We start from the raw sequence: 140178 nt of genomic DNA, 5'->3' as shown, positions 1-140178 counted from the left end.
CAGCGGGAGTTCAGGGAGTTAGGCAGAAAGTTAAAAAACAGGATCTCTAGGTTTGTAATCTCAGGATTACTCCCTGTGTCACGTGCCAGTGAGGCTAGAAATAGTAAGATAGTGCAGCTAAACACATGGCTGAACAGATGGTGTAGGAGGGAGGGTTTCCTATATCTGGATCAGTGGGATCTCTTCAGGGGCAGGTGGGACCTGTACAAGAAGGACGGTTGCATCTAAACTGGAGGGGCACCAATATCCTGGCTTCAAGGTTTGCTGGTGTCACTCGGGACGGGTTAAACTAGTATGGCAGGGGGGTGGGAACCAGAGCAATAGGTCAACAGGTGAAATAAATGACTGGGAACCGGTGAATATGGCCAGTAGGACTAAGAGGAAGGGCAGACAGGGAGAAATTACTGAACACAGTGGGACTCGGGGTTTGAAATGCATTTGTTTCAATGCGAGAAGTATAACAGGCAAGGCAGATGAGCTTAGAGCTTGGATTAGTACTTGGGACTATGATGTTATTGCTATTACAGAGACTTGGTTGAAGGATGGACAGGATTGGCAGATAAACGTTCCAGGAATTAGATGTTTCAGGCAGGATAGAGAGGGATGTAGAAGAGGTGGGGGAGTTGCACTGCTGGTTAAGGGGAATATCACAGCTATACAACCGGAGGATACCTTGGTGGGCTCATGCAGCGAGGCAATATGGGTAGAGCTCCGGAATAGGAAGGGTGCAGTCACAATATTAGGGGTTTACTATAGGCCTCCCAATTACTGGCGGGAGATTGAGGAACAGTTATGTTGGCAGATTTTGGAAAGATGTAAAAGCAATAGGGTTGTTGTGGTGGGTGATTTTAATGTTCCCTATATTGACTGGGAATCACTTAGTGCTGGGGTTTGGATGGTGGAGAATTTGTAAGGTGCTTCCAGGAGGGCTTCCTGAGACAATATGTAGATAGTCCAACTAGGGAAGGGGCAATACTGGACCTGGTATTAGGGAATGAACCCGGCCAGGTGGTCGAAGTTTCAGTAGGGGAGCATTTCGGGAAAAGTGACCATAATTCAGTAAGTTTCAAGGTGCTGGTGGATAAGGATAACAGGAGTCCTCAGATTAAGGTGCTTAACTGGTGGAAGGCTAATTATAACAATATTAGGCAGGAACTGAGGAATCGAGATTGGAGGCGGATGTTTGAGGGCAAATCAACATGTGGGGGGGGCTTTCAAACATCAGTTGATAAAAATTCAGGACCCGCATGTTCCTGCTAGGATGAAGGATAAGCATGGCAAGTTTCAAGAACCTTGGATAATGAAGGATATTGTGAGATTAGTCAAAAAGAAAAGGGAAGCATTCATAAGGGCTAGAAGGCTGGGAACAGATGAAGCCCATGGTAGAAAGTAGGAAGAAACTTAAGCAAGGAGTCAGGAGGGCTAAAAGGGGTCATAAAAAGTCACTGGCAACCAGGATTAAGGAAAATCCCAAGGCCTTTAATACATATATAAAAAGCAAGAGGGTAGCCAGGGAAAGGGTAGGCCCACTCAGGGACAGAGGTGGGAATCTGTGTGTGGAGCCAGAAGCAATGGGAGAGATAATAAATAAGTACTTCTCATCAGTATTCACCAAAGAGAAGGACTTAGCGGTCGATTTGTCTAGGGAAGAGTGTGTAGATAGCCTGGATCATGTTGAGATCAAAAAAGAGGTGTTAGGCGTCTTGAAGAATATTAAGGTGGATACGTCCCCAGGGTCACAAGGGATCTACCCCAGAGTACTGAGGGAGGCAAGGGAGGAGATTGCTGTGGCCTTGACAGAAATCTTTGTATCCTCACTGGCTACGGGTGAGGTCCCAGAGGACTGGAGAATGGCCAATGTTGTTCCATTGTTTAAGAAGGGCAGCAGGGATAATCCAGGAAATTACAGTCCGATGAGCCTTACGTCAGTGGTAGGGAAATTATTGGAGAAGATTCTTTGTGACAGGATTTACTACCATTTGGAAGCCAATGGGCGTATTAGTGAGAGTGTGAAGGAGAGGTCGTGTCTCACTAACTTGATTGAGTTTTTTGAGTAAGTGACAAAGATGATCGACGATGGAAGGGCAGTGGATGTTATCTACACGGATTTCAGTAAGGCCTTTGACAAGGTCCCTCATGGCAGACTGGTACAGAAGGTAAAGTCACACGGGATAAGAGGTGAGCTGGCAAGATGGATACAGAATTGGCTTGGTCATAGAAGACAGAGGGTAGCAATGGAAGGGTGCTTTTCTGAATGGAGAGCTGTGGCTAGTGGAGTTCCGCAGGGATCAGTGCTGGGACCTTTGCTGTTTGTTGTATACATAAATGACTTGGAGGAAAATGTAACTGGGCTAATTAGTAAGTTTGCAGACGACACTAAGGTTGAAGGAGGTGCAGATAGTGAAGAGGATTGTCAAAGGATACAACGGGATATAGATCGGTTGGAGACTTGGGCGGAGAAATGGCAGATGGAGTTTAATCCGGACAAATGTGAGGTAATGCATTTTGGAAGGTCTAATACAGGCAGGAATTATACAGTAAATGGCAGAACCCTTAAGTGCATTGACAGGCAGAGGGATCTGGGTGTACAGGTCTACAGGTCACTGAAAGTGGCAATGCAGGTGGATAAGGTAGTCAGGAAGGCATATGGCATGCTTGCCTTCATTGGCAGGGATATTGAGTATAAAAGCTGGGAAGTCATGCTGCAGCTGTATAGAACCTTAGTTAGGCCACACTTGGAATATTGCTTGCAATTCTGGTTGCCACATTACCAGAAGGATTTGGAGGCGTTGGAAAGGGTGCAGTGGAGGTTTACCAGGATGCTGCCTGGTCTGGAGGTTATTGGCTATGAGAGCTTGGAGAAACTCAGATTTTTTTCTCTAGAGCGACGGAATTTGAGGGGCGACTTGATAGAAGTTTATAAAATTATGAGTGGCATGGACAGAGTAGATAGTCAGAAGCTTTTTCCCAGGGTGGAAGAGTCAATTACTAGGGGACATAGATTTAAGGTGAGAGGAGAAAACTATAGAGGAGTTGTGTGGGGTAATTTTAAGCAGAGGGCAGTGAGTGTCTGGAATTCACTGCCAGAGGAAGTGGTGGAAGCAGGTACGATAGTGGTGTTTAAGAGGCAGCTTGACAAATACATGAATAGGATGGGAATAGAGGGATACGGACCCCGAAAGTACAAAATGTTTTAGTTAACGGGCAATATGATCGGCGCAGACTTGGAGGGTCGCAGTTCCTGTGCTGTACTTTTCTTTGTTCTTTGTCATGTGGCCAGGAGCTGAGTGGCCCTGGCGGAACCCAAACTGGGCATCAGTGAGCAGGTTATTGCTAAGCAAGTGCTGCTTGATAGCAATGTTGATGACCCCTTCCATTACTTTAATGATCGAGGGTTGGCTGATGGGGCTATAATTGGCCAGGTTGGATTTGTCCTGTTTTTGAGCATAGGACATACCTGCGCAATTTTCCACTGGAACAGCTTGACTCGGGGCAAGGCGTGTTATGGAGCACAAGTACTATTGCCGGAATGTTGTCAGGGCCCATAGCCTTTGCAGTATCCAGTGCCTTCAGCCACTTCTTGATATCACATGGGGTGAAATGAGTTGGCAGAAGATTGGCATCTGAGATGCTGGGCACCTCTGGAGTGGGCCAAGATGGATCATCCACTCAGCGCTTTTGGCTGAAGATTGTAGCAAATGCTTCAGCCTTATCTTTTGCACTGATGTGCTGGATTCCATCATTGAGGATGGAATATTTGTGGAATATTTGTGGAACCTCCTCCTCCTCCAGTGAGTTGTTTAACTGTCCACCCCCATTCACGACTGGATGTGGCAGGACTGCAGAGCTCAGATCTGATCCGTTGGTTGTAGGATCGCTTAGCCCTGTCTATCACTTGCTGCTTATGCTGTCTGGCATGCAAGTAGTTCTGTGTTATAGCTTCACCAGGTTGACACTTCATGACTGGTGCTGCTCCTGGCATGCCCTCCTGCACTCTTCATTGAGCAAGGGTTGATCCTCTGGCTTGATGGTAATGGTAGAGTGGGGGATATGCCAGACCATAAAGTTATAGATTGTCATCGAGTAAAATTCTGCTGCCGCTGATGGCTAACAGTGCTTCATGGATGCGCAGTCTTGAGTTGCTAGATCTGTTTGAAATCTATCCCATTTGGTATGGTGCTACTGCCCCACAGCACGATGGAGGTATCCTCAATGTGAAGGTGAGACTTCATCTCCACCATGACTCTACGGTGGTCAATCCTACTGATACTGTCACGGACAGATGCATCTGCGGCAGGCAGGTTGGTGAGGATGAGGTCAAGTATGTTTTTCCTTCTTGTTAGTTCTCTCATCACCTGCCCCAGACCCAGTCTAACAACTATGTCTTTTAGGACTCAGCCAGTAGTAGTGCTACCAAGCCACTCATTGTGGTGAACATTGACGTCCCCCACCCAGAGTACATTCTGCACCCTTGCCACCCTCAGTGCTTCCTCCAAGTGGTGTTCAACTTGGAGGAGCACTGTTTCATCAGCTGAGGGAGGGCAGTATGTGGTAGTCAGCAGGAGGTTTCCTTGCCCGTGCTTGACCTGCTGCCATGAGACTTCATGGGGTCTGGAGTCTGTGTTGAGACTCCCAGGGCAACTCTCTCCTGACTGTATACCACAGTGTTGCCACCTCTGCTCGGTCTGTCTTGCTGGTGGGACAGGACATACCCAGGGATGGTGATGTTTGGGATAGTATCTGTAAGATATGATTCTGTAAGGATGATTATGTCAGGCTGTTGCTTGACTAGTCTGTGAGACAACTTTCCCAATTTTGTCTCTAGCCCCCTGAAGTTAGAGAGGAGGATTTTAATGGTCGACAGGGCTGATTTTGCTATTGTTGTTTCCGGTACCTAGGTTGATACCAGGTGGTCTGACCGGTTTCAATCCTTTTTGAGGCTTTGTAGCTGTTTGATACAACGGTGTGTGTTGCTAGGCCATTTCAGAGGGCATTTAAAAGTCAGCCACATTGCTGTGGCTCTGGAGTCATGTGACTCCCATCAGCCAGACTGCAGTCAACGTTCACAGATGCAATGTAAGGATCTATGGTATCTCCTCACTGCATATCGTCATCATTCTCCACAAGTGTAGCAGCTATGAGGGCCTCTTGAGCGCACCTACCTCATCTGGCCAATGCGATGGCCTCAATGCCATCATCCTTGCCTTTGAGGACCTCCTTACCCTTACTCCCGTCAACGTCCTCATCGGAGGATACGTGCAGTTCCTCTCCCGGTTGCGGTTGTGAAGGGCGCAGCAGGTGTCAACTGTGCATGACACCCTGTGGACTATACCAAACTGGTCCAGGCACCAGAACCTAAGTTTCAACATCCTGATGGTTTTCCCCACCAAGGTGCAAGTAATAAAATTATCATACTTGGATAGGCAGTAGACAACAATGATTCTGAATGAGAGGTGGAAACAAGACAAGATGCTCAAAGGAGGAAAACATACCAGGTCAGGCCAGTGTGATCTGGAGTTAAGTGGCACACCCACATCATACTTTGATAGGTTAAGTGATGGAAGATACAACCAAATGGGAAAGGGGCAAGGTGTCATCACCTCCACAGACTTCTGTTAATGCCATCATACATTCATAGATGGAAAAATAATGGTTAATTTTCAGCGTCGGAGAGGATGACTAGAAGTAATTCACATTTACTATATCACTAAAAGGGTATTTGGACTGGAATGGGCAAGACTTAAACTGAAACAAAAACAGAATTACCTGGAAAAACTCATCAGGTCCGGCAGCATCGGCGGAGAAGAACAAAGTTGACGTTTTGAGTCCTCATGACCCTTCAACAGAACTGAGTAAAAATAGGACAGGGGTGAAATATAAGCTGATTTAAGGTGGGGGGGGGGGGGGGTTGTTGTAGGGACAAGCAAGCAGTGATAGGAACAGATAATCAAAAGATGTCACAGACAAAAGAACAAAGAGGTGTTGAAGGTGGTGATATTATCTAAAAGAACGTGCTACTTAAGAATGGATGGCAGGACACACAAGGTACAGCTCTAGTGGGTGTGGGGTGAAGTAAGGCTAACAGGGCATAAAAGGTATAGATTTAAAAATAATGGAAATAGGTGGGAAAAGAAAAATCTATATAAATTATTGGAAAAAACAAAAGGAAGGGGGAAGAAATGGAAAGGGGGTGGGGATGGAGTTCAAGGTCTAAAGTTGTTGAATTCAATATTCAGTCCGGAAGGCTGTAAAGTGCCTAGCCTGAAGATGATGTGCTGTTGCTCCAGTTTGCGTTGAGCTTCACTGGAACAATGCAGCAAGCCAAGGACAGACACGTGGGTAAGAGAACAGGGTAGAGTGTTAAAATGGCGAGCGACAGGGAGGTTTGGGTCATTCTTGTGGATGGACTGAAGGTGTTTTGCAAAGCGGTCGCCCAGTTTGCGTTTGGTCTCTCCAGTGTAGAAGAGACCGCATTGGGAGCAACGAATGCAGTAGACTAAGTTGGGGGAAATATAAATGAAATGCTGCTTCACTTGAAAGGAGTGTTTGGGCCCTTGGATGGTGAGGAGAGAGGAAGTGAAGGGGCAGGTGTTGCATCTTTTGCGTATGCATGGGGAGGTGCCGTAGGTGGGGTTGAGGAATAGGGGGTGATGGAGGAGTGGACCAGAGTATCCCGAAGGGAATGATCCCTACGGAATGCTGCCGGGGGGGGGTGAAGGGAATATGTGTTTGGTGATGGCATCATGCTGGAGTTGGCGGAGGATGATCCTTTGAATGCGGAGGCTGGTGGGGTGATGTCATGATAAGGGGGACCCTATCATGGTTCTGGGAGGAAGAGGAAGGTGTGAGGGTGGATGAGCCAGACACAGTTGAGGGCCCTGTCAACCATTGTGGGTGGAAAACCTCGGTTAAGGAAGAAGGAAGACATGTCAGAGGAACTGTTTTTGAAAGTGGAACAGATGCAACGGAGGCGAAGGATCTAAGAGAATGGGATGGAGTCCTTACAGGAAGTGGGGTGTGAGGAGCTGTAGCTGAGGTAGCTGTGGGAGTCAGTAGGCTTGTAATGAATATTAGTGGACAGTCTATCGCCAGAAATTGAGACAGAGAGGTCAAAGTACGGAAGTTTCAAGAGGTGGACCATGTGAAAATGATGGAGGGGTGGAAATTGGAAGCAAAATTAATGAATTTTTCCAGGTCCAGACAAGAGCATGAAGCAGCACCAAAGCAATCATTGATGTACCGGAGAAGAGTTGTGGGAGGGGCCCGGAGTAGGACTGGAACAAGGAATGTTCCACATACCCCATAAAGAGACAGGCATAACTGGGGCCCATGTGGGTACCCACAGCCACACCTTTTATTTGGAGGAAGTGAGAGGAGTTTAAGGAGAAATTGTTCAGTGAGAGAACAAATTCAGCCAGGAGAGTAGTGGTGGATGGGGATTGTTCGAGCCTCTGTTTGAGGAAGAAGCGGAGAGCCATCAGACCATCCCGGTGGGGGATGGAGGTGTAGAGGGATTGGACGTCCATGGTGAAGAGGAGGCGGTTGGGGCCAAGGAATTGGAAATTGTTGATATGATGTAGGTGGGAAGGGACTGGACAAGGGGAGTGAATGGAGTCAAGATAGCAAGAAATGAGTTCCGTGGGGCAGGAACAGGCCGACATGATCGGTTTGCAGGGACAGTCCTGATTGTGGATTTTGGGTAGGAGGTAGAAGCGGGCCGTCCAAGGGTGGGAGACTATCAGGTTGGAAGCTGTGGAAGGAAGATCTCCAGAGGAGGTGAGGTCAGTAACAGTCCTGGAAACAATGGCTTGATGTTCAGTGATGGGGTCATGGTACAGGGGGAGGTAGGAGGAAGTGTCTGCAAGTTGACGCTCAGCCTCTACGAGGTAGAGGTCAGTGCGCCAGAAAGCATCAAGGATGTTTGGTTTTAGAGGCATAGAGCACGCAAGCAACTGAAGTTTGAGAGAGAAAATACTCAACCATCATTTTGTGAATTTATTTTCAAAGTATTTTTGCATCATTTCCTAGCAATTGTGCCCGCTGCCAAATGATATTTAAAATACAAATCATATGTAATAAAATTAATTTTCTGCCCTTCCTCTTTCAGTCTCCTGCATCATCCCTGGGCAAGTAGTCATTTAATTCCAGGGTTTTTCCAATAGTGCTCCACAACTGGTCCATGAGGATGGCAAGCGCACCTGACTTTTGGACCATCACCCCACAGTTTAGCCCTGACAATGCCAGTGACAAAACATGGGGAAGTCCCATGTGCACGTTCTAGTGAAGTCACACTTCAATTGTGTTTCAATGGTCCCTGAAAATGCTGAAGGACAGCCACTCATATGCTTCAAAAGGGCAGGAGCACACTACATACTCCACGTGCGATATTAAACTCAACTATGCTACACAGCAAAAGGGGCATGTTCAGGCCACTGGCGTAGTTTTTAGCAGCTGCAGGAAGCGTAATGACAGAGATGATCTAGCAGAGAGTGTTTTTGGACATTGGTCAAAAATAGCTTTTCAAAAAGGAAAAAAAGACTAACCTCACTTGAACTTCCCTATCTCTAGTTTTAGCTAGGAATATTTGCTGTTCACTCAACACTCCAATTCCACAGTGAAGGTTAGTCTGACAATTCTGGCTGGCAGTTTTACCAGCAAAGTCTAATCATTCCTCCCTGCCAATTTTGTCTTGCTTCTCCTGAAGGTATTGCCTCTTGTTTGGTATCTAGGAGGCTACATCCATTAGCCCTGTACATGTACAAGTCTAGATAGTGTGAAATCTAATTGCCTGTGAAGGACATCACTATCAATAAAATAAATTTGGTCCAGGATGAAAATCTCACCTCACATTTCTCCCAGCTCAAGAGTTTGAGGTTATCTGCACCAGTTTAATTTCTGTTTCAGCTAAGACCAGCACAGTGCAGAATAGGTATTAAATACGGAAATTCACTGTCAATATAGTTTAATGCTACTATAGGTAACCAGAAATCTCAAATAGTTTAAGTCTCCTTGTATGATACAGGCCCCTCCTAAAGTTACAAGCATCACACTGCACTTTTCCTCTTCTTTTACAAGGGAAGTGCCCAACCTCTGAATCATCCCCTTGGGGCTATAAATATAATCCATCTACTACTACAATTCAAGCCAACCATGTTACCCTTCACTCACTTGATAAAATACATCATACCTCAAACTCTTTGCACTATCCACTATCCATGCGTTTACTAGCAGGTGGTTTCATAGTGATTCAACATCACTGAAACCTATCACTGTCATTCATATATCAGACAAATGGGATACAAATAAGAAGGTGGATATTCTGATGATTTTTCCTCTCCCTCTGTCAATTTAGCAGATTACATTCATTAACATAGAAAAACATCCCAATTTAATCAAGGATGCTATATTATTACAAGAGCCACCAAGGTCAATTACATTTCCTTAAATCAACAATTACCAGGGGATGAAGCAGAGATCTACTGGTTCACTTGTCTTATGATACCAACCTGTGGCCAAAAGATGGTGATTTTTTCCCCCCTCAGATTTAACCAGGACATTTCCCTTTAACCAATTACAAAACACCACTAACATGGTAGACTGTGATCTCAGCTAAGGAGTACACATCAACACAACAATAACACCTCTAGATCATCAAATGCACATAGGATAATTGTCCATCAAAGAAATAGGAACTATATTACAGCATTAAAGAAAGCCATTAAATAACATGGTAAAGTGCAATACAACAGAGTGACAAGACATCATTGACCACTATAAATTTCAAATGATTAATAAATCTACTTCAATTTTTTAAAATATTGCTATCAGAACACATTATGCAAGGTGATTTCTTGATGGAAGTCTTAATCAGTCTTTTTGGCCAAATTATCTGGTGGTCCTTCTGTGGTGATGCCGTCTGTAGATTTGTCAATGCAATTCCGTTCTCCATTCATTGATGGATATTCAGACTAAAGGAAAAGACACACCATCAGTTACATGACTTTGTGGGGGAGCAAAAGGAAAATAATAAAGGCACATCTACATGTTATTTTTCCTCTTTAACAATTTTCTCTCCAGAAGACACCTACTGTCTTGACTTAATGGCTGTCAGCCAACATGAGGGTTCATGACTCTGCAGGCAGAGTTGTAACTCCAAACCACTGAGGTCAATTAACTGTGTCTAGACTGCCAAAACTGGCTACAATTACCATGATTAACTTTTAAAGTCCCATTCGACTTGCTGTTTTGAGTGATGCAAACAGCAACAAAGCATACGGATTTGGTATCATCGTTGTGCAGTGCCAAGTCAACCAAATTTCAAGACTGGCCATCAAACTACCACCTCCCCCTGCTCTGTCCCCTGGTGGTCATTCTCCATGTGAGTTTGCTCAGTTGGGTATTTTGACTATAGATGGGAAAGGTGGATATCATAGTTGAGCTCAATCCTATCAGAAATTCAGGAGTTATTAGAAACAAACACACTGACCAGCTTCTGATCAGATAAGCAAGCCTAAAACAAATATTGAACAAAATACCTTGATATGTATCAGCCATTTCAAGGGTTAAATAAGGGGACATTATCAGCCACCACTCTTACAGAATATTCATTATTAAAGATGAGTTGGTGGGAAATAATGCAGATCCACAGGCAAACAAGACAAAATTATAAAGTGAAACTGTAGCAAAACCCCATAAAGTAAAACACATGAACAGACAAAATTCTTGGCTACAAAAGATATAGGCTACATAAAGGTAGGTTATGTGAGTGGGCAAAGATCTGGCAAATGGAGTATGTGGGAAAATGTGAAATTGTCCATTTTGGCTGGAAGAATAAAAGAGAAGCATATTATCTAAATGGAGAGAGATTGCAGAGCTCTGAAGTGCAGAGAATTCTGGGTGTCCTAGCGCATGAATCACAAAAGGCTAGTATGCAGGTACAGCAAGTAATTAGGAAAGCTATTAGAATGTTATCACTTATTGCGATGGGAATTGAATACAAAAGGGAGGTTATGCTTCAGTTGTACAGGGCACTAGTGAGACCACATTTGGAGTACTGTGTACAGCATTGGTCACTATTTAGGGAAGGATGTAAATGCAGTTCAGAGAAGGTTTACCAGACTAATACCTCGAATGGGCAGGTTGTCTTATGGGCAAAGGTTGGACAGACTAGGCTTGTATGTGCTGGCTTTAGAAGAGTAAGAAGCGACTTGCTTGAAACATACAAGATCCTAAGGAATCTTGACAGGGTGTATGTGGAAAGGATGTTTTCTCCTGTGGGAGAGTCTAGAACTAGGGGTCACTGTTTAAAAATAAGGGGTCGTCCATTTAAAAACAGGGATGAGGTGAAAATTTTTCACTCAGAGGATCGTGAATCTTTGGAACTCTGTTCTTGAAAAGGTGGTGGAAGCAGTGCTTTTGAATGTTTTTAAGGCAGAGGTGGATAGCTTCTTGGTAAGCAGGGGAAATGATAGGTTAATCGGGGTGGGCGGGAATGCAAATTTCAGGTTACAATCAGATCAACCATGATCTTATTAAATGGTGGAGCAGGCTTGAGGGGCTGAATGGCCTAGCCCTGCTCCTTGTTCGCACTCATGTAAAAATCCCAGCTAGCAGTAGGAACTATTGAGAAAATCCACAAAGAGAAAGACAGCACAAGTTAGAACATTCTCCTTGCAGTGGTCCAGCCCAGAGGGAACAGATAAAAGTCTTCTCCCTTCTCTACATTCAAAACCAATTATGTTCACTGTGGCTTCAAGTGGGTATAAATTTTCAACACAAGCTACCTAACACGCATGCACACAGGTCTCCAGGTCTGCAACTGTGGCTGGGAAGGAATAATAAACTAAAACACAAACATGGCAGGGATTGAATAAAATATTGAGGCACAGCTAGTCAGATACAAGAGGCTTTGTTAACAGTAGAAACAAAGAAAAATTGGTGGCCCTGCATCTCTTAGATTTCAGCAGCCAGTGCCTGCAGAGTCACCTGCCCAACAAAGACTTTGTGTGGCAACCTTAAGACGAAGAATGGATTATAGTAGGGCCAAAACACAAAGAACAGTATTACCTACCTTCCCCTAACATTGAGGATGTACAAATTAATAAAAGAAATAGGTTGAAAATTGCTATTGCCAAAAATAGCTATATTTGATGGACACCACCAAAGCACTAGCTATGTTTGAAACTCTCATCAATGGACTGCACCATCTGATCATTGACTGTTTTTAAAAGGCAGTTATCAAGCTGTCTTGTCAAAGTTTGTACTGCATTACTAGTAGAATCTTATGCTGCTGTGGCTGAGAGAGTCCCACTGACTGTTCTTGTAATGCTCTGGAGTCATGAACTAGGCATTTTTGATGGTGATGGGGGCTGAAACACTTCCCATTAAGGCAGTTCATTTGAGAAAACATAAAAAGACCAAAAATACATTTTTCTTTATATTCATTGGTGGGATGTGGGTGTTGCTGGCTAGGCCAGCATTTATTGCCCATCCCTAATTGCCCTTGTTCAGACGGCATTTTTAAGAGTCAACCACGTTTTAAACAACTGCATGAAGCAGGCATGAAGACAACTGATGAAGTGTTCTCAAATTATTTTAGCTAGTATACCAGGAAAGTAAGCTGGTACCTCAGAAGGAGGCAGAAAACATACAAACAACTCCAGGTGCTCTCACATTCAGAAACAGGTCTACAGTGCCACTGCTAGGGGAGCTAAGCCTTTATGTCTGCCTTCTCAGGTTAGGTGACAGTATGTACCAACTGTAATATTTAAAACAAAAAGCTAGGGTTGGAAAGAGTTTGAATTCAGGTCTTGCTCCCAGTTCATCAAGCATTTCAACCTTTTCAAAACTTCTTCCACATTATGTTCAGTCAAGCATTGGGTGACTTTGTACTGGTTTTAGAACCTCAGATCAACATTGCAGATGTTATCTGGAAGAGGAGAATGGATGTAGGGCCTATGTGGAATTTCAAGGATAAGGTGAAATCTCTGTGTTGGAATGATCAATGAATAATTTCACTTTGCTCAGATCTAGGAGAGTTTAACTGTTTGAACATATACATCCTTCCAGTCCTGGGCTATAAAGAACCACTATGGACACTACAGTAGAGAAGTACTTTGTTCCTTTATTAGTGCCAGCTGGTTAATGAATTCATTCAGTGGTCAGTGCAGCACTGTAGATGTTATCTGTGCTAAAACTCTACTGTTAGCAGTTTCTGAGCTTTGATCTCACATGCCTTCACTTTCTTACGTTTGTTCTTTCTCTCCTGTAACAACTATAACAGAAAAGTGAGTAATGAAAAAAAAGTGAGGGGTTAGCATGTGGTGACATGAAGTAGGACAACAATGAATTGGACAATTATTAGAACGTAGACACTCAATATCTAGTCGATTGTTACTGAATTCTGATCCAAAGCATAATTCTATTGTATGCCAGCTTGATTACTTCTAAAAAAGACATCTTATTCCTAACTCTCAACCTAATCAGCTGAGCCACATGGACCAGGGAGCTCAGTGTGTACTGAGTTAAACAATTGCCTTCTACATCTCAATCCTAAATGGCTTACCTCTTATTCTGAGACTGTATCCCCTCGCTCTAGAACCCAAAGCCAGGGAAAAACATCCTTCCTTTATCTATCCTGTTGAGCCCAGGCTCCTCAATCTTTCCTCATTGGACAATTCTGCCATCCCAGGCATCAGTACAAGACTGTTTAAAATCTTCTTCAAACTAAATGCAGCTAGGCTACCACTTAAATCAGCTAATTGTCAGTGTTTACATGGGGTGCTATTAATTTCAACCACCCCCATCATCTCTTTTCTACTAAATGGATGGGCTGGGAATCTGTTCCCAAGCCATTGACAGTTACCAGAATATGTCCCAGAACAAGTAAGGTTTGGAAAGAAGTAGAGGGGAAGCTTTCTCTGATTTTCCCTCAAATGTCTGGCTTCTACTCAGAACCATTGTTTGGTGGCACAACTGAAACATGTGTGGAATCATGGCTGCAAATCCACTTCTCATGAATCCATGGCAACAGAAACTGGAGTCCCCAGAATCACCTTCAACATCAGCCCAATTAAAATTCTCCACACTTAATCCAACCACGCTAAATTCCAGAATGCAAAAGAAAGATAGTGCCTACAATAAGTTAGAACTGCAGTTGTATTACCTTAATTGTTCCATTACATGCTTCTGTTTTTGGTGTAGCAATTTCCTCTTTCACTGCTTGCTTAGGCCATAGGCGGGAAATAAAGGGAGAGATGAAAGGATACAAGATAGGCTCCAAGAACTTCTTGTAAACCCACAATAGAACCGGAATGACTATGCAAGGAATGCAGACCATTGCTGTGGGTCAGAACAGGGAGAAAAGAATCAATTTATATTATAAATGAACAAGACGTTCTGCAGTTCAAATAGTAATTTTCTCAACATACTCATCATTCCCAAGACAGCAGGCATGCAATCAATTGTCTATGCCAAAAGATTGAAAGAGCTGCTTGAGTCAAATTCACACTGATATTGAAAAATTGCTTTATGTTTCTGCATTTTCACTAGTAGCATTTTACTGGATTTCAGGTGAATAGGCACTGCAAAGCCTCATACTTTTGCTCACGCTTTTATTTTCATATAATTCTAAACAAGAAACACAGCAGGCTATTTGACTAAGTGAAGCATCACAGCTGAAATCAATCTTGTCCTCACTTGTACAATATGTTGTGTGAAAAACGTCACAAGGTTTTTAGAAAAATTAGTTGTGGCAATCATGGCCTAGGGAACAGTGATCAATAACTGCCTAGATCCAGCTGAGAGCAAACCAGCAAGACAGATCTTCTGGTCTTGATTAGCTCAATACCACCCTAACCATCAGAACAACACTGCTAGTGACAGACCTATACAACTGAATAACATGTTCTTAACTGAAATGCCGACTGTATTCAGATTAAGGAGTGACATTTTACAGGGGAGCGGTCTGCTTCGGGCCAGTGTGTTGCAATGGACCTATACATATCAAAATCTTATTATACCTTACATACTATAAATTGTAAAATCACAACAAACATTGCAGTTCAAGAAAACAGCCCTAAACCATTGCAGCGCAACTATGCATAGCCATTGATGTCCACTTCTCAGAAATATTTCTTTAAAATTAGTTCAAATTATGTTGTGAATTAACAATTGTACAATAAGTTATGTAGTGGGTACATAAATATCAGCCAAAATTGAACTTCATTTTTATACAATTCAGGTTAAATTAGTGTATTTAAAAAATTAAAAGCAGTTTGTAAAGTATAATTCTGTAAGTGTATTTCATATAGAAATACTTTAACAATGTCCACTTGTACATGAGAATACTGGCTGAAATAGCCTGTGGTGTTAACAACTCTACGAACTTCTTCCCATTACAATTACCTCATCTAAGCTTTTCAACAATATTTCTATTCCTTTTTCTCATCTGTATTTTCCTTTTAAACGTAGATAAGCAACTTGCCTCAACCTTTGCCTGTGGCATCAAGTTCCAGATTCTAATTGCTAAGAAATTTCTCCTTACACCCCTAATGGATTTATTAACTTTTTATTTATTTATCTGCCCCTAGTTTTGGATTCTTCCACAAATGCAAACATTCTCTCCCTGCCCAACCCATTCATAGTTTTAAAGACATCTGTCAGCTCTCCTCCAAGACTTCTCAAATAAAACCCTAACCTGCTCAATCATTCTCAACAGCTCTAATCTCAGTTCTGGTACCATCCTAGTCAATATTTTGCACTCTAGGGTTTGCTTGTTCTTATAGAATGGATACCAGAACTCTGCACAATACTACAAATGCAGGCTGACCAAGGTCCTATCTTTGAATTCTATACTTTTATTAATAAATCCCAGGGCTTTGGTAGCATTTTTAATTGTTTTGCTTACCTAAAATGTTGTTTTTAATGATTTGTTCACCTGTATCCTAGATCCATTTGCTCTTCTACCCCATTCATTATTTTTAAGTACAGGCAATGATTTTACTTACTGTACCTCAAATTTATCTGTGAAGGTTCATTAGCCACAACTGCCAATTCTGCAAACTTTCTAATGATTTCTTCTATTATGTTGCATTCTTCCTCTGTGTTAGCTATCACTCCTTCCTCCAGTTTGGTATCATCTGCAAATTTTGATATTGGGTTATTTGTTCCTAGCTCCAAATCATTATTGGTCCCTGCACCGATCCTTGTGGAACATCACTTTCGGTTTTCTCCAAACTTAATCACAACTGTCTTATCTCTACACTTTGATTTCTAGTTTTTAGTTCATTTGATATTCACAGCTATTTGTTCCCTGACTCCAAAGATCCTTAACCTTTGTCACCCTTCACCCCTGTGCTCATTACACTGGCTCCCAGTTAAGCAACATCTTGATTTGAGAATCCCAACATGGCCACCACTCCCTATCTCTGTAATCTGCTACAGCCCCACAACTCTCCCAGGTAGCTGCGCTCTTTAGTATTCCCATTTAAATCGCTCCACCATTGGTGCCTGCGGCTTTAGCTTCCTGGTACCAACGTCTGGAAATCCCTCCCAAAACCTCCTCACTTCTCTCTCTTTTTTGCTCTTCAAGGAACACTCTAAAACATACCCCTTGACCAAGTTTTTAGCTATCTACCCTAGTATGATCTCATGTAGCTTGGTGTCAAGTTTTCTTGGATAACGCCCCGGCTAGCGTCTTGGGACGTTTTATTACTTTAAATAAGCTGTAAAAATGCGAGCCCTTGTTGCTGAGCCTCCGTGGTTCTAGCAAATATGGCCTTCGAAGACGCAGCAAGACTTTCCTTTGCGGTGGAGCCCTTACTGCTTGATTAGTGTTTCCTGGGCCTGAGTGACAGCGCCGTGGGTTAACTTACAAGTAGCAGCAAGCTCCTGACCCTTTGCTGGGCTACAGTGCTTACAACTACCCCTACTCACCGACAACCGCTCAAAAGCCTCGCTCAGACAATAAGCCTCCCAAAACCAGCGAGCTTCCTCTACTACTCCTCCCCCCAGCTGACCTCAGTTCCACGAGGGCAGATTCTCCTCCCTGACTGGCTGCTTATGACACAATCTGCTTCGTTGCTGTCGCTCATTGGTTCCTCAACAGCCTCAGCTTCAAGCGCTATGCTGGTTGGTTGCTGTGTGAGGGCTACGCGTCCCGATTGGCTAGGTGTAATTGTCAGAAGTCACAAGCGTACAACGTCACAGAGGCTGCATACCAAATACCCAATCAGGAGGCATCTGAGCAAAAGAAGGGGGACTAAGAAAGTTGGTGGTGTAATTGTGTGTGGTGGGAAGGAAAGGGGGGAGATAGTGAACGGGTTGGGTTGGGTTTCACACGAACAACTGTTGTTCACGAATTTCAAGAACCAGAAGGCTTCAGTGAGTAGTCATGGAATGAAGTTGCAGGACAACGAAGAGGAAGCCATTCTCGCCATCTCTCATCACTCACAACTTCGTTCTCCAGGTCCAATTCCTCATCTCACCTGAGCCTCAATCTCACCTTTCATTCCCCAAAATCCATCTCTCTCCACCATTTATATTCTCCAAAGTTTTCTTCACCATAGTAGCTGAAGGTATAGCTATTAATTGTGGGGCAATGGAAACCAGGGATTCTTAAAAGGCCAGAACTTATAAGTAGGGGTAGTTAAAAGAACTGGAGGAGCAGAGATCTCAGAAGGGTAGAGAGTTGCAGGCTACAGAGATACAGTGGACAAGGCCAATAATGAAGGATTTGAAAACAAGAATTATGCTGGACTTGTGATACTTGCTAAAAACTGACTTTAGTGGTGGGAAAATTGAGAATCTAGAACAAAATTATCAGTCACTTGGACATGAGTGACTTAATTAAGGAAAGCCAGTGTCATTGTTGGTTTCCTCATTATTAAAGAGCCTACGTGCATTGAGCTATCTGTTGTGTGTTCCAATGTGGCTGTGGAGCCCGATGGTCAGAATTTGGCGGTGGTTTGTAGAGTATCTCCTCTGTCTTCCGTAAGCTGATGATTAGTGCATTATCATCAGCCACTTTTGAAAAACAGTCCATGATCTTTGGCCATGCTCAAAGTGTGACACAAGGGCACAATCATCGGCAAACAGCAATCGCAGTATATTATCTCGGATACATTATTTGAGGATTTCAATTGTCAGGTTGAAGAGATTGCCATCTGTCCTGAATTGATGTATATTTGATCAAAATTTCCATCACATGCCCTAAAAAGCATAGCAGCAAAGAATATAGTGAAGAGCACAGGGGTCATGACACACTCTTTCTTCACACTGCTTGTTACATCGAAGGGGTCAGTATATTCACTGCAGTCAGCAACTCTAGCCGTCATTTCATCTTAAAACTGCTATATCAGATTTACTGCTGTATCAGATTTACAGTATCAGGACATCCAAGGTGGCTAAGACTCTCCACAAGGCTTCTCTTATTTTCTGTGTCAAAGACCATCATCAAGTCAATAAAGACAGAGTAGAGTCCCATCTGTTGTTTCAGCATTTCTCTTCATTTGCGATAGGGTGAAGATCATGAAATGCCTCTCCCTTTCCTGAACCCACTTTGACTTTCTCAGAGTGCACATTCTGCTATGTGGCTTACTTTTGCTGGTAGAACTTTTGCTTGAACCTTACCAGCTACACCACAAGCAGCGAGATTACTCTGTGTCAGTCAGACCAAATCCACAAGGGAAACTTGGTCACGCTATCACAATGGTTTTGCAATTTGTATTTATCATGAGATGTGTGCACTGAATTCAGAAGTAGAGTCCACCAAGACCTTTAAAGATTTTAAAAATTAAATTAAAATATTTATTAACAAAGTAAAAGATTTCACACATACGTAAGACTACAATTACTTGCGACTATAACAAAACCTAAAATTCCTAATTAGCCAGATTCCCAGTTATACCTCACCTTTAAGGCAACAGTCCAAAATAGATTTTAGATTTAAAACAGAACCAACAAGTTAACACAATACCCATTTGACAAGAGAAATCCAAATGGTTTCCCAAACTTCAAAAAGAACAGAAAATACTGGAAAAACTCAGCAGGTCTAGCAGCATCTGTGGAGAAACAGTCAATATTTCGAGTCCGTATGACCCTTCTTCAGAATTATTGATTTGAAAATTGATCATGCCACTTTAACAACATCATTTGGGTTTTCTTCAGAGGACAGCTGTTCCTCAAGTCTGAGCCTGAATTGTTTGTAGCACTCTCTGGATGCCAGTTTCTACACATCTATCCTTCTTGAGGGTCTAATGCATGTTGGTCTTATTTTCAGTGAGATAGTAAATTTCATCTTGGAGTGTAGCACCCTGTGGTCCATAGAGCTCTTTGCTCCTCTCATAACCCTGGTGATCATAACATATTTTATGTTGCTCTGCCATGTGATGATGAGGTCAACCTGATGCCAGTTTAGGCCCTGGGTGCAACCAAGTGTTTTGTGATTTGCCTTCGGTCTAAAGATGGTATTGGTGATTGACATATTCCAGCTGGTGCAAAGACTCAAGGGGCTGAAGAACAAATTTCGGAATGATAAGGTTTGGTACAACATTAAACATGAATTTTTAAAAAAAACATGTATGAAAAGAAACAACTTGCTAAGCAAAAAAAAGTCAAAATAAGAAATTGATATTTTTTAAAAAATGAGTAATAAATAAGATGACCATTCGAGTGTGAAAGGGTAAGAGTGTGTGTGCATGTGTGTCCAGCTCTCTCCCAGGCTCGGGTGCTCACTCACTCACCCACTATAAGAGTGGGTGAGAGAGAGAGTGATGATATGTGCGGTTGAGGGTAAATGACAGCCCTGAGACTGAGTGTGAGCCAGGCACACACTCTCTCCTCCCTCTCACACAATCACCCACCACTCTCATACCCACTCTTCTCACATGCACACTCACCATTCTTAAGCACACATAATTAACATTATAAGAATGGTCAGTCCTGTGTTTGGATGGGTAATAAGAGTAGACAGGTCAGTCAGGTATCTGGATTGGATGTTTACAGTAAAAGTGATGTCAATAATCCATATGGATGGGTGTTCCAACGCTCCAGTTTTGCTAAAACAAATTGGATTGTGCTGTAATCTTAGTTAAAAATCCACCTATTGTATGGTTCAGGGACATTGTGTGCAAACCACCCACTTCTCACACCCACTCACCCTCACTCGCTAATTCGGCAGGGAGGGGGTGCAATAAGAGGGGGTGGGGAATGTGGCAAGAGCCAGGGAAGTGGGAGAGAACAGGGGGAAAGCGGCAAGAGCCCAAGGAAATTGCAGAGAGCCGCTGGGAAATGGTGAGAGAGCAGCGGAAATGTGATGGGAGCTGGCAGAAGTGGAAGAGAATGGGGGGAAACACGATGGGAGCTAGGGGATTGTTGCGAGAGCCAGTTGGGGAAGCAGTGAGAGTCGGTGGGGGGAAGCGGGGTGAGAGCCAGGGGCAAGTGGGGTGAGAGTTGGGGGCAAGTGGGTGAGAGCTGGAGAAGTGGGGAGAGAAAATGGGTGGAATATGTGAGTGGGGGGGAATGGGGAGAGAGCTGGAGAAGCAGGGAGAGAAAATGGGGGGAATGTGTGAGCAGCGGGGGAGGGGATTTGTGGAGAGAGCATTAGGAGCAGGGGTGTGCAGGGAGAGAGCTCTTTAGCTTGCCTATTGAGAAGAATGTGTAGTCTACTGATGGATACATTAGCTGGCTCTCCTCCTCAAGGTGGGTTTTGCTTCAAGCAGCAATGTCAATATTGTGTTGCGATAGCTACCTGTCAACCAGAACAATTCTGCATTGGGGTTGGGAGCTGTTGTCTTTATCAAGTAGAGTTCATACGTTTCAAGAAGCTAAATAGTTTCCTTTTCTTCTTTTTATCTCACCTGCAATTTACTATATCATACGGGTGCATACTAAGGGAGTGCACTTCAGGAAATAACTGGATACGTGAAGAAGTCGGTAAGGTGTACACACAAGACATACCTGCGCATGAATAGATTACGTTGGAGATGGATTGGCCAGCCCCACCTTCTCGGTCTTGCACATCTGTTCTTAATGGCTTGACAAGGAGATGCGGTCAACTGCAGTGGATGATCAGCATCTTCTGCGCCCAATCCAATGAACTTTGCAGCTGTCCACACAGCTGTGCTGCAATGCTTTCAATTCCAGTAAGGAAATACCATTTCTTCTGCTACATCCGTCAAGGCACTTTTTTCTTGTGCACTTGAGAGGGTGGTTTGAGATGGGCGTTCTCCCTCATGTAGACACCAGCCCATATGCCACACGGCCTGATCTGCAAACTGACAGTTACCAAGATGTGGCCACTGTTGTGCACAAGTAGCTACATGGAGCTACTGGTGAGAGCTGGGTATTGAGGACTAGGTGTAGTTATCCATCCAGCTATGAAGTAGGATATGGCTGACTCCTGCAAAAGGGATTACCTCCAACAGACATTCCACACATCTCTTTCCAGCACAGACATGCTAAATGCATCATGTTTAACTTGATTGGATATTTTGATGACGTAACAGAGAGGGTTGATGAGGGTAATGTGGTGTACGTGGACTTCCAAAAGGTATTTGATAAAGTGCCACATAATAGGTTTTGCAGAAAAGTTGAAGACAATGGAATAAAAGGAACAATGAGCGCATAGATATGAAACAGTAGTGATGAATGGTTGCTTTTCAGATTGGGGAAGAAGGTACATTGTGGGGTTCTCCTGGTGTCGGCACTGGAACCCACTGTTTTTCTTGATATATATAATGACCCAGACTTGCGTAGTGGTGTGGTGTTAAGTTCACTCAGGGAGTCCGACTTGCTGAGTCAATATGCACTTTTTAACATGCATGCTGTAGTCTGGATCCATGAATATTATGATGAGGCTCCAATGTTCTTTCCACGGCTGACCAGCAATCTCTCCTGCTCTTTCTGCATGCCATTGGTGTGTGTTGGAAGGATTTGCAAATTGATACTTGACCTGGAGTTGGACTTGAACCTGGAGCTTCTGGCTCAGAGGCTGCGACACTATCCACTGCATAAGACACCCCAGACTTGTGTAGAGGGCACAATTTCAAAATTTGCATATGACACAAAACTTGGAAGTACTGAGAGTTGTGAGGATAGTGATAAACTTCAAGAAGCCAAAGATAGGATGGTGGAATGGATAGAGAATAGCTGATGAAATTTAACAGTAAATTGTGAAGTGATACATTTTGGTAGAAAGAGTGATAGACCTTATAGAAAGTGGTACAATTATAAAGTATTGCAGGAACAGAGATTTTGGGGGTTGGGGGTGGAGGTGCACAAATCATTGAAGGCAGCAGGGCAGGTTGAACAAGTGGTTATAAAGGAATACAGGATCCTGGACTTTGTAAATAGAAGCATAGAGTACAAAGACAAGGAAATTATGAAGAAAGTTTATAAAACAAGGAGGATGTAAAAGCTTTAGAGGCTACAGAAAAGATTTGAGAATTATTCCAGGGTTGAGGGACTTCCGTTATGTAGGTAGTACCTGAAAAGAGAAACACTTGCAGGGCATTACAGGCTGAATGGTCTTCCGTGCTGTAACCATGCTGATTCAATTAGACAACAGACAAGAACAGAATCAGGCTCACCTGGATTTCCAGTTAGGAACAGATTTATGGCACAGGGTGACATTTCACCTAATCTTTTTTTGCAGTGCATGGATGATTTATTTAAGTATATAGTTCATTTTTTTGTACAGCCATGCTTGTGTTGTAATTTAAAGGGGCAGACCTGTGTGCAGCCTGTGCTGTGAATTTCAGGTAACTGTGCAGCTTACATTTATATAGCACCTTCAGTGTAATAAAATATCCCAAGGTGCTTCATAACATTATAAAACATGACACCAAACCACGTAAGGAGATATGTCAGATAGCCAAAAGCTTGGTTCAAAGGAATGTCTTAAATTGGGATGTTCAAGGTGCTAGAATTAGATGAGTACAGATATGAAGGTTATAGGGCTGGAGATTACAGAGATAGGGACTGCAAGCCATGGAGGAATTTGAAGGTCAGTGAGCACTGGGGTGATAGGTGAACAGAACTTTTTAAATGCAATAAGGGTTTCTACTTCTATCATCTTTCAGAATCCCAATACTCGTTACTCGTTGGGTGGAAAACAAATGACTAGATTTCCCTCCAATCCTTCCAAGATTATTAGTCATAGGCATCTGTCTGTTAGAGAGACAAGGTTATTTAGATTAACAGGCACCACTGTGGATCAGGCATGGCAAGGCAAGGAAGCAGGCCTCTATGAACTAATACAACGTATTACTTGAAAGTTATACCCTTTGATGATTGATCTCTGCTAACAAAGAGTGGACAGGAAGAACCTATCTAGCCCCTCAATTTTATTCACCTGCTAAATTGCTCTCAGCCTCTGCACCAAAGAAAATAAGCCCAGTCTAATTGTTCTTAAGCTAAAATTCTTCATTCCAGGCACTATCATCTCTTCCATAGAGATAAAAACAAAAAAACTGCGGATGCTGGAAATCCAAAACAAAAACAAAATTACCTGGAAAAACTCAGCAGGTCTGGCAGCATCGGTGGAGAAGAAAAGAGTTGACGTTTCGAGTCCTCATGACCCTTCGACAGTTATCCTTTTGTTTACCTTCTGTGGGCCAATGTATTTGTATAAAACCTGCAGTGACCTCAGCATGTCAGCATTCAATGCACATAATGCAGAACATGACCGTGCTGGATTACGTACCCAGAGTAGCTCATCAAAATCCACTCAGACAAGAATGGCCACTTGGTAAATACAGCAGTAATAGGCCATTTGAGCCTGCTGCACCATTCAATAAGATCATGGCTGATTTGGTTGTGGTCTCAGCTCCAATTTCCTGTCTGGCCCACATAACCCTTGGCTTCCATGCCCAACAAAAATCTAACTCTGCCTTGAATAAATTCCAATGACCCAAGCTCCACTGTTCTGGGGAAGAGAATACTACACACTGATGATGCTTTGGGTGGAAAAAATTCTCATCTTTGTACTAAAAGGATGTCCTCTTATTTTTAAACACGTCCCTAAATTTTTGGCCCCCTCCCCACAAGAGGAAACATCTGGGTATCCAGGTAAGATACTTTAATGAACCAGAGTTCATCAACAAAACATCTTTGTCCCTCTGCAATATGTTTCACCCATTATTGCTAAAACTCAATCTGGCTCCATTTGCTTCCAGCTTGGAAATTGAATACCCTTATGGCTTCCATCATAAACTCCACCCTACAAAATCCTAAAATAAAAGCAAAATACCGTGGATGCTGGAAATACTCGGGTCTGGAAGCATCTGTGGAGAGAAGCCGAGTCGCTGTTTCAAATCGAACATGACACTTCTTCAGAATATTTTGAGCACATTGTTTTTATTCCACCATCTACTGTTTGCAGCCTGGGCCCTTTGGGAAAGACTGGTCTGCCTTTTTTCCCACCAATATAAAACTGATTAGTCTACCTATTGGAAGCCTCAAAACCTATTAGAATCCCATCTCATGCTATTTTCTTCCATACCAGGGGCAGATTGGAAGTCTGTTTCTGAAGTCAGCTGACGGAGGCTGAACAATAACCAGTCAAGTTCCAAAAGTGGTTTCAAATAGTTTACTGTATGTACAGAAATTGCTGCAAAACGAGTAAAATTTAATCCCGTGCCATAAGCTTTTGCTTCTTCAGCTTCTTCTGGGAAACCTAAAAAAGAAAATTGGAAAAAAGAAATCACTCCAGTGTTACCATGCAAAAGTTAAAAATAGCTACTCAAAACAACTCAATGTAAAGGTGATCAATAAAAAAGTGATTATTTTGTTCTAGAGCAGTACATTGAGTTGTAAACTCTGAACACCCAGATGTTAAATTTATGAAGTGCAAAACTGCAGAGTAGAAAGTGGAGCTGAATGTAATTGCTCAGATTATAAATTAGTTTGTTTTCATGGTTAATATCCAAAGGTGTCCTAAGTTGGTCATCACTGCAACTACACATTTCAGCAACCACAGTACAGGACACATTAAGTCTTGTACCATTACTCAAGTAATTAATTCAGAGAATTAACATCTAGCTTGGAACCAACAAGAAGCAGGTGCCAACTTAAATGCTGGGTTCTTAAAAAATAAGTAATTTTGTTGTGAAGTGAGAGAATGCAGGAAATACTCGGCTGTTCCGACACAGGGTTATTGACCAGAAACATTGTTTCTATTGACAGATGCTATCTGACCTGAGTATTTCCAAACATTTTCTGTTCTTACTTCAGAATTTCAGCATTTGCATACAAAGAACCCAGTCATTTGATATCTCATAATTCAGAGGGAGGAAATAAGAAATCACCTTTTTCTTCTGAACAACCTCCTCCTCTGGTTTCGGAACAATCTGCTCCTTCTCAGTGAGGATCATCTCTATGTGGCATGGTGAGCTCATGTATGGGTTGATACGACCATGGGCACGGTAGGTCCGTCGGCGCATCTTAGGTGCCTTGTTCACTTGAATGTGCTCAATCACTAAGGAATCCACATCCAGACCCTTAAAAAGTAATTACTTTAAATAAATAGAATATTTATTTATCCACAACCAATGCAATCATTCCAGTGGTCACATTCTCCTAATACTTAGTCTAAACTGATCAATCGCTACAGCACATGGCTCACTTGTTTGAAATCTACAGCAGTGTAGTATTAGAATACCTACCACATTTTTACCGCATCAATTTTTACTACAAACAAGCACATGATAAACATCACAGTACAGTCAGCAACTTTATAATAGGGCTATATTGAATGATCAGCATCTATTCAAAGTGCACGGATGATACGACAGTTGGAAGCATTGCGAACTGTGGAGGATAGTATAGAACTTCAAGAGGACATAGACAAGTTGGTGGAATGGGCAGACACGTGGCAGATGTGGTTCAATGTGGAGAAATGTAACACGATTCAATTTGCTAGGAAGAACATGGAGAGTCAATATAAAGGGCACAAGTCTAAAACAGGTGTGGGAGCTGAGGGACCTTGGTGTATACCTGCATAAGTCATTGAAGGTGGCTGGACAGGTTGAGAATGGTTAATAAAACAAATGGTATTCTGGGTTTTATCAATAGGCATAGGGTACAAGAGCAAGGAGGCTATGTTGAACTTAGTTTGGCCTCAGCTAGAAGTTTTGACTTCAGTTCTGGGCACCGCACTTAAGGATGTGAAGGCATTAGAGAGGGTGCAGAAAAGATTCACGGGAATGGTTGCAGGAATGAAGCACTTAGGTTGTGAAGATAGTTTGGAGATGTTAGGGTCGTTTTCCTTAGAGAAAAAAAAATATATCTGATAGAGGTATTCAAAATCATGATGGTCTGGACAGGCTCTCATTCAGAGCCAGTAAAGACACAATGGGCCAAATGGCCTCCTTCTGCACCACAATAATTCTGATTCCATGATCTCGTCTGATGTGGATGTCAAAACGCAAATCTTTTTACTTTCCCATTATACCATTAACTTTTTGAAAAAAAACAAAGCTAAACTAGGGCAAGGGAAGGTTCATACAACAACTTTCTCCAAGCAGCGCTAAAATGACAACCCACACCAGTGCCAATTTTTAAACTGACACCGCACCGCAAGTTCTGTCAGATGGGTGCAGCTGCAATAACACTCAAGGTCCTCAACACTATCCAGGAGAAAGCAGTGTGCTTTATCAGCAACGTATTCACTAGCCTAAGCATGTACCTCTTCCATAACGGATGTATCTTGGCTGCAATGCAGACTATCCACATAAATACAGCAGATATTGAAGACCTACTGTACCTTCTCAAAACAATAAATGCCGACAATGCAAGTGACAGCAAAAGTGCATGTAATCATGAGATGGGAACTTTTTATGGTGCAATGGCAAAAATGTGAGGCCGATTCAAGACATAGAAATAAAGATATGGTCACTGAGAAAAATATATTGTTTTCATGTAGTCAAAGAAGTCCTGAGATGGTCACCATCATAACTACAATGTATTTCAAAATTAAGTCACACTGAAATAAAGTGCTCCCCAGAAAACTTCATTCAATTACAACTAAACCGATTCCACTTCTAAAGTTTCAGCAACGATGGATGCAAACATACTTTAAGATACATTGATCAGTATCACATACCTTGAGTTCTGCATTGCTCTCTGCATTCTTTAGCATGTGCAGCAGAAATTCTGCGCTCTTTTTAGGCCAACGACCTTGTGTCCATCGCCAGGCCTTAGCCTTTACAACAAAAGCAGAAGTTAATTTATTCCACATATACCTCAAGTAAATTTTAAAAATATCTGCTCCTGATGGGGCACCCAAATCTCCACCAGCTATTCAGCATAATTCTCGGTCTAAAAACTAACAAGGACTTCAATGGAAAACTTAGGAATGCAAGCTTGGCCTCAGGAACTCCCAATGCCTGTGCCCTTATACCCAACTACGTTTGATTTCTGGCAATGTATTTGAAGACCCTTCTTTGCTTCAGAACTACTGCTGCACCCAGCTGCTAGATTATACCCTCACCAGCAGATTGTTTCCTCCCCATAAAGCTCAAAATGTGGCAGCTCAGATATTTAATTGTTTTCACGATTATTCCAAAGGTGTCCTAAGATGGTCCTCACTGCAACCACATTCTGCGAAGTCAGAATTACAAAATATTCTGTTTTAAGCAAGATTCCCCAGTTCCTGACAGCGAATTACAATACGGTCAGATCAATTCTGCAGTTTTCACTTTAAGCTGATGATGTATGCTTATTGAAATTTACACCAATAAGAGTGTCCCTACGTCCCTGATGCAGAAGCCAGGAACATTTCCTCGTGTTTAAATAGCACGATACAAATTACTGCAAAAGATTACGTTAAGTGATATACATAGCAACTTATATGCATGATTTACTTTCTCTTAAACTTCAAACTCACTTGTGCACACCTGCCAACTCCACCGTTGTAACGTCGGAAAGGGACACACTGCCTCTTAATCACAACATCCTTCAGGAACTTGGTCGCTTTGCGGATGTGCATGCCTTTGATGGTCTGGGCAGTCTCGCGAGTATTCTAGGAAAATAACATTTTCGGTTACTGATTAAGCTAGTCACATTCACTGCCCCAGTTAGTACAGTCTATCTGAATGTGGTTGCTCAGGACATTTAATTATTTTTTCATGATTATTCCAAAGGTGTCCTAAGATGGTCATCACCGCAACCACATTCTGGGAAGTCAGAAATACAAAACTATTTACTATCCTTTCCACTTGACCAAAGGACAATAAAGGCCAATCATGTAATGGGTAGTAGGCCAGACTGAGTATGGGTGAAGGTCCCTTTCCTTGAATACAGCAAAACCTGTAAATCACATAACATGGACAGCATATTCTTTCATGGGATAGAAGTGTTCCTGGCAAGGCCAGCATTTGCTGCTCACACCTAATTGCCCTTAAGGTTGTTGGAAGGGGAAAGGTGTTGAGCTGTCTCCAATTTTAGTTTTTACTGTATTAACAAATGTGTTCAATTCAATTTCACCATAGTGCGACTTCAACACAAACTCTGGGTTGGAAGTACAGTACATCAAACAAGCCACTAGGGTACCGCAACCAACTTGAGGTCAACTACTTCAGCAAAGACAAGTAGTCTTCCTGGTCTATACATTACAGTAATACAGCCCCTTTATGTTTCGTGGCACTTTATTACATCGAGCCACTCAAGGTAATATTAGGGGAGATAGCCAAACATTTGATCAAAGCCCTAAGTTAAAAGGAATGCCTTAAACAGGGGGAAAAAAAAGTAGAGGGGTTTAGGAAGGGAACTCCATAGCTTAGGTCTTTGGGAGCCGAAGGCGCAATTGCTAATGGTGGAGCGATTACAGTCAAGGATGGTGAAGTGGCCAGAATTAGGAGAGTGCAGCTTTCTCGAGGTTTGTGTAGCTGCAAGATTGTAGGGATAGGTATGAGAGGCACCAAGGAGGGATTTGAAAACAAGAACGAGAATTTTTAAAGTGACAAGACAATGCAATAAACCACCAAACCACACGAATATTTTGTTGTAAAACCTAGTCCACCTATCCCTAAATTAAGTTACGAATAACATTGTATCATTGATCTTTTGTAGGTCAAATTCATTCTGATCATTCCTGCTTATATCTTACTAGCAAGAAAGAACTTTCATAGAGCAGAAGTAAGACTTACCTTGAAGTGCACTCGCAAGTTGGAGCCCCTTGCCTTGCATGCTGTGAAAAAATACAAAGGCAGGTAAACCAGCTGCATTACCCACTCACTACAAGTTAAGACTTTACAAAAAGTAAATTACTTACATTTGGTGGGGTTCTCTGGGTCTAATGAATAGCGGACCATTTTCAGAGAACTAGGAAGAAAGGCAAGGTAAATTTAAGTTCATTAAATATTATTCCACATTAGAAACATAAAATTCTAAAATTTTATAGCCTAACCCTAGATTTTAGTTCTACTTCTAACATAGGACTTATCTTCATAATGCTTCAGAATAACTAATACCCATCGACTGTAAAAGCCTTAGCAGGGCATGGGATAAGTACTTCTGCAAAGACTCACAAGTGGAAGCTCAGAATTAGAAATGTTTTCATGATTATTCCAAAGGTGTCCTAAGAAAATCATCATTGCAACCACATTACGGAGCCCTGTTCCAAGGTGCCCCTTTTGTAAAAAAAAAAGCAAAGCATTTAATTGTCAAACATACACCCCCAGAGGCGTTTCACACTAGATAATCGATAATCAGGAGTACTCAAACCGGATGGATAACTAAAACACATGTGAACCATGATTAAAAATCAGTTCACAATAGGCGATTCGCAACTCGACAAGATAAAGACCGAAACAAATAATTAAAAATGGAATAAGAAAAGTCCAGCCGCCCAACCGAGTCTTTTCATTCGGCAGCTCCTGTGTGGGTTAAAGCCGAAACCTGGCAGCTTCGGGCCCACCTAGAAGGCGAATATCCAAGATCGTCGAACATAAACCCTGTAGCCCCAACATTTTTTAAAAAAACCTCACAATCAAAAGGGAAAAACTCTAACATAAAGGCTTTTCACAGTGCGGGGCCCATCCAGGCAGTCATTTTGTTGCGCGCTCGGCCTCTGCAGCTTTCAAACCAGTTTTGATTTTTTATAGCAAAAACTGATTCGAAAGGCAACATCGAGCGGTTAAAGTCGTTTATCGAGCTGTGGCACCATTACTCGTGAGGATGTGGTATCTGGAGTTCGGATGGCTGAGATTGGGAGTGGATTGTTTATCTGTCTTAACCCCCCCATAATGTCTCTGCCTCACACTCACCTCGGCCGCCAACAGGGAAAGAGAGAGCAGAGGCTCACGGGAGCACAAATCGCAGGGCTCCTCTCGCGAGACTTTCCCCCAATCCTGACGCACCGCCTCTCGCGACACTTCCCCACCATGACGCCTCTGGTTTGCTGCCAACGCTGGGCATGCGCATTACAAAAATAAAATAATGCGGATACTGGACATCTGAAACAAAAGCAGGAAATGCTGGAACAACTCAGCAGGTCTGATAGCATCTGTAGGTGAAGGGTCATACGGGGTCGAAACATTAACTCTGTTTCTCTCTCCACAGATGCTGCTGAGCTGTTCCAGCATTTCCGGTTTCTGTTCCGGGCATGTGCACTGGTACTGTTTTACTCAATGATGTCATTGCCAGCGGCCAGGAGCAGGGATGCTTTTCAACAGCTCATAAAGACGGTGATTAAAAAAGCCTCACCTTCACCCTGGTCCACTCCTCCATCACCCTCTATACCTCAAACCCCTCCCAGGGCACCTTCCCATGCAACCGCAGAAGGTGTAACACCTGTCCCTTTACTTCCCCTCTCCTCACCGTCCAAGGGCCCAAACACTCCTTTCAAGTGAAGCAGTATTTCACTTGCACTTCCCTCAATTTAGTCTACAGCATTCGCTGCTCCCAGTGCGGTTTCCTCTACATTGGAGAGACCAAACACAGACTGGGTGACCGCTTTGCAGAACACCTTCGGTCTGTCCGCAAGTATGACCCAGAACTCCCTGTCGCTTGCCATTTCAACACTCCACCCTGCTCTCATGCCCACATGTCCGTCTTTGGCCTGCTGCAATGTTCAATGCAAATTGGAGGAACAGCACCTCATCTTCCGATTAGGCACTTTACCGTCTTCCGGACTTAATATTGAGTTCAACAATTTCAGATCATGAACTCTCTCTTCCATCCCCACCCCCTTTCCGATCCCCCTTTTCCAATAATTTATAATTTTTTTACAAATATATTTTTCTTTTCCCTCCTATTTTTAAATTTATTTCGATCTATTGTTTCATCTCCACCTTTTAGCCTATTTCGATCCCTTCCCCCCACCCCACCCCCACTAGGGCCATCTGTCACATGCTCATCCTGCTTTCTACCCTTAATGTCCCCATTAGCACATCCTTTAGATAATATCACCACCATCAACACCTCTTTGTCCTTTTGTCTATGACATCTTTGGCAGTCTCTTCTTGGCCTCCACCTATCGCTGGTCCCCTATCGAGCTCTATCTGTCCTACTCACCCCCCTCTACCAGTTTATATTTCATCTCATTTCTATACGTCTTATTTCTGATGAAGGGTCATACGGACTCGAAACATCAACTGTATCCCTCTCTGCAGATGCTATCGGACCTGCTGAGTTTTTCCAGGTATTTTTATTTTTGTTCTAGATTTCCAGCATCCGCAGTATTTTGCTTTCACCCAGTTTCTGAGCAGGTGGGCTTCTTCTTAGACTGTCCCTCGGGGTCGAGGATGACTTGCTTCCACACTAAGAATGTGTTCTCAGGTGATTGAAGTGTCCAACGTGTGACCTACTGTCACAGGTGGGGCAGAGGTGGTAGGGGGGAACGGGTGGGTGAGATACCTGGATTGCCACGCGCTCCTTTTGCTGTCGACGCTTGGCTTCAGCTAGCCCTTGGCAATGAGACTCGAGATGTTCAACTCCTTCCTGGATGCTTTCCTCCCACTGCAGGTGGTCTTGGGCCATGGATTCCCAGATATTGGTGGGGATGTTGCACTTTTTCAAGGAGGCTTTGAAGGTGCCCTTAAAGCGTTTCCTCTGCTCTCCTGGGGCTTGCTTGCCGTGTCGAAGCTCTGTGTAGACCGTTTGTTTCGGGTGTCTCGTGTCAGGCATTTGGACGATGTGGCCTGCCCAGCGAAGCTGATAGAGCATGATCAATGCTTTGATGCTGGGGATGTTGGCCTGTTGATCCAGGTCCCTGGAAACCACTTGCAACGATGTCATGGAGTAAAACAGTAGAATTGCACACACACGGCATTGGCAGCAAACGCAGCCAAGATTTCCCGTTCCTGGCACACCGCCTGTTGTGAGATTTCCCGTTCCTGGAACACCGCCTGTCGCGAGATTTCCCATTCCTGGCACACCGCCTGTCGCGAGATTTCCCATTCCTGGCACACCGCCTGTCGCGAGATTTCCCGTTCCTGGCACACCGCCTGTCGCGAGATTTCCCGTTCCTGGCACACCGCCTGTCGTGAGATTTCCCGTTCCTGGCACACCACCTGTCACGAGATTTCCCATTCCTGGCACACCGCCTGTCGTGAGATTTCCCGTTCCTGGCACACCGCCTGTCTTGAGATTTCCCGTTCCTGGCACACCGCCTGTTGTGAGGTTACCCCAACTTGGCACACCACCTCTTTTGAGATCTCATGTTAGGTGTTAGGGACTGTCTGCATTTATCTATTAACTCTTCATTTCCTAAAATAACCCAGAGACGTAAAATGATTACAGCCGAGAAGGAGGCCATTTGGCCCATGGTGTTTGCACCCTCCAATCCCTTTTCCCCATAGCCTTGCAAATTTTTTCTCTTCAGCTGTTTTTGAAAGCCACAATGAATCTGCCTCTACCACACTCAGGTAGCTCATTCCAAAAACTACTTGCTGCAAAAAATGTTTCCTCATGTTGCTGTTGGTTCTTTTGCCATTTACTTTTAATTGGTATCCTCTGTTGCTCGGCCCTTTGCCAGTGAGAACTGTTTCTCTCTGTTTACTCCGTCCAGAGCCCTCATGATCTTGAACACTCCTATCAATTCTCCTTGAACATCTCCATCCTTAAAGAGGGCAGAGTTCAGTATTTAAGTGCCAAAGAAATAGCTGGCCATTTGCAACACCTTTGGCCATGTCTTAAGGTCTGCACTATTATAGATTAGTGTGACCAGATGTCCTGGTTTTGCTGAGACTGTCCCAGTTTTTCATTCAATGTCCAGTGTTCTGATAATTGCTTCAAAATAGTCCAAATTTCCTGGTTTTTGCCTTTTCACTTTGTGACAAATGGAAACTGGGCCTGGGGTGAGAAAAACTGTGTGAAATTTCATCCTTCCTGTAAACATTGCATTGCATTGCATGCTGCAGACCTGATTCGTCCCCCCACCGCTCGACCTTGATGATTTCAAGGCAGTTATCACTATATTTTTTGCCCCAAAGGCTCCATTGCTGTAGAATAGGGTTGCCAACTCTGGCTGGACATATTCCGAGAGATGTCATTATATCCCCCAGACTCCTGCTGTTGGTTGCCCAACATGTCAATCACCATGCAGCAAAAACAGAAAATGCTGGAAAAACTCAGCAGGTCTAAAATCATCTGTGGAGAGAAAAACAGAGATAACGTTTCAATTCGCTATGATTCTTCTTCAAAGATCATCATGATCATCAGAGATCATCATCATGGAGCCCTGCCTTCCCATGGCTTTTCGATGTGTCCCTGTTTTGACTTTTGAAAATCTGGTCACCCTGTCGTAGCTGCCAGTCTTCAGCCAATTCAATTATCTCTACGTGACATCAAGAAATGGCCAAGTACACTGAACACATCAAAAGTGACAGGTTCCAACAGCATGCCAAGTGTGTCGTTGAGGACCTGTGCTCTTGAGCGAGCTGCACCTCTAGCCAAGGTTTTTCCAGTACAGCTAAAACACTGTTATCAACTCGGCAACATGAAATGCTGCCCAACTATCTCCTGTCCACAAAAATCAGAACATATTCAACATGGTCAATCACCAACTTATTATCCTTTTCTCAAAGAGATGGAAGGTGTTGTCAACACATACCACTTGCCAATAACCTCCTCACTGATGCTCAGTTTGGATGCTGCCAGGATCACTTATCACCAGACCACATCAGAGGTGACGGTTAATTATCGGTGATAATTAGAAACCATGCTAATCATTAACATAGCATAGGTGATAATCATGTCATAATTAGAGGCTGTTTTAATACCGAGGAATATAACAGGCTTTAAATTTTTACTTATTTGTGTTCCTTTAAAAAAAGGGCTTCAAACTAAGATGAAGAAAATGTGCTGTCTCTGTGTTTATTTAATGTTTTTTTTCTGAAGATTATGGAACAGAAACAAAAGCTATAACCAGTTTCTAATTAGCAGTCCGTCTTTTCCCTCACAGTCTCTGTGTTTAATAAAAATTCAATATAAACTTCACCTGAAAGCATTTTTGAAATTTGTCCTGTAGATTTCGTTTCAAAAGCTTTAGCTATTGGTTAAGGAAGAATTGGTACTGATGGATCATAGGAAATCGGGTGCATTGCATTATGTCAGACTACACCAGCTGCATTCTACTCACAGCCAGAGCTCTAGATTGAAATATCAAGTTCAAATCCAAGTTTTCGGGGAAAGCTGAGGCCTTCAAATCAAAACTTTTCTGAAGATTTAAAAGGCGCAGGTCTTAAAATTGGATAATGCTATTAATTGGACATGGGGGTTACAGTTTGTGACCTGACTGTGTTTGTTCCAGTAGAGATGGGTGGCATGCAAATTTCGTGCTGCTACCTCATTCACCTGATAGCAGCATTGGGCTGAGTGTCTCTTGTGCTGTTGGCTGCCCCAGCACTCAGCAGGGGGGCCTTTTAATGTTGTGCTGATATCGCGTGGTGCCCCCAGCCTCCTCTTCTTAAAGGCAATCTGTCCTTCATAAAGGGAAGCTGCACTGACTGACAGGAGGCTGTTGCTGTAATTCTAAACAAGGAGAAAAGAACATCAAGGCAGAGGGGGGGTGGAGAGGGAGGGGGAGAGGGGGGGAAGTGGGGGGGGAGGGGAGGTGGAGAGGGGGGAGGGGTGGAGAGAAGGGGGAGTTGGAGAGGGAGGGGGAAGGAGGGGGGGAAGGGGGGTGGAGGAGGGGAGTGGAGAGGGAGGTGGAGAGGGAGGGGGAGGAGGGTGGGGGGTGGAGGAGGGGAGGGTGGGGGGGTGGAGGGGGGGAGGGAGGAGGGGAGAGGGGGGTGGAGGAGGGAAGGGGAGTTGGGGAGGGGAGGGGAGGAGGGGGGAGGGAAGGGGAGTTGGGGAGGAGGGGGGAGGGAAGGGGAGTTGCGGGGAGAGGGGGGAGGGAAGGGGAGTTGGGGAGGGGAGGGGATGAGGGGAGAGGGGGGTGGGGGAGGGAAGGGGAGTTGGGGAGGGGGGAGGAGAGGGAGAGGGGAGGGGGGAGGGGGGAGGAGAGGGGAGGGGGGAGGAGAGGGAGAGGGGAGGAGAGGGAGAGGGGGGGAGGAGGGGGGAGGGGGGAGGAGAGGGGGGAGGGGGGTTGGAGAGGGGGGAGAGGGGGAGGAGGGGGAGAGGGAGGTGGAGGGGAGAGGATGAGGGGGGTAGGGGAGAGGGTGAGGAGGGGAGGGGGGAGGGATGGGAGGGGGGTGGGGGAGGGGGGGAGGGGGGAGGGATGGGAGGGGGGTGGGGGAGGAGGGGAGGGGGGAGGGACGGGGGGAGGGGGGTGGGGGAGGAGGGGAGGGGGGAGGGGGGTGGAAAGGGGGTGTGGAAAGGGGGCTGGAGGGGTAGGGAGGGAGGGGGTGGGAGAAGGAGGGAGGGGAAGGGGGGGTGAAGGGGGGTGGGGGGGAAGGGGAAGGAGGGGGGAAGGGAGGGGAGGAGGGAGGGGGGGTGAAGGGGGGTGGGGGGGAAGGGGAAGGAGGGGGGGAAGGGAGGGGAGGAGGGAGGGGGATGGGGAAGGGGGGAGATAGGGGAATGGGGGGGGAAGGGAGAGGGGGGGATGGGGGAGTGGGGGGGGGAAGGGAGGGGGGAGGTGAGGGGGAGATGGGGGTGTTCCAGGGTAATGGATGTGGCACTGGAGGTCTTAGTGGTGGAGGTGGATGGCAGGAGGAGAGATGCCATAGTTCCACAGTCTGACCAGGAGACCCTCAAGGACATCCCTCAGAAAGATTGGAGTAACTGGCCAGGGAGGTCAGTTTCCAGCACGTGGACCCAAAGACCTGGCAGCAGTGCCACAAGAAGTCAAATGACCATGCTGGTGGTTAAGGTCAGTGAATAATTCTTCACATGACATCTCCTACCCTCTGCTCCACCAGCCTCTCATGCTGCTCAATGCACCACACTAACATCGATAACCCATTAGCAGCCCATCAACAGCTTACCCTTATCACTCTATCAATGCTGCCAGCCTCACACCCAACTTTGACTGCCCTCACATGCCTCCAGCTATTCAACTATGGCAGGCCCATCACCCAAACACAGTACAACACAATCACTGACATTCTTCCCTCTCTCTTGGAAGGCAAGGTGGCACACAATAGAAAGGAGCTGACAGGAGCAAGGCTGCCTGCATTTTCTGAGCCCCACATAGAGAGGGCTGTCTGAATCATGGGGCCAGCTATGACAGATCTTTATGGCATTCAATGCCACTGGGAACATTGACGATGACAATTAGTTGCTGTCATATGCTGCTTCTCAGCTCCTACTTCATCCTCACCCTGCTATGTGGAACAATGATCAAGTTGGACCCCTCGTTTTCACCCCAATGCTTTTCCTCACCCCCAATCTTTTCCTTCTAATTTTTGACTTTCAGACCACTCAAGAACTGTCCCCTGTCCAACCACAGGAGCTGTAGGAGGAGAGAGAGCAACAGTGTACAAACGGATGAAGAGGCCCCAACGCTTGATCTGACACTTGCAGCCACCAGTTCAGATACTGGCACTGCACACACCCTAGAGGGTAATATAGAGTTTTGATCAGCAGATGCTGATTCACCGGGCACGAGTGGGCTGCAGCCAGGCCAGGGTTAAAAGATGGTCACCTTCCAGCTCACTGGGGTGTGGTCACAGATCAGTCCTGCTACAGGAGGATTTAGATGAGGGCTTTAATAGAATAAGAGAAGGCATGGGCATGCACATTGAGATGTTGGCTGTATTGCCTTACCCTGCCAGACAACCTCATGTAAAGGAGAATGGAGGAGTCTGGCTCCAACATGCATTGAGCATCACACAGAACCTGCTCTCACCACATCTTCTGATGCAACTCCCCATCATGCTGCAGGACCATACAGTACCTTTTTGCAGCCTCTGTGGACAGATCACCAAATCTTCTGCCCTCCCTGTGAACATGCATTTACACTCCCATCCAAATCCAGGAACACACCACAACACTTCTAACAACACTCCAGAGTATATCTAGACATTTTAATTCATTTACAGGATGTGGGTGTCGCTGGCTGGGCCAGCATTTATTTCCCATCTCTAATTGCCCTTGAGAAGGTGGTGGTGAGCTGCCTTCTTGAACCACTTGAGTCCCCGTGGTGTAGTTTCACCCACAATAATGTTAGGGAGGGAGTTCCAGGGTTTTGACCCAGTGACAGTGAAGGAACGGCAATATATTTCCAAGTCAGGATGAGTGGCTCGGGAGAGATCATCCAGTGGTGGTGTTCCCATGTATCTGCTGCCCTTGTCTTTCTAGATGGTAGTGGTTGTAGATTTGGAAGATGCTGTCAAAGGAGCCTTGATGAGTTTCTGCACTGCATCTGATGTTACACACTGCTGCCACTATTTGTTTGTGGTGGAGGAAGTGAATGTTTGTGGATGTGGTGCCAATCAAGTGGACTTTGTCCTGGATGGTGTCAAACTTCTTGAGTGCTTTTGGAGTTGCACTCATCCAGGCAAGTAGACGGTATTCCATCACCCTCCTGACTTGTGCCTTGTAGATGGTGGACAGGCTTTGGGGAGTTAGGAGGTGAGTTACTCGCTGCATGATTCCTAGCCTCTGACCTGCTCTTGTAGCCACAGTATTTATGTGGCTAGTGCAGTTCAGTTTTGGTCAATGGCAACCCCTAGGATATTGATAGTGGCAGATTTAACAATGATAATGCTATTGAATGTCAAGGGGTGATGGTTATATTCTCTCATGTTGGAGATGGTCATTGTTTGGCACTTGTGTGGTGCGAATGTTACTTGCCACTTGTCAGCCCAAACTTAGATATTGTCCAGGTCTTGCTGCATTTGAATATGGACTGCTTCTTTATCTGAGGAGTCATGAATGGTGCTGAACATTATGCAATCATCAGGGAACATCCCCACTTCTGAACTTATGATGGAAGGAAGGTCATTGATGAAGCAGCTGAGGATGGTTGGGCCGAGGGCACTACCCTGAATAACTCCTGCGGTGATGTCCTGGAACTGAGATGAGATGAGATGACCTCCAACAACCACAACCATCTTCCTTTGTGCTAGCTATGACTCGAGCCAGCGGAGAGCTTTCCCCCTGCTTCCCATTGACTCCAGTTTTGCTAGGGCTCCTTGATGCCACACTCTGTCAAATGCTGCCTTGATGTAAAGGGCAGTCACTCTCACCTCACCTCGGGAGTTCAGCTCTTTTGTCCATGTTTGAACCAAGGCTGTAATGAGACCAGGAGCTGAGTGGCCATGGTGGAATCCAAACTGGGCGTCAGTGAGCAGGTTATTGCTAAGCAAGCGCCACTTGATAGCACTTTTGATGACCCCTTCCATTACTTTACTGATGATCTAGAGTAGACTGATGGGGCGGTAATTGGTCAGGTTGGATTTGTTCTGTTTTTTGTGTACAGGACATAACTGGGCAATTTTCCACATAGCCGGGGAGATGTCAGTGTTGTAGCTGTACGGGAACAGCTTGGCTAGGGGCATGGCAAGTGCTGGAGCTCATGTCTTCAGTACTATTGCAGGAATATTGTCAGGACCCATAGCCTTTGCAGTATCCAGTGCCTTCAGCTGTTTCTTGATATCACGTGGAGTCAACTGAATTGGCTGAAGACTGGTATCTGTGATGTTGGGGGCCTCAGCACTTCTGGCTGAAGGTTGTTGTGAATGCTTCAGCCTTTTTTTTGCAATTCTGTGCTGGGCTCCTCCATCATTGAGGATGGGGATATTTGTGGAGTCTTCTCCTGTAGTGAGTTGTTTAATTGTTCACCACCATTCACGATTGGATGTGGCAGGACTGCAGAGCTTAGATTTGATCTGCTGATTATGGGATTGCTTAGCTCTTGCCTATCACTTGCTGCTTATGCTTTTTGGCATGCAAGTATTCCTGTTTTATCACTTCACCAGGTTGACACCTCATTTTTAGGTTTGCCTGGTGCTGCTCCTGGCATGTCCTCCTGCACTTATTATTGAACCAGGGTTGATCCTCTGGCTTGATGGTAATGGTAGAGTGGGGGATATGCCGGGCCATGAGGTTACAGATTGTGTTCAATTACAATTCTGCTGCTGCTGGTGGCCCACAGCGCTTCATGGATGCCCAGTCTTGAGTTGCTAGATCTTTTCTGAAATCTATCCTATTTAGCACGGTAGTAGTGCCACACAAAACGATGGAGGGTATCCTCAATGTGAAGGCAGGACTTCATCACCACAATGACTGTGTGGTGGTCACTCCTACCGATACTGTCATGGACAGGTGCATCTATGGCAGGCAGGTTGGTAAGGATGAGTTTTTCCCTCTTGTTGGTTCTCTCACCACCTGCCGCAGACCCAGTCTAGCAGCTATGTCATCTAGGACTCGGCCAGCTTGGTCAGTCGTGGTGGTACTGAGCCACTCTTGTTGATGGACATTGAAGTCCCCCACCCAAAGTACAGTCTGCGTCCTTGCCGCCCTTAGTGCTTCCTCCAAGTGATGTTCAACATGGAGGAGCACTGATTCATCAGCTGAGGGAGGGCAGTCTGTGGTAATCAGTAGGAGGTTTCCTTGCCCGGGTTTGACCTGATGCCATGAGACTTCATGGGGTTCGGAGTCATATTGAAGGCTCCCAGGGCAACTCCCTCCGGACTGTATACCACTGTACCTCTACCGGGTCTGCCGTGCTTGTGGGACAGGACATATCAAGGGATGGTGATGGTTGAGTCTGGGACATTATCTGTAAGGGATGATTCTGTGAGGATGACTATGTCAGACTGTCGCTTGACTGGTCTGTGAGACAGCTCTCCCAATTTTGGCACTAGCCCCCAGATGTTAGTAAAGAGGACTTTGCACAGTCAACAGGGCTGAGATTGCTGTTGTCGTTTCCGGTGCCTAGATCGATGCTGGGTGGTCCGTCCGGTTTCATTCCTTTTTTGTATCTTTGTTGCAGTTTGTTATAACTGCCCCATTTCAGAGGGCATTTAAGAGTCAATCACATTGCTGTGGGTCTGGAGTCACATGTAGGCCAGACCAGGTAAGGACGACAGATTTCCTTCCCTAAAGGACATTAATGAACCAGATGGATTTTTACAATAATCGACAATGGTTTCATGGTCATTGTTGGACTTTTAATTCCAGAGTTTTGTTTTTTATATTGAATTCAAAGTCCACCATCTGCCGTGGTGGGATTCGAACCCCAGTCCCCAGAGCATTACCCTGGGTCTCTGGATTACCATGCACACATGGAAGACCCTGGACAGTGACAAAATGTGAGCAGAGATGGAAATGGATTCAACCCTAAAAAGCACCCCTAAATAAATGCTAGTAAGCTTGAATTATGCTGCAACTCGTAATTTGTGCCTACACTTACATGAGCACACTGGCCAGCAGAGGGCATATTCATATCATGCAAAGGCAGGCATATGACAGAACCAAGTTCACTAGGCTTTTCTCAAGGACAGTAACTTGCATATTCACACCTTTAATGTAGTAAACATTAGACAGTAATATGGGACCAGGGCAAGGATGAATGAAAGCTTGGAAAGCATCTGGGATTGGGGAGTCAAGGTAATGGCTAAGGCAACAAAAACAAAAATTGCTCAGCTGGTCTGACAGCATCTGTGGAGAGGAAGACAGGGTTAACGTTTCGAGTCTCTATGACTCTTCATCAGAACTGAGGCAATTTCTTGAATAATCCTGCATTGTAACAGTGAATAGACTTCAAACATACTCAATTGGCTGTAAAGTATTTTGTGATGTCCTGAGGGTGTGAAAGATGCCATAAAAATGCAAGTTATTATTCTTTCTTTAGTTACATTCTTTGAGGCAAAGAATTCTGTAAATTCAAATTGCTGGAAATACCAAGCAGGTCAGCCAGCATCTGCGGAGACAGAAGCAGTTAAAACTAAGTCATCAAAACCCTCTTTAAAAAGTTGTGATTCAGCCTCCCAATGGCTCACCTCATTTAACTATTGTATAGTTGAGTGATACAGACCAGGAAGGTCCAAGATGGTGCTGCTTGTTGAGCCATCTGATCTAATTTGAAGTGGTGGAAGGAATATTACAACTGGCCTCAAAGGCCCTGAATGTGCTCTGGTGAAGATCAAGTGAGGACAGGATTGGATTCAGCTGGTAATGCTCTCCTGTAGTCAAACAACTTGTTGATGTTGCTGAAAAAAGAGACATGCTATCTAAGCTTCTTGTCTTGCATTCATCAGAACAGATCACAGGATTACCAACAGTAGGGGAACAATAATTTATGCTGCATGAGAAGAGAGTGCTGACTGGTTGGCAAGTGGTCTCTGATTGATAGAGGTATTGCTATGAAGAAATGCAGCAGGCGACAAAATTGACTGTCAAGTTTTTATTCAAATTCAAACCAGGCAGGTCGACTCTGATTAAGGTGAATAAAACCAGGAAATGGCTATTCCCAAGCTTTTGTTTAGTTGAAAAAGATGCAATGCATTGACATAATACTCAATGTTCACATGAATAAATGTGAGTAAATAATAATATTGTGGAAGAGCAGCTGCTGAGGAAATTTACCAGAGGAGGAGTCAACATCTGCAGATGGGGAGGGAAGATAATTGTTGGAGAACTGTAGAAGAAGAAAAGATTGGGCTTTGTAATTACTCTGCACAGTAACTCTTTGGACTTCCACCGGCTGGCAAACTTTGATTAACATTGGCTACAAGAGCAGGTCAGAGGCTAGGAATTCTGCAGGGAGTAACTCCCCTCTTTACTCCCCAAAGCCTGTGCACCATCTACAAGGCACAAGTCAGGAGTGTGATGGAATACTCTCCACTTACCTGGATGAGTGCAGCTCCCACAACACTCAAAATGTTCAACACCATCAGGACAAAGCAGCCCACTTGATTGGCATATCGCCAGCACCAGCTTAAACGTTCACTCCCTCCACCACCAGCGCACTGTGACAACAGTATGTACCATCTACAAAATGCACTACAACTCACCAAGGTTCCTTCGACAGCACCTTCTGAACCTATGCCTCTACCACCTAGAAGGACAAGGATGCATGGGAACAGCACCATCTACAAGTTCCCCTCCGAGCCACTTACCATTCTGACTTGGAAATATATCGCCATTCCTTCACTGACACTGGGTCAAAATCCTGGAACTCCCTCCCTAACGGCACTGTGGGTGTAGCTACACCACATGGACTGCAGCGGTTGGCGAAGACAGCTCACCACCACCTTCTCAAGGGCAACTAGGGATGGGCAATAAATGCTGGCCTAGCCAGCGATGCCCACATCCCATGAAAAAAAATAAAAAAAAACCTTTCAATAGAGTTAGTGCTAATTATATGTTCAACTACAATAGATGCTTAATATTTCAATTAGATCTCATGCAATTTGTTTGTTGTATTATCATCATAAATTGAAAAGCTGCTGTAGCACTGTAATTCTGCCACTAGGTGTCACCAGACTATGTAGTAAAAGCTACATGAATGAACATATTTACAAAGTATGAAAGATGAGCGGACTAGAGCAGATTTTCTACAGCCACCTTACCTACTTCTTCACTTCTTAAAAATTGTGCACTAGCATCTGAATGGATTCTGAGTCTGAAAAACCTACACTCTGCTTTCCAAATCTTAAGCAATTTGGAGTAATTTTCATTGTTAAAGGTGCCATATAAATGCAAATTGTTGTTATTAGTGTTTTAGAAATTAACTTTAGGAGAGTGAGGTGCTGGGTTTAGAGCGCAAATATTATTGTACATCAACATGCTGAATAAGCCCACAAGTCTTCTGTCACAGCATGAAACTGTCTCTTAGATTATTCAGGGATTTTTGTATCCCACTAGCTTGTCTCAATGCCCATTGCAGAGGGCTGAAGTTCAAGTTGGGAAGTTCAAAATGGCCTGTAAAATGAAATTACATTTTGCTAGCGTACCTTCTGCCATAGCACCCAAAATGAATTTCACCACTCATTCACTGAGTGCTCATTGTTTGACAATTAGTTTCCTGCATCAGTCATAAATTTGCTTTGAACATAAATTATTCTTGTTGAATGATATTGGACATAGCATTCAAGGTACAGACTGTCTTGAACAGTGAAATTTCAGCATGACTTGTATTCTGATGGTTTGACATTACAGTTGCTTTGTATTATTGATTCCCCAGACAGAGCGACTAGACAAGCTAACACGTCTAAATGATATTTAATGTTACGTTTGGTTGCTTAAGAGATTACACATCAGTTCTCATATGACTTGGTCTCAGGTGGGATAGCTAGGGACAGTACAATTAGCCAGATTTAGGGAGTTGAAAAATGAGCTCCTGATCTCTATCTACAAATCCCCACTATAAAAATATAGGCTATCACATTTCAACCATGTTTGATGAAGGGTACCCACTTGAAACGTCATACCCTTCATGTGACAGTGTGAATCAGGTGTTCGCAAATCAACAGTTTGTTTTAAATCAACGAAAAGTATAATTGAGAGAGACTTGTAAAATGGGCAGTTGACTCGGTATTATCTATTTAACACTACCACACAGTCAATATCTAGCCCCCTCCCAACCTTTCTCTTTACAAATGCTGACTAGCTTGATGTGTATTTCCAACGTTATGTTTTTATAACACACATTGATCATCTGGAAGGCACTTGCAACTGAATTCTAAGGTGGAGGGGAGGCAGGCAGATTACACTCAGAAGGGATTATTATCACCTGCTCCATTTGGCAGAGTGAACTGCTTACTCCTTACAGAATCCACCCGAATATATGAACATACAAATTAGGAGCAGGAGTAGGCCACTCGGCCCCTCAAGCCTGCTCTGCCATTCAATAGGATCATGGCTGATCTGATTTTAACCTCAGCTTCACATTCCTGCCTAACCTCGATTATAATTTGCATTGATTCTAATGGGATAAAAACCAGGCAGGTACAATAATGGGAAGACAACCCACTCTGCCAGTTCCCTGCCAAGCAGTAAAGGTAAAAAGTGAGAAAGTCCAATAACACTGAAAGCTGGTTTCCAGTAAGCACCTAAGTGTGTGACTGCCGGTATGCTCGTTGTAAACCGTAAAGTACCAAAGTTTGTAGATTATGAGCTGCTAATTTGAAGAACCCATGATGTCAAAGATTAGGCTCTACTCGCACAAGGTCTTTTTGTTAGTGATATATTTTTGATTGGGAAATTGAAAATCTTCAGCAACTTACAAAAAAGGGAAAGAGTATTTTCAAAGTCATCACCAGTAGATTTATCAACCCAGCTAGAATCAGAATGATTGTGAATCTCCATGAGGTACACATAATGGAAATACAGTCAGCTTTATCCAAAAATGACTCCCAGGAAAACTAGATTGTTCACCCAGCACATTTCTTATTCAGCATTCAGTCTTTCTACAACTGCACTCACAGTCTGTGCAGTTTCAGGAGGGGTGGAGCAGAAGGGGAGCAGTCTGTTGCGGGAGATATTGGGTGAAGGCTATTTCTAAGAGCAACTGAACAAATTGACTCAAGCTTGAAGCCATTGGATACAAGACTGCTACAGGTGATAATTTAACTGCCAATGTGATAACTACCTTCCACTTATGTCTAGTGAGGGTGGACGAGTATGCAATTTTTGCAATAATTAATCAATTTTTTGAATGAGCTGTCTTGCAATTTCTAAATTGCATGTCAATGTTTGATTCTGAAAATGAGTTGATTGTTTCACTTTGCTTTAGCATCTAATTTTTATTATCAGTGAAAAAAAACAGCAGAACTTGAGCCATAATCCTATTGTATTAATTTGGACTTGGTAAAAGTTAGTTACATCACTAAAGAGTATAGGTGGAATGATTCATTAAAGAATCTAGAACATATATTCCTCAGAAAGTTGTCACATCCTGGCTGGAGTAAAGCTGGAACTTTTAGGAAAAGCTTACATCATACTGTTTGGCTACAGATGTGAATTCTCCTCTGGCAGGTCAAAATGTTCTTTTTCTTGGTCTTGTGGCTTCCTGCTCTTGATGGGCCCACTCTGGTTATTTATCTCAAGTTAACTTTGGTAATCTCTCTAAAGCCATATAGTGTGATGGAGTGCCAATGAATGATGCAATGATGTCTTGCTCCTTTAGACCCAGCAGTCCATTGTGATGCCAAGGGTTTTCAAATTCAGCAGCTCCCCAACCCCCACCCCTCGTGTTTTACTTAAGAGAAGTAGTCAAGTGAAGAAGATTTAAGGTAATTAGCTAAAGAAACAATGGAGTCATGAGGAGAAACTTTTTCACGCAACAAATAGTTAAGATCTGGAATGCAGTGCCTGAGAATGTGGGGGAGGCAGGTTCAATTGAGGCATTCAAGAGGGAATTAGATTATTACCTGACAAGGAAGAATATGCAGGTTTACCGGGAGAAAGCAGAGTAATGGTACGAGGTGAATTTCTCACTTGGAGAGCTGGTGCAGACACATTGGGCTGAATGGCCTCCTGTGCTGTAACAATTCTATGATTCTATGATTCTGATGGTACATACAGAAGCGATTATCTCACTTTTTTCATTCTTGACCAATATTTCACAACTGTTACCTAAACTTTCGAGTTTATTCAAAGGACAATTGTTATGGCACAGCTGATGGTAAATGCTGAGTTGTCCAAATCCCAAAGGGAAACTTGAAACAACTGCCACAACTTGTTTTGCAGTTTGTATACATTTTGAGATGCAGCCTTGAATTCAGTCATAATAAGACCACCAAGTCTTATAGGTTTTTACGAAACTCGATTAAATGTTTATTAATAGAAGAAATAACTTTAAATACATGCATAGATCTACAAATTACTATGATAACTTCTAAATCCCCTAATCAATCTAACTCCCAGTTCAACGTTCATTAAGGCAACAGTAAGGCACATAGGTTTTTAAAAAAACCCAAGCAAAGAAACATGATACCCTGAACAAGTCAAATTCAATGTGAGTTTTCTTAACTTCAGTCCTTTGAAGACAGCAGCTTGAAGCACAGATGCTGAAGGCTTTTTGCACTTGTTAGATCTCAAAAAATGGCTCCCTTACAAATAGCCATCTCTACTTTATACATATTTTCTTCTTTGAATGCAAACTCCCATTGTTTCGTTATGTCTTTGGACTTTATCTTCCTGATAATAAAAACCTCTCATAGCACTAAGTTTTACCTGTAATCTTTGGGAAAAATAAACACACTGTTTCTAAACTTCACCTTGCTAGGTGACACATATCCCCCTCCTTTGAAAACAATCTAGTCTGGTTTATTTAAAAATGCAAACGTCCTTTTACACCTTACATTCTAAACTTCCCCATGTTTACCTAATTAACATTTCAAACCTAACTTCTCTTCTTACATCAAAGCATTCAGACTAGCTGCTTCTAATTCAATTAAGCCTCACACACACAGAGACACACACATACACACACAGACATTCACATAGACACATCCCACTATTACTCTATTTTATAAAAAGTTCCAATAACATTTTGTTATTATATCTTCCTGACACTACTACATAAAATTAGGCCTCTTGGGATTGGGGGTAATTATATTAGCGTAGACTGAGGCATTGTTAATGGTCAGCGAACACAGTAGGAATAAATGGGTCATTTTCAGGATGTGATTCGTGGACTGCACAAAGGATCACTGGTTTGGCCTCAACTTTTTTCAGTCTATATTAATGAATTAGATGAAGGGACAGAGAGTAATGTATCCAAGTTTGCTGACAATACAAAGCTGGTAGGTCAATAAGCTATGAGGTGAGCACAAAGAGAGAAAGGAATATAGATGGGTTAAGAAGGTGGTAGATGGAAAATAATATGGCCTAGTGTGAAATTATCCACTTTGGGAAGAAGAATGGTGAAGGAGAATTTTTTTTAAAACAAGAGAGCAATAAATGTTGGTATGCAGAAGGATTTGGGAGTTGAATTAAGATTCAGCTACAACAAATGATTAACCACAGCAACACTAACATTAAGAAGGCAGATGATATGTTAGCTTTTATTGCAAAGCAGTTGCAATATAAGAGTAAGGAAGCTTGCTGCAATTATATAGGGTTTTGATGAGACTACACTTGGAGTGTACAGTTTTGGTCTCCTTCCTTGAGATAGGATATACTTATCTTGTAGATGCTCCAATGAATGTTGACCAGGTTGATTCCTAGAGTGAGGGGGCTGTTGTATAAGCAGAGATTGACTTGAATAGGCCTGTGTTCTCTCTATTTTTGAAGAATGAGAGGTGATCTCATTGGAACATAGAAATTCATGACGGGGTAGATTCTGTGAGGCTGTTTTCCTTAGCTGGTGATTATAGAACTCGCAGTCACCAGGCGGAATTTTATTTCAACGGATCCACTCATAACTGGAGGAGTTGTCAGGAATCCATTTGTTTTATAGTGTCAATGAATTTTGCAGTGGCTCCTTAACTCAGTCATGGCATTAATATCCTTCTTCTGATCAATCATAGTGTGGGTGTGTGATGATGACTGTCAAAGAAGGATTTCTACTAAAGGGACCCCAGTAGGGGTCAGAATTGAAGAGGCCGTTGCTTGGGTGAGTGAAGAAATGGAAGGAAGATGAGGGAAGGCTGCACCATCATTCCCTGATTCTTCCATGGAGGTCATACTGGAGGCAGTGAAGGCCCATAGGGATGTGCTGTCTCCTCAGGAGGTGAGGAAATCACCAGCCAGGTTGATGCAACAGGTATAGCTGGAAGTAGCTGAGCAGCTACTTCCGTCAGCAGCCAGAGGGTAGTGCCCATGTCCTGGATAGTGTCAAAAAGGGCTTAATGACCTCATCAGATCAGGAAAGGTGAGTGGCATGCCACTATCAGGTGTCAGCCACTAATTTCTGACTTCCCCAGCGTTCTCCTGCACAGCACTCCCCTGACCAACATACCTTGCAGTTCCACACATTCCTTTCTCTCCATGCGTCTCCTCAAATCTCCATCTGAACAGATAACACTCAACAGTCACCCACATCCTAATCCCTTTTTCACATCCCTCACAGTCACCCTTTCCAAATGTTCTCATTCATTCCTGTCCACAAATTGCACTTCTCACCCCTCCTAGCTCTCCTTTCTCTCATTGCGGGGGAAGAGAATGCACAAATCCAGAGAAAGGCAGAGAGCCAGGGTTGGACCTGCAGCCATATCCAGCCCGGCTACAGCAGAGGAGAAGCCTGGAGATTGATAGGGTGGCACAGACATTAGGGTCAGTTATGGAGAGATGGGAGTGGCCCACAGACCAGGTGACAACATTAGATATAACTTTGATACTTGCCACTTAACAGTCACTCATGTTGAACTGATGTCTCCACAAAATGAAATGTTGTGATGTGTGAGTTTGAACTCTTTCCCCATATCAGCATTAAATCATGTCTTTACCCTCAACAGGTTCTTCAAGGGTGATGGTGAAACTCTGTGGGGGAGACCAATGAATCCTCAGAGGAGGGTGAGTACTCTAAGGATGAACTGTCATATGAACATAAGAACAAGTAGGCCATTCAGCCCCTTGAACGTGCTCTGCCATTTAATAAGATCACAGTGGATCAGATAGTAACCTGAAATCTGTATCGGGCCTGCCCCCGATAATCTTTCACTCCCTTGCTTACCAAGAATCTATCCACCTCTGCCTTAAAAATACTCAAAGACTCTGCTTCCACCACCCTTCCAGGAGGAGAGTTCCAAAGACTCATGACCCTCTGAGTGAAAAAAATTCACTTCATCTCTGTTTTAAATGGGCAACCCTTTATTTTTAAACAGTAATCTCTAGTTCTAGATTCTTCCACAAGGGGAAACATCCTCTCCACATCCACCCTGTCAAGACTCCTCAGGAACTTATAGGTTTCAATCAAGTCACCTCTTACTCTTTAAACTCCAATGGATACAAGCCTAGTCTGTCCAACCTTTCCTCATAAGACAACCTACCCTTTGCAGGTATCAGTCTGGTAAACCTTCTCTGATCTGCTTCCAAAGCATTTACATCCTTCCTTAAATAAGGTGACCAATACTGTACTCCAGATGTGGTCTCACTAGTGCCCTGTACAACTGAAGTATAACCTCCCTACTTTTGTATTCAATTCCCCTTGCAATAAATGTTAACATTCTAATAGCTTTTCTAATTACTTGCTGTACTTGCATCCTGGCCTTTTGTGATTCCTGCACTGGGACGCCCAGATCCCTCTGCATTTCAGAGCTTTGCAATCTCTCATCATTTAGATAATATGCCTCTCTTTTATTCTTCCAGGCAAAATGGACAATTTCACATTTTCCCACATTATACTCCTTTGCCAGATCTTTGACCACTCACATAACCTATCTATATCTGTTTTTAGCCTCCTTATGTTCTCTTCACAACTTACTTTCCTACCTTTCCTACCAGGCCTCTGCTTTGTTGCATCCTGACTTCCAGTCGGACAGTAGCAGCAGGTTGGTAGAGGAGGAAAGGGTATGAATGCAATGGTTGGATTTGTAAGAATGAATTGTGCTGGGGGAGGGACCACAGAATTTATGATTGTACTGCCAGATGGTCTCATATGTTCAGATTAGCTGAAGTGTTCCCGTATGAGACTGTCACAGGCTTCATTGGCAGCCAGGTGAGTGGCAGAGGGCATTGGAGCCACACCTAGCTCCTCAGAGGAGGGGGAGGATGCAAATCTGCCTGCACTTTCCAATTCCTGCAGCTCCACTCCTCTCTGAAGCACAATGTTGTGCAATGCACTGCAGACCACAGCCATTCTGGAGACTCTTGACCGGGTTTATGGAAGGGCTACCCGAGGTTTGCCAAGGCAGCTGAATCACATCATCAGCAGCTCAATGACTTGCTGAATGGTTGCTCTTGTGGCCATGTTATATCTCTCCTCTGCCACAACAGCCAGGTCCTCAGAGGGAAGCCTGTGCTCCAAGGAACCAACCACTACTGAAAACCCCAGGAAGATATGAATGGCGCAGAATGAATAAATCATGGCAACTTCCAGGATATCTTGTGCAGACATGCGTCACAAATAAACTGAACATCTAGGGAGTGGAATCCCCTCCGGCTGATAAACACTCCAGGCTACCCTGAGGATGCCTTGATAGTCACGTGTGTGCAGTCAATAATTCATCTCTGCTTGGATGAATCCAGCCACTGCAGCAAATCTGCCAGCCCGCTGTGAGCAAAAGTGATGACCTTGGCAAAGATGGTGTCAGCTACTTGCCCACTTGTGGGCAGCAGAATGTGAGACCTGGGATGTCGTCTAAAGATCCCTGAAAGGAGCGGGTGAAGAAATTCTGGATTGTGGTGACCTTGACGACCATTGGCAATGTGTGTCCACCTGGTCCTCTTGGGACGTGGTTTTGCTTCAAGAGGTTGCAGATTTCAACAATGACCTGTCAGGGTAGCCTGATACTCCTGAGGCATTCTTGCTCTGTCATGTCCAGAAAGCTGATCCTCTAGTCTCAGGCTCAGCCTGGGACTATTGCCTCCTTCGAGCTGGATCTCTATGCCCATCCTCTCTGTCCAGTGGAGCAGGAGTTGCTGCTCCTGCTGCTGCCACAGCTGTTGGTGCTGCTCCTGATGCTGTTTTTGTTGGTTTACCTGTCCCTCTTGTTCCTCATCAGAGGTCCATGCTGCGGTTGCATAAAAGTTGCTCCCATGCTGCCCATGCTGACATCAGGGAAGTTCAGATCATGATGAGTAAAGTCCAAGGTAGATCAAATGACTTCCAAAAAGTTAGAAAACACCTGCCTAGCAGTGAAAGCACATTCTCAGAACAAGTGCTGATATCACAAGTCTTTCCCATGGGGAGGTCAGCTCCTATGATATTTCACTCAGTAAAGGCTTTCCAGCCTTCCAATTTCATCAGTCGATGGCTTCCCATTTGTGCTCTCATCTTGTTGACCCAGGTGAGTTCCACACAATTCATGAAACCTGTGCGCTGGCTGTTAAAGCCAGAATGCTGCCTTGCTTATTTCCATAATGAAATTATTTACCTGACAGATGCACAGGGATTTTTTGCTCAGCTGCAAATATGCCCTGGATCAAGGCTGATGAGACTGAAGCATTCGCAACAATCTTCAGCCAGAAGTGCCGAGTGGATGATCTATCTCGGCCTCCAAGAGAGGTCCCCAGCATCACAGATGCTAGTCTTCAGCCAATTCAATTAACTCCACGTAAAGGCTATGGGCTCTGACAATATTCCGGCAATAGTACTGAAGACTGGTGATCCAGAACTTGCTGCGCCCCTAGCCAAGCTGTTCCATTACAGCTACAACACTGGCATCTACCTGGCAAAGTGGAAAATTTTCCAGGTATGTCCTGTACACAAAAAGCATGACAAATTCAACCCGACCAATTACCGCCCCATCAGTCTACTCTTGATCATCAGTAAAGTAATGGAAGGAATCCCAACAGTGCTATCAAGTGGCATTTGCTTACAATAACCTGCTCACTGACACTCAGTTTAGGTTCCACTAGGGCCACTCAGCTCCTGACCTCATTACAGCCTTGGTTCAAACATGGACAAAAGAGCTGAACTCCAGAGGTGAGGTGAGAGTGGCTGCCCTTGACATCAAGGCAGCATTTGATGGAGTGTGACATCAAGGAGCCCTAGCAAAACTGGAGTCAATGGGAATCGGGGAGAAAACTCTCCGCTGGTTGAAGTCATACCTAGCACAAAGGAAGACAGTTGTGGTTGTAGGCAGTCATCTCAGCTCCAGGTCATCACTGCAGAAGTTCCTCAGAGTAGTGTCCTAGGCCAACCATCTACAGCTGCTTCATCAATGATCTTACTTCCATCATAAGGTCAGAAGTGGGGATGTTCGCTGATGATTGCACAATGTTCAGCACCATTTGCAACTTCTCAGATACTGAAGCAGTCCCTTTCCAAATGCAGCAGGAACTGGACAATATCCAGGCTTGGGCTGACAAGTGGCAAGTAACATTCGCACCACACAAGTGTCAGGCAATGACCATCGCCAATAAGAGAGAAACCAACCATTGCCCCTTGATGTTCAATGGCATTACCATCACTGAATCCCCTACTATCAACATCCTGGGGTTACCATTGACCAGAAACTGAAATGGACTAGCCATAGAAATACTATGGCTACAAGAGATGGCCAGAGGCTAGGAGTCCTGTGGCGAGTAACTCACCCCCCCAAAGCCTGTCCACCATCTACAAGGCACAGGTCAGGAGTGTGATGGAATACTCTCCATTTGTCTGGATGAGTGCAGCTCCCATAATACTCAAGAAGCTTGACACCTTCCAGGACATAGCAGCCCACTTGATTGGCACCACGTCCAGAAACATTCACTCCCTCCAACACCGACGTACAGTAGCAGCAGTGTGTACCACCTACAAGATGCACTGCAGGACCTCACCAAACCTCCTTAGATAGCACCCTCCAAACCGATCACCACTGTCATCTAGAAGGACAAGGGCAGCAGACACATGAGAACACCAGCACCTGGAAGGTCCCCTCCAAGCCACTCACCATCCTGACTTGGAAATATATTGTCGTTCCTTCACTGTCACTGGGTCAAAATCCTCGAACTCCCTCCCTGATAGAACTGTGAGTATACCTACACCACAGGGACTGCAGCGGTTCAAGACAGCTCACCACCATCTTCTCTCAAGGGAAATTAGCTATAGGCAAAATGCTGGCTCAGCCAGTGAAGCTCACATCCTATGAATGAAAGAAAACCTGTTGACCTGTACCAAGGACTCTATAAACGCTTGACAGAAGCATTATCAAACAAAATTTGATGCCAAGCCACATAAACTTGGTCAAAGAGGCAGGTTTTAATTTAAGGAGTGCTGTAAAGGAGGAATGAAGTAGAGATGGGAAGAGGTTTATGGAGGGAATTTCAGAGCTAAGGGCTGAGGGTGCTGAAGGAACAGCCACCAATGGTAGAGCGATTAAAATCAAAGATGCTCATAAGGCCAAAATTCTAGGTGTTCAGATTTCTTAAAGGGCTGCGGGGCTGGAGGAGTTAACACAGATAGGGAGGGACAAGGCCATGGAAGGGTTTGAAAACAAGGATGAGAATGTTAAAACTGAGGCATTGATTTATAAGGAGCCAGTGGCGGTCAGTGAGCACAGGGATGATGGATGAATATGATACTGACAGCAGACTTCTGGATGGCCTCAATCTTTGCAGGATAAAACATGTGAGGCCAGCCAGGAGTATATTGCAATAGTCTGGAAGTAACAAAGGCATGGATAAGAGTTTCAGCAGCAAATGAGCTGGGACAAGGGTGGAGTCAAATGACATTTATGGAAGTCTAGGTGTTGGCGCATATATATATATATGTGTGTGTGGTCGGAGTTTAACTTGAGCTCAACTATTACACTCAGGGCAGAATCGTCCAGTCCCGGTGGTAGCGGGTGTCATGGTGGATGGGAAGAGACAATTAAGCGTGAGGGGAAGAAATTGGTTTCACGCTGGCTTAAAGCACAGCAGGATCATCCGATGGTGACCGCGAGGGGGTAAGGTGTAAAGGAGGGAGTTCGGAGGGGGGAGGGTGTCTGCATGGAGGAGGGAGTAAGGTTGGAGGAGGGAGTAATGGGTGGGAGGATGGCAGGTGAATGTTCAAGGCAGGGGTCTGTGGAGTCAATGACTGCCTCCTGGGGCACTGAGGGTGGGTCTGGCAGGTGGGAATGGTGAGTGCGAGAGGGGGCAGACGGAGCTGGTAGGCTGGGAGGAAAGGACATGGATGACTGGGGTAGGGGAAAGGACAGAGGAGCTGAAAATTTTCTTGACCACGACGATGGTTTTTTTAAAATATTTGTTCATGGGATGTGGGCATCACTGGCCAGGTCAGCATTTATTACCCATCCCTAATTGTCCTTGTTCATAGGGCATTTAAGAGTCGATCACATTGTTGTGGGTCTGGACCAGGTAAGTATAGTAGATTTCCCTCCCTAAACGACACTTGTGAACCAGATGGGTTTTACGACAATCGACAATAGTCTCGGGGCCATCATCAGACTTTTAATTCCAGAATTTTTATTGAATTCCAATTTCACCGTCTGCCATGGTGGGATTCGAACCCAGGTTCCCAGAGCATTACCCTGGATCTCTGGATTACTAGTCCAGTGACAATACCACTACGCTATCAAATCAAAAGTGAGAGGAGCCTCATGATGGACTGCCACAGGTGCTGCATGGGAGTGTGATCAGTGGTTGGACGGAGATGTAGGTCAGCTCAGATGGACAACTGAAAGAGAACTCCAGCAGGCAGCTCTGAAAATGCTCGGGACATTGAGTTGAGTGTGATGGGTGAAGGCACTGCATGCATGGGAGAGTGTTTGCATGAGGCTCCGAAAGGCCCTGCCACACTCAAGAATCACTGGTGGTTTGACTACATGCAGCTGAACTGCTGGCTGGGGGGGAAGCAGTGAAAGGCCTCGCGAAGCCTGCCAATGAAGCTGAAAGACAACATTACTCATCATTCAGTGAAAGTGAATATATTTTCAGATTATAAAATGACAAAATGTGTTCACCTGTGCAACCACTTGTGATTGGAATTTCTTCACTTTTCTAGGCCAACCACTTCTTCCAGGTGCTGCCCTGACATCTGCAGCAGGGGTGGCGACAGCCTGTGCAATGGTTGTCCCTGTTGCCTCTGAGGTTGGTCCCATCGAGGTGTGTGTCTCTGCGCTGGTGGAGAGTGTGGGAAGCTCCGTGATAGGTCTTCCAGGCTGCTTATTTCCAGCTCTTCAATGGAAGAGGTGTCCTCTTCGTTGGAGGTGAGGACCTGGATAGAACTGAAGGACTGACTGGCTTAGGGCATCGGTCACTTGGCAGAGCTCCCTGTGAACCAAAGTAGAGATAATTAGTGCATGGCAACCGAGTCAAAGGAGGAGAGAGAGCACTCACATTTGCGTTGAGTGTGCGTCCCCTGGAGAGCCGAGGCCCTTAAGTTCTTAGCTTGCTTTGGCTGTCCTCCTGTGGGCCGGCTGCTCCCTCTGTGATGACAGATGATGAGGTTGAGGGGGTCACAGGTAAAGGGGACTTGGAGAGAATGGACAGCCTGTGTGGTTCCTGAGTGAATGACCCAGGGGTGTCCGGCTGCTGCTCCTCCTCCCTTCGGGTGCCCAATGGCCCCGGCCTGGCTCCTTGAGGCTGATAAACGGTTTGCGAGTGTGATGCACTCGGGGGACTCCCCCATGACCTGCCTGGTCCCCTTCTTCTGACTGGCAGTCACCCATTCCCTTTCTGCTTGCATTTCCTTAAGCTGTGGGGTGACTATTTTCTGAAATGTGCTATCCACAAACCTCTCAGCCTCGTCAATGCACCGTAGTGCCCCTAGCTGCTGCTCAGGCTCCAAAACCCGGAGCCCGTGTTGCTCCAGTTGGAGGCACCGCCTGCACTCATGGTCATCCAGACTGCCAGGAGCGTCCAGGATTTCCCACATAGTGCAGGATGTGCAAATCACTGGCCAGACATATCTTTACTAAATAGAATGTGGACTCTCGCTTTTCTTTCACCTTTACTCCTACTTGAGTCTCGCTGTTTTAACTTCTCTATCCTGAGGTCTCACTGTTTCGAACTTGGACTGTTTTAGCCACTCTCTCCCAAAGTCTCACTGGTTTAGCTTCTTTCTCCTGAAGTCTCTCTGTTTTAACCTCGCTCCCACGAAGTTAAACTGAAGTTAACTTGAGGTTTCTCCTGCTCTCTGCGTCCTTTTTAAACTGAGGTCTCTGTTGCTTTCCGCACCCTTTTCAAACTGAGGACCTCACTGCTCTCCACGTCCTTTTCAAACTCAAGTTCCTGCCGCTCTCCACATCCTTTTCAAACTGAAATCTCTCCCGGTCTCTGCACCCTTTTTAAACTGAAGTCTCTCCCTCTCTCTGCATCCTTTTCAAACTGAAGTCTCTCCCGCTCTCCACGCCCTTTCCAAACTGAAGTCCCGCCACTCACCATGTCCTTTTCAAACTGAAGTCCCTGCCGCTCTCTGCATCCCATTTAACCTGAAGTCTCCATCACTCTCTGCATTCTTTTAAAACTGAAGTCTCTCCCGCTATCTGTGCCCTTTTCAAACTGAAAACCTTCCCTGCTGTTGTAAGCCAGCATCTCCTGCATGAAAACAGATGGAGAGAATGAGCAGGACACATGGCTCTGCGTGGAATGTTTGTGCAGTGAGCGGAGCCATGGACTGGATGAGGACGCGAGCTCCAGAAGATATGAACTGATGGAGATGTGAGGGGGTGTGAAAGTTATTGACGCTGTCCCTTGAGGTGTGAGATCCTTGTGGATGTGTGATGGGTTTGTGAGTGTGTGTTGAGAGTGATGAGGTGATTGACTTACCTGGTGGATCAGATGAGAGTATTCATCCTCTTCCTGCACTGGATGGCTGACATTCCCTGTGCTCCAGTGGCGCTGACCTCCACTGCCACCACCCCCAGGCTGGATTGGTGACATGGTGGACCTTCTGTGGCTAGAGGGGGGGGGGGGGGGGTGGTGGTGGGGGGTGGGGTAGAGGACATCACGGATGCCTTCCACTGCATAGAGCAGGCACCCCAGAGAGGCATCATTAAATTTTGCGGCTGCTGTCTCCTTTGTTTTCGGGGCTATCTGTCGCCTGGAGCAGTCCTGGTCCGTAGACTTGAAGTAGGCTCTGCTCTGATGTGCCTTAAATATGGCGCCCAGAGCAAGGAAATGTTGAGGTCATGGCATGGCAGGCAAATCCGAGCTCAACTGCCAGTGATCTGGCGTATTTGCCATGAATGCATCATTAAAGATGCAGGACACACCGGGAAGGGGACAATACAGTGCGAAAACCCACCAGTGTGGCCGGCAGATGAAATGACTCTCTTCATGCTCGCTACTGCACTTAATGCAAATCTGGGATGATTCCATCCTCAGGTTGCAAAGTCTGGTTCAGCCTCAGATAGAGATGGATGAAGTTGGAAACAAAGAATATGGGGATATGGTGGTAAGATTGAGTTTGACATAGAAGTTCAGAAATGATCTCGTTCAATGGCAGAACAGACTTGAATGGCCATGTTGCCTTCTCCTGCTTCTATTTTTTATATTCTTATGCTCATTATCTGCTTCTGTGTTAAATTTTTAGTGGATTTGAACTCCAACCTGATCTCACCTCTCCTGCCTGTGCTTTGATCCAGGACTCTCACTCCTAATCATCATTTCTAATAACAATAACAGAACAACAACTTGCATTTATATAATGCCTTTAACATGGCAAAATATTCTGGGTGCTTTACAAGAGACAACATTGGATGTTGAGGCACATAAAGTGAAAATAAGGCATGTGACCAAAAGCTTGGTCAAAAAGCTGGGTTTGAAAGAGTGACTTGAAGGACAAGAGAAAGGGGAAGAGGTTTATGGAGGGAATTTCAGAATTTAGGGCCTAGGCAGCTGAATGCTGGAATGAAGGAAATCGGGGATATGCAAGAGGCCACAGTTGGAAGAGTGCAAAGATCTCAGAGGTTTGTAGGGTTGAATTAGATAGCACAGATAGGGAAGGGTGAAGCCATGGAAGAATCCGAATCATATGATAAGAATTTTAACAATGAAACATTGCTGGACAGGGAGTCAATGTAGACCAGTGAGTGCAAGGATGATGGGCAATGCTCCTGCTAAGCTGCCCACAAATACTTGATCTTGGTGCAGCCTGAGAGGTACTGTGCAGGCCATGGTAAATACCCGATGTATGCAGCTATATAAAAATAATAAAGATACCACAATCTCAAAACACTGGCTGCGCACAATGACAACATTTTAAAGGGAACATTGGTGATGAATGAGTGGGTCATGGTATGAGTTAAGATATAGGCAGCAAAGTTTTGGACAAGGTGAAGTTTATGGAGGGTGATAGGTGGGAAGTCAGCCAGGAAAATATTGGAATTGCTGAGTCTGGAGCTAATAAGTGCATGAATGAGGTTTTCAGCAGCAGATGAGGTAAGGTGGGGGGAATGCAGGTGATGTTGCTGAGGTGGAAGTAGGTGGTCTTGGTGATGGAGAGCATATGATCAGAAGCTCAACTCAGGTTCAAAGACAATGACAAGGTTGTGAAGAGTCTGGTTCAACCACTGACAGTGGGCTGGGACAGGATCGACCCAGTAACTAGGGAATGATGTTTATGGTGAGCACTGAATTCAATGACTTTAGTCTTCTCAATAGTTAATCGGAGGAAATTTCTGCTCAGTCAATACTGGATGTCAGACAAACAGTGTGACAAGTCAGGTACAGTGGAGGGGTCAAGAGAGGTGGTGGTGAATTAGAGTCGGGATTCATCATTGTATACATGGAATCTGAAATGTTTTTGGATGATGTCACTACAGGGCAGCATACTGATGAAAAATAAGAGGGGTCTGGGAATAAATCCTTGAGGAACTCCAAAGGTGATAGTGTGGTAATGAAGAGTCTCACCTGTTTAGTATGCCCACAGAAAAATTTGAACACAAGGATGAAAATTTTGAAATTAACTCACTGGGGATTGAGAAACCAGTGGAGATTGGAAAGCATTGTGTAGGTGTGAGAACAATACCTGTGGATTTGACTAGAGGAAGTTTTCACTTATCTAATTAAATCTTGATATCAGGTAGACAATTTGGAATTGCGCCAGCAACATTTTTATCATTAGAGGAGTTAGGGGAGTGAATCAGGGGAAGGAGTCAGGGGAGGCAATGGCGTAGTGGTGGTGTTGCTGGACTAGTAATCCAGAGACCCAGGGTAATGCTCTGGGGACCTGGGTTTGAATCCTGCCATGGCAGATGACAGAATTTGAATTCAATAAAAATCTGGAATTAAAAGTCTGATGATTACCATGAAATGATTGTTGTAAAAACCCATCCAGTTCACTAATGTCCTTTAGGGAAGGAAATCTGCTGTCCTTACCTGATCCAGCCTACATGTGACTCCAGACCCAAAGCAATGTGGTTGACTCCTAAATGCCCTATGATCACAGGCAATTAGGGACAGGCAATAAATGCTGGCCTAGCCAGCGATGCCCACATCCTCTAAATGAATGAACAAAAGGAATCCACTTTGCAGTTTTAAATTACCTACATAACCAGTGCACCCAGATTCTGGATTGTGATGCATGTTCTAATTTGCAATCTGCAGGCTCAGCCTCACTGTTGTGCTGCTTGGTTCTCTTAACTTTTCTTGTTACTAGAAATCCGAGAGTGAACCTCCCTCACATGTTGCAAAAGACTATACAGGTGATTAGAAACATTACAAAAGCCAGCTGAGCAACTTAAATCAGACGTGAAGCACAAACCTCCTCGTTGTGACTGCGGGCTGTCTCATTTCTCTTTTAATTTCTTTTGTTCCCTGCCCTTCCCTCCTGAACTTGGTGACTTTTGCTGAGCTACTGTTGCCAACAGACTTCTGGTATCTCACCCAATTTATATTCTTTACATTGTAGTGGACAATGAATTTTGCGAGCGTATTTACCTATGGAGGCATTAGGCTGCACAGACAAACCTACTCCACTGTGTGTTAGCACCTTCAGGAAAGGATGGGGGAAAAGAAAGTTTAAAAAAAATGGAACTTCAAGGGAGCACATCTTTCATGAACAAGTACTTATTAATTCTTTTTAGGAAAGGAGAGAAAACAAAAGAGGAGTGCTTAAATTTTGTTATGGATGACATCAGGAACAACAGATACAAAAAGCTGTTTCAATTTATATCATTTTGTTATGTTCCTCCAAACGAAGAACAATTTTTTCATGAAGGCAGTGACCCTTTAAAGTATTTTGTTATCAGATGCATTATGACAACTCTGCGTAAAAATGTTTCATAAATAAACCACCAGATACAATAGCAGTGTTGTGTGCAGCATTTTGGGAAATGGGAGGAGACGCATAAATTTGAATACAAAACCCACATTGACCTCTGTTTTCCCCAGATCTGCTGATATCTTGTACTTATCAGTATTTTATGTTTGCTATGGATTACTTCACTCTAGTAGAGAACAATAGTTGATATTAAATGTTTCAAATTTTTATTTTGTTTATGTTTCACAGATGGGAAGGTATCACCCTCAGCCTATAGTGGGTGGAAACAGAATTCTAACCTCTCCATTTACTCACAGTGCGGTCTCATATAATAATGGTTTATAGAAAGCCTAACTGTACTTATAAAAAATTTTCATCAAATTTCTTACATTTGCCTTTCCTTAAGGTGAAGAAGCAGGCTGGGGTACAGTTCTGCAGGTGCTGGCCAGGTTCTGGTATCTTGGCTAGGTGGACATCCGTATATTCTAAGCTGGCAGACTATTCAATTCATCTTGGTCATTGAACGTACTCACTGTACCACTGGCGAAGCAATATGTTCATCCTTAAATTGCCTTGTACATTCTGTGCTGTGGATTCTAAGTAATAAAAGATGTGCCTGTCTGTCACTACAGCCAGTGGACTTCTGCAGATCACCTGTCTAATTTAAATAAGGTCTGAGCTTCAATTTTGATTGGGCCATGGGCTTACCTGTTCTGGGACAGGGATCATACAATGATACTGCCTAGTTCCCACTAGCAGGCCGGCATGATGGAATATCCGGCCCATTGAGCCTTGAGGTGCCAAATAGCATGGATATGGGTTTTGATGATGATGGGAGTGAAGCGGGGTGAAGTCAGGCATTGCTGCAGAGATGGATTCAGGCATTCTTGCTAATAGATAGACTTAAGAGTTTAAGCCTTAACTGTGATTTGACAGGACCCTGATATTGTTCATGGCTGGATTGAGCTGGAACAATATACTGGAGAGGAATCAATGGTAAGGCACTGGAATTTAAACAGAGTTTGAAAACAATGGCTTTGGGCTTTCTGATGATTAGTTGCCAGGGTTTTGGTTCATGTTACATTTAATAAAGGACAGACATTAAGGGAACTGGTGGAAAGGTATAGTTAAGTACAGTGAGCAAATGTGTGGAAGTGGACATTATCTTTACCAAATATGCAATTCAAGGGAAGAAGGTTGATGTGGAAATGAAGTGACCAGAGAGGAATCCTTGGCTAACTTCAGTGGTAACCGCAATTCTGAAGAAGCCATTGGAGAAATATTGGTAGCAGCGGGACAGACAGGAACAATGTGACACCAATCCCACAATGCAGGCCATCAAATAGCAACAATGGAGGAGGATAATGTGGATGACAACATTAAATGCCACAGTGACCAAGAGAACAGGGAGAGATATTACACCATTATCAACAATGATTAGTATGTGTAGCCAATGAGCATTTGGGGAAACTGCAACAATGATTTTAATTTATGAATGAGAAAGATCTGTAACTCATGTATGTTTGCTGATCTATCTCCTGCTGATTTTGATCTCACACTAATCCTTTAAACTGCAGCTTTTAATTAGCCTGTGGTCAAATAAATAGTAAGTGAACTGTATTATTGAAGTATACATCTTGTGGCTTTCATTAAACTATGTCTAAGAGGTTATACTGAGAATGAAGCTAAATTATGTGTGTGTGAAATTAAGTGAGTGAGAAGGAAATGAGAGAAACAGAAGGGAGCCATAAACCTACTGCAGTAAATCATCATGGGAAGAATTTTATGCTTGGCGTGAGGGCGCGCACCCGACATGCCCAAGGGCAAAATGACGTGCAATGATGTCGGGCGTGCATCCCGACGTCATTGCACGATATTTCGTTTGGTGGGCGCATGCCGAAGTCAGCTGCCTGCCTGTCAATAATTAAAAGGCCTATTAAGCCCATTAACAAGCTAATTAAATTCAAATTGATGCTGCCAGCCCAACCTTATGGTTGGCGGGCAGGTAATAGGGCCAAGCGGCCTTTACATTTTTTAGGAAACCTCATCCACGAGCGGGATAAGGTTTCCTAAAGCAAATAAAAATTAAATCAAAACTTTATTTTGGAATTAAAAACATGTCCCAGCTCACGTGACAGTCACATGAGGGGACATGTTTTATTAAATTTTTACTGTCTTTCTTAATATTTTAAAAAAGCGCTTCAATTCCCTGAGGCAGCACTGTGCCTCGGGGAGATTGAAGCGCTCTTTCTCCCGCATGCGTGAACTGCGCGTGAGGGCTGGCTCTCCCTCCTCCCCCCCCGCCCGCACAGGCAACGTTGAGCGCTGCTGCTCGTGCTCCACGCAAGGCGGGCCTTAATTGGCCTGCCCGTGTGAAATTGTGGTGCGGAGCTGATCTCGGACGGCCTTGGCTTCCCGACCTCCCCCGCCCACCCCCACTGAGCAGCCCCGCCAAGGGCAAAATCCTGCCCCAGGTGTTTTTCCACCATGTTGAAGTTATATCAATAAATAATAATTGAAGTTATTTTTCTTCCCTACCCACCTCATTGATACGCCTCCATTAATTGTTTCAGCTATAAAAATCAATAGTAGCTGACTGGTCATTGTAATATCAATTTGTTCGACTATTATGATTGCACATAGTCTAAAAGGAAAGTTACAGTTAATATGTAATCACAGCTTTTACCTCATAGGGGCATGAGTCTTTAAAGACATCTCAGGGCATATACTTGTTGGAGGAAAACTTTTCCAATTTCAAAATAAACACAAGAAATTAAAAAGTGAAATTGTGATTTCTGGAAGTCTGAAATAAAAATTGAGAATATCATTCATCGTTTAAAACTGAGGGATGTCTTTCCTATATTACAACAGTAATTACACTTCAAAAGTATTTCGTTGATTGCAGAGTGTTTTGGAATATCCGAAGGCCATGAAAGGTGCTTTAAATGCAAGTCCTGTCTTTTCTGAAGTTTCTGATGAATCACTTCTTCAGAATTTACATGGAATGATTGGATACTGACTCACTATTACAGTTCCTTGTGGGTTTCAATTCATGTGGTAGTGTCACTACCTCTGAGCCAGAAGATCTGGGTTCGAGTCCTACTTCAGGACTTGATGGTCATTGAGGATGTGTTCATAACATGGCCAATAGGTTGATTATCAGCCTGGGAAAAATCTTTCAAATATGCCTGATGGCAGGTGGTAAGAGCAGGAGAGTTTCCTGGTCAGCCATACTGCAGAAAGCAATGACAAACCATTGCAGCACTTTGCCAAGCATAATCATGGACCAATTGAATATAAGTCCATGGTCGCCAGTGCCCTCTTAGTGCATGGTACCTGAAGGAGGAGGAAGATAGATAGGGACAATCAAATTGGCAAGAGTGGTCTGGAAGATGAGTCCGTAGAATGCTTTTGTAACAATTTCTTGGAGCAACACTTTGTGGAACTGACAAGAGATAAAGCTATCTTAGATTTGTATGGTGTAATGAAGAATGCTTAATTAGTAATGATATAGCAAAAGATCCACTGGGAAATAGTGATCATAATACCATTGAATTCCATGTTAAGTTTGAAAATGACATATTCCAGTCACAAACAAAGGTCTTAGACTTAAACAAAGCCAATCACATAGGTATGAGCTGAGAACTGGCTAAGGTTAATTGGGTAAATAGACTAAAAAGTATGGAGGTAAATGAACAGTGGGAAACATTTAAAGAAACAATTCAAAATATTCAACAAAAATACCATTAGAAAACAAAAACTCAGCAAGGAAGACCCATCCATGGTTCACTCAGGAAGTTAAGGATAGTATAAGATTGAAAGAAGAGGCTCACAATGTTGCAAAAAACAGTAGCAAGTCTGAGGATTGGGAATGTTTTAGAAACCAGCAAAGGGCCACCAAGAAGTTGATAAAAAGGGATAAGCATAGAATATGAGAGTAAACTAGCCAGGAATGTAAAAACAAATTGTAAGAGCTTTTATTAAGTATATAAAGTAGCTAAAGTAAACATTGTTCTCTTAGAAGCAGAGACAGGAGAAATTATCATGGGGAATGAGGGAATGGCAGAGGCATTGAACAACTATTTATGTTTGCCTTCACAGTAGAAGACACAAGTTTCATACCAGAAATAGACAGTAACCCAGGGGTTAAAAAAAGTGAAGGAATTAAGGAATTAATATCAGCAGAGGAAAAGTATTGGAGAAACTTAAGGGATTAAAATTCAACAAATCCCTGGGTCACAGAATCACAGAATCACTTAATTTTAACGGCACAGAAAGAGGCCATTCGGCCCATCATGTTTGCACCACTCTCCAAATGAGTATTATGACCTAGTGCCATTACCATGACTTTTCCCCATACCCCTGCACGTTGTTTCTATTCAAATAATCATCTAATGCTCAAGAGTGTGCCTTGATTGAACCTGCCTCCACCACACTTCCAGGCAGTGCATTCCAGACCTGAACCGCTCATTGTGTGAAAAAGTTTTTTCTCACGTCACATTTGCTTTTTTTGCAAATCACTTTAAATCTGTGCCCTCTCATTCTCGATCTTTTTACGAGCTGGAACAGCTTCTATTTGCTCTGTCCAGCGCCCACATGATTTTGAACATCTCTATCAAATCTCCTCTTAGCTGCCTTCCCTCCAAGGAGAACAGTCCCAAACTCTCCAATCTATCTTCGTTACTGAAGTTTCTCATCCCTGGAACCATTCTTGTAAACCTCTTCTGCACTCTCTCCAATGTGGGACCCAGAACTGTACACAATACTCTAGTTGAGGTCTAATGAGTGTCTTACATAAATTCAGCATAACCTTGTACCCTATGTCCCTATTAATAAAGCCTAGGATACTATATGTTTTATTAACTGCTCTCTCACCTGTCCTGCCACCTTCAATGAAATATGCACATATACAGTCAAGTCATTCTGCTCCTGCACCCACTTCAAAATTTCACCCCTTATTTTATATTGTCTGTCCATGTTCTTCCTACCAAAATATATCACCTCACACTTCTCCGCGTTGAACTTCATCTACCACCTGCCTGCCCACTCCACCAACTTGCCTATGTCCTTTTGAAATTCTACACTATCCTCCTCACAGGTTACAATGCTCCCAAGCTTCATATTATCCACAACCTTTGAAATTGTCCCCTGCGCACCAAGATCTAGATTATTAATATATATCAAGAAAAGCAAGGGTCCCAATACCGACCCCCGGGGAACTCCACTACAAACAATCCTCCAGCCCGAAAAATATCCATTGACCATTACTCTCTGCCTCCTATTTTTCAGCCAATTTTGTTTCCTTGTTGTTACTGTCCCTTTCATTCCATGAGCAATAACTTTTCTCACAAGTCTGCTTTGTGACACTGTATCAAATGCCTTTTGAAAGTCCATGTACACCACATCAACACACCCCTGCTGAGTCAGTTTTAAGCCCTCCCAACAGCCTAGCAAAACACCCCGCAAGGAAATCAGTCCCAGCTCTGTTCAGGTTCTACCCGTCCGGCTTGTACAGGTGCCATCTTCCCCAGAGCCAGTACCAGTGTCCCAGGAATCTAAAGCTCTCCCTCCTGCACCATCTTTCCAGCTATGCATTCATCTGCCTTATCCTCCTATTTCTGTACTCACTGGCATGTGACCTGGGAGTAATCTGGAGATTACTGCATTTGAGGTCCTGCCTGCTAATTTTCTACCTAGCTCCCTAAATTCTGATTGCAGGGCTACATCCCCCCTCCTACCTAAATCATTGGTAACAATGTGGACCATGACCTTTGGCTGCTCACCATCCCCCAGAAGAATGTCCTGCAGCTGCTCTGTGCCTGTTAGCCTACATCCTAGTGCTCTAAAAGAGATAACAGATGCACTAGCTATAAAATTCCTTAGATTTGGAAGCAATTCGATCAGACTGGAAGTTGGCTAATGTTACACCACTTTTCAAAAAAGGAGTCAGATTGAAAACGGGGACTACAGGCCAGTTAGCCTAACATCAGTTGTTGGGAAATTGCTGGATCCTCTTATTAAAGAAGCCTTAACAACGCACTTTGAAAAGCATAGTATAATTAGAACAAGTCTACATGGTTTTATGAAAGGGGAATCATGCTTGACAAAGTTATTAGAATATTTTGAAGATGTAACTAGTAGGGTGACAAAGGGGAACCAGTAGATGTAGTATACCTGGATTTCCAAAAGGCATTTGATAAAGTGCCACACAAAAGATTAATAAGCAAGACAATGACTCATGGAGTTGGGGGTAATATATTAGCATGGATAGAGGATTGGTCAACAGATAGAAAGCAGAGAGTAGGCATAAATGGTGCTCTTTCAAGCTGGCAGACAGTGAACTGGGCTTTTTCAAGTTGTTAGGAGTGCTGCAAGGATCAGTGCTGGAGCATCAGCTATTTATATTCTATATTAATGACTTAGATGAAGAGACAGAGTAATATATCTAAGTTTGCTGATGTTGCCAAACTTGGTGGGATGGTAAGGACACAGGGGGCTGCAAAGTTATATAGTCAGGTTAAGTAAATGGGCAACAAGATGGCAGATGGAGTGTAATAATGGGAAGTGTGACATTATTCACTTTGTTCATAAGAATAGAAAAGCAGAATATTTTTTAAAAGGTGTGAAACTTGTAAGTGTTGATGTTCAAAGAGACTTGGAATGCAGAAAGTTAGCAAGCAGGTGCAGCAAGCAGATAGGAAGGCAAATGGCCCATTGGCCCTTATTGGAAGGCGATTGGAATATAGGAATAAAGAAGCCTTGTTACAGTTGTACAGGGTTTTGGTGAGACCATGGGCAGGATTTTCCACACATGTCCCGCTGCAAGTCAATGGACTTCTGGCTGAGGTGCCACCTTGCCCGTGGTGGATTCCATCTGCGACAGGGCCAGTAATTCCTGGCCAATATCTGGAATAGTGTATGAGGTTTTGGTCTCCACATGTAAGAAGTGATATACTTGTTTTGGAGGCAGTACAGCGAAGGTTCACTAAATTGGTCCCTGGTATAAGAGGGTTGTCCTATGATGACAGGCTGAGTAAATTGGGCTTATATTCTCTGGGATTTAGAAGAATGAGAGGTGATTTTATTGAAACCTACAAAATTCTGAAGGGGCTTGATAGGGTAGACGCTGAGAGATTGTTTCTGTTGTTTGGGGAGTCTAAAATGCCGGGACACAGTCTCAGGATAAGGGGCTAATCTTTTAAGACTGAGATGAAGAGAAATTACTTCAGTCAAAGCGTGGATAATTTTTTGAACTCTCTCCTCAGGGAGTTGTGGATACTCTATCATTAAATATATTTAATCTGGGATAGACAGATTTTTGGTCTCTCGGGGAATTAAGGGATATGGGGAGTGGGCAGGAAAATGGATTTGAAGCCCAAAATCAGCCATGAAAGTATTGAGCGGTGGAGCAAGTTCGATGGGCCATACGGTCTGCTTCTTGTGTTCTTGCGTGCTGATTTATTGATCTTGATCCATTTACTGGAGTGATCCAGAGAGCAGGAAGGATATGCATCTCCAAGGGGAGGGAAAGTAAACAACTAGGCTCTGTGCTACTGACCTATTTGTTTTCAAAATTGTGGTCCTGGCAATTTGCACTATTTTCACTTGATCTCTTGTCAATCTAATGAATTTATATATTTTTTAAAATTCACATTTCTAGAACCATAATTAAAGAGACTGTATAGTTCTTGGATCTCTGCTGTTTATAATAACCAGATACATTTAAAGGGGCTGCAATAAGCCCTAAGCTCAGATACTATCTCACTGTAATTTATATATTTTAAAAGGAATGTTTGTTTTGAAGGTACATTACTTTTCAAAATACATCTATTGTGATTGTATGCCTGCCATTCTCTGTAATTTATAATTCCCATATATCCTGCTCTTAATGGGAATCAGATGAAGGGAATTTATGTTTATGACTCAGTTCCCTCTCGGTCAACAAATCCAGTGTATCTCTCGTCTAATTCTTAAGCAATATTAGATGTTTCATAATTTTTGACTGACTTGTTTCTTAAGAATGTATTTACTATTCAAAAATACTGATAACTATGTGCTTTTGTAATTTTAAACATTTCTTTTTAGCTTACTGAAGATTTGTCATTTCAGCTCTCCTTGCAGGTTGTTCCAACGATATCCTTGTTAAGAAGGGGCCCTGCGTGCTGCAAAGGGGCTCTAAGGCTTTCAGTGGAGATCACAAGAATGGACCCTTGGAGCCTGAGAATGAACCCAGGTCACTGCATTTACAGGAAAGAACCCAGTTTCAGCCCCTGCTGAATGGCTATCTCTCTCTTTCCTTTAAGATTCTCCTTCAAACCTTCCTGGTTGACCAAGCTTTGATCCACCCTTTCTAATATCTCCTTCTTCGGCTCTATGTTCATTTTTGTTTGATTACATGCCTGCGAAGCTCCTTGGGACATTTTCCTAAATGCTATTCAATATAAATACATGTTGTTTAATGCTTCTCCCCAGTTTCCTCCTGTCCTCTACTGAAGGTACTGTCTTGTTCAGTCTGTATGATTCCACAAGTAATGACAATCATAAGTGGCCATTTTATTCACTTAACAGAGAGCAACTGTTGGCAAACTATTACACCAGGCAAGGCATCACAGTTTATTAATTCATTCTTGGGATGCGGATGCTGCAATAGCATTTATTGCCCATCCCTAGTTGCTCTTGAGAAGATGGTGGTGAGCTGCCTTCTTGATCCACTGCAGTCCGTGTGGTGTAGGTATACCCACAGTGCTGATAGGGAGTCCCAGGATTTTGACCCAGCGACAGTGAAGGAACAGCAATACCATTCCAAGATGTTGTGTGGATTGAAGTGGAACGTGCAGATGGTGACGTTCCAATGTGCCTGCTGCCCTTGTTCTTCTAGGTGGCAGAGGTCATTTGTTTAGAAGGTGCTGTTGGAGAAGGATCGTGAGCTGCTGCAGTGCATCTTGTTGCCACTGTGTGTTGGTGGTGAAGGGAGTGAATGTTTGTGGATGTGGTACCAATCAAGCGGGCTGCTTTGTCCTGAATGGTGTCCAGCTTCTTGAGTGTTGTGGGAGCTGCACTCATCCAGGCTAGTTGGGAGTATTCCATCACACTCCTGACTTGTGCCTTGTGGACAGGTTTTGGGGAGTCAGGAGATGAGTTGCTTCTGCAGGATTCCCAGCCTCTCACCTGCTGAGCCTCATCTGATTCCATATGTGCATTTTCCAGTAGGGATCATTGGATAATGGTGAGAAGTGGGAAGACTGACTGATTTATCTCCTCCCTAGCGAGGGACCTTATGACCAATTTCAGACCTTTAATGCCACCTCATTTGTTGGTTAACTCAGCAGAGATCAGAGTTGAAAAGTGGGACATTCCCGATGTGTGTGGAAGTTATCACATCAGTGAGTTTTAAAAAACAGTAATCACCGCGTCATCGGTCTAACCTTGCACCTCATTTAGAGAATTCCACCACATTGTAACGTTTGAAGGTCAAACAACACCGTCTGATCTAAATGATACTGCAAACGGCGAACTATAACTCATTTCAGATAAATGCTCCCTTTCTTCCCCGAAGCAAGACTAATTGTATTGGAGTGTTCACTTTCCCACATTACCTGCTACACAGGAAAGGAACCTGTTTCGGCACCTGTTAACAGGTTAGGTGGCTTATGGCGGGTATGCACACAGCGTGCCTACTCTGAATGTACTCAAATTCGGATTCACAGGAACTGCACAAAGCAGCTTCTCGCCCCATTCAATTCATCTTTTTCCACCTCTATGTTATAACCTATTGTTGCATTAGTCACAAAGGTTTATTCTTTTTGAAGACTTTCAGTCACCTTAACGTAAGGCGAGTGGGACAGGAAAGGTTACTGTTGGGGACATCAGATTGTTTGTTATTCGCTCTTTTGTTAGAAATTAACGCAACTGTGGTCCTTTGTCTGTCTATGATACATAGACTGTAACGTAATGGGAAAAAACCATCATACAATTTTCAACGAATTTCACTTATCCCAGTGGAAACGATCTAAATATGACGTGTTAATGATTCAAGCGGATTATAACATTATGAATATGCCGTTTTTTAAAATCCAATTTCTCACCATCCTATTTAGTTTGGAATATTTGGCAGTAATTCGTTACTGAAAGCCATTCATCGCTTCAATATGCAGACTCCACCTCCCGGGCTCGACCAATGGTAAAAACCAAAAGTTGAATAAATTAGCCAAATATCCATCTGCCGATTAGTCGGCTGACTGAAAATATCTACTTAAAAAGCCAATTGCGGGACGCGGGCATGCAAAACAATTGTAACAAGGTGCCTGGGGAAGTTTGAACTAAGTTGCAGGCACTGAAGTAACTTATTGAGATCAGCGGGGTCGGGGCTACAGGAATATCATTGATCAAGCAGTACCAAAAAAAATTTCTTAAAATCCACCTTTGCAAAGCACGCCCGGACATCAGTGCGGTATCTAAATGGGAACGATGAATAGCTTCACCTTGTGTATCAGTCTGCTATCTCTGTTATCTACCGGCTTCTCAGAGAGAGATTCCAAGGACGCAGTTGCTGCTGGTAAGAATACATTTTAAAGTTATTATTAAGTACTCGTCGGATTTTAAAGCCTCAGGGTTAAACAGTAACAGCTTTGGAAACTTTGCTGGAGGAGTGTTCTCAAGACCCTGAAATTGACATTTCTGCCCCTCCCCCCAGTGTTCCATTGTGTTCTGTCTATCATAAGTTCACTTGATGAATCTTACTGCATACCTTTTTCAATCTCAGGACTGTCCTGCTCTATTTTATTATTATTATTTTTTTAAAAACTCAGTTCTAAATAAGATAATAACCCCCCCTACCCCCCACCCCGAACTGGTTCGTGCTCTCTTGGAGGGTAGTGTGTGTCTGGAATTCGCTGCCCAAGTTGGTGGTAGAGGCAGAAACTCTAAACTCTTTTAAAAAGTACCTGGATCTGCACCTAAAGTGCTGTAAACTGCACGGCTATGGGCCGGGTGCAGGAAGGTGGGATTAGAAAGGGCACCCGGGTGTCCTCGGGTTGGCATGGACAAGATGGGCCGAATGGCCTCCTTCTGTGCTGTAACTTTTCTATAGTTCCATGGTTCCATGCATGAGTTGTGGGGGGTGGGGGTTCTCATATGCTCTGAAGGTACAACTTTAAAAAACATGTTCTTGAAATGAGCACCGCAGAGGTAACGTTTGAAACAAATGATCCCAACACTTTCTGAAGACGAAGTGCCTCAAAAGATGTTCCCTCGTCTTGATCAAAGAGGAAGACGTACTGCAATGTTTAACTTGTACTGCCACCTCATTTATGGCTCCTTTTGCCCAGAAAGATTTATTTCACTCCCCCTGCCAGCACCTCACGAGTTCCTTGCCCCTCAGTTGCTAATTGCTAAGTTCTGCCCCAATGACTGAACGGCCGGGGTGCGGGGGGCGGTCGAATAGTTATCAGATTTAAATTGAGGTTTGGAAATTACACACCAAGATTAAGGTTATAAGAAGAGACAGGATGGTCAGCAAATGAAGCAAACCCGAGATCATTTTAAAAGCAAATGCGCAGGAAGAATCCAAATTAAAATAGAACAATTTAAAATAGAAAAGCCAGGAAGAACAGCAGTGTACAAAGAAAAACGGCGCGGGGGAGAGGGCAGAAAAAAAACGAGAAAACTGGGAAAAAGAAGAGAGATGATAGAGCAGAGACAAGAAAGGCTGAGTTTCACAGTTGGGGAGGAGATATCAGGCAGGCAGTTTGAAACATTGTCTGAAAATCTGAAAATGTTTCCCACTGGAAATGCTTAGGAACTGTTAGGAAATATCAGCAGTGGATAAACCAAGGTTATTTCAAATTTACACCGGCAGCGAGTTTAAACAGTGAGTCAACTTCAAAAGTACTTCATTAGCTATAACGCGCTTTGGGATGTTCTGAAATTGTGCAAGGACAAATCTTTCTTCCCTTAATACAGCTGTATTCAGTGTTAAACGCCGGAGATCATTTTAAACAGCAACCCCATGATGGCCGGATGAAGGTTTGGCGGGGTTTGGGAGGAGTGAGCAGGTTGCGAGGTACAGTATCAGTGCCCCGCTCTTGAGAGGCAGGACAGTTCAGCTTGCTATTGAGAGCAGACTTCCATTGCGCATTTGGGAGTCTGATGTTAATTTAATGCTGATGGGCTGGGTTTCCCAAGGCCCCCTCCAAACTTGGCCAACACCTCCCCGTCCCTTGCCCCGCTATCTTTACTCCTCCACAAAGTGCTGAACCTGCAACCGCTCCCTCCCCACCATGTCCCGAACTTTCCATCCCTCACTCCCTCCTCGCTGCCACCCCTCTCCTTACCATGGTTAATCACAAACTTGGGGCTTAGTGGAGAGGTCTTCTCATAGTGCATCAGAGATTGGGACAGAGGTCTATAAGGTCACATGCCAACTTGGTTAGAGTGGAATTGCTTACCAATTCTGCTGCAGGGGACTCACCTGCAGACTTTAAGATCTCAGGCTGCCAAGGAAATCTGATGGGTATAAATCAGGAAGCTGGATAGTGTGTGAGTAAGCTTGCACACAATGGGGATCAGAGCATGGAGAAACTCACCCCAACTTGTACCAAAGCTTGGCCAATGTGGGCCATGCGCTCAGCTCCATGAAGCAACAGTGGTGCCCAGCATGATGGTGCCCATGCTGAAAGCTGTGACCACTCCCATGCTAGCTAATGTTGCTGCCATGGAAGTGCAGACAGCTGCCATCTTGGCTTTGAGGGGTAGTGTTGATAAGGGCTTCCAGAGTGTTGAATCACTCCTGCACTCTAGAACCAAGAATGGCAATAGCTTCATGAAATAGGCACCTGCTATTTCCTCTCGGGAAAACCACATTTGTGATTCCCACCACTCAATCCACCCTTGTTAGTGCCACACAGTCAGCTGGATCAGCCATGCCCTGACTCCTCCTTAGATGCTGCAGTCAGGCCTTCAAGGTTGGCAATTGCTGAAAGTCACAGCCATCTGACGTCATGGCCATCTGAAGTGGCCCCAATGGAAGCTCAGAAAACTTCCAACTTTCAGACTGTAGCCGCTGGGGAAACACTTCATAAGAATACTGGGATAATTAAACAAGCTTGCCCCACGGCCTTGCACTGGAATAATGTGTAATTATTTCTATTAACTGTTAGATACAGATAGAATTCAGTTGTTAGATAGATTAACTTTATGTTTTGGATTTGGTGTTGAGATTTCTATTTGTAGTGAATTGAGGGAAGATCCAACAGGCAGGGCAGAAGAAAGGCAAAGGATGGAAATAAGGATGGTGGATAAGGGCTGTGGGACTGTTGGGGGTAGGAGGCATGGTTCATGTGAAGCACTCTTCGACCAGCTGTTCTTTGAGAGCTCTAGAAACTGGGGCGACCAATCACCCATACTCTTAGTGCTGCTCCTCCTCCTCCTACACTGCCTACTCTTGCTCCATCTCCTGCTCCGTTACTTGCTGCCCAGTTGGTATTAAGTGCAGGGCCCTCACGATGGGGAAGCTGTGGAGCCTGTAACAGAGGTTGATAAATCCGGATACGCTCTCAGGGATGTACTGCAATGCTCTCCCTGAATGGTCCAGACAGCGAAGCATTGCTTCAGCATGCCAACTCTATGCTTGATGACCTTTCTGGTGGCAGCTTATTTCTTATTGTAAGTCTGCACTGTAGCTCTGTGCAGACTCCTAACAGGAGGTAGTAACCAAATCATGAGGTGATAGCTGTTGTCACCCTGTAACCAGCCGGTGACCTGATTAGAACAAAGCAGCACGGAAGATTGGAGCGTGATGCACTGCCTGTGGCTGCAAATAGGATGGACATTGAAGTAGTAGAATGTGTTTCTATCAATATAATAGGTAATAGAAATCACACAAGGCAATGTGCACCCTTGGTAAACCTGTAATGCATATAAAGTCTAATGCACGCTCAACCTGCCATGGGAAACGGATGTAAGTATTCCTCTTGATGTAGAGAGCTTCTGTCACTTCCTGGTACACTGGTGGCTTGCAAACTGTGTGAGATCACTGATGTCATCTGCTGCAACCTGAAAGGAGCCCCTGGTATAAAAGTTAAGAGCCACAGTGACCTCGCCAGCCACAGGCAGGGCAGTCAGTGCCTTGGTGTAAGGTGCGAGTTGTTATTGCAGGAGGTGAAATTGCTCAGTAGTCACTTTCTGTGTGAGGCAAAGGTGTCTTGAGACATTGCTGTTCACTGAAGTTTATGTAAGAGAAATTATCTTTGCAGATATAGGAATGCTGCTATTTGAGAGCTCTCGGATTTAGGGGCACTGGTGATCTATATTCTTCACGCTGCTCCTTGTTCTCCCACACTGCCTACTCTTGCTCCAACTCCGGCTGCACTTCTTGCTGCCGGGGTGATGGTGCACAGAGCCCTTCTCCTCCCCTCTCTATGAGCTGCTCCTGCTCTTTCCCATTTTTCCTGCCCCTCCTCCTCCAGCCGGAAGTTCCACACATAACTGCAGTAAAACTGTTTAGAAGGCAGATAAAAATGTTAAAGCACCCGCAGAATCATCTTCCCAGTGGTCAGAATAAAGATTGCATAGTCAGCAAACAATCCAAAAGCATCTAGATGTTGGCCTCAGCCTAACTTGGAAGTGGTAGATTAATTCGTACTGTTCATGTGGCCAGTCTGGTGCTGGGGCAGACCAATATCAGGAAAAGCCCAACAACAAGTTTAAGGACCCTAATTTAATTGCTTCAGTCATAATTTTAAATTTTTCTGGCAAGCGCCTGAATACCTATGGAGCAGCCCAATCCAATATCTGAGGTGGTTCATTTTCAGTGCGTGCGTGTGCTCCGACCACCATGTTGGATGCTTATCTGTCATGTACCAGAAAAACTGATTCAGGTGTAATGATTTTCCAGGTACTGAGTTTAATGTTAAACCATTCTACAAGCATGATCAGCTGTAATGTTTAAAACTTAAGCATCCATAACATTTTTACGACTTTAAAATTCTGCTTTTAACCAATATGACCTCCTCAATAAAGAAGATGACCTTCTTTAGTCTCAATGAAACTTCTACAGCTTAAAGTCCAAGCCTAGCTCATCTTCAGAGCTGGAGCCATTGCTCCCCGCACTTTAATGTTTAACTAGCATGTGATATTCTTGAAGCTGAGTAGGTTTCAACAGACTGCTCCGTGTCCTGGACAGCAAGACCTCAAATCTCTCTGAAAAATTACCCTGATTTCCGCTGACACACAGTTCTAAGGTAATGTCCTGTGATATTTAGCTCTACAAATTTTAGTTGCAAACCTCTTCAAGCCATGCATAGGGATCTAGCCAGGGTAAAATGAAACCAATGGGATAAAAACAAAAAACTGCGGATGCTGGAAATCCAAAACAAAAACAGAATTACCTGGAAAAACTCAGCAGGTCTGGCAGCATCGGTGGAGAAGAAAAGAGTTGATGTTTCGAGTCCTCATGACCCTTCAACAGAACTGGGTGAATCCAAGGAGAGGGGTGAAATATAAGCTGGTTTAAGGTGGGGGGAGGGAAGCGGAGGGGGATGTTGTGGTTGTAGGGACAAGCAAGCAGTGATAGGAGCAGATAGTCAAAAGGTGTCACAGACATAAGGACAAAAGAAGACAGAGGTGTTGAAGTTGGTGATATTATCTAAACGAATGTGCTAATTGAGAATGGATGGTAGGGCACTCAAGGTACTGCTCTAGTGGGGGTGGGGGGGCATAAAAGATTTTGAAATAATGGAAATAGGTGGGAAAAGAAAAATCTATATAAATTATTGGAAAAAACAAAAGGAAGGGGGAAGAAACAGAAAGGGGGTGGGGATGGAGGAGTTCAAGATCTAAAGTTGTTGAATTCAATATTCAGTCCAGAAGGCTGTAAAGTGCCTAGTTGGAAGAAGAGGTGCTGTTCCTCCAGTTTGTGTTGGGCTTCACTGGAACAATGCAGCAAGCCAAGGACAGACATGTGGGCAAGAGAGCAGGGTGGAGTGTTAAAATGGCAAGCGACAGGGAGGTTTGGGTCATTCTTGCGGACACCTGCCCCTTCACTTCCTCTGTCCTCACTGTCCAGGGGCCCAAACACTCCTTTCAAGTGAAGCAGCATTTCACTTGCATTTCCCCCAACTTAGTCTACTGCATTCGTTGCTCCCAATGAGGTCTCCTCTACATTGGAGAGACCAAACGTAAACTGGGTGACTGCTTTGCAGAACATTTGTGGTCTGTCCGCAAGAATGACCCAAACCTCCCTGTCGCTTGCCATTGATTTCAGAAACAATGTTCAGGGGAAAAAAATCAACAGGCTCTTGGAGAGGTTTGAGTTAGATAAGGAAAACCTGCAAAGATTTGGAAAAGGCAGATCGTGTTTTATCAATCTAACTGAATTTTTGCTGAAGTAACAGAGAAGATTGATGAAGGGAAGATGGTGCTTATATCGATATTAAGAAAAATTTTGACAAGTTATCTTGTAGAAGGCTGGTTAATAAAATTGAGGCCAATGGAATTGGATGGTCAGTGTCCAATTAGATAAAAATATTGACTTAAAGACAGAAAACAGTGAGTCGTGGTAAATGGTTATTTTTCAGACTGAAGGATGGTAGTTAGTGAGTCAGTGCTAGGAACGTTTTTGTTTTGCTATATATAAATGACTTGGATCTTGGAAGATGGAGTAAAGTTACAAAATCTGCCAATGATACCAAATTTGGAGGGATGATAAGAATTGACTGCAATAGGACATAGATAAGCTAGCAGAATGGGCAGACAAGTGGCAGATGGAATTTAATACAGAGAAGTATGAGGTGATGTGTTTAGGCAGAAGGAGTAAGGAGAGGCAATATCAATTGATAGCACATTTTAAAGAGTGTTCAGCAACAGAGGAACCTGGGGTGCATGTGCATCCATCTATGAAGGTGGCAGGAAATGTTGAGAGAGTGGTTAATGAAGCATATGGGATCTTGGGCTTTATAAATAGAGATATTGGGCAGAATTTTCTGCCTGTCGGACGGGCAGGTCGGGAGTGGGCATGGAGCTGATTGCCCACAATTGGCTACGCAATGCCATTTCACATGGGCGGGCCAATTAAGGCCTGCCCAGTGTGACGCACGGTGGTAGTGCTGAGCGCTACCTGTGCAGGCGGGGGCAGGAGGGGGAGTCGGAGCTGCATCAGGGAGATTAAGTTCATATTAAACTATTTAAATAAAGAAAGGTAAAACTTATTCAGACATGTCCCCTCATGTGACAGTATCACATGAGCTTGGACATGTTTATGAATTGTGACAAAAATATTTATTAATTTAATAAAGCCTTCAGGAAACCTCATCCCTCCCGTGGATGAGGTTTCCTGAAAAATGCAAGGCCACTTGGGCTCTTTGCCTGCCTGACAACCTTAAGGGTGGATGCGCAGTGTTGATAATTACTTTAATTGGTTTTTCAATGGCCTTAACAGGCTTTTCAGAGTTCGGTGCGCGCCCGCTGAATAAAAGATCTGAATGACACGCGGTGATGTCGGGACATACGCCCGACTTCACCGCGTGTCATTTAACGCGCCAGCGTGCCGGGCCCACCCCCGCACACCAACGTGAAAATTCTGGCCATTGAGTGAAAGAACAGGAAAGTTATGTTGAACCTTTATAAAACTGTGGTTAGGCCCCAACTAGAGTATTATGTTCAGTTCTGGTCACCACACTTTAGGAAAGACATGAAAATCCTTGAGAGGGTGCAGAGTAGAATTACCAGAATGGTTCCAAGGATGGGGGATTTTATGTACATGGTTATGTTGGAAAAGCTTGCGTTGTTCTCTTTGAGACAGTGGAGATTGAGGGGAGATTTGATAGAGGTGTACAAGATTATGACAGGCTTAGATAAGGTAGACAGGAATAATTTCTCAATTGCTGATGGTACAAGGATTAGGATCATAGATTTAAGAGATGCAGGGGGAATATGAGGAAGAACTTAAGTCACCTGGACCTGATGGGTTGGATCTCAGAATATTAAAGGAAGTAGCTGCAGAGATAGTGGATGCACTGGTAGTAATATTCTAAGAATCCTTAAATTCTAGAGAAGTTCCAGAGGATTGGAAAACTGCTAATGTAACACCCTTATTCAAAAAGGGAGGGAGACAAAAAACAGGTAGCTAGAGGCCAGTTAGCTTAACATCTGTCATCGGGAAAATGTTGGAGTCTATTATAAAGGACATAATAGCAGAGCATTTAGAAATGCATAATATAATCAAGCAGAGTCAGCACGGCTTCATGAAGGGGAAATCATGCCTGACAAATTTATTAGAATTCTTTGAGGAGGTAACAAGAAGGATAGATAAAGGAGAACCAGTAGATGTAATAGGTTTGGATTTCCAAAAGGCATTCAATAAGGTACTGCACATAAGGCTACTTAATAAGATAAGGGTAATATATTAGCATGGATAGAGGACTGGTGAACTAATAGAAGACGGAGGGCTGAATTTTGTTGCCAGTGAGCTGGGGGCGGGGCCCACTCGCCGACACACAAAATGACGCTGAATGTTGTTGGTTGGAACCCCCGACATCATCCCCATTTAAATTTTCAGGAAGGCAGGGGCACAGCCAAATCACCTGGAAAAACTCAGCATCTGTCGAAGGGTCATGAGGACTCGAAACGTCAACTCTTTTCTTCTCCGCTGATGCTGCCAGACCTGCTGAGCTTTTCCAGGTAATTCTGTTTTTGTTTTTGTTTTGGATTTCCAGCATCCGCAGTTTTTTTGTTTTTAGCACAGCCAAATCAGCTGTGTGCCCGCCGACTTGTCAATGGCCAATTGAGGCCATTGACAGGATCATTAAAACAATTAAAGGACCTGCCCGTCCAACCTTAAGGTTGGCAGGCAGGCGAGGAGCCCCCGGCTGGCTTCTGATAATACATGAAACCTCATCCAGCGGCGGGATGAGGTTTCTTGTAGGGTTTAAAAAAGTGTAATAAAGTTTTTGTGAAATTTATTGATATGTCCCATCTCATGTGACATTGTCACATGAGGGGGACATGTTAAGGATTTTTTTTTCTATTATTAATGTGTATACAGCTGTCAGCGATCTCCCTGAGGCAGCACTTAGCCTCAGGGAGATGTGAGCTCTTTCATCCGCTTGCGTGAAAGAGCACACTCTCGCTTTTGGGGTATCCCCCCCCACCGCCCGAACAGGAAGTGTATAGCGCTTCCCGCTGGACGTCATGCTGGGCGGGCCTTAATTGGTCCACCACTTAAAATGGTGGTGGGGCCTGCTTCTCTGGCAGGGATCGGCTCCCCACCTGCCGGAGATTGGGTCGGGCCCATCCGCCCGGTAGGCAGAAAATTCTGCCCAGAGAGCTTGGGAGTTGGTGGTGGGGGTGGGTGGGGGGGGGGGGGGGGGGGGGGGGGGGGGTGCGTGGTGGGGGACATTTTTGGGATGGCAACCTGTAACCAGTGGAGTGCCACAGGGATCAGTGCTGGGGCCACAATTATTTACAATATATATTAATGACTTGGATGAGGGAAATTAATGTACTATTGTCAAGTTTGTGGATGACACAAAAATAGGTGGGAAGGCACAAAGTGTCTACAGAGGGATATCGACACGTTAAGTGAGTGGGCAAAAACATGGCAGATAGAATATAATGTGGGAAAGTATGAGGTTATGCACTTTGGCAGGAAGAATAGAGGAACTGAATATTAATTAAATGGAGGAAGACTGCAGGAGGCTGCAGCACAGAGGGTTTTGGGGGTCCTCATGCATGAATCCCAAAAAGCTAACATACAAGTTCAGCAGGTGCTGGGAAGGCAAATGGAATGTTGGCCTTTATTTCAAGGGGAATGGAGTATAAAAATAGGGAAGTCTTGCTAAAACTATACAAGGCACTAATTAGACCACACCTAGAATACTGTGAACAGTTTTGATCCCCTTATCTAAGGAAAGATATACTGGCATTGGAGACAATCCAAAGAAGGTTCACTAGGTTGATCCCAGATATGGAGGGATTTTCTTATGAGAGGTTGTGTAGGTTGAGCCTGTACTCATTGGAGTTTAGAAGAGTGAGAGGTGACCTTATTGAAACATATAATATTCTTAGGGGGCTTGACAAGGTAGGTGCTGAGAGGTTCTTTCCCCTTGTTGGGGAGTCCATGACCAGAAGGCATAATCTCAGTAAAGGAGCACCCACTTAAAACAGAGTTGAGGAGGAATTTCTTCTCTCAGAGTGTAGTGAATCTGTGGAATTCTTTACTGCAGAGGGCTGTAGAAGCTGGATCCTTAAGTATATTCAAGGCTGGTATAGACAGACTTTTAATCAGTAAGGGAATCGAGGTTTATGGGGAAAAGGCAGGAAAGTGGAGTTGAGGGTTATCAGATCAGCCATGATCTCATTGAGTGGTGGAGCAGGCTTGATGGGCCAAATGGCCTACTACTGCTCCTACATCTTATGGTCTGATGGTCTTATACACAGCAAGCAGTAGTGACCTGGAATTTACTGCCCATGAGGCAAAAAAATCAATGATTTCAAAATGAAATTGGATGGGCACTTGTAGGAAATAAACTTGCAGGGCTATGGGGAATGAGCAGAGGAGTGGGACTGATTGGATTGCTCCACATTGGCACAGACACAATGGACCGAATAGCCTCCTTATGTGCTGTAAATGACTCTATGACTCTATCTCACCTCCCTCTTCTTCTTTAAGACACTCCCTAAAATCTATCTCTTTGTCCAATGTCTCCTTCTCTAGTTTGGTGTCACTTTTTGTCTGACTGCACTCCTGTGAAGTGCCTTGGGAGTTTTTTCTATTTCAATGGTGCTGTTTAAGTTCAATTTGTTGTTGTTGTAATATTTATCCCAGGTGGCCATTTTCTGAATGTGAGCCTTCACCAGGTGTGTTAATTGATTGTTGCTAACTATGTGAACTCTCAGAGCAGAGCCTGACTAACCTGATGGCTACATAGAGTCAGAGAGGTCTGCAGCACAGAAAAAGGGCCTTCAGCTCATCGAGTCTGCGCCGGTCAAACAAGTACCTAACTATTCTAATCCCATTTTCCAGCACTAGGCCCATGGTCTTGTATGCCATGGCATCGCAATTGCACATCCAAATAGTACATGTATAAGAGTACTAGTGTAGGAATCAGTCCTAGTGGTCAGTCACAGAATCCAGGTTATTTCTTCTTCCCTAGTCTAGAGAGAGACTAACTGTAACACTTTTAATGCTCACTTGCTGATATCAACTATAACAATTCAGCACAACATAACATCTCATTGCAATGTAAAGCTATGTTCTACAGTGGGCAGAGGCATCAGGATGCTCCCAGGAAGTCAAAATTCTAAATAGCCCTTTCTCATCAAGGTATTAGTTGCCTCTGTTTGCACCAGGTAGTTAGTAAAATTAAATTAAGAGAAATAATGGCCAGCATTTATTGCCCATCCCTAGTTGCCCTTGAGAAGGTGGTGGTGAGCTGCTTTCTTGAACCGCTGCAGCCCATGTAGTGTTGGTATGCCCACAGGGCTGTTAGGGAGAGGATTTTGACCCATCGACAATGAAGGAACGGCAATGTATTTCCAAGTCAGGATGATGAGTGGCTTGAGGGGAACTTCCAGGTCATGGTGTTCCCATGTGTCTGCTGCCCTTGTCCTTCTAGATGGTAGTGGCCGTGGGCTTGGAAGGTGCTGTCTATGGAACCTTGTTGAGTCCTTGCAGTGCATCTTGTAGATGGTACACACTGCTGCCACTGTGTGTCAGTGGTGGAAGCAGTGAATGTCTGTGGATGGGGCGCTTTGTCCTGGATGGTGTCAAGCTTCTTGAGTGTTGTTGGAGCAGCCCTTATCCAGGCAAGTTGGGGGTAATCCATCACACTCTTGACTTGTGCCTTGTAGATGGTGGACAGGCTTTGGGGAGTCAGGAGTGACCCAAATCATACATTCAGCTTGCAAGATACTTTACCAGATGATAATGCCACTTTAAATGATACATTCTGGAGCTGAATTGGCTGCCAGTTTAAACATGTGCTAGTTCCTGCTCTGACATCTACACATGGGAATCAAAACAGGTGCTTCTTGTCACAGTAATGCAACAGCAAGTTTCTGAGTAGTAACAATGAACTCCACGTTTAGGCTGGCTGTATGCACAGACTGTCCCTGGTTTCCCAGAAGAGCATAGTTCTAATTTCAGCTTATCTACGATCTATCTTTCTCTCACCAAGACACTGACTCTTGCTACAGTTTCCTGTGGGAGTGGCTGCCCTCGAATATTGACTCAAGTGGAAATTCTTGCTATATGAGTTTGGAGAGTGTCAGAATGCCATTCAATCCTGGGAGGAATCACAGTCATGCTGGATTCTGTCTTTTCCCAATATCCTCATATGTGAACTTTCCAGCAAAGGTTGCTGACTAGCAATCAGGAGTGAGAATCCTGGTTTAATTTTCCCTACTTAAGCCTCAGGAATGAGCAATTAACTTGTACAGCACACCAATTTTCCCCAGGCTGTGATTAATTAATTTGAATTTGTATCTGGAACTGTATTGGTCAGTTCCATATTAGGCAGTGCATTCCAACCTTGATATCCTTATGACAAAAGTAAAACATTTTTTTCCATATACTGCATCATGGTATTGGCTTCTTTCTTTCTGTGATAGTACTTACGGTATTCAGAACCAGATTCATTTGCAGTAACAATGGTCCATCGATACAATCATTTCAAAGTATTGACACTGAGGTTAATTCTGTCTATGGACGATAGCATGAAATGGGGAATAGCGAACTGACAGCCTGTTTCAGGAGGGATGTAAAATGGACTGTGAACTCTTTATCAGTTGTTTTACATCACACTAAGCCAAATTTACCTCATTGAGTCTGGTTAGGTATGTGAAGTCATTAGCCAAGTTAACTTGCGACTGTTTCCTGTACCACCTTTTGAAATCAAATGGCACGAGATATAACCAGTAGCTGAAAAGTAGTAACAAAGATTTTCAGTTCAATCAGCTTGGCTTGTTACCAGTTACCTAGGTATTGGATAGCTTTAAGCGCACTTTAGGTGATGGGAAATGAAATGTCACCTCTAGCTCTGGTCTGAGGTGTTGAACCTGGGAAAAATTTGCCGAGGAATAATCCAAAAATATAGCAGTTACTACCTGCTCTCCTGCTCCCACATACAGTTTTAAAATGCTGACAAGTGATTGCACCTTAATTTATTTTTCTTTGTTCCTTCCTGCCCAACCTCCTTCCCTAGGTGAAACACTCCTTTGTAAGGCATTCAGCTCAGTAGCTCAGTTTGGGCCTGACCAGCTAATTATAAATAGAATGGATTAATGTGACAGGAGCAGCAAAGTAGAAATACTTCTGATGAGTCAGCTTTACACTGTATGTGCTGTGTAATGTAGTGGTGCTTGGTGGTCAGTGATATTAATATGAGGTGCTAATTCTGGATTCGACCACTCTTTCCTGATTAAAAACTCTCTGCTTCCCGTCCTTTGTTTCTTCTTCCACTTGGTCAATTTTTTTCACCACTCACTTCTTCCCCTAAAGGTGCTGACTCTTTGCGGTTCTATGAGAACCAGCTTCACTCTCTTACATTGCAAAAGTGGTTATTTTTCCTATCTGAGCCTATTCAGTGAGAATTGGTTTGCTATTTGACTGAAACACTGCCGCTGCCCTTAGCCAATGTTTGTGCACACACACACACACACACACACACACACACGCATACACACACACGCACATTACTCACCGAGGTCACTGGATATCACTCTATTTGGATTTTCTCCCCCACCTCTCTAATCCAGGAATATGGGATTTTATTTTGGAATCCCAACATTTGTTTACACAGCACTTTGTGTGATCTAGGGTGTACTGCACTGGCTGGTGGAATACTCTGTTTTTAAAATTCTTTCATGGGATGTGGGCATCTCTGGTTGGGCCAGAAGTTAATGCCCATCCTTAATTGCCCTTGAGAAGGTAATGGTAAGTGGTGATGGTAGTGGATTTGTACGCAAAGAGCAAAAATTACAGGGCTATGAGGAAAGAACAGTGGGTTGGGGCTAATTGCTTGGCTCTACTAAAGACTTGGCACAGGTATGACAGGTCAAGTTGTCTCCTTCTGTGCTGGTTGATTCTATGACTCTATGAACTGCTCCTTATCTGAGATTGACCAAAGATTGCATTTGGGACCTTCCCATGCTCAGTGTGGATGTTATCATGAGATAGCATGACATGTTAGGAAGTACACATTGAAGGATAAATGATTATGATCTGATCACTAGAGGTTTATCAATGAATAACAGCCAATTATTAGGGAATAAGAAGCTCAATATTACTGGCTACCCAAAATACAAAAGCGCTCCTTTCTTTAGCACTAACACTCTTCATATAAGTTCACCAAAAATGTTGAAAGTAATTGGTATGTGCTCTTCTATTCACTACTGTTAAACTGAATATAAACTTGACCACCTTTTTTCTACCAGTGGTGAATGGAGGAACTTATATTAAGAAGTGATTTTATGTTCCCCCTAGGGGGTGGGTTGGCAGTGGGTGGGTGGTGAGGAGTGCAAAATCAGGTGCCATGGCAGTGCTGCATGCCCACCATCTACCCAGCCACCCTGACCCTGCAAGTATTTTAACTGTGGTGGGGGACGCCAGTGCCAAGTGTCCAGGTTGCTCAGCAAAACTTGTCGAGCCTTATGGCTGGGCTGGGGGTGGGGCTGGCTGGGGACGATGGCCGTCGGGGTAGGCACCCTGTGCCAATTGGAGGCATGTCCTCAAGTTATTTCAAATCCCCCACATTTTCCGTCCCCCCAACCCCTGTCGATCCTAGGCCCCCACCAACCCCCTCTTCAGGCCTGTCAACTTGGCCCCAGCAAGTTCCCAGACTTACTTGTAAGTCCAGGTTCCATACTGCTCATCCTGGAGACTGCTTGCAGTCCCAGCAGTGGCCACCGTTCCTGTTTGATTGGCTGGAAGCTCTTAGAGGCGGGGCTTCCCCTACGAAAGGACAGAGGGCCTGCTTCAAACCAATTAAAGGCCCGATGACTGTAAAATGTCTGCGGGTCAAGCTGACCAAGTGCAGCTGGGCTTGCCATCGACTTTTATACTGGAGTGTGGTGAGGGGGGTGTGGAACCCTGCCCCCAGTGTAAAAGTCAGCCCTATTTTGACCGCACTCTCCTATAAAGAATAGTTCATTGTTTCTGGTGCACCATTCATCAAAACCCAAGAAATGGAGAATTCAATTTATGTTAAGCTGTCCTTTATCTGATGTTGATGAAGTTGTGCACTTCCAGAATTTTTTGTTTTGTTTATACTTCTGCTTTCCAGTTCAATTGAAAGTTACACATGTTCCGCATCATGCCTCCATGTGTAGTAAATTTGTGTTGGAAGACTGAATTTTTGGAACATCGCCCCTTACCACACACCTTGACTGAAGGATTCTCTTACTTAAAATAGTGGATAATGATATGCACATCTTGCATGGTGTGAGGAACATCTTCAGTTCAAATTCTGAGGCAAATTCCAAATTTATGCAGGCTGGTTTCTAGTTGCAAAGGGGAAAATCAATGGAGTTTACAAAGCCTGAATGCACTATTAACTGATAACAGACACAATACCTTCATTTTTATGCTAATGTATATAATATATTCTATCAGATCATTTTCACAACCTCTGAGTCCAATATTGCTCTACTGTACCATTTTAATTATACTCTGCATGAAAGTTGCCATAGTTCTAGGGGACTATAGGCTGCTCTCTCATTACAGAGAGGACAACTGGTGGTGAGTTTAACCTAAGGGTCACCACACCTCAGGCAAGGGGCAAGTTTGAGAAGGCAGGACCTTCATAGATGACCTCTGAGTACAGGAATTGAACCCATGCTATTAGCACCACTCTACATCACAAACCAGCCATCCAGCCTCAGTTAGTTCAGTTGCTAACCGACATAACAACTAAACACAATCTGATCCAATCCCATCAAGCAGTCAAAAGTCTTTTTTTTCTCTTTGTCTCCTTTTGTGTCTCTAGACTATACATAGCCTTGGGAAATAAGACCAGATATCAAAGGTTGTGCATGTTGGATTACAATTTCATTATTATTTCATTTTGAGTTTAACTGCAACCTTGCACTTAACAGCAATTCCTCAATCTGACCTTTTGCCGCTTTCTTTACAGGCAAATCGGCTCAGGATGTGATGCATAAAGAGAATATAGGTTGGGATTACAGCAATATTCAGACAAAGTTTAACCTTCAGAGCTCAAAAAATACTGAGGAGAAAGACTGTGGCATTATTGCAGGTGTGGGTGAGAGCCTGGTGAAATGTAATTTCAACATGACTGCTAAGACATTCATTATCATCCATGGGTGGACGGTGAGTTGCACAGTCTGCTAACCTAATCTAATTTCCTCAAAACTGGAGTACTGACTATCTCAGATATATAATTTCTATCGTAATGCAAATATTCAGAGTACAGTTAGCAAATGTTAACAAACAATTCCTTACAGCGATCGTGATTAAACCCCTTAAAAATTTAGTTGCTTGACGGACTGAACAAACAGTAGTAACATGTTTTCTTCACTTACAATAACTCTTTTCAAAAATCTGGTTTTATTGACCCATTGTTCTCTAACTCTGGGAAGCAGCCATTTTAAAACAAGGTCCTTGATGTAGTGTGTCTCAATAACTTAATGTTTTTATCAAAAATAAAAACGTGATTCATAAAGTTGTGGGAAAATATTTTTTAAAAAATTATTTAGGATGAGCAGTCTAGTGACATAATTTTATTGTAAAAATTTTGGCTCTATCAAAATTAAAAGATATAAAAACCCAACATTGACATGTATGTTTAAAACCAGGGTCACTGTTTCACAATTAGGAGTGGGTGTTTGCCGCCAGCCACCCTTACCCTAAACTAAACTTAGCCCAGGGACTTTGTGGTTAATTGTGTGATCCCAATCCCAACACCTGCCCAAATCATTTAATTTAAATGTAGGCAAATTTGGGATCTTCCTTTATATAGCATCTTTCGCAAGCTCAGAATATCCCCAACGTTGGTAAGGAGAACAGGAAAACCGTCTGCTCTTTTTTGAATGGTGTCATGGGATCTTTTGCATCGACGTGAGACACAGACAGGCCTCAATTTAACAAGAAGGCACATACAACAGTGTAGCACTCCCTTGTCTCACCCCATCCTATCTCTGCCACCTGCCCTATCCCTACAACGCTTTGAGATCCCTGTACTCTTCTAATTCTGGCCTTGTTTAGCATCCCTGGTTTTAATCACTTCACCACTGGTGGCTCTGCCTTCAGCTGCCTGGCCCCCAGCTCTGGAATTTCCTCCTTAAACCTCTCCGTCTCACTATCTTTTTCTCTTCCTTGAAGGCACCCTTGAAACCAACCTCTGACTAAGCTTTTGATCACCTGTTCCAATATATCCTTATGTGGCTCATTCTCAGATTTTATTTGATAACCCTCCTGCAAAGCACCTTGGGACATTTTACTATGCTAAAGGCATGGTTAAAATGCAAGTTACTGCTGTGCTTCAACAAAGCCACTAGTTCTTGGCTTCTGAATTTATGAATTTGACATACTTATTACAGAAAATCAGAAAGTAAGTTGTGAAGAGGACTCTAGGAGTCTGAAAAGGGATATAGATACATTAAGTGGGTGGGTAAATATTTGGCAGTATAATGTGGGAAAATGTGAACTTATCCACTTTGGCAGGAAGAAATGAAAAGCAGCATATTATTTAAATGGAGCGAGATTGCAGAACTCTGAGGTACAGGGGGATCTGAGTGTCCTGGTATGTGAGTCACAAAAAGTTAGCATGCAAGTACAGCAAGTGATTAGAAAGGCAAATCGAATATTGTTGTCTATTGCAAGGGGAATGGAATATAAAAGTAGGGATGTTTTGCTACAATTGTACAGGGCGTTGGTGAGACCACATCTAGAGTACCATGTATGGTTTTGTAGTTTTGTTCTCCTTAATTAAGAAAAGACATAATTGCATTAGCAGCAGTTCAGAGAAAGTTGACTCAACTGATTCCTGGGTTGGGGGGTTATCAGATGAGGAAAGATTGGACATGCTGGGACTGTATCCATTGGAGTTTAGAAGAATGAGAGGTGACCTTATTGAAACATATAAGATCCTGAGGGAACTTGACAGATTGGATGCTGAAAATATGTTTCCCCTTTATGGAGTAGGGGGACACAGTTTAAAAAATGGGGTTTCCCATTTATCATGGAGATGAGGAGAAATTTTTTCTCTCAAAGGGTCGTGAGCCTGTGGAATTCTCTTCCCTAGAGAGCAATGGTGGCAAGGTCATTGAATATTTTAAAGTCTGAGTTAGATAGATGCTTGAATAACAAAGGGAGACAAAAGGTAGGTGTGAATGTGGAGTTGAGGCCACACTCAGATCAGCCATCACTTTCTCAAATGGCAAAGTAGGCTCGAGGAGCCAAATGGCCTACTCCTGCTCCTAATTTGTATTTTTGCATGTTTGTAGATCAGCTGAAAGACAATTACAGATACACTATGGTGTGGTGTTGGTTTAAGAAAGTGTCTTTAACAGTTAAAGTCACAATGCTTGCATTTTGAAGTTAGGTCTGAGAGGGAGAACTTGAGGGAGAATCTAATCTCCTTGTGGGGAATACTGTAAATTTGAAGTCATCCTAAACTCTGCTGCCTATGTCCTAACTCACACCAAGTTCCATTCACCCATCACCGCAGTACTCACTGACTGACATGACTTAAGCAATGTCTTGATTTTTAAAATTCTCATCCTTGGTTTCAAATCCATCCATAACCTTGACCCCTCCCTTTCTCTGTAATCCCCTCCAGCCCTACAACCATCTGAGACTCTGGCATCTTGAAAATCCCGTATTTAAATTGCTCCGGCATTGATGGCTGTGCATTCAGCTGCCAAGCTCCAAGTTCTGGAATTCCTTCATTAAACCTTTCCACCTCTCTATCTCTCTCTCCTCCTTTAAGACAATCCTTAAAACTTACCTCTTTGACCAAGCTTTTGGCATGTGCCTCAATATCTTCTTATGTGACTTGATGTCAAATTTTGTTTTGTAAAATTCCTGTGAAGCACCTTGGAGCATTTTATTATGTTATAGGCATTTTATAATACAAATTGTTGCTGTTATTGCCAATTAAACAGTTCGTTGGCCTGATGCTGGCTATACTGTATGAGTTTATCCTATAGATCACCTCAAGAGCTGATGTATTTCAGTTTCTTGTAATATGTATTCTTTTGTACTTATTTGAAATGCCTATGATAAATGAAAACAAAATAGTGAGGTTTTGAGGAGCATCTTAAAGGGAGAGAGAAAATGATTGAGATGGAGAGGCTTAGAGAGGAAATTCCAGAGTTTAGGGCCCAGGCAGCAGAAGGCACAGCCATCAAATGTGGATACGCAAGAGGCCAGAATTGGAGGCACGCCGAGACATCTGAGGGTTGGAGGGCTGGAGGAGGTTACAGAGATGGGGAGCAGAGAAGCCATGGAGGGATTTGAAAACAATGTTCAGATATAAAAACTAAACAGATAAGTTAAGTTTTCTGGGGTAACTTGTTTTTAAAAGATGTGCAGAGGTGTGAAAAAGTGGAAATGCATGATTGATCCCCTAATTTTGTTCATGTGCACAGATTTCTTTCCTTTTGAACGTCCTCTCCACAGGCTGAACTGGACTGGACTGGACTGATCAAAAGATAACCATCCTTATTATTGGGGAGTTCAGGGGAAGCTTCACCATGCAGGACATCGGCATGTACTCATACTTGGTTGCCCAAAATAGGAAAGCATAGATTAAGATTAATACAAAAATTCAAAAGGAATGAGTCCAATAACATTTTGAACCTATTGAGACTTCACAGTAAAATGGTGCCTATCAGTGAAAGTGAAGGAGTGACTTTTTTTTAAATGATTGCCTTTCCTTGCAGACGACTGGACTGATGGAATCTTGGATCAGCGGTATGGTTAAAGCCCTCCAAAAACAAGAAATATACGCAAACATCATTGTGGTCAACTGGCTTGATCGTGCGCATCAGCTTTACACAGTTGCTGTCAACAACTCAGAGGTGGTTGGAAGAGAAATTGCTATGTTAGTTGACTGGCTACAGGTAAATGATACTATACACAATCCAGCAGAACCCTGCTGTACATCCTAAACACATTTACTTTTTAAAATTGATCATCATTGATCTTGCTTGGAGGGCTAGCATAGATACAGTTTGGAAACTGTTGATGTTAACTAGATGCACACGTGCTGTAACACGTATTGGGAAGGGTACTGTTCCACAAAAGATGTCCAAATCAAACCCTAGAATGCATTGCAGAACTTGAGGAGTGACATGGGAAACAGGAAAGATGCTAATCTACACTGTAGTATGGTTCCTTGGACCCTGTTTTCCTGAGCCCTGGCAGTTCTATGCACTTTGTTTAAGTGTGAGTCTCTGGGCGGGATTTTCCGCTCCCACCTGCCACCTGGATTGTCCGTCTGGTCCCGCTGAAGATCAATGGACTTTTGGCTGGGCCGCCGCATCCCCCACAGTGGCTCCCCCCATGACTGGGTTGGACAATCCCTGCCTCTGTATTGAGAAATGGCAGGCTAATAAATTATGGATGAGCCATCACAGATTAGTGAGATTTTCTTTATAACCTGATGTGCACATCTGCATGTCAACAGGAACTGAAACCATGGTTGACTTTTTGTTTTGTATTTTTGACCTCCCTAACCCAGGTTACTGAGGTTGATCAGAAATTGAACCTGAGATTTTCTGTTCTCTATGGCTGTGCTGCACCAGGGATGAGAAGCTTAAGTGATGAGGAGGCCCTAGAAAATCTAGAATAGTTTTATTTCAACAGAGAAGGCTAAGGCGAAGCCTGATCGAGATGAGTTTTGATAAAGTCCATAAATAAAGAACATGCATTTAAAAAGCACCTTTCCTGACCTTAGGATGTCTCAAAATGTTCTTTAGCCAATGAAGTAATCTTGATGTGTAATGTTGTAATGTAGGAAATGGTGAAAATCTATTTTCACTGCTCAGTGAATCCATAATTAGAGGGCATTAATTTAAGATGATCTCAAAATAATGAAAGGAGAGGTTAAGAGATTTACTTTTATGTGGAAAGTTGTTAGGGTATGCAATGCCCCATCAGAAACAATGAGAGAAACAGGATCCATAATAGCTTTTAAAGGAAAGTAGATAAATATTTGGAGAAGAAAAACTTAAAAGGGCAAATGGCAGAGGAATGGGCTAGTTGGCTATTCCTTTACGCCACTGGCATAGGCAATTGTCCAAATGCCCGTCCTTGTTTTGTAAAGTTTATATAGTGCCACAGAATTAACTTCTACCTGAACAGGGCTTTGGTGAAACATCTCATCTGAAGCATGGCACATCTGATAGTGCATCAGTCTCTAAACACTGCTGGATTATTGGCCTAGATCAATGGATCTCAAACTGGAATCTGAATCTCAAACTGCAGATCCCTGGTGTTTGGCAGAGACCTTGCAGGGGGGCCTGTGATGCAGAGCTGGGCTGCAGGTGGATGACCACCCAGGATACTGCAGTTAAGCATAAGCTGGTGAGTGGTAGCCAGAGACATACTTTGCTCTCCATCTTTCTCTGCGCTCTGCAGGCTCCCTTCTTTGGCAGTAACTCACTCGTTAGTTGGATTTTGGCCAGTTCGAGTCCATGACACTAAACTAGTAGCTTTACTTAGAGAGGCTGCAAGAATGACTGGTGCAGAAAATGGAAATATCATACTTTTGCAGCGATTTTCTGTTCTGAAGCAAATGAGGCAGAATGGAATAAAAACAGAAAATGCTGGAAAAACTCAGCAGTCTGGCAGCACCTGTGGAGAGAGAAACAGTTAACGGTTCCTGCCCAATATGACTCTTCTTTGGAACCCATTGAGTTTCAAAGAAGAGTTATATTGGACACAAAACATTAGCTCTGTTTCTGTCTCCACAGATGCTGCCGGAACTGCTGAGTTTTTCCAGCATTTTTCTGTTTTTATTTCAGATTTCCAGCATCTGCAGTACTTTATTTTTATTTTAGAAGCAGAATGGAAAGCTTGCTGCTGAAGCAAGAACTGGGAACGTTCTTCAGTGGTGGTCCTTCACACCAATGAATAGAAAAACTCTGCATTCAAAATATCTATTATGTTAGTGAAGGAATAATTGTTTTTAATGTCACATGTTAAAATTTTGATTCTTAAACAATTTGCATTTATACAGCACCTTTCATTTCCTTGGGATATCCCAAAGTACTTTACAGTACTTATTTTTGAACTGTAGTCACTGTAGTTTCATAGGAAAATGCATCAGTCAATATGTGCATAGCAAGGACCCACAAACAGCAATGTTTTTGTGGTGATAGTTGGAGAACACAAGTTGGCCAAAGGACTAGGCAAACACTAAGTCCCATGGAATCTTATATTCACACAAACAGGGAGACACTAGCTAAACATCTCTCACCTGGAACAACACAGCCCTTCCTCGGTGTTGAATTGTACTGTCAGCCTAGATTATGAGCTCAAGTCTTGGAGTGGAACTTGAACCCACTAACTTATGACTCAAAGTTGGGAATGCTACCATTGAGCCAGGTTGATATTTAACAGCCACTAACCTCTTGTGTAATTTCTATAAGATTGAAAGGATATGGACTTCTATCCTTGAAACCTGTGAAGGCCACCCTGTTAACAACTGATAGTTGGAGAACTTGAAGGAGATTCAAATGATTATTACAGCAGGGTGAATGGATTAGGCTGGTCCATCCTGACCCGGAGAAATAAATTGTCCCCCTGTAGTAGTCCACCTGGCATACAGACCCCTAATTGCCAACCCCAAGTTTCAAATAGGCTGAATGCTCTAGAATGGCATCCTACTTCATAATGAAAAGCAGCATTGTAGTTAGCTACATAAGGCTAAGAACTGGAATATCTTGGCCCATTATGATGACTGGACATCAGTGACAGTCAGTCTAAAGACACCTCTTAAGCTCCTTCTGAATAAGGGCCTTTTGGTCATGTCATTCAATGGAACAATGCATTAATTCAGCAACAGAGCTTGCTGTCCTACCAGGCTAGATATTTCTTTTCATTTTTAGGAACATAACAAATAGTACTAAACAAGCTGCTTATTTTTGTCTGTTACCATGAAAAGAAGATTGTCCAATTAAATATTTAAAAAACTTCTCCATCTGCAGCATGTGACAGACATACCGCTTTATAGGATGCATATGATTGGCTACAGCTTGGGAGCTCATGTCGCAGGATTTGCAGGAAAAGCTGCACAAAATAAAATTGGACGAATAACAGGTAGGAATTAATGAAGATAGGTTGAACTTTCTGACAATGTTTATTAAATATATAAGTATCGGAAATGCATTTGGCAAAGGGTGGGTACAATGTTGACTTTGTGGTGAGTTCATAGTAGTCTGCCAGTTCATCCCACAGGAGGTACCAATTGGGAGTGAAGCCCTTCTTCTGAGGATGGGATGGAGTGAAAATTGTGGTTGTGTGCCTTCTGGCCCTCATTGCAAAAATTCTTTGTATGAAGTAGTATTTCGGGTATGCCTGAGCTATATTAATTGATGGAGCTTTAATCTATTGAATTGGGAAAAGTTATTTTCTCTGTGATGATGAGGGTCCAGCAATTTAATATAATTGTCAAAAGAGAGGTTGGCAGCAATTTCTTTATGTAGAGAATTGTTGTGGATGGATTATTGGGGCAAGGACCTTATGTCAATGTTAAAGTGAATAATATTTGAAGCAGAAAAAAATACAAGGCCAAAGGGAGAGTCTGGGGAAGAGGGATCAGTTAGACTAGAAAGCAAGACTTAATAGACTGAATGGCTACTTTCTGTGCTTTAAATTTTCATAGTTTAATGGATTCATCTCAGCCAGGGCATGCATTCAAGCATTATATTTGTCTTCAGCTCAATAGGCAAGAGGGAAACTTAGCCAGTGTTCCAACTCTTGCTTGTTACTAAGAGACACTTGGAGAGTAACATGTGGATTTTAGATGGGAATACGCTCAGGCCTAGCTATGATAACTGCCATTGTTGAATAATGTGCCTTCATCCACTGTTGAGGCTCAGACAGCTTCAGCCGCTTGAGAGAGGTCATGGTTGGTACCCCAAATGAGTCCCCTTTTGCAGGACAGGAAGTGAGGAAAATCATTACCACTACTTAATAACAAAAGTGGACTACCTTCATACAGGACAGGAGGGCCAGAAAACAGTGAGTGCTGAGGAGGCAGTTATGCATTGAATAAATCCATTTTTTTCCCCAGGTTTAGATCCAGCTGGTCCATTGTTTGAAGGTGTTAACCCTGATAAGCGACTTTCCCCTGATGATGCAGACTTTGTAGATGTGCTACACACTTTTGCATATGGTACTCTGGGAGTTAGCATTGGCATTAAACAGCCCGTTGGCCATATTGATGTGTACCCAAATGGTGGCAGTTTCCAGCCTGGATGTGGCCTTCATGATGTCTTGAATGCCTTAGCCTCCGGAAGTAAGTAGTTATTTCATTACTTTGACCCCTCCATCCTCAAATTGCTTGTAAATTGCAATTTGTGTCCATTAAGAATATGGTTGTCACTCTGATAGGTCAGTTAGTAAAATCATTGTCTGTTTATTTTATTCTTGATCGGTAGAGAGCTCTATTAATTTTTACTGAGACACCTTATTGTTAATATTTTACCTGCCCACATTTGAAACTAGACAATGAGCTGACTTAACTGTGAGTAATGTCACATGTGTCTACAAGAAAGGTCCATGGTTTGATTTCCAGTCTGTGCTGCATTGGCTGATCTCAAATTATATGACAGTTAGGATACAGTGGAACTTTTCACAGCAGGAAAAGGCCCCTAAGCCAAGGAAACATGTCCCATTTTCCAAGGTCAACTCCTTCCTTCTCCTACCGACTATCTTCTCACAATATCCTATACTTCTTTCTTTCTATAGAGTCCAATCACTTTTTTCTTGAATCCATTTACATTTCACATCAGTTGACTTTACTTTTAATTTATTACACAAAACTATTGGTTTATGCATGAAAATCATTCTGCCAAATTTTAATTTACTCGTAATGTTCAAACTATTTATTTTTTTAGTTCTGTGCCTTGATATCTGGGCCCACCAGCTGTTCTGGTCAATTTTGCCAGCTCCCTTCAAAATCCTGAAAATTCAGTTAGACTTGAGTGGGGCCCCAATATTTGTTCAGGTACATCATTTGTTCAGGGACATCAATCCTAATTGTAAGAACTCGTTGAGGTTTGACTGAAGTTTCCAAGACCCTGAAGTGAACTGATACCCATACAACTTCTATTCTCAATTGTTATCCACTGACTTTTAAAGATTATTTCTGAAGGTGTGGGTGTCGCAAATGGGCATAATTTATTGTCCATTCCTAGTTGCTTGTAGGAACTGTGTCTAAACCTTAAGTATGAATATTATTAGCTTAGCTGTGATGCCCTCCACATTTAAATAGGCCGCTGACACCCACTTCCTAGGCCACTGTTGAAGAATTGATGAGCTACAGGAAGGCAGCCAACACCCGTGGAACCGTAGCTTAACTCTTGTCAGTTCCTTCAGGAGGGGTGAGGAGAACGTGTTGAGATTGTTGAATGTTAGAATCGTTTCCTTGTTTCTATTGGCAGCTATCAGTGATGTTGTTTACTGTGAACACGAGCGTTCAGTGCACCTCTTCGTCGACTCCATCCTGAACCAGGATAAACAGAGCCTCATGTATCGATGCCCCGACACTAAGACATTCGAGAAAGGGATGTGTCTCAGCTGTCGGAAGAATCGTTGCAACAAGCTGGGCTATAATGTCAAGAAAATCAGAAGTAAACGTAGCAACAGGATGTACCTGAAGACAAGAGCAGATATGCCCTTTAAAGGTGAGCAGCTGAATAGCCTGGCATAATGGTGGATTCAATATCTGTCTAAATTACCTAAAAAAAATTTAAAAAGCTACTTCTAGAAGGAGTGGTAAGAAAACAGTTTCTACTTGGAAATGTCTCACATGTGAGATTTATATGCGCATATGCTACATTTGCTACAATCTTCAGCCAGAAATATCAACTAGATGATCCATCTCAACCAGTATCACAGATGCCAGTTTTCATCCAATTCGATTCACTCCGCATGATATCAAGAAACGGCTGAAGGCACTGGATACTACAAAGGCTATGGACCCTGACAACATTCCAGGAATAGTACTGAAGATTTGTGCTCGAGAACTTGGCGTGTGCCTGGCCAAGCTTTTCCAGTACAGCTACAACACTGGCATCCACCTGGCTGTGTGGAAAATTGCCCAGGTGAGTCCTGTACACAAAAAGCAGGACAAATCCAACCCGCCTAATTACAGCCCCATCAGCCTACTCTCCATCATCAGTAAAGTAATGGTAGGGGTCATCAACAGTGCTATCAAGCGGCACTTGCTTAGCAATAACCTGTTCACTGACGCCCAGTTTGGGTTCTGCCAGGGCCACTCAGCTCCTGACCTCATTACAGCCTTGGTTCAAACATGGACAAAAGAGCTGAACTCCTGAGGTGAGGTGAGAGTGACTGCCCTTGACATCAAGGCAGCATTTGATGGAGTGCGACATCAAGGAGCCCTAGCAAAACTGGAGTCAATGGGAATTGGGGGAAAACTCTCTGCTAGCTGGAGTCATACCTAGCACAAAGGAAGATGGTTGTGGTTGTTGGAGGTCAGTCATCTCAGCTCCAGGACATCACTGCAGGAGTTCCTCAGGGTAGCGTCCTCAGCCCAATCATCTTCAGCTGCTTCATCGATGACCTTCCTTCCATCATAAGGTCAGAAATGGGAGTGTTTGCTGATGATTGCACAATGTTCAGCACCATTTGTGACTCCTCAGATACTGAAGCAGTCCATGTTCAAATGCAGGAAGACCTGGACAATATCCAGGCTTGGGCTGACAAGTGGCAAGTAACATTTGCATCACACAAAGACCAGGCAATGACCATCTCCAACAAGAGAGAATCCAACCATCGCCCCTTGATGTTCAATGGCATTACCATTGCTGAATCCCCAATTATTAACATCCTGGGGATTACCATTGACCAGAAACTGAACTGGACTAGCCATATAAATACTACAATGGCTACAAGAGCAGGTCAGAGGCTAGGAATTGTGTGATGAGTAACTCACCTCCTGACTCCCCAAAGCCTGGCCACCATTTACAAGGCACAAGTCAGGAGTGTAATGGAATACTCCCCACTTGCCTGGATGTGTGCAGCTCCCAAAACACTTAAGAAGCTTGACACAATCCAGGACAAAGCAGCCTGTTTGATTGGCACCACATCCACAAACATTCACTCCCTCCATCACCAACGCACAGTAGCAGCAGTGTTTATCATCTACAAGATGCACTGCAGGTGCTCCTTCGACAGCACCTTCCAAACCCACGACCAGCATCAACTAGAAGGACAAGGGCAGCAGATAGATGGGAACACTGCCACCAGGAAGTTCTCCTCCAAGTCACTCATCATCCTGACTTGGAAACATATTGCTGTTCCTTCACTGTCGCTGGGTCAAAATCCTGGAACTCCCTCCCTAACAGCACTGTGTGTGTACCTACACCACATGGACTGCGGTGGTTCAAGGATGCAGCTCACCACCACCTTCTCAAGGGCAACTAGGAATGGGCAATAAATGTTGGCCCAGCCAGCGAAGCCCACATCCGGTGGATGAATATAAAATCTAAAAAATTTCAAGGCACCTCCTTCGAAAAACAAACTATTTAGTCCAAAACTGAACAGCAGGTAATTCTGTGAAACACTCAAATGCTTCTTGTCGCGTCCCCACAATGGCAGGTCAGAAGTTCACCCTGTGTTAAGAGAGGCACAACCCAAGGCCTACCAGTCCACTTACGCATATAACAACCCAAGCATTGTACTTGTTGACTTTGAACAACTGGGATATGTGCTGCTAAGTGAAAAACAATCACAAAATAACCACAAAGATTTTTAGCACCTTTGTTCCTGGCTCCCAGAACTGAATCGGATAGGGACTTTGAAAAGGTATCTATATATCTCTATGTGTTAAAATACTTTTTATACTTTTTTCCAGTTTTTCATTACCAGTTAAAAATGCACTTGTTTAGTGCAGAGGAAATACAAGATTCGAACCCCAAGTTGTACGTTAACTTGTACGGGACCAGTGCAGACAGCAAGAAGACCAGTATCGAAATGTATGTAGTGCAAATCACATGTGTTTGAAAGCCCATAGAGAGGTGATGAGCGGACATTTCTGGAATGTGTGTTTGTAATGTGAGTGGGAAGTAAGGGCAATTTTTATGTGTTTAGTCAGGATGGAGAAGTGAGAGCAGATTGAAATTGCAACCCATGGGAATAAGGCAGTGAAACTGGTTGCGGAGAGGGGTGCAGGGTGACAATTTGTTGAGGTATTTTTAACTACCCATCCACCCGGCTTCTGCCAGGCTGGCAGCATTAAAATCCACTCTAATATGTCTGTTGCTACATTTCTCAATAATAGATCCTTCCAATAATTCTTATTTAAATTTGTTTTTTTCACTTTTGTGGAAACATTCAAAACCAGCTGAATGGTGGAGCTTTAACTTAGAAAGTGACTGTTTTCCCTGCTGTATATCAAACACCATCAATTAACTGGAGCATGATTGTTTTCAGGAAACAGCTTGGGCCTTGTGAATGAAAGAACTTGTATTTATATATATATTCTTCCATGAACTCAGTGGGGGTCACAAAGCACTTTACAACCAATACTACTTTTGAAACAAAAACAGGAACAAAAACAGTAGTCACTGTTGGAAATACATCAGAAATATGTACACAGCAAAGAGATAATGATCACATAATCTGTTTTAGTGAGTTGATTGAGGGATAAATATTGGTCAGGACACCAGGGAGAACTCGCCTTCTTTTCAATGTAGTGACATGGGATCTTTTACATCCACCTGAGAGGGCAGACAGGATCTCAGTTTAACATCCTTTCTGAAGGGCAGCACCTCTGACAGTCCAGGACTCCGTCAGTACTGCACTGGAATGCCAACCTAGATTTTGTGCTCAAGTCTCAGGAGTGGGTGTGGAACCCACAACCTTCTGATTCAGAGGTGACAGTGCTACCAACTGAGCTAAGACTGAAGGTGGTGGTGGTGGTGTAGTGGTATTGTTACTGAATTGGTAATCCAGAGACCCAGGGTAATGTTCTGGGGACCTGGGTTCAAATCTCACCATGGTGGAACTTGAATTTAATAATTAAAAAAAACCTGGAATTAAATGTCTGATGATGACCATGAAACCATTGCTGATTGTTGTAAAATCCCATCTAGTTCACTAATCCCCTGTAGGGAAGGAAATCTGCTGTCCTTACCTGGTCTGGCTTACATGTGACTCCAGACCCATAGCAATGTGGTTGACTCTTAAATGCCCTTTGAATAAATGCTAGCCCACATCCCATGAGCAAAAAAAAAAAAAAATTCTGTTTAGAGTTTTATACAACCATATGCCAGGAGTCTGACTAGTTTTACAAATGAGAACAATCTGCTTTTATGGTAGTAAAAGCCCAGGAAATGACTACGGGATCTTAGATCTTAGAACTTGCATTACGTAGCCTGGTGTTTCTCAGGGTATCACTGAAATAGAACCAGTATAATAGAGCCTTGATGCTCAGTGGGTAAAATGCTTTAAGTACAGTAATGCAGAGCCTTAAAATGAAAGCAAAATACTGCAGATGCTGGAAATCTGAAATAAAAACTGCTGGAAAAATTTGGCAGCATCTTTGGAGAGAGAAACAGAGTTAATGTTTCGACTCTGCATGACTCAGTCCTGAAGAAGAGACATATGAATTTTAAACATTAACTCTGTTTCTCTCTCCACAGATGCTGCCAGACCAGCTGAGTTTTTCCAGCATGTTCTGTATTTATTTGTTACAGAACCTTGCCAGATTCAATCCCTTTTCTTGTTGGACATGGTGTCTCATGGCAACAGAGGTGGTCCATTGGGCACCTCTGGCACTAAACCTGTATCTCATGCCAGGGAAGGTTCCCTAATTTAAAAAGAAACTGATGGGTATTGATGGGCACAACTCAACCCACAGTTGAGCAAGAGGTACAGGAGAAGTGACAATGGCTAGTTGGTCAGTGGGTCAGTCTGTTCTCTAGTTTTGGAAGGATCTATCAAGCCCATCTTAAAGGGGGCCTGTCAGGATGGATAGCAGGCTGAATTCTCTGTGGACCCAAGTCAGGATCCAGGCCTGGGCCCCCCAGATGCCAAGCACCATGCTTTCTCTCCATCTACCAGCTACCCAGCAGAACCCAGGCTCCATTCAGGAAGTACCTCATCTGAGAGTTCCCTTCCCTGGCTGCCACCCTACTGGAGTGAGTTGGATGAACGTTTAACCTCCTTCTCTGGTAACCTGGCAGCAGAGTCCAGGTCCCAGATTAATTTTGAGACCTTCTGCCACACACTCCATAGAAGGTATCAGACTTTTGGGGCTTTCACTATCAATGATTGTAATGAGCAGCAGTATGATGATCAGTGAAGTTTGGAAATATGCTTTGAGGTTTCTAATTTTAGTTCTCTCACAGGCCCGAGCAAATTGCTGCGAACAGGACAAATTCCTTCCTTGTCTACTTGGAGGATGACATTGGAGACTTGCTTAGGATCAAACTGATGTGGGAAGGGTCCTCAGCATCCTGGTCACTGTGGACACAGTTAAAAAGCCTATGGTATGGGTCAAGTTCTAATGCAACAGAAGACTTGAAAGAGCTTGAAATAAGGAAGATTCGAGTGAAGTCTGGGGAAATGCAGAAGAAGTAAGTATGGACATACTTGGGGCAATTTTAACCTTTGGTGCTAGTGTGAATGGGGATGATGCAGAATTGGCTGCCAGTTATGCCCCTCCTATGATTTTTATTACCATTAAAGTTAATGAAAACCAACATAAGGATTTGAGTGTATTGGGCTGTCATTCTTTTATTAGCCCATTTGTACTATCGCCAAAAGATTATCGCCACCGTATATTTAGAATTATGATAAAGGTCAAGTGTCCAGCCTAATGAGAACCATCCACTGATTAACTTCAGGCCAGTTACACAGGCAGTGAATTTCCACAGAGGTTTTTTTCAGTACTCCCTGTGGGCCATGAGGAGCAGGGAAACTCTCCTGTAACCACTTGAGTGAGATTTCAACCTTTCCCAGACCTTGCCTGGTCTCCAACCTACCGCACCACCCATCCCCTCACCAGTAACCCTGACCACTCACCCTCTCTCCACCCAACATTGCCTTGATTGGCAGTCTTCCCCTCTCAGCCATGGCAATCTTATAGGCCTCCCAAATCCCACCAGTCCCAATTGTTGATCTCATCCTCCAACCCTCCTAATCGTAGGCCTCCCCAGATTGCCAGGGACCACCACTTGTGGCTTTCTGCTGCTGGTATTTCCAACCCCCCAGCCAGGCTGTTCAATTCACCAGTCAGCAAGTGGGAATGGAGTGAACAATTGTTAATGGGGTCCAGCTGTTGAGTTTGGCAGAACCTCCCGAGTGTCTAACCTTGCCAGATTCTTCAACTGTTTTCATCCACAGTCATACTTTCCAGCAAGTACTGGGGTCAATCTTTCAATGGTCAAGTGTTCAATCCATTGAACTGGCATTTTAGGAAGTTGGTGGAAGCAGTTAGTGTTGACTCATTTAAATACAAATTAGTTAAGTTTCTTTCAGAAGATTTTCGGTTACGGTGCTTGAATTACTTGGGTATGACATAGGGTAAGCATAGCATGCTTGGGAGGAACATGCAACATTGGACCTATGGCTCCCAAAGCTTTTCACCACTGGGGTTTTCCTCACCTTCTGGTTGCTCTGCTGTAGTTCAGTTGATAGATATTGATTGCTATGATTAGTCAACAACTCCATTATTGCAGCATCATGCAACCACCAGGATTGTGGAAGGTGAAGCAGGTAGACTGTGGCCTGTTTGTCATCTAGCCATTACCATTGTTCCTATTTTGCACTGAGTACCCCTCAAAGGGCTCTCAGATCAAAGTGAAAATAAAAATACCTGGAAAATCTCAGCAGGTCTGGCAGCATCTGTGGAGAGGAACACAGTTAATATTTCGAGTCTGTATGACTCTTCGACAGAACTAAGTAAAAATACAAAAGAGGTGAAATATAAGCTGGGTTAAGGGGGTGGGGGTGGGGGGGGGGGCGGTTGGTGGTGGGACAGGTAGAGCTGGATAGAGGGCCAGTGATAGGTGGAGATAGCCAAAAGATGTCATAGACAAAAGGACAAAGAGGTGTTGAAGGTGGTGATTTTATCTAAGGAATGTGCTAATTAAGGGTAGAAAGCAGGACGAGAAAGGTACAGATAGCCCTAGTGGGGGTGGGGTGGGGTGAAGGGAAGTGATCGAAATAGGCTAAAAGGTAGAGAAAAAACAATGGATGGAATTACATTTAAAATAATGGAAGTAGGTGGGAAAAGAAAAATCTATATAAATCATTGGGGGGGAAAAAGGGGGATCGGAAAGAGGGTGGCGATGGAAGAGAGAGTTCATGATCTAAAATTGTTGAACTCAATATTCAGTCCGGAAGGCTGTAAAGTGCCTAGTCGGAAGATGAGGTGCTGTTCCTCCAACGTCCCTATCAATGTTCCTGCTAAGCCATGTGGCTGCACAGCAGCCTGATGGGTAATGCGCAGACCTTGTCTGGGAGAAATAATGCATGGACAGGCTGCACTAAACCACTTAAAGGACCACATGCTGAAAAAACAGGCCATGCTCAGCAATTAAATTTTAAAGGGAACATTGGTCCCTGTGTACTAGTGGGTGTCTGTACCACGAAGGGGCAGTCTGGGGCACCCGCCATTTCCAAGAAGTTGGAAAGTCTGGCCCAACTTGATGGTTATGAGGTATTTAACTTATTTTAATGGAGGGGTAATGATGACCTTTTTCCATTTGTCTGGGCATGATCCTGACTAGATGCCCAGGTGGGGCCCATTTCTGTCACTTGGTTGGTCAGTATCCTCACCAGGTGTACCACTGCTGACCAAGTGTCATACCCTTCTGAGGAAGGAAGATATGGGAATCCCTGATGTAGGGAATCCTCTACACTGTCCCACCTCTGTCCTGAATTGATGGTCTTGTTTGGAACAGGTACACACTCTGCTCCTAAGAAGCCATCCAGGAAACTTCCACATAAAGCTGAGATCTGGGTTTAAATTTGGAGCCTTTCTGCCATGCTCTTATCGGAGTTATGAAGGGAGTCTGCTGGAAGGGCTACTGTTTTTCTTTGGCTCCATGGTGCTTGGGAAACAGCTCACATAATAGGTGGAATTTTCATGGAGTAGCTCTTTCTGGATTTAGTCGGCCATTTCTGCCTATTAAAAAGCTTGCACGTGAAGAAACAGAATTACTTATGTATTTGCTTGGTGTCGCTTTCCCAACTCAAATTGATGAATGGCGCTGTGTGTACAGGAGGCTTGGCCTGATCTTAATACACTGTGATCCACCTATTGTCACCATGACCTTGGAGCTCCTGTAACTATACAAGGCCTTGGCTTCATTCACGTTCTGCCAGTTGTGGTACATAGTGTATTTAATTACAAGAAGGCAGATAAAAACGTTACTGTAACACCTTTTTGTTTTTTGCAATTCGAATTCTCCCTGCCACAATGTTGTAAGTCATTTTGCTATGCTGTTTTCCTTGATTGAGTGGATTTGTTCCCAGTCCTTTCTAACCTCTTATTTTTTTATTTATAATCTCAGTGCACCTCTGTTGATCTCTCTCATGTTCCTCTTGAGTTATAGATACGCTTTCCTACTTGGGTTGCTCCCTTCTACATCCTCACTGAGTTGAAATCAGCACTTGGCACCAGTGTTTGATGCTGTGCTGGTAATACACATCTGTTTGAAAGTCTGGTTTTAGTGTAGTTTTGGGCTGAATTGCTAATTATCATAATTAGATCTTGCCTAGTGTCCTAAAGCGGACACCATAGGTGGGGAGGAGGAGAAATCCACATTGTCTTTGTCTGCCTTTTTTTCTGCAGCAACTGGTGCTGCTCAGCCTTGCCTCATGTCCTCCTCCCTCCCTCCTGCAGAGCAAGAAGTCACCTAGAAAGATGCTGATGACCAAACACTTCTTTTCACCAGGTGACTCCTATAAGGTAGAGTAGCACAGCACTTGCTGTTTTTAGGTGAAGATTGCAGAGCATTTCCAGAATAAAAGTTGATAAGAGTGTTGATGAAGTCTTGACCAAGTGTCACAGAAAGTTTCCCAACACATGTCAAAGATTCTCTTCAAACTTCTAGCAGCAAGTGAACAGTAAAGGGTGATATACCTTTAAGTTGTGCTCAAAATCCTCAGCAACCAATCAGTTAGTCGCTATTAGGGGAGGGTCTTTGGTCAAACACTATCCACCAAAATGCTGTGTAGCCTCATTAATGAGTGTGCAAGCAGGAAATTTAAGCTTCAATCAGCTGCTTAACAATCCGGTTGCATTGCAAACTTCAACTCCTTTTTCAAGATGGTGTCTTGCGCTAAACACGAGCAAATCTGGCGTTTCAGTTTAAGATGCCACCTTGGCCACACCGAAGCTCTTTAGTGTCACAAGTCTCTGGGGAAAATCACCCCTTTGATTTTCCACCTCGGATTTTCTTAATGCATAGAAAATCCTTTGCTGATGCTGCTTTTGTGAGAACTGGACAGAATGGGTTAATTTACAACATGACATTTCCACTCCTCTAAGGACATATTCTCAATTCTGTTCTGTCTTAATTCTCAATTCTGTTCTGTCTTAATTCTGTGACTGGAAGTCTGTTTCCAATGGGGTTCTGCAGGGCTCGGTGCTGGGGCCCTTGCTGTTTGTGGTGTACATAAATGATTTGGACTTAAATGTAGGGGGTATGATCAAGAAGTTCGCGGATGACATGAAAATTGGTCGTATGGTAAATAGTGAGGAGGATAGCCATAAACTGCAGGAGGATATCAATAGACTGGTCAGGTGGGCAGAGCAGTGGCAAATGGAATTCATTCCAAAAAGGCGTGAGGTAATGCACTTGGGAAGGGCTAACAAGGTAATGAATGATATGACCCTGGAAAGTACTGAAGATCAGAGGGTTCTTGAAGATACCTGAAGGTAGCAGGGCAGGTAGATAAGATGGTTAAGAAGGCATATGGAATACTTGCCTTTATTAGCTGAGGCATAGAATAAAGAGCAGGGAGGTTATACTGGAACTGCATAAAATGTTGGTTAGACCACAACTGGAGTACTGCATGCAGTTCTGGTCACCACATTATAGGAAGGATGTGAATGCACTGGAGAGGGTGCAGAGGAGATTTACCAAGATACTGCCTGGGCTGGAGGGCATGAGCTATGAGGAAAGTTTGGATAGCCTGGGATTGTTTTCCTTGGAGCAGTGAAGGTTGAGAGGGGACCTGATAGAGGTGTATAAGATTATGAGGGGCATAGATAGAGTGGATAGGAAGGCACTTTTTCCATTAGTAGAGGGGTTCAACCAGGGGGTAGATTTAAGGTAAGAGGTAGAAGGCTAAGAGGGAAGTTGAGGAGAAATTTTTTCACCCAGAGGCTGGTGGGAGTCTGGAACTCACTGCCTGAAAGGGCGGTTGAGTCAGAAACTCTCATAACATTTAAGAAGTATTTAAATATTCACTTGCATTGCCATAGCCTCCAGAACTATGGGCCAAGTGCTGGAAAATGGGATTAGTGTAATCAGATCTTTGTTAGCCAGCACAGATACGATGGGCCAAATGGCCTTCTTCTGTGCTGTAAACGTCCATGAGTCATTCTTCGTTTGACAGCTTAGCTTAACTCACTCTGCATGAAACTCTGGGGATAGGAATGGGAGGATTGCATCCTTACCATTTACATTAATAGATCACAAACTTCTAAGTTTTACACAAGTTTTTCCTCCAATCAAATTCATTCTATGAAAATCCTCCTGTGCAGACTTACTGCTTTATTTTCTTGATTCCTGCTTGCTGTATGTGCTGACCCTGAGAATTTGTAAGGCCCAATCAGCCTGCACACCAACTTTTTAATAGGTAGTTCTATCTTTTGTAATAATTGTTCCAAGCACCTACTTACTGCCTTATAATCACAGTCATGGATTCACAATCAGGGTAAACTTTGTTTTCAATACATTCACTGGATTAGACACTTGATAATAATTTGGAACATGAATACTACTTAAAAAAACCCCACCTCAACCCCTCAGTCCTTACTAATTATCATCCATCTCCAATCTGATTCCTCTCCAAAGTCCTTGAACATGTTTTCTTCACCCAGATCTGAGATTATCTCTCCTATAACTCTGTTTGAATCCCTCCAATTATGTTTCTGCCCCTCCCACAGCAATAATGCAGCCTTGACTAAAGTTATGACTGAGATTCTCTTTGATCATGATTGTGTTGCAATATTCCCCCAGACCCTCTCGAATTCTCTGCTTCTGCAAGTCGGATCTTGCCATCCTCCTCCAATGCTGTTCCCCTGTTGTTCAGCTTGTTGGAACTGCCCTCACTTGCTTTTACTCTTATCTGTCCGATTGTAACCATCCAATTGTAAAGCATCTTTGGTGATGATTTCTCTTCCCATCCATAACACGTCATCATGGTAATTCTCTAAGGATCTATCTACATGCTGCCCCCTGTCAACATGATCCACAGGCATAAAGTCAGCTTCAAATGTATACTTATGACTCCCAGCTCTACCATACTGCCAACTTTATCATTTCATATGTGCTGTCAGACTACTTGCCTGGTATTTAGTCTCGGTTGAGTTGTAAATTCCTCCAACTAAACATTGGAACGACTAAAGCCTCGATGTCTGTTCCCTGCCACCAACTGTATTCTCTGTCTGGAAGAGGTTCCAGAAATAGGGAGGGGAAAGGTTTAAATTTGTAAATGAAAACATCAAACTTGAGGTGCTAGGAAGTCAGGAGCCAATGTAGGTCAAGGACAGGAGTGAGTGGGATTTGGTGTGGGATAGAATGTGGACAATATTGTTTTGGATGAATTGAAGTTTACAGAGTGTAGAGGATGAGAAGCTGCTAGAGGAGCATTGGAATAGCTGAGTTGACCGGTGACAAAAGCATGAATGGGGATTTCAGCATCAGATGGACTGAGTCAGGGGCTGAAATAGGCTAATTCATGGAAGTAGAAATCTGCAGTCTTTATGATGAAGAGGATTGGAGGATCAGTTCTGGGTCAGATAAGAAGCTAGAGGTAGTGAACAGTTTAGTTCAATCTGGGACATTCAAAGGCATTTTTCTTTACATTCTCAAGGAAGACAACTGTATGTTTTAAAAGTTTTAACTGGATCTGGCACACTTTACACCTCATAATGTGAAGTGTCAAAAACAAATGAAAAAGAGAAAGAAAGGCAGTCATTACATTTATTTCCTAACCTAGAGCCAGAAATGCATAAGTTTCTTCTAATCTGCAGACCTTTACCGAATAACAATTAAACTCTAACCTCGGGGTCTTTTAGCGATTGGATTTTGTGGCTTTAAGGCACAGTTCAACTAAAACACAGTCCCAGCAGAATAATAAATTGTGGGCTACATGATCTGATGCTTCTGTTAGTATGAAATAATCTGACTGTCAGTGAACAACACCGTGGGACACCTGCTAGATTCTATACAGAATTGCATAGGGTTTACAATGAATTATTGGGTTTTTGATATAAATAATCTTAGCAAACCAGTTAAAAATAGTGAAAAGAGGTGGAAGAAGTGTCTGCATTGCATCAAAATTTTCAGTTCTTGCTGTACGCCTGCATCAAAATCTTGTTTATGTCTTTTGGGTTTATATCCAACCTGGCAGAATGAGATGAAATGTTCCCCTGTCTTCTGGCTGTCAGGGTCCTATGTAAAGTGGGTTCGGGCAATCTCAACTTCATCCCTCAGAAGTCTCTTTGTCTGGCACTAAGAACAAAAGATAACTGGTGTATAAAATATAAATAACATCGTGGTGCGATAGAGAAGCTCTCCTAAGATTAAGCTGAGTTGCGTTGTTGGGGCCCAGCTGAGTATCTGACCTGAGAGTGCTTGATGCTGACACCGTGTAGCCGAAATGATGAGCATTTAATTCATCCAATAAAAATAGCCCACAGTGTCATTCAATTGTGCACTTGTTGGTCTGTTGACAGATTGACACTGACTTCATGGTCAGGGCCTTGAAATATTCATCTACTCTTCCTGCTGGGGAAACAGTGCAGTTTTTAGTTAGAGGGAAGGAAGGATGAGAGAGGGAATCAGCTAATAAAAGTAAAAGGCAGGACGGAGGAAAAAGTTCTTTGAAATTAAATTCAAGCTGCTTTTATTTGCAGGTATACTTTTTGTGCAACCGATCCCTCAGCCATGAAAATTTCACCGGGAAATGAAATATTATTCACCAAATGTCTGGATGGCTGGCCAGTTAAAAACAAGACAAGGTACTGGGCACCACTTCACTTTTAACATTTTTGTTCACAATTAATGCACCCTACAGGAATTGTTTGTAGGGTAAGGCAAGTTGTAAAGATTTTTTTTTTTGCAAAAATATACTTTATTCATAAATCTTCAAAAACATTTCGAACATTTTAAATCACCATTACAAAAATACAAACAGGTTCAACTTTTACAAACTGAAACACAAGGTGTATCAGAAAAAAAAATGAATATTTCAATCATTGGCAGACATACATTTTAATCTGTACAGCCTGAGGGGCTCTTTACAGTTCCCAGCCCCCCAGTGCACTGTGGCAGAAAGGTCTTAGGCAGCGACCCTTCCCCATTGCGCCTTTGCGGCGGCTGCCCCAAGCTTAACTGTGTCCCTCAGCAGGTAGTCCTGGACCTTGGAAAGTGCTAGTCTGCTACACTCGGTCGGGGACAACTCTTTGCGCTGGAAAACCAACAAGTTTCGGACAGACCAAAGAGCGTCTTTCACCGAGTTGATGATCCTCCAGCTGCAGTTGATGTTTGTCTCGGTGTGTGTCCCTGGGAACAGCCCGTAGAGCACAGAGTCCTCTGTCACAGAACTGCTCGGGATGAACCTCGACAGCAACCACTGCATCCCTCTCCAGACCTTCTTTGCAAAGACACAATCTACAAGGAGGTGAACAACGGTCTCTTCCCCACCACAGCCTCCTCGAGGGCAACGTGCAGAGGGGATGAGACTCCTGACGTGTAGGAAGGATCTTACAGGGAGGGCCTCTCTCACCACCAGCCAAGCTACATCTTGGTGTTTGTTGGAAAGTTCTGGTGATGAGGCATTCTGCCAAATTACTTTGTCAGTCTGCTCAGGGAACCATCCCACAGGATCCACCCTCTCCTTTTCCCTCAGGGCCTTTAAGATGTTATGTGCCGACCACTGCCTGACGGACTTGTGGTCGAAGGTGTTTCTCTGCATAAATTATCCCACGAGGGACAGGTGGTACGGCACGGTCCAACTACTTGGAGCGTTCCGCGGCATCGTGGCCAGACCCATCCTTCGCAACACCGGGAACAGGTAGAACCTCAGCATGTAGTGACACTTGGTGTTTGCATACTGAGGGTCTACGCACCTCTTGATGCAACCGCACACAAAAGTGGCCATCAGTATGAGGGCGATGTTGGGCACGTTTTTTCCCCCTTTATCTAGAGGTTTGTACATTGTGTCCCTGCGGACATGATCCATTTTCGACCTCCAGATAAAGCGGAAGATGGCTCGGGTGATCGCCACCACACAGGAGTGTGGAATGGGCCAGACCTGCACCATGTACAGCAACAGCGAGAGTGCCTTACACCTGATGACCAGGTTCTTACCTGCAATGGAGAGGGAGCGTCGCTCCCACATGCCCAGTTTCCTTTTCACCATAGACACTCGATTCTTCCAGTTTCTAACGCTTGCCCTGGTCCCTCCGAACCATATCCCCAGCACCTTCAGGCCATCAGCCCTGACAGTGAAGGAGACAAAGGATCGGTCAGCCCAGTTCCCAAAGAACATGGCCTCGCTCTTCCCACGATTTACCTTGGCTCCCGAGGCCAGTTCAAACTGGTAGCAGATGTGGATAAGTCTGTGCACCGACAGCGGATCAGAGCAGAAGATGGCGACATGGTCCATGTACAGGGAGACTTTGATCTGGGTGCCTCCACTACCTGGGATCGTCACTCCTCTTATGCCCGGATCCTTCCTGATGTTCTCAGCAAAGGGTTCTATGCAACACACGAAAAGAACAGGTGAGAGAGGGCAGCCCTGCCTGACTCCAGATTTAATAGGAAAGCTATCTAAGGCAAGTTGTAAAGATGCCCTGCATCTTAATAATGTAAAACACGATATGCAAATCTATTAGCTCAGTATGCATGACTGTAAGCATTTTGAATACACTTTACCCTTGCTGCAAGTGCAGTGATGATTGGCATGCATTAACCCCAAAATGGTGCTGGCAAGCATTATCAGTACTCTATCATGGGCATAATATGTAAGGGTCGTTAAGGCTCATGTTTTATTTATGTCAGGGTGCTGCGCATAATGTTAGTGGAGCAGAACTCTAGTTGCAAACAGGCACTGAGTTTTGGATATGGTGATCCAGAACTGTTGTCTATGGATGAACTTCACCATCCAGTCTGCTTACTTGATGGTGTTAGACATTCCCTCAAAAGCAAAAGTAAAATACTGCAGATGCTGATCTGATGGAAATCTGAAATAAAAACAAACTGCAGGAAATACTTAGCAGGTCAGGCAGTATTTGTGGAAGAAACAGAGTTAATGTATCAGATTGGCGAATAGCTCTGATGGAGGGTCATCAACCTGAAACATTGTTAACTCTGTTTCTCTCCACAGTTACTGTCCGACCTGCTGAGAATCCCCAGCAGTTTTTACTGTCCTCAAAAGGCCAGTTTGTTGCTGGCACCATCCGTCATAATGTCATCCCCTCTCAAGGGCCGGCAGCTCTCTAGGCAAGAATTCTGTTTCTGGGGTCTTGGATCCCAGGAAAGGCCCACCGCTGGCTACTTAAGTACCTGTGTGGCATTTAATACTGATGGGCCTTCCCAGAGGAGGCAACACGAACCTCTCGCCAGCTGTCCAGGCTGCAGGTGAGATCCCTGATGCCTCCATAAAATCCAACCCATAGGAACAGGATAGGCTATTCAGTCCCTTGACCCTGTTTTGGCATTCACTTATACCAGGACCTCAACTCCAGTTTTTCACCTTTGATCTTTCCTGACGCCCTTACATAGTAAAAGCCTGTCAATCACAATCTTGAAAATGTCAATTTTCCTAGCTTCCACAGCCTTCTATGGAAGTGAATTTCACATTTCTGTTAGAAAAATTGTGAAAAATTCCTTTTTGATTTCACTCCTAAATGGTCTAGTTCTAATTTTAAGATTTTGCTCTCTTATCCTGGATTCCCTACTTGAGGAAAACATTTGTGTACATACCCTATCAAATTCCTTTATTTTAAACACCTTGATTAGATCACCCTGAACCTACTCAACTCTAGGGAATGTGAACTAAGGTTATGCACAAGCGAAATACTGCAAATACTGGAAACCTGACTTCATGATTTAATCCTTTACAAGCTGGTATCATACTGGTAAATTCACTCTGCACCCTCTCCAAGGTCAATATTTCCTCCCTGAGATGTGATGTCCAGAACTAAGCTCAGGAACAGAAGAAACAGTTTTCATTCTCCACTTGACTGGGGGATATTATGGTGCCTAGTGGGAGAGATAAGAGATGTAACACAACTTGAAAAACAAACCTCTTCACAGCAACAACTCCCTATAATCTGCAGTTTCAAAGGCAGCATTATAACACACTGGGGAAGGATTAAATACCAGGATATACAATTAAAATTGGGAATCAGGAATTGGAAGAAGGAATAGATGGAATTATTTTAAAACAAAGTGTAAAGACTTGCCAAATAAGTTATCACGAACGCCAAGAGGCAAATAACATAAATGGGTTGAAGAAATAATTGCTTTTGGAGACTGAAGGGACAGAGGGGTAAAGTGAGAGGACTAGTAGATGGAGTTGATTTCAATCTAGGTTGGTTTATTGGATCTAGTAGTTTTTGCTTGTTATCAAATTGTTGTTGTGAGCTTGACTCGATTTCATATTGCCCATTAAACATTTTGTTCCCTGTTCATTGTTTCCAGTTTGCACTCTTAACATTGCCACAGTGATCTTCGGAGATATGCTACAGCATGTTCAAGGGACTTTGAAGTCTAACCTTCCCGGTCCCATGGTTGATTTTTTGCTGGAAGACATCTTGGAAGAATTGCAGCAGCCGTATCTCAAGAAAGATTATTCCTGCTGTCCGGTTACTTTGTTTACTCTACTGGCCTTATTAAATGCGCTGTACTTCATAATAAGAAGAGGCATCTTGAGCTTTGGCTGTGATGTTCATGGACTAAGAGTTCCCAAGTTACATTTGTACTTTTTTCCTTTTGCGAAGCCAACAAACATTCTGCACCAGCCGTAGCTTCCACTGCAATGACACTCTAATGCTATAAGCCACATTGATTTTTATACTGCTGATAATTTAAACAAAAAAGTCAGTTTCATAGCCCTATTTGTATATATTGTACTGCTACATTTTTGTACATGATGGACTTACATTTGTTAAATGCTATTTATATATCAAAATGCTGTATATTTGAAAATAAAATTATTTTTCTGTAATAATTGGAAAGAATAGAATGTGTGAATGAACGAATGAAAATGTATGCTAAGTTTGACACCCTCTGTCCCGCAGACTCTGACTCTTCCTGGTTCTACTTGCATCAATAGTACTTCAATATCTTCCTCAAGCAGCAGTTCTTTGGCCCAACTCATAACAGTTAGAAGCTTATTTGACTGGGCAGGGCTAACAGTGGAGCCCGATACACTTCTTAATGAGTATATTACATATACTGTCAGCAGGGGTAGCTACTTAGGAGAAGCGCTGGCTAATGGGCTGAGGCCAGTTTAAATAGTGCCAGGATGCAGCAGGCTCTGGTCTCCTTTGCAGACCCAGCTGAAAATTACAAAATCAGGTAGTGGGCTTTTAGTGGTTTGGCGATGTGTCTATGGGAAAACAGGAGAAAGACTTGCATTTATATGATGCCTTTCCCTTAGGACATCCCAAAGTGTTTACAATCAATTAAATGCTTTAGAAGTTTAGTCTCTATTGTGTTATAAGCATCCCCAAGAAAGACTTTTGTATCCTCCATCTTTAGCGCACTAGGTCCTAATCCCTGTCTGGATTCCAAACAATCCCCACCTTCACCCCTGTCAGTGAGATTCATCTGTATTGATCCAATACTGGGCCTAAATTAAAGCAATTCCAGGAATTTCACCCTGTTGCTGGAGCTCAGGATATCAGGTCCTGGCAGAACTTATGACCATTTAGGAAGATCATTAAAATGAGTATTTTTGGCCTCATGAAGTGCAATTTATTAACTGTGTAGCATTCTTGCCTTTAAACCTTAGATTCCTAGAGTTGTTATGGCACTGAAAGAGGCCTCTCAGCCCATTGAGTCCGTGTCAGCTGTCTATAGAGCAAACTACAATCCCTTGCCCCTTTTCCCTAGCTCTATCCTGTGGTCCTGTAAGTTTATTTTCCTCAAGTACCCATCCAATTTCCTTTTGAAATCTTCTTCACCTCTGCTTCCACCAGTCTTGTAGTAAGTGAGGGGAGAATGATGCCCCGTTGGGGGTGTTGTGTGGGGGTGGATGCCCTTGATTGGGTTGGTGCTGCCATTTTACGTGGGCAGGCCAATTAAGGCCAGCCAGTGTGACGTGCGCTCGGAAGTGCTGAGCGCTCCCTGTGTGGGTGGCGGGGGTGGGGGTTCCCTGAGTTGGGACCTGTGCTTTTTCGTGTATGTGCGCGAAAGAGCACAGAAATCTCCCTGAGGCACAGAGCTGCCTCAGGGAGATTAGTTTAAGTTCCCAAAATTTTAATAAAGAACATAAAAAATTTTAAGACATGTCTCCTCATGTGACACTGTCACAGGAGCTGGGACATGTCAATGAATTTTTATTAAAAATTTATTCAGTTTATAAACGCTTCATGAAACCTCATCCCACCCGTGGCTGAGGTTCCATGAAAAGCGCGAAGGCCATCTGGGCTCTTCACCTGCCCACCAACGTTAAGGTTGGATGGGCAGCTTAGTTTACAGTCTGTCGGCAAGCATGACCCAGACCTCCCTGTCGCTTGCCATTTTAACACTCCACCCTACTCTGATGCCCACATGTCTGTCCTTGACCTGCTGCATTGTTCCAATGATGCTCAACGCAAACTGGAGGAACAGCACCTCATCTTCCGACTAGGTATTTTACAACCTTCTGGACTGAATATTGAGCTCAACAATTTTAGATCATGAACTCTCTCCTCCATCCCCACCCCCTTTCCAGCCCCCTTTTTTTCCAATAATTTATATAGATTTTTCTTTTCCCATCCATTTCCATTATTTTTAAATGTATTTCCATCCATTGTTTTATCTCTACCTTTTAGCCTATTTCGATCCCTTCCCTCCACCCCACCCCCACTCGGGCTATCTTTACCTTGCTCATCCTGCTTTGTACCCTTACTGTCACCTCTTATCACATTCCTTAGATAATATCAGCACCTTCAACACCCCTTTGTCCTTTTGTCTGTCACATCTTTTGGCTATCTCCACCTATCATTGGCCCTCTATCCAGATCTACCTGTCCCACCACCACCACCACCACCACCAACCCCCTCCCCCCCCCCCCCACCCCCCCTCCCCCCCCCCCCCCCCCCCCCCCCCCCCCCCCACTTAAACCAGCTTATATTTCACCTCTTTTCTGTTTTTCCTTAGTTCTGTTGAAGAGTCATACGGACTCGAAATGTTAACTGTGTTCCTCTCTGCAGATGCTGCCAGACCTGCTGAGTTTTTCTAGGTATTTTTGTTTTTGTTTTGGATTTCCAGCATCTACAGTTTTTTTGCTTTTAGCTCAGTTTATTAGTTTAATTGATATTTAAATAGTCTTAATAGGCCTTTGACAGTTCGGCGTGCGCGCAGCTGAACTGAAAATCTAAATGACGCACAGTGACGTCAGGACGCCAGCCCGACTTCACTGCGTGTCATTTTACACCTTGGTGAGCAGGCCTCGCCCCCGCTCGCTGGGCCGAAGATTCAGGCCTAAGTTGCAGCATTATCACTTGTTGTGTAAAAAAAGTTCTTCCTCACATTCCCCCTGCATCTCTTGCCCAAAATGCTATGTCCCCTAGTCCTCGTACTATCAGCTAATGAGGACAGCGTTTCCTTGTCTACCTTAATTAAACCTGTCATAATCGTGTACACAGCTATTAAATCTCACCTCAATTTTCTTTGCTCCAAGAACAGCCCCAGCTTCTCCAAACTTGTAGCTAAGATTCCTCATCCCTGGAACCAATCTGGTAAATCTTCTGACATTCTCATCCTTCCTAAAGTGTGGTGACCAGAACTGGACACAATACTCTAGTTGTGACCTAATCAGAGCTTTATAAAGGTTCGGTAAACTCCCCTGCTTTTGTACTCAATGCAAGTATTTTTGAAGCCCAAGATCCCATACCCTTTGCTAATTATGCTCTCAGTATGTCCTGCCACCTTAAAAGGCCAATGCGCATGAACTCCCAAGTCCCTCTGTCTCTGCACAATTTTTAGAACTGTTCCATTCAGTCTATAATGCCTCTTCCTATCCCTTCTGCCAAAAAAAGATCAGCTGACACTTCTCTATATTAAATTCCACCTTCCACTTGTACGCACATTCTGCTAACCTAACTATATCCTGTTATAGGCAATTTATATCATCCTTAATGTCATGCCTCCAAGCATCATCTGCAAATTTTGAAATTTTACTCTGTATTCCAATATCCAAGTCATTTATATATATCAAGAAAAGTAGTGGTCTTAGCGCTGAACCTTTGGGAACACCTACCATTCTCTCGAATCCTCTGAGACCTCTCCTGTATTGATAGGAAGATTGCAAGATTATGGCAAGTCCTTCCACTGCCTCCACTTCCTTTAGCAAGCCATCCAGACCAGGCAACTAATCCACTCTGAGCATAGCTAACCTTTCCAGAGCATCCTGCATATCAATTTTCACCCCATCCATTATTTTTGCCATCAAGTGTTGGGTAAGAGTGATCAGAAGATTATAGGTTCAAAATATACCTCAGAGATTTGGAAACACAATCTAGGCTGACATTACAGAGCAGTAATGAAGCCATTTTGTACACTTGGATGTCAGCTTTTGAACGAGATGTTAAATTAATCTATTCTCTCACATTGACATAAACATCCTATGTCACTATTCAGAGGAGAGCAGGACAATGTCCATTTATTCCTAAATCAGAACCACTTCAATAAAGAAACAAGATTCTCTGGTCATTTATCTCAAGGCTACTTGTGGGGCCTTGCTGTGCACAAATTGGCTGCCATGTTTGACTGCAGTACTCCAGTGATTTCATTTCAAAAATACTTCAGTAGCTGTGATTGAGATGTTCTGAGAACATTAAATGAGTGCTGTAACTGAAATTATTTTCTCTCTATTAGCTTATTGAGAAACCTGGCTGAAGGGCCAAAGCTCACGGTGCAGTATTACAACAAGGATTAAATAAGAGATGATGGACAAAGTCAGAAACTACTGATTAGGTGACACAAAGCTTGGCTTTTAAAAGCTTGTACATTTCTGGAGAAAGTGTGGGGAGATGATGGAGGGTTGGGTGGCACAAACCTTTTCTATAGAGTATGATTATGCTCTTTAGATTTGTTTCTTTAAAGTGCCGAAATTTACCTGGCTAGACTAGAAAAACATGAACATAATTGCTTTCCTGCCCCAACTATGTGTTTAGTATGTAGGTTTTAGTCAGAAGCCTCCAGGGCACTATCAACCTATATTTAGTTTGCAGTTGTATTTTCCACTCTTGCATAATCCATAGCATTTGATATCTGTTACATCCATTATGTGCTGTAATGTCATTAAGAAAATATTCACTCAGGAGCAAGATGTCTTAGATTGGGCACAGGAGAAAATATATTTGCATATATATTGTGTCTTATCATGTCCTTAGGATATCCCAACATACTTCACAGCCAAGGAGTTAGTTTTGACATTCAATAGCTGTTTTGCAGCATAACATACTGCAACAGTGTGGCACTTACTCTTTTCTTGCCATGGATTCCAATGACTTGTTTAAGTAGGATTTGCAAAGAAGAAAAATCAGGGGTGTGAAGAGGCCATGGAGGTCATCTTTCTCAATGGCGCCTAATCTAAAATAATTATAATGTTTTAGCCCTTTCTTTCAGTAAATAAGATTTTCCTGCTGTAACTTCGCATTGCTGTGAATGATTTCTGGCTCTTCTTTATTGACATCCTTTAAAGTAATATCCTAAGTTTCCATTTCTAGGCTATTTAATGTTTTATACTCTGGTGGTATCCTTGAATTACTTTCATTCCAGGCTGTAAAGTTTAAGCTTCTCTAATTTCTTCATAGCATATTCATTCCCTTTACAAATTTTAAATTCATTTATGGGATGTGGGCTTCACTGCATAGGCCAGCATTTATTGCCCATCCCTAATTGCCCTTGAGAAGGTGGTGGTGAGCTGCCTTCTTGAACCGCTGCAATCCATGTGGTATAGGTACACCCACAGTGCTGTTAGGGAGGGAGTTCCAGGATTTTGACACAGTGACAGTGAAGGAACAGCGATATATTTCCAACTCAGGATGGTGAGTGGCTTGGAGGAGAATTTCCAGGTGGTGGTGTTCCCATGTATCTGTTGCCCTTGTCCTTTCTAGATAATGGTTGCGGGTTTGGAGGGTGCTGCCTAAGGATTCTGGGTGAGCTTGGGATCAATGATTTTTGTGCTGAGTTGAGCAAAAGTGAACACATTGTAACTGATCTGCTTATTATAAAACTTAAGTATACTCTTTGTCAAGTTCTACTGTTGTAGTTATTTATAATTTAACGTTCTATTAGCTTTCTTCTAATTGCTTCATCACATTGGACACTGAGAGTGACATTTACATTATTGTACTTAGGTTCTTTTCTAAGTGTTAAATTGCATATTCATATTATGGGCATGTGCCCACTAAGATTTGGATTTAAAAGGACCTAAATTCCCTGGAGGTGTCCTTCACTACTGACCACACTGGAGAATGCAGAATCAGTGGGAAATCATTTAATTTACATGGAGTTGTAAGCTTTTGATGTTACTGCTAATTTTTAGGGTTCTACGTTGGTTTGAAGTAAGATTATAGGATTTTGCCTTAGCCAAATTTTATCAATAGTTCAGTTTCAATTTCTTCTAGCGAGACAATTAACAGTTAAAGCAGCCTGGTAACAGGAAACCAGATGCTGAAAATTGCGGAAAACTGTTCTGGATGAACTAAATGATTTTAAAGGTGCCAAAAGGTCTGTGTTCAAGCAGTTATATTTGTCTTAATTGCACAATGTGCAATCAAGAGCCTCTTTGTCAGCTTTAAAGAAATAAGCACAAGGTTTTAGCTCAGCAGATTGAACTTAATATGGCACGTTATCTTTAAATGAGAACAATCAGATCTTTGAATGAGACTTAGATTTACTAATGCCTTGATCTATTGATTGTATCTGCAGGACAGAACACATATATTTCATGAAGACATTCTGCTAGGAATTATTACTAAAATCTATTCTTAATTGTCTTAGCGTAAGTGGGAATAGGTTGGCATATTTACGTGAATTGTCTACAATAGTTTGTACTATTGATAAGAGGATGTAGCTTGTTTGTTGAGCTACAATCTGTATCTACAAGAATGTATTATTGTTCAGAATAGAATGTAGTCCCAGGGACCGAAGGAAATAAGAGATGGACATTTGTCTTCAGCCTCTTATTTCAACTCTTTCTTGGACTTGAACTCAAGTTCTGTCGAAGGGTCATGAGGACTTGAAACGTCAACTCTTTTCTTCTCCGCCGATGCTGCCAGACCTGCTGAGTTTTTCCAGGTAGTTCTGTTTTTGTTTTTGTTCTAGTTACAGATGTCAGGTGACACCAGGTGACCTTTAACCTTAGCCAATAAAAAATGTTAATTCAGACTATTTCCTAATAAGGGAAGAGGAACAGTCAGAATTAGGGATAGAAATTGAAAACTCAGAGTTTTCTTTGGCACAGTTTCAGTAATGCTTCTATGGTGTAATTTTTTTATGACACGTTCAACGTAATCTCACTTCAGAGAAGAAGAAAGGCATCATTTGTGCTGGCAGCACTCAAAGAAGCCTTGAGGGATAAGAAACTTACATGCTGTCTTCACTGCTTTTGTTAAGTATATAGAACATCTTGCTTAATAAATTCTATTTGATACATAAATGCTGGATGTTCATACTTTGTCAGGTCAGGCACAACTGTGGACCTCAATGTTATAAATTGAGAATTCGGAACCCAGGTATTTGAATGAAAAGGGCTTTATATCTCAAAACTTCTAAAACTTACAGGGTCAATGGGCATCTATACCACTCAGGGCACATATAAAAAGTCTGATTGCTGCCAGACTTATACTGGGAGTCAGTGGACTGCCAAGCAACTTTGGCACCAGATGACCTCAAACTCATTTCACGTGCACTTTACAGCAGAGTGGAGACTCTATCCATTTGGCGGTGGCTTGATTTGAACTTAATTTCCGGAGATGAAAAAAATATTGTTTGTTGTAACTCAGTTTATTACTTAATCCCTGTCAGTCAACACAAGATGTTCTGACATAATATGATATCATGGACCAAGGGGACAATCTATGGGTGGAGTCAGAGGACATCGCTAGAGTGTTGAACGAAAACTTCACATCCGTCTTCACCCAAGAGAATGAGGATAAAGGTATCGAACTTGGGAAGAGAGACTGCGAGGCTCTTGAGCAAATTGATATAGGGAGTGACAAGATATTGGAGGCATTGGCAGACTTCAAAGTGGACAAATATCCAGGTCCAGATGATTTGTATCCCAGACTGCTGAGGGAGGCAATGGAGGAGATCGCAGAGGCTCTGACCCAAATTTTTAATTCCTGTCTGGCCCGAGGGAGGTGCCAGAGGACTGGAGAACAGCTAATGTGGTGTAAGAAGGGTTGTAGAGATAAGCCAGGGAACTACAGGCCAGTGAATCTCACATCAGTGGTAGGGAAACTATTGGAGAAATTTCTGAAGGAAAGAATCTATCTCCACTTGAAAAAGCAAGATTTGATCAGGGATAGTCAGCATGGCTTTGTCAGAGGGAGGTCATGCTTAACAAATTTCATTGAATTTTTTGAGGAGGTGACCAGGTGTGTAGATGAGGGTAGTGCAGTTGATGCAGTTTTAATGGATTTCAGCAAAGCCTTTGACAAGGTCCCACATGGGAGACTTATAAAGAAGGCAAATGCACATGGGATACAGGGTAAATTGATAAGGTGGATTCAAAGTTGGCTTAATTGTAGGAGGCAGAGGGTGATGACAGAAGACTGCTTTTGTGACTGGAAGCCAGTGACCAGTGCCATACCACAGGGATCTCTGATGGGTCCCCTATTATTTGTCATTTATATAAACAATATAGATGACTATGTGGGGGGTAGGAGTAGTAAGTTTGTGGATGACACAAAGATTGGCCAGGTGGTTAACAGTGAGGTTCAGTGTCTTGGGCTACCGGAGGATATAGACAGGATGGTCAAATGGGCAGATAAGTGGCGGATGGAATTTAACCCTGAAAAGTGTGAGGTGATACACTTTGGAAGGAGTAATTTGACAAGGAAGTATTCAATGAACGGCATGATACTAGGAAGTTCTGAGGAACAAAGGGACCTTGGCATGTGTGTCCATAGAGCTCTGAAGGCAGAGGGGCATGGTAGTGGGGTGGTGAAAAAGGTATATGGGGCACTTGCCTTTATCAATTGAGGCATAGATTATAAAAGTAGGGAGGTCATGCTGGAGTTGTATAGAACCTTGGTGAAGCCACAGCTGGAGTGCTGTGTGCAGTTCTGGTCGTCACATTATAGGAAGGATGTGATTGCACTGGAGGGGCTGCAGAGGAGATTCACCTGGATGTTGCCTGGGATGAAACATTTAAGTTATGAAGAGAGGTTGGATAGACTTGGGTTGTTTTCTTTGGAGCAGAGAAGACTGAGGGGTGACCTGATCAAGGTGTACAAGATTATGAGGGGCATGGACAGGGTGGATAGGGAGCAGCTGTTCCCCTTAGTTGAAGGATCAGTCACAAGGGGACATAAGTTCAAGATGAGGGGCAGGAGGTTTAGGGGGGATGTGAAGAAAAACTTTTTTACCCAGAGGGTGGTGACAGTCTGGAATGCGCTGCCTGGGAGGGTGGTGGAGGCGGTTTGCCTCATATCCTTTAAAAAGTACCTGGATGAGCACTTGGCACATCATAACATTCAAGGCAATGGGCCAAGGGCTGGTAAATGGGATTAGGTAGGTAGGTCAGGTGTTTCTCACCTGTCGGTGCAGACTCGATGGGCCAAAAGGCCTCTTCTGCACTGTCTGATTCTGTGATTCTGTGATCATAGTTTCTTTTTAACAGTATTATAAAGGAGTATCTTTCTGTGTATGCCTGGGCTGTAATGGTACATTGTGTCTGGTTTTCCATACTCGACATTGATGTAACCAGCAGGTTAAATATGGATGGATGAAAACCAGTCTTATCTCTGCCGCTGCTGAAAAAACTGCACTTGTTGGAGCCTCCAGTCATTCCTCATAAGAAATATGATAGTAGAAACTTTACTCCAAAAATAAACAAACTGTTGCCCCTCTAAATCTTCAGCGCAGAAGAAGTAGAGTTAAGGTTTCGGGTTGATTACCTTTTTGTCAGAACTTGGATGGTAGCGTAGTGGTAGTGTCACTGGACTTGGAATTCAGAAGCCCAGGTTAATGCTGTAAATTGAATTTAAATTCAATTAATAATACCTGGAATTGAAAGCTAGTCTCATTAATGATGCCAATCATCTGGTTCACTAATGTCCTTTAGGGAAGGAAGTCTGCCATCCTTACCTGGTCTGGCCTACATGTGGCTCCAGATCCACTGTAATATGGTTGACTCTTAACTGCCCTCTGAAATGTCTAGCAAGCCACTCAGTTCAAGGGCAATTAGGGATGGGCAGCAGATACTGGCCTTGCCAGTGACGGCCACATTCCATGAAAGAATAAAAAAAAAGTTCACACTGTGCAGAAGCTTCCAGGCTTGCTGAGTTTTCGAGAATTTTCTGTTTTTATTACAACTTTACTGCGAACTGAAGCTTGTGTGGCATTTGTCTGACCATAGAGGCAACAAGCTTTAACCATCAGGTGTCCTTCATTGCCAAGCCCTAAAGCTGTCTGCTTTTGCAGCTGGTTGTCTCAACTTTGGGTTTCTATGAAGTATTTTTCCAGTTAGTATTGATTTTGTCACCCACTGAGGGCACCAATCGTGCACATGGTTTGCCTATCGCCATCTTCTCATCATTACATACTTGGTCACTGCAAATAAGCCACTTATTTTCATTTTGTCCACAGTGTTATTAGACTTAAGGGTGAGCATTAATCTCCAGCAAAAGAGAAATTTTTGGTTTAGTAAAACAGAATGCCTCCTCACAATGAAATAAAATAACAAAAATGAATGACAAATATCGCTGCGCTAACGCATTCAGGGTTCCTGAGGATTCAATGGGCTGTGTAAGTAATTTGCATTTCTGAGTTTGTTCTCCCTCATTATCACAGCTTATGCAAGGTCAGAGTATGTTCTTTTTGTCTCGCCTTGTTTTAATTTCTCTCCTCTAGGAGGTTACTAATCAGCTTCTTATCTTTTTTTGTCTGTATGCATTGACATATCTTCCTATTATTTGATTGGGAGCTGCGCCAGTAAAGCATTGAAATTCAGTTATGGTTACTGATTTCTTGCAAGGTTATAACAGGAAGCCTGTGCTCCCCGGAAAAAAGAAGTGGCAGTATGGAAGTATATCATAAGAATGAACTTCTGGCAATAAATACAGAGCTTGCTAACATAAAATGTAAAATATTGATGTTTGGGAGTGGGTAGTAGGTTGAAAATCTAATATTTCCTGTAAGTTGAGAATCTAAAAATGAAAGGGTCAAGTCAATATTGCAGGGCTTCATCAAGAATTGAAAAGATGGGGCAAATCACAAAGTAGTAGATTGGTCACAATAACAATAACAACCAATTGCATTTATATATACCTACAGCATAGTAAGACTCCCCGAGGTACTTCAAAGGAATTCTATCATATGCAAATTGACACTTTTCCACTCAAGGAGACTTAAGGAGATGTGACCTAAAACTTATCCAAAGAGACATGTTTTAAAGAGTTGCTTAAAGGTGGAGAGGTAGAGAGGCAGAGAGATTTAGGGAGGGAATTCTTGAACTTAAGACTTAGGGAATTGTAAGATGGTGGAAGCAGACAAAATAATAATTTTCAGAAGAGAATTGGATAAATACTTGATGGGGAAAAATTTGTGATCCTATGGGGAATGAGTAAGGCAATGGGATTAATTGGATCGCTCTTTCAAAGACCTGGCAGAGGAACAACAGGCCTAGTGGTTTCCTTCTTTGCTGTAACACTTCATGATCCTGTGATTCTAATAGACGCTATCACAAAATCATAGCACATCTAGAATTTTTCCTTACCTGGAAAAACTCAGCAGGTCTGGCAGCATCGGCGGAGAAGAAAAGAGTTGACGTTTCGAGTCCTCATGACCCTTCGACAGAACTTGAGTTCGAGTCCAGGAAAGAGCTGAAATATAAGCTGGTTTAAGGTGTGTGTGTGGGGGGCGGAGAGATAGAGAGACAGAGAGGTGGAGGGGGTTGGTGTGGTTGTAGCGACAAACAAGCAGTGATAGAAGCAGATCATCAAAAGATGTCAACAACAATAGTACAATAGAACACATAGGTGTTAAAGTTAAAGTTGGTGATATTATCTAAACGAATGTGCTAATTAAGAATGGATGGTAGGGCACTCAAGGTATAGCTCTAGTGGGTTTTTTTTTTATTTTATATAATGGAAATAGGTGGGAAAAGGAAAATCTTTATAATTTATTGGGAAAAAAAAAGAAGGGGGAAACAGAAAGGGGGTGGGGATGGGGGAGGGGACTCACGACCTAAAGTTGTTGAATTCAATATTCAGTCCGGAAGGCTGTAAAGTCCCTAGTCGGAAGATGAGGTGTTGTTCCTCCAGTTTGCGTTGGGCTTCACTGGAACAATGCAGCAAGCCAAGGACAGACATGTGGGCAAGAGAGCAGGGTGGAGTGTTAAAATGGCAAGCGACAGGGAGGTTTGGGTCATTCTTGCGGACAGACCGCAGGTGTTCTGCAAAGCGGTCGCCCAGTTTACGTTTGGTCTCTCCAATGTAGAGGAGACCACATTGGGAGCAACGAATGCAGTAGACTAAGTTGGGGGAAATGCAAGTGAAATGCTGCTTCACTTGAAAGGAGTGTTTGGGTCCTTGGACGGTGAGGAGAGAGGAAGTGAAGGGGCAGGTGTTGCATCTTTTGCGTGGGCAAGGGGTTGTGCCATAGGAGGGGGTTGAGGAGTAGGGGGTGATGGAGGAGTGGACCAGGGTGTCCCGGAGGGAGCGATCCCTACGGAATGCCGATAAGGGGGGTGAAGGGAAGATGTGTTTGGTAGTGGCATCATGCTGGAGTTGGCGGAAATGGCGGAGGATGATCCTTTGAATGCAGAGGCTGGTGGGGTGATAAGTGAGGACAAGGGGGACCCTATCATGTTTCTGGGAGGGAGGAGAAGGAGTGAGGGCGGATGCGCGGGAGATGGGCCGGACACGGTTGAGGGCCCTGTCAACGACCGTGGGTGGAAAACCTCGGTTAAGGAAGAAGGAGGACATGTCAGAGGAACTGTTTTTGAATGTAGCATCATCGGAACAGATGCGACGGAGGCGAAGGAACTGAGAGAATGGGATGGAGTCCTTACAGGAAGTGGGGTGTGAGGAGCTGTAGTCGAGATAGCTGTGGGTGTCGGTGGGTTTGTAATGGATATTGGTGGACAGTCTATCACCAGAGATTGAGACAGAGAGGTCAAGGAAGGGAAGGGAAGTGTCAGAGATGGACCACGTGAAAATGATGGAGGGGTGGAGATTGGAAGCAAAATTAATAAATTTTTCCAAGTCCTGACGAGAGCATGAAGCAGCACCGAAATAATCATCGATGTACCGGAGAAAGAGTTGTGGAAGGGGGCCGGAGTAGGACTGCAACAAGGAATGTTCCACATACCCCATAAAGAGACAGGCATAGCTGGGGCCCATGCGGGTACCCATAGCCACACCTTTTATTTGGAGGAAGTGAGAGGAGTTGAAGGAGAAATTGTTCAGCGTGAGAACAAGTTCAGCCAGACGGAGGAGAGTAGTGGTGGATGGGGATTGTTCGGGCCTCTGTTCGAGGAAGAAGCTAAGGGCCCTCAGACCATCCTGGTGGGGGATGGAGGTGTAGAGGGATTGGACGTCCATGGTGAAGAGGAAGCGGTAGGGGCCAGGGAACTGGAAATTGTTGATGTGACGTAAGGTGTCAGAGGAATCACGGATGTAGGTGGGAAGGGACTGGACAAGGGGAGAGAGCCCCGGTAGACCGATCGTCTCAGCTTGCTCCTGCCCCACAGAACTCATTTCTCGTTATCTTGACTCCCTTCTCTCTCCCCTTGTCCAGTCCCTTCCCACCTACATCCGTGATTCCTCTGACACCTTACGTCACATCAACAATTTCCAGTTCCCTGGCCCCTACCGCTTCCTCTTCACCATGGACGTCCAATCCCTCTACACCTCCATCCCCCACCAGGATGGTCTGAGGGCCCTTAGCTTCTTCCTCGAACAGAGGCCCGAACAATCCCCATCCACCACTACTCTCCTCCGTCTGGCTGAACTTGTTCTCACGCTGAACAATTTCTCCTTCAACTCCTCTCACTTCCTCCAAATAAAAGGTGTGGCTATGGGTACCCGCATGGGCCCCAGCTATGCCTGTCTCTTTATGGGGTATGTGGAACATTCCTTGTTGCAGTCCTACTCCGGCCCCCTTCCACAACTCTTTCTCCGGTACATCGATGATTATTTCGGTGCTGCTTCATGCTCTCGTCAGGACTTGGAAAAATTTATTAATTTTGCTTCCAATCTCCACCCCTCCATCATTTTCACGTGGTCCATCTCTGACACTTCCCTTCCCTTCCTTGACCTCTCTGTCTCAATCTCTGGTGATAGACTGTCCACCAATATCCATTACAAACCCACCGACACCCACAGCTATCTCGACTACAGCTCCTCACACCCCACTTCCTGTAAGGACTCCATCCCATTCTCTCAGTTCCTTCGCCTCCGTCGCATCTGTTCCGATGATGCTACATTCAAAAACAGTTCCTCTGACATGTCCTCCTTCTTCCTTAACCGAGGTTTTCCACCCACGGTCGTTGACAGGGCCCTCAACCGTGTCCGGCCCATCTCCCGCGCATCCGCCCTCACTCCTTCTCCTCCCTCCCAGAAACATGATAGGGTCCCCCTTGTCCTCACTTATCACCCCACCAGCCTCCGCATTCAAAGGATCATCCTCCGCCATTTCCGCCAAATCCAGCATGATGCCACTACCAAACACATCTTCCCTTCACCCCCCTTATCGGCATTCCGTAGGGATCGCTCCCTCCGGGACACCCTGGTCCACTCCTCCATCACCCCCTACTCCTCAACCCCCTCCTATGGCACAACCCCTTGCCCACGCAAAAGATGCAACACCTGCCCCTTCACTTCCTCTCTCCTCACCGTCCAAGGACCCAAACACTCCTTTCAAGTGAAGCAGCATTTCACTTGCATTTCCCCCAACTTAGTCTACTGCATTCGTTGCTCCCAATGTGGTCTCCTCTACATTGGAGAGACCAAACGTAAACTGGGCGACCGCTTTGCAGAACACCTGCGGTCTGTCCGCAAGAATGACCCAAACCTCCCTGTCGCTTGCCATTTTAACACTCCACCCTGCTCTCTTGCCCACATGTCTGTCCTTGGCTTGCTGCATTGTTCCAGTGAAGCCCAACGCAAACTGGAGGAACAACACCTCATCTTCCGACTAGGGACTTTACAGCCTTCCGGACTGAATATTGAATTCAACAACTTTAGGTCGTGAGTCCCCTCCCCCATCCCCACCCCCTTTCTGTTTCCCCCTTCTTTTTTTTTTTCCCAATAAATTATAAAGATTTTCCTTTTCCCACCTATTTCCATTATATAAAATAAAAAAAAAACCCACTAGAGCTATACCTTGAGTGCCCTACCATCCATTCTTAATTAGCACATTCGTTTAGATAATATCACCAACTTTAACTTTAACACCTATGTGTTCTATTGTACTATTGTTGTTGACATCTTTTGATGATCTGCTTCTATCACTGCTTGTTTGTCGCTACAACCACACCAACCCCCTCCACCTCTCTGTCTCTCTATCTCTCCGCCCCCCACACACACACCTTAAACCAGCTTATATTTCAGCTCTTTCCTGGACTCGAACTCAAGTTCTGTCGAAGGGTCATGAGGACTCGAAACGTCAACTCTTTTCTTCTCCGCCGATGCTGCCAGACCTGCTGAGTTTTTCCAGGTAATTCTGTTTTTGTTTTGGATTTCCAGCATCCGCAGTTTTTTTGTTTTTATTTTTAGAATTTTTCCTTACTGGTTATGATATTTACAAGCCTAATTTTGTTTTCTTCATTATATGTTACAGTTTGCTGCACCAAAGATTTTAATATCCATCTGAGGCTTGGTTCCCATTGACTAAAAGAGAGTTTAATGTGCTGATGTCTAATCATGCAAAGTTGTTGGTGTCAATCTGTCAAGTAATCTCCTTGATAGCTTTTGGACGATGCAACCATTTGTAATCTTCACAAATCTGGAGTGAAGACATGGGTCAAACCTATGAGTGAGACAGGGCCAATGTTTTGATGCAGTCTCTTTAACTGGCAGCTTTATGATCAGCAACTTCTAATTGTAGTCTTATATTTAGTTAGTTGTTTGGTTCAGAAGCTGGTATGAAGCAGCAGAGGGACTGAGCTAGTCAGAGACATTATGATAGTGAGATAAAGAGCTGTGTTTTAAAGATCAATTTTACGTAGAGTTAATGGAGAAGAATGGCTTTTCTTGTTTTGGTAACTTGAAGAGATTAGTAAAGTTTGCAACTATGGTAAATGTCCTATTGGCACTGAGGGCAATTCACTTATCTCTTCAATGTTAAATAAATTTGGTTGACACCATGGTCCCCTTGTCTGCTAACCACATCCATCTCCCATGAAAAGACATTGGCTGGGATTTTTCATGCCCACCTGCATCGGGTGTGAGCGGACAACATGGTGCGATTGGTTTCATGATGGCGCAAAACCAGTTTGTGATTGTCCGCTCAGCCCACCAATGGCAGGCCGCGTTCTCTGCCATCAGACATTGGGAACCTCATTGTTATACATCTGCATATCATTATTAGGCTCCCCCGCTGGAACGTCCACCCACGTTGGCGGGAAAACACACCAATGTGTTTCACAGCAGCACATATGTGACGTCAATTTTAGAGGGGCACATAGCAGGTATCTACCTACTAGGTTAGCCATGCGTGGGTGGTTTGTCAATGGCACAGGGCAAGGTTTTGCTTGGCGAAGGGGGGAAGTGGCCTCAGGCAAGGGAAGAGGCTGCAGGACAAGGGCTGTATTGGGGAAGGAGGGTATCCCAGGGTGTGGGTGGTGGTGGGGGGGGTGTGGAGGGGCACATGTTGATCTGTGCAAGTGGCCTCAAGATGGTGAGGGCTGAGGAAGCAGTCTCCAGAGGAGATGAGGCCAGATGGACATGTGAGAATATGTGTGTGAGAATGGGTGGTGATATTCCTTGAGCTGGCAGTTAGTGAGATACCAGTGAATGTGTTATGGGCTTGAGTCTGTGAGTTTAGAATGATGAGATGGTTGCATTACCCTGGTTGTGCAGATGAGATCATTCATCCTCTATCTGCATTGGATGGCCAACCTCTTCTGTGCAGCATTGGCACTGATCACTACTGCCATTGCCTCCCAAGCCTAGATGGTCAAGCTGCTGCCTGTCCTGTGGCCAGAGCAGGCGTAGAGGACTTTGCGACAGGTCTCCATGGAGTCTAAAAGGCATTCCAGTGACATGTCACTAAATCTGGGGGCCGCAGTCTTTTTGCCTTTTGTGGGCATTTTCCCTGCAGTAGTCATGGGCTAGAAGCACTGAAAGGTGTGTGCACGACTGGACTTTAAATATGGCGCCCAGCGTGATTAAGCGGCAAGGTGATGGCATGGTGGGCAAATGAGAGTTCGCCCACCATTGAAATGGCATGTTTCCTGGGAATACATAACTAATGCAGCAGGTTTGGGACGATATGGCGTGGAAACCCACTGTTTTAAAACACGCTGTTTTACCTGCTCGCTACTGCACTTATTGCAAATCTGGGATGATTCTGTCCATTATGTGAACATGCACGATATTCCAATAAACTGGAAATGAAATTCAGGACGTGTCAATAGCTCTGAAAAGGTTGATTGTTGCCTTTATAAAGTAAATGGCTAAAATTTGAATAACTGCTAGTAGCCAAGTACAGAAACGTACTGACCCATTTCACGGGACCAGCTTTGGAAATGGTTCTGCAGAAGGTTTTGCACAGCAGAAATGAGGTCCACCCTCCAGGCCTGTGTGCTGCTTGGTGACAGTTATTGCTATCTCCATCCTTGGAGGAACAGAGGAAGAAATTTGCAAAGCTGCACAAGATTACCAAGTCTATGTGATCTCACTGGCACCTATGGAATCTGGGCCTCATGGGTTCTGCATTTATAGGGTGAATGTTCCCATAACATTGAAAGTTGATGCAATTATTGAGAACTGTACCAAGCAAGGGTGCTGCAGATGGTGACATGGTTGGAAGAATCCACTAATTGCAAGTGCACAGACTTATATGCTGGTTTTGCAAGAGCACAGATCTCTATTTAGTGTGTGGAAATTCCAGGGACATACTTCTACAAGGGGCCCTCAGATCAACCAGTGTATCTCTCCTAGATGTTCAGACTGCTGTCACTGAAGTCAGGAATTCCTAAATAGAATGGGCCATCATTTCAAGCATTGATAACTTGGGGATTGTTTAGACAAACTCATGAGGCAGACTTTAATGATGTCATTGTTGCTATCAGCTTTGTGGAAACCCAGGTTAGTGGCCATGTAAGTGACTGTCCAGGAACAGGCACTGCTACAATGGACTTTCAAGACTGAAGCACTTCCAGCTCCCTCATGCCAGCTTTCTCCAATGCCTACTTGTTGTTTAGAAAACTGTATATATCATGGCCCAGCTGTCATAGTTGAGAGTTAACCCCAACAACAAAGTAATCAACTCCTGTTTCTGAGGCAGCACCTCAACAAAGAACCAGAATAGGTTTAATAGGCAATTAGAGATTGCTAGTGTATAGAAAGGGTGCTTGGAAACAGAAAGCAAAGAGTAGCGGTAAAAGGATTGATGAATCTCTTTTGATTACCATTTTTAGAAATGATTTGGGCATGGAATAATATGAGCTTTACTCATAGCAAATGAGGAGGCATGACAAACTGCAAACAATGAAAGAGATCAAACATACAAACTAGGAGAAGGAGTAGGCCACCCAGCCCCTTGAACCTGCTCCGCCATTCAATAAGATCATGGTTGATCTGACTGTGACCTCAACTCCACATTCCCGTCTACCCCCGATAACCTTTCTCAGGGGGACACGTGATGGGATGTTGTCATTTGACATATTTCTTGTCACTGTAGTCGTGCAATGCTGGGCACAAGGGTCAGCTATCTACCCCCAGAGCTGTTCTTGCTTGGAGAATAAGATGGTAAAAATATAAATGAGCATTTGCTTAGTCCAACTGATCACAGAGTAACTAAATGCATGACACAAAGCAGCAAATTAAATAGTTTTTAAATATTCATTCATGGGATATGAATATCACTGGCTGGGCCAGCATTTATTGCCCATCCCTAATTGCCCTTGAGAAAGTGACGATGAGCCGCCTTTTTGAATTGCTGCATTCCACAGTGCTGTAAGGATGGGAGTTCCAGGATCTTGACCCAGTGACAGTGAAGGCGATACATTTCCAAAATAGGATGATGGGTGACTTGGTGGGGAACTTACAGGTAGAGGTGTTACCACACATCTGCTGCCCTTGTACTTCTAGGCGGTAGGGGTGATGTGTTTGAAAGATGTTGGTGAAGGAGCCTTGGTGAGTTGCATATGTATAGTACACTCTGCTGCCACTGTGTGTCGGTGGTGGAGGGAGTGAAATTTAAGGTGGTAGGTTCGTTGGCCAATGAATTGGGCTCCTTTGTCCTAGATGGGGTCGAGCTTCTTGAGTGTTGTGGGAGCTGCACTCATCCAGGCAAGTGTAGAGTAATTCACCAGACTCCTGACTTGTGCCTTGTGGATGTTGGGCAGGCTTGAGGGAGACAGGAGGTGCGTTGCTCACTGCAGAATTCCCAGCCTCTGATCTGTTCTTATAGCCAGAGTGCTTATAGCCAGTGGCTGGTTCTGTTCAGTTTCTGGTCAATGGTAACCCCCAGGATGTCCATTAAATGTCAAGAGGCAGGGTTAGATTCTTTCTTGCTGCAAATGGTCATTGCCTGGCACTTATGTGGCACAAATGGCACTTGTCATTTATCAGCCTAACCCTGAATGTTGTCCAGGTCTTACTGCATGTGAGCACGGACTGCTTCAGTACAGCAAGTCCCTGTTTTAAGTTGTCCCATTGTAAGTCATTCTGCTTTAATGTCAGTCAGTTAAATGTTCATGTTTAGCATCAAGAGCTCAGTTTTAACATTGTTTTGCACCAGATCTGACGTAGGGCCATGTGGCCTGATTGGCACCATTTTGGGGTTGTGTCTCCCGCTCCCTGACCCCCCTGGTTGTTGCCTCTCACTGACCTTTCCTCTTGCCAACTTTCCCAGTCACTGCCAAGCTCCCCTGTCACCAACCTTCCCTCTCACCGAGCCTACCTCTTGATGACCCTTCCTTCTTGCTGACCTTCCCGATCACTGTTGACCCTCCCTCTTGCTGAACCTTCTGGCTGCTGCCAACCTTCCCTCTCATCAATCCTCCCTCTCGCTGACTTTCCGAGTCGCCACCGATCTTTCCTCTCACTGACCTTCTTTCTTGCTAACCACCCTCTCACCAAACCTCCTGGTCACCACCTCTCCAGCTTGCAGCTTACCTCTGCTGTCCCACAACTTGAAGCTGCTCTTCCTGCCTCTCACCACTCATATTGTGAACCCGCGCTCAAAGTGAGGGTTCAGAAGTGGGAGAGGCAACGAGCGTGAAAGGCCGTGAGAGGGAGGTTCAGCGAGAGGGAGGTTGGGTGGGAGGGAGGATCAGCAAGAGGGAGGTTGGGTGGGAGGGAGGATCAGTGAGAGGGAGGGCCAGCGAGAGGTAGGGTTGGCAAGCACGATCAATGGTGACTGGGAGGGTTGAGGAGTGGGAGAGGCACTGAGGCAGAGTTAGCAAGTGAGACAGGCAGCGAGAGGAGGTAAGTAGAAACAGCACATTTGTTTTATATTTTTCAATTTATTTTATTTTATAAGTTATTTCATTTTCAAATATAGGAATTTAGCAATGTAAGGTACTTCAACTTACAGGATATAATGTTTCAAAGTTTTTTCTGATGAGAAATGTCCTATAGAACCTAACTACAGCCTTTACATTGATTGTAATGGGAAGTACTGATTCGCTTATTGTTGTCTCATTTAAAGCTGCACTTTTCAGGAACACGGTCACAACCTTAAGTGAGGACTTACTATATCTGAGGAATTGTGAAAAGTGCTGAACACTGTGCAATCATCAGCGATCATTCCCACTTCTGACCTCATGAAAGAGGGAAGGTCATTGATGAAGCAGCTGAAAATGATTGGGCTTAGGACATGAGCAAACTCTTGAAAATTATTGCTTTGAATCTTCAGTCATGCCCCTAACCCTTGGAAACAGGCTGGACTGAGGGCAGAGGCAAGGGCCAAGGGGAAGGCTACCCTGACCTGCCAAACTGCCATTGCAGTAAAGAGGAAATTGAGGCCCAGTGACACTCCTATTCCTAGCACCAATAGGTGGAATTTAATGCCCTCCCCAATGGTGAGTTTGGTGGTGTGGGGGGAATTCAATCAGGCAAGTGTGTGGTGGGGTCACTGCTGTCTTTTTGCCTTTCCCCTGATTAAATCCAGGGCAGGAAGGCTCATGGATGACGTTCCTGCCTCATCACCTCAGCCAGAGGTTGTGGTCAATATTGGTACCAATGACTTAGGTAAGAAAGGGAATGAGGCCCTGAAAACAGATTTCAGGGAGCTAGGAAGGAGTTTGAAAAGAAGGTCCTCTAAAGCAGTAATTTCAGGATTACTCCCAGCCCCACATCCAAGGGATTATAGATATAGGAGAATTGAGCGATTGAACACATGGCTGCAAAGCTGGTGTAGGAGGGAGGGCATCAGGTTCCTGAGGCATTGGGACTGTTTCTGGGGGTGGTGGGACCTGTACAAGCCAGTTTTTCTACACCTGAATCAGTACTGGATCGAATATCCTCACAGGGAGATTTGCTAGTGCTGTTGGTAGGGCAGTGGGGGGGCAGATTAAAACTAGATTGGCAGGGGGATGGGAACCTGAGGGCAAATTTAGAGCAGGGAATGGGAGGAGGAGAATTCAGGCAGGATAGGGAAGGGGATGAAAAAGGTGGGGGTGTAGCATTATTGGTTAAAGAAACAATTACAGCTGTGAGAAGGGATGATATACTAAATGAAACACCAAATGAGGCCTTATGGGTTGAGCTCAGAAATAAAAAAGGGACAGCCACATTGCTAGGAGTGTACTATAGACTCCCAAATAGTGGAAGGGAGTTAGAAGAGCAAATATGTGGGCAAATTTCTGAGTGCAAGAACAATAGGGCAGTAATAGTTGGAAATTTCAACTACCCTAATATCAATTGGGATACAAACAGTATGAAGGGCACAGAGGGCACAAAATCCTTGAACTGCATTCAAGGGAACTTTTTCAGCCAGCATCTAACAAGCCCAACGAGAGGGTGCACAATTCTAGATTTGGTCTTGGGAAATGAAGCTGGGCAAGTGAGTGAAGTAACAGTGGGGGACCACTTTGGAGATAGTGACCATAATATAGTTAGATTTAGCATCATTGTGGAAAAGGACAAAGGCAGAACAGGAGTAAAAGTTCTAAGTTGGGGGGAGACAGGTTTTACAAAACTGAGAGGTGAGCTGTGGAAAGTGGACTGCATACTGCTACTGGAAGGGAAAACAATGTCAAATCAATGGGAGGTATTCAAAAGCGAGGTTCTACGGGCACAGTGTAGACATGTCCCCATAAAGAAAAAGGGTGGTACTGCCAAATCTAGAGTGCCCTGGTTATCCAGAAGCATACAGGGTAAGGTAAAGCAGGAAAAGAGAGACTATGACAGTCACAAAAAGCTTAATACTGTAGAAAGCCTAGAGGAGTACAGAAAATATAGGGGTGAAGTAAAAAGGGCAATTAGGAAAGCAAAGGGAGGATACAATAAAATCAAAGAAAACCCAAAGATATTTTATCAGCACATTAAGAGCAAGAGAATAATTCAGGAAACGGTAGGGCCTAACAAAGATGTACATGGTAACTTGTGTGTTGATGCTGAAGATGTGGGCATGGTTCTCAATGAGTATTTTGTCTCTGTCTTCACTAAGGAGAGGGATGATGCAGACTTTCTGGTTAAAGAGGGGGAAGTACAAAATATTAGATACAATAAACATGATGAAAGAAGAAGTACTGGACGGATTGGCATCCTTGAAGGTGGATAAATCACCAAGGCCAGATGTTGTATCCCATGTTGTTAGAGGAAATAATGGATGCTCTGAAGATCATTTTCCAATCCTGATTAGGGATAGTCGGCATGGTTTTGTTAGAAGATCATGTCTTCTTAACTTAATAGAATCTTTTGAGGAAACTAAAAGGAGGATTGATGAAGGTAGTGTGGTGGATGTTGTTTACATTGATTTTAGTAAGTCATTTTACAAGGTTCCACATGGCAGACTGGTCAGAAAAGTGATATCCCATGGGATACAGGAGGAGGTGGCAAGTTGGATCCAAAATTGACTCAATAAAAAGAAACAAAGTGTAATGGTCAATGGATGTTTTTTCAGTGGCGTTCCACAGGGCTCATTGTTGGAGCCCTTGCTGTTTGTCATATATATTAATGATTGAGATGTAAATGTGGGAGGCATGATTGGGAAATTTGCAGATGACACAAACATTGGCTGTGTAGTTGATAGTGAAGAAGGTAGCTGTTGTCTCCAGAATGATATAAATGGTTTGGTTGAGTGAGCAGAAGAATGGCAAATGGAATTCAATCCAGAGAAGTGTGAGGTAATGCATTTGAGGAGGGCAAACAAAGCAAGGGAATACTCAATAAATAGGAGTATATTGAGAGGGGTTGAGGAAGTCAGAGACCTTAGAGTGCATGTCCACATATCCCTGAAGATGGCAGGACAGGTAGATAAAGAGGTAAAGAAAACATATGAAATGTCTTCAATTATCAGATGAGGTATTGAATGTAAAAGCAGGGATGTAATGCTGGATGCTGGTTAGGCCACAGCTGGAATTTTTTGTACAGTTCTGGCCACCACATTAAAAGAAGAGCATAATTGCTCTGGGGAGTGTAGAGAGGAGATTTACATGAATGTTACCAGGGCTGGAAAATTGCAGCCATGAGGAAAGATTGGATAGGCTAGGGTTGTTTTCCTTAGAACAGAGGAGGCTACGGGGTGACCTAATTGAGGCGCAACAAAATTATGAGGGGGCCTAGATAGGGTAGACAGGAAAGACCTGTTTCCCCTAGCTGAGGGTTTAATTACCAAGGGGCATAGATTTAAGGTGACTGACAGAAAGATTAGAGGGAACCTGAGGAAAAACTTTATCACACAGAGGCTGGTGGGCATCTGGAATTCACTGCCTAAGTTGGTGGTTGAGGCTGAAATGTACAACACATTCAAGAGGTACCTGGATAATCATCTGAAGTGCTGTAGCCTGCAAGGCTACGGACCAGGTGCTGGAAAGTGGGTTTAGAAGTGAGCGGCTAGTTTCTTTTTTTCTCTTTTTATGGCCGCGCAGATACAAAGGGCTGAATGGCCTCTTTCTGTGCCATAACTTTTCTATGGTTCTATGGTCACCAATTAAGGTTCTTCAGTGGACAACTAATGTCCACCTAAGGTATTTACCCAGCAGCAGGCGAAGGGCTCGCAATGTGGGGAACCCGAAAGGCAAACCCTGTCTGAGTACCTTGTGGGTTTCTGGGGAGAACCCATGTTGTATAGCACTTAGTGCCTGATCGAGGGACCTGGCATCAGGAAGAGCCACAGCTTGCCGCCCTCGCTGGCAACCCCCTCCCTGTGCCCTCCATTGTCCCCACTCCACAGCCCCCCAACCACTATCAGTCACCTGTGGCCTGAGTTCCTCAACCATCCTGGGAGCTCTGGTGGGTGCATTACCGGTAACATCCACCACCCCTTTGGTGGCGCTGCTGAGCAATGAAGAGCATCTGGCCTCTGATTGGCCAGCAACTCTTGTTTTTTTATTCGTTCATGGGATGGGGGCGTTGCTGCCTTGATCAGCATTTATTGCCCATTCCTAATTGCCCTTGCTTAGACGGCATTTAAGAGTCAACCACATTGCTGTGGGCCTGGAATCACATGTAGGCTAGACCAGGTAAGGACGGCAAATTTCTTCCCCTGAACCATATCGGCTTTTACGACACTCGACAATGGTTTCATGGTCATCATTAGATTTTTTTCTTGTGGGGCAGGATGTCTGTCCTGGAGTTCTTGATACCAGGAAAGGCTTGTCGTTTCCCACTGACGTGCCAGATTGGGTGGGCCCTTCCGAAAAGACGTGATGCAGGGCTCTTGCTGGCTCTCCAGAGACCCCCATCACCTACATCAGACTCTGCCAACATCTTTCACCTTGAAAAGCTTAGAGGTCATGCACAAAAAAATCTGAATGTATATTATAATAAAAGAAGGTGAAAATTCTTTTATAATTCATTTTGAAAATGATTGCTGTGATGATTGTGGCTGCCAGAGGCTGCCTTGTAGATGGAGGGTCACTTGCTTTCAGTTTTGTTGTGTGGGTGAGCCTCTTTCCAGGAACACTTGGCCAGCCTAAGAGGAACAACAAACATGAATATCACAAGAATTCCCAAAGTAAATGGAAAAAGCAACAGATAAATTTTATGATTTGTTCATTAAAATCTAGGGGATTTTTAATGACCCAGCCAGAGAGAAATCTTTGGTTATGCCTCCACATGTTCAGATGATAAAATGCTGAGACTACAAGGTATATTAAAAATGAAAACATTCAAAAATATTTAATCATGTCTTGGCAAGATTGCCCCATATGTAGTACATAAAAATCTAAATAGTTATGTGCATTTTCAGCCAGAGACAATGGATGCAATCATACCAACTCGGAATTTTTCTGCCATTGGGACTAAAAGTGGTTCCCAACCTGGCCTGGTGAGCTGCCTGGCGTTGTGATCTTACAGGAGGCAGCCAATTAAGTGTTTGCCATCCAAATAAGGATGGGGGGGGGCGGGGGGTGATGTGGGGGCGGCTTCCCAAGGCAGGAGGCCCCAGCAGAGGGCTCAAAGGTCTGGATGGTTGGTTGCAATCTCACCAGGAGAGGTGGGTCCTGCAGCTAGGACCCTGTGAGGGTGCCTCAAAATGGAGGAACTCTCTGAAAACTAATGAAGGTTTAAGAATGAATAATGGCCAGAGCTGGCAGGCCTCCACAGAATGGTTTATGGTCACGCCTATGGCACTCTCAGCCGCACGCTCTGTGATGGGGGTTTTAGAGGAGATATCAATGGCCCCTTGGTCTGTTGCTGGTAAGTCGTCTCCAGTACATATTGGGCTCTGGCCTCAGCAGGGACTTGTCTGACATCAGGAAGGTCCAGGTAGCACAGTCATCTTGCTCCTAATTAGTCTCCAAAGCGGCCCTATTTGGTTACCTGCTGCTTTTGGGCAGCTTGCCCCTGCCACACTAATCCCATCTCTGGCAAGAATGCATGGAGGCAGGAACACCATGGGGAGCCGACTGCCACACTATCTTCAGATTTTGCTTGATCCCACCTCCAAATCCATCTCTTTGGGATTGGGAAGGTTCTGGTCAATATCTTTTCTTTTCAGTTTCAAATTTAAAAAATTAAGTCCTTGCATTTATATAGAGCTTTATCAGAGTCAGAAAACATCCCAAAAAAATCCATAATCACTTTGTGCAGTCACTGTATTAGGGATCTTTTATGCCCAACTAAAACCTCAACACCTAGAGCAGACAGAGTCTTCGAGTTCAGTGTGTCATCTGATAGTGGTAGCACTCGGGGGAGTGGAAACTGCTAACAGGAAGGTTAGCTTTATAAAGAGCAATGTGATAATCTTGTCTTTACTGATGTCGATTGAGGGGTAAACATTTCTTTCTTTCTTTTAGGCCTTATTCTATATGTTTTAAATGTTATGTGATTGTTATTAAATTCTTAATTATTTAATATGGTTTAAAATACATGAGGAGAAACTTTCCTATATAAATCTCTGACAGAAGTTTCTATGATTGAATGTTCACAAGACACGAGCCGCTTATTTGTACATGTCAACATCCTGGGGGTTACCATTGACCATAAACTGAACTGGACTAGACTTATAAATACTGTGGCTACAAGGGCAGGTCAGAGGCTAGGAATCCTGCAACAAGTGCCTCACCTCCTAAGTCCCCAAAGCCTGTCCACCATCTGCAAGGCACAAGTCAGAAGTTTATTGGAATTCTCTCTACTTGCTTAGATGAATGCAATTACAACAACACTCAAGAAGCTCAATATCATCCAGGACAAAGCAGCCCATTTGATTAACACCCCATCCACCACCTCAAATATTTGTTTCCTCCATCATTGAAGCATAGTGGCAGCAGAGTATACCCAGAACGAGGTCACAGCCAGTTATTTAAAGGGCCACTTGGCACAGGGCAGAGTCTGGTGACCCAGCAAATGTGTTCCAACTGTACAGGACTTCAGATTTGTGACCTGGAGATATTTGCAGGCCTTTAAGGTAATTATGCATCTGTTTAAGCTTTCTAAAATGGCCACGATTTGCCACTGGTCACAACATTCAACTTGAACACTGACAAATTTTCCTGATCTTAGCAGAGAGAAGTTGTCCAGTTATTGCATGTTTCCCTCCAGGGATGACTGAGGCAAGGGAGTGAGGAGAGAGATAGGGAGAAGGGTCAAAACAGCCCCTAGGTTTCATGAGGACTCACTGCATGCCATCCTCCGGGCTGTGTCCAGCTGATGTGAACAAATGGAAGAAGAGGCCACCACCTATAAGATGTGCCGCCTGGGAGGAGGTTGCAGTGGAGGTCAGCAACATTGGGCTGGTGAGGATGCAATGCCAGAAGAGGCTCAATGACCTCCTGAGGTTGGCCAGGGTGAGTAAGTCCTCGGTTTGAGTATTCTTGGGCCAGGAAGTTTCAGGGTAGTCTATGCGAATGCTGGAGGCATGTGTGTTTGTCTGGAGGTCCAAGACATCATGATGCAGCTGCCCCGGCCAGAAGACAGGAAGGATAAAATATATATATATATCTACGTCAACCTGGATACTCTATAAAATTATTATTCTTATTTTAAAATTTAAAAATTAAAATTATTCTGACTAGCCGTGACACATGCCAGAGGAATTGCTGACCTTCAGAAAGCAGCAGGGACCTTGTTAACTTTGAAGCGATGCTAGTGCCCTCTGTGACTGCTGACAATCAAATTCCAGAGAAATGCACCAACCTCTTGACCTTTCTAAGGCAGAGCTCTATGGAGACACTATATCTGTAAAGGACAATAGGGACCCTGACTCCTCTATTAAACACCTCAGGATCCCAGATCTGGGAAAATATGTTCTTTGTTCAACACCCAGGAGAAGAGGTGGGAGGTATGTCACAAGACCTTCCCCAAGCTACTAGAACCTGTATTATTGCTGTGTTGAACTGAACCCAGGCGGTCTACCATTTTACCATCTAACAGGTAGCTGCAGAAAGAGCTCTGTCCAGGTAAAGTGCCTGGCTCTCATCTACACTGTGAACTACTGGAACATGGAACTTCCGTATCAGTGCCGATAAGACT

General features: G+C 43.8%; 2 protein-coding genes and 4 non-coding genes across 6 annotated transcripts; 1 reads left to right on the top strand and 5 right to left on the bottom strand.

Moving 5' to 3' along the window:
- Nucleotides 1–24575: 24575 nt before the first annotated feature.
- Nucleotides 24576–30313, bottom strand: rpl17 (ribosomal protein L17). The gene is made up of 7 exons (XM_041197211.1): nucleotides 30267–30313; nucleotides 29273–29322; nucleotides 29148–29188; nucleotides 27887–28021; nucleotides 27104–27202; nucleotides 25308–25499; nucleotides 24576–24676 (listed from the first exon to the last, which is right to left on the bottom strand). Exons 2-7 carry the CDS (start codon nucleotides 29310–29312, stop codon nucleotides 24629–24631), a joined length of 555 nt encoding a protein of 184 aa, XP_041053145.1. The 5' UTR covers nucleotides 29313–29322; nucleotides 30267–30313; the 3' UTR covers nucleotides 24576–24628.
- LOC121285825 lies at nucleotides 24885–24957 on the bottom strand. Its single transcript, XR_005944795.1, has one exon. It is a non-coding gene; the product is annotated as a small nucleolar RNA SNORD58 (small nucleolar RNA).
- Nucleotides 27528–27593, bottom strand: LOC121285817. The gene has a single exon (XR_005944793.1). It is a non-coding gene; the product is annotated as a small nucleolar RNA SNORD58 (small nucleolar RNA).
- LOC121285814 lies at nucleotides 28100–28168 on the bottom strand. Its single transcript, XR_005944791.1, has one exon. It is a non-coding gene; the product is annotated as a small nucleolar RNA SNORD58 (small nucleolar RNA).
- LOC121285828 lies at nucleotides 29534–29599 on the bottom strand. Its single transcript, XR_005944798.1, has one exon. It is a non-coding gene; the product is annotated as a small nucleolar RNA SNORD58 (small nucleolar RNA).
- Nucleotides 30314–70359: 40046 nt separating the features above from the next.
- On the top strand, nucleotides 70360–112668 carry LOC121283195 (endothelial lipase-like). The gene is made up of 10 exons (XM_041197447.1): nucleotides 70360–70628; nucleotides 86200–86396; nucleotides 89972–90151; nucleotides 93242–93353; nucleotides 94330–94554; nucleotides 95702–95944; nucleotides 98140–98260; nucleotides 100637–100864; nucleotides 108388–108492; nucleotides 112181–112668. The coding sequence occupies exons 1-10, from the start codon at nucleotides 70532–70534 to the stop codon at nucleotides 112191–112193; spliced, it is 1521 nt and encodes a 506-aa protein (XP_041053381.1). The 5' UTR covers nucleotides 70360–70531; the 3' UTR covers nucleotides 112194–112668.
- The last annotated feature ends 27510 nt before the right edge of the window (nucleotides 112669–140178 follow it).

This window comes from Carcharodon carcharias, chromosome 1 (assembly GCF_017639515.1).
Source record: "Carcharodon carcharias isolate sCarCar2 chromosome 1, sCarCar2.pri, whole genome shotgun sequence".
Taxonomy (NCBI): domain Eukaryota; kingdom Metazoa; phylum Chordata; class Chondrichthyes; order Lamniformes; family Lamnidae; genus Carcharodon; species Carcharodon carcharias.
This window is presented reverse-complemented; position numbering and strand designations above follow the sequence as displayed.

Excerpts from the sequence above, each read along its gene's own strand:
- LOC121283195 (XM_041197447.1), top strand. The coding sequence starts at position 70,532 with ATGGGAACGATGAATAGCTTCACCTTGTGTATCAGTCTGCTATCTCTG. Across the intron at positions 94,555-95,701 it reads GAATGCCTTAGCCTCCGGAA|CTATCAGTGATGTTGTTTAC; the intron begins GTAAGTAGTTAT and ends TTCTATTGGCAG. Across the intron at positions 100,865-108,387 it reads TCTGGGGAAATGCAGAAGAA|GTATACTTTTTGTGCAACCG; the intron begins GTAAGTATGGAC and ends TTTTATTTGCAG.
- rpl17 (XM_041197211.1), bottom strand. The coding sequence starts at position 29,312 with ATGGTCCGCTATTCATTAGACCCAGAGAACCCCACCAAAT. Across the intron at positions 25,500-27,103 it reads AGAGCAATGCAGAACTCAAG|GGTCTGGATGTGGATTCCTT; the intron begins GTATGTGATACT and ends TTACTTTTTAAG. Across the intron at positions 24,677-25,307 it reads AGGTTGTTCAGAAGAAAAAG|GTTTCCCAGAAGAAGCTGAA; the intron begins GTGATTTCTTAT and ends TTTCTTTTTTAG.